The sequence below is a fragment of the Chiloscyllium plagiosum genome, unplaced genomic scaffold (assembly GCF_037043375.1).
Source record: "Chiloscyllium plagiosum isolate Xiang-an unplaced genomic scaffold, Cpla_swu_hap1 HiC_scaffold_7, whole genome shotgun sequence".
Lineage (NCBI taxonomy): Eukaryota > Metazoa > Chordata > Chondrichthyes > Orectolobiformes > Hemiscylliidae > Chiloscyllium > Chiloscyllium plagiosum.
In genome coordinates this window covers 31,348,212-31,492,390 of record NW_028270145.1, presented here as the reverse complement: position 1 = coordinate 31,492,390, position 144,179 = coordinate 31,348,212, and the positions used below count along the sequence as shown (strand labels likewise).

General features: G+C 47.6%; 1 protein-coding gene across 2 annotated transcripts; it reads right to left on the bottom strand.

Annotated features, from left to right (window-relative positions):
- Positions 1-36,745: 36,745 nt before the first annotated feature.
- Positions 36,746-111,543, bottom strand: col6a2 (collagen, type VI, alpha 2). Of its 2 annotated transcripts, none has more exons than XM_043693333.2 (29): positions 111,331-111,538; positions 103,890-104,018; positions 100,819-101,438; positions 89,042-89,062; positions 87,474-87,539; positions 85,380-85,433; positions 85,238-85,282; positions 83,119-83,145; positions 82,473-82,499; positions 81,862-81,906; positions 77,787-77,840; positions 73,948-74,010; positions 71,762-71,824; positions 68,832-68,885; positions 66,649-66,684; positions 66,258-66,320; positions 65,447-65,509; positions 64,457-64,519; positions 62,821-62,883; positions 61,457-61,507; positions 59,109-59,144; positions 58,366-58,428; positions 58,077-58,139; positions 56,448-56,483; positions 54,467-54,512; positions 53,364-53,516; positions 51,764-52,216; positions 51,395-51,433; positions 36,746-40,148 (listed from the first exon to the last, which is right to left on the bottom strand). In XM_043693333.2, exons 2-29 carry the CDS (start codon positions 103,987-103,989, stop codon positions 39,541-39,543), a joined length of 3,075 nt encoding a protein of 1,024 aa, XP_043549268.2. In that variant the 5' UTR covers positions 103,990-104,018; positions 111,331-111,538; the 3' UTR covers positions 36,746-39,540. The 2 variants fall into 2 exon arrangements, with proteins under 2 accessions (XP_043549268.2, XP_043549269.2); XM_043693334.2 differs by lacking the exon at positions 36,746-40,148 and adding an exon at positions 45,682-47,307 and having other exon boundaries at positions 111,331-111,543.
- Positions 111,544-144,179: the final 32,636 nt, after the last annotated feature.

Here is a 144,179-nt window from a genome sequence, read left to right as displayed (position 1 = left end):
GTTCAGGTGCAACCCGTCCTGCTTGTACAGGTCCCACCTTCCCCAGAATGCAGTCCAATTGTCCAAATAACTGAAGCCCTCCCTCCTACACCATCCTTGCAGCCACGTGTTCAACTGCACTCTCTCCCTATTCCTTGCCTCATTGTCACGTGGCACCGGCAACAACCCAGAGATGACGACTCTGTCCGTCCCAGCTTTTAGCTTCCAGCCTAACTCCCTGAGCTCCTGAATGACCTCCCCACCCCTCTTCCTACCTATGTCATTGGTGCCAATGTGCACCACAACTTCTAGCTGCACACCCTCCCCCTTAAGGATTCTGAAGACACAGTCCGAGACGTCTCGGACCCTGGCACCCGGGAGGCAACAAACCATCCGAGAGTCTCGCCCATGCCCACAGAACCGCCTGTCCGTCCCTCTAACTAGAGAGTCCCCTATAACTAGCGCTCTCCTCCTCTCCCCCTTTCCCTTCTGGGCCTCAGAGCCGGATCTCGTGCCAGAGACCCGGTCGCTGCAGCTTACCCCTGCTAGGCCGTCCCCCCCAACAGTATCCAAAGCGGTATACTTATTGTTGAGAGGAACGACCACAGGGGATCCCTGCACTGCCTGCTTCCTCCCCTTCCCACCTCTAACTGTTACCCAGCTACCTGTGTTCTCTGGCGTAACTATGTCCCTGTAGCTTCTATCTATCACCCTCTCAGCCTCTCGAATAATCCTCAGTTCCTGCAACTCCAGCTCCAGTTCCCTAACGCGGTCTGTGAGGAGCAGGAGCTGACTGCATTTCCTGCAGATGAAGTCGGCAGAAGCATCGGTGGTCACCCCTACCTCAAACATCCTGCAGGAGGAACATTCCACTGCCTGCGCTGCCATTACTCTACACTTAGTCTCCAAAACAAGAACACTAAGTAGCTTACCCGTTCAGCCGACTGAGTCCTTTTTTTTAGGTTAGAGGAGGAGGGAGGGTGGGAGACACTACACGTGTAGGTGTCTCGGGTCCCTTCTCCACTCAAACTTCTTACCTTCCCAGAAGCCTCTGTTGACGACTTCCGGGTTCCTGCTCCTAGTTGAAAAAAAACACAGACTGCGAAAAGAAAATTGTTAATTTAAACTGGTCTCGGCTTACCTTCCGGCTCCCCTCTCTGTGCGCCCGCTGTAGCACTGATGAAGTGTTATCCCTGAAATGTCGACTTTCCTGCTTCTCAATTGTTGCCTGACCTCTGTGCTTTTCCAGCGCCACACTTTTCAGCTCTGACTCTCCAGCATCTGCAGTCCACACTTTCTCCTGTCCGGGAATACGCAAGGGAGAGAGGACTGTGGAAATCAAATTGTATCCCCTGGTCTTTATATGCTAGTGTGCAGCGTGTGGTACATGTTTCATTGTGTTAAACTGTATTGTAAAAGTTTAGATTTTTATTGCCGTGTGTACTTGAGTACGGTGGTAAGTGTATAAGACGGCACCATCTGTGGTGACATTTGTAACAAAGGTACCTAAGTAGAGAAACCTTGGGTACAAAGTGGTAAAAGAAACAAAGTTTAAGAAGTTAAGCATTGCTTTCAAAAAATAAGTAGGAAAATATATAAATTAAAGTCTTTAATTAATTATACATGTTTCATTATATTAAAGTCCTTCTTAATATAAACTATAAAACTAAAGGAATAAAGTTTGTGTGGAAATCTTCCACTTGACTCCCCTGTGTAGGTAACAAAAATACAATCTGCCTGTCTGCCTGTCTGTCTGTCCATCTGTCTGTCTGTCTGTCTGTCTGGCGGTCTGGCAAAAACAAGTTATCAGCAAAGCAGGAAATGAGATAAACACGTTTCAGCAAACAGCGGAACCAAGAATCTTCAAACGGCTGCTCAGTTGTGAATCTTTGCAACACTAAGGGCAGTGATTCTGGCAAAGCTAAAGTTCCCAGAATCCCTCCCCTTAATGTTGCACAGTTTCACAATTGTCACACTGACCAACCAAGAACCGATTCAAATATTCTCTCTTTTTTACTTAGAAAGAGAATTGCTTTTACTTTTTGGACTCCTCTCTCTGATTTGTGTGTGCGGGTGCTATGTATTATTAGGAGAAAGTGAGGACTGCAGATGCTGGAGGTCAGAGCTGAAAATGTGTTGCTGGAAAAGCGCAGCAGGTCAGGCAGCATCCAAGGAACAGGAGAATCCCCTGAAGAAGGGCTCATGCTCGAAACGTTGATTTTCCTGCTCCTTGGATGCTGCCTGACCAGCTGCGCTTTTCCAGCAACACATTTTCAGCTGCTATGTATTATTAAGCTTTCTCAAGAAAACCTGGTTAAATTGGCTTCTTTGGAAATGTAAAGGTATTGGGAAACATATTCATGAGGGGAAGGAATCTTATTTAAGTTATATTTGCTGCAACTAATCAAGAGAGAGGTTCAATTAAAAAGGGGAATCCCTTTATCCCGTCTCACCCAGGAGCATTACTATTTTTTATTTTTTATTTTTTTTTCTGCAGGTGTGAGACACAGTGAGAGACACAAGGTGCACGAATCTTTATTCAATTTCCACCACCAGGAAGATAGGAAAATATCCGAGTGGCCAGTGACAAGCAGTGCCCTTCACAAAAGGGCAATGCTGTGTGATCAAACAGTGAAGGGGAGGGTAGGGACTAAATCAAAATAGAGTTGGAGGGGGAAATAATGCACTCCACTCCCTGCGGCGCCCACCTCTCCCTGAACAACTCCAGGGTGTTGGTGGGCACTGCGTGCTCCTTCTCCAGGGACACCCGGGCCCTAACGTAACCGCAGAAGAGGGGCAGGCAATCGCCCTAATGACCCCCTCCACGGCCTGCTGCCTGGACCTGTTAATGGCCACTTTGGCCAAGCCCAAGAGCATTACTATTTGGGGGTAACCCATCATGAAAAATTGGCAAATATCTCAAAAACACAGGCCAGGTTTCAAGAAGACTTGATAACAGCTTCATGAGAAATGCTAGATTTAGTAACTGAATTCAAATTCTACCATCACCCTTGGTGAGATTTGAACCCATAATTCCCAGCACATTAGCTTGAGCTCTGCATTACAAGTCTGGTGACATTACCACCACACCACTGCCTTGTCTCCACCTCAGGCTGTCGCCACAAGAGTTCCTCAGGGCAGTGAGGCCTCTGGACTGAGGTAAAGGCTGTGTGTGTTTTTCTCAATAAACACCTAGAAGTTCTAGGCACTTGCTGAAGATGTTTGCGGGGATGTAATATGGTCTGTCTTGGTCTGTAATAAAGCTAACACTTGGAGCTGAAAGCAACACACTCTACTATCGCTGAAATAGACTTGGGGGGGGGGGGTGAATGCTGAAAGTTTCAACTACTGAGTCGAGACAAGAAAGTTGTCCCCCTCCCTGCCTGAGTCCATGTGACATTATTGTGTAGGGTACTGCTTAGTGCACTCCTCAGCCTTGACCCTTTCAGACCCACACACTCTGATATAACAGGATACAAGTCTGGAGTTTCTCCCCTGCCGAGAAATCTGGGCACCAACCAATTGCGTGGCTTGGAGAATCACAGCGTTCTAAGCGTGAGTTCCTTACTAGGTTATTATTACACACCAGCTTCCCCGCCTCCTCCACAACCAAACATTTGCATCCATCTAACAAACCTCACCTCTGAACACCTCGGGGCTGATGCACTCTGCTAAAGATACCATGTTAGCACAAGTTGTCAGTCCCTCTGCTTGGAAGGGTAAATCCTAGACGATGAGCAGTGAGCGGGCTCGTGCCTAGGCCTGAAAAGTTGAGTGTATTGGTCTGAGCCTGTTTTCAGAGTGGGAATGTGACCTTTGGCCTTGAACACACAGGTACGTGAGGAAGACCGAGAAGGAAATAGATAGGTACAATCAGGGGAGACCACACAGAGATGAATGTGGCCTTTCTTAACTCCGAACCAATAAGAATGGTGTGCAATGGGAATCCACCCAGTCTCAAGAACACCACGGTGCTCAAGTCCAATGGGAACTTACTGCGACCTCTGAAGGCCTTCAATAAGGATTCCCCACTAAAATCAGAACATGTGGGCTCAGCAGGCACAAAACGCCACAGATAGCAAACTGGCTACTGAACTGGAAACTGGTGACTGGGTGGGGTTGTGAGGAGGGTGTGTTGAGGCTTCAGGCTGACGTAGATGAGTTGAGTTGGACAAGCGCGTGGCAGAGAACAGTACAACATGCGTAAATGTGAATGCTATACACATGAACAACAGACAGGAAGAGTATCATTTAAATTGGTGATATACAGTTTAGATGTGCAGAGGGATCTGGGTGTCCTTCTAAAGCAGTCGATGAAAGTAGAAAGACAACTCCAGCAAGCAATGAGGAAAGTAAATGATATGCTGGTCTTCATTGCAAGAAGATTTGAGTTCACAATTAGGGACATCTTACTGCAGTTATACAGGACCTTGGTGAGGCCGCATCTGGAGAATTGTGTGCAGTTTTAGTCCTTGTATCTACGAAAGACTATCCTTACCATAACGGGAATGTTGCAAAGGTTCCCTCGGCTGACATCAGGATGGCAGGATTTTCCAATAAGGAGAAACTGGATGGACTGGACCTGTATTCATTGGAGTTTTGATGGATGAGAGGGAATCTGATTGAAACATAAAATTTGAACGGGGTTGCACAGACTAGAAACCGGAAGGATGTTTTCCCTGGTCGGGGAGTCGAAGGATATGGGATAGACCAGTTGGGACAGAGATGAGGCAAGATTTCTTCACTCAAAGCTGTGGAATTCTCTAGCTCCAAAGGCTGCGGAAGCCACGTCACTGAACACATTCAAGAAAGAAACAGGTTAATTTTCAGGGTTGAAAGACATCATGGGCTATCGGGAGAAAATGCAACTATGGCAGTGAGATAGATGGTCAGCCATGATCACATTAAATGGCAGAGCAGGTTTGAAGGACTGAATGGCCTACTGCTCCTAGTTTTTTTGTTTGCTTAAAGAGGTTTTCCACAAAGGCAGGAGCACTGACACCACTGTCACCATCGAAGTAATCCGTGAACAGGAATTCCCAGAACCAAGTTCTGGGAGGGGGTAGATGTGGTACATTTAGTGAGGGGGTAGATGTGGTACATTTTAGTGAGGGGGAAGATGTGGTATGTTTTAGTGAGGGGGGAGATGTGGTACATTTTAGTGAGGGGGAAGATGTGGTATGTTTTAGTGAGGGGGGAGATGTGGTACATTTAGTGAGGGGGTAGAGATGTGGTACATTTTAGTGAGGGGGAAGATGTGGTATGTTTTAGTGAGGGGGGAGATGTGGTACATTTAGTGAGGGGATAGAGATGTGGTACATTTTAGTGAGGGGGAAGATGTGGTATGTTTTAGTGAGGGGGGTAGATGTGGTATGCTTTAGTGAGGAGGGAGATGTGGTATGTTTTATTGAGGGGGGTAGATGTGGTATGTTTTAGTGAGGGGGGAGATGTGGTATGTTTTATTGAGGGGGGAGATGTGGTATGTTTTAGTGAGGGGGTAGAGATGTGTGTTTTAGTGAGGGGGGAGATGTGGTATGTTTTAGTGAGGGGGGAGATGTGGTATGTTTTATTGAGGGGGGAGATGTGGTATGTTTTAGTGAGGGGATAGAGATGTGTGTTTTAGTGAGGGGGGAGATGTGGTACATTTTAGTGAGGGGGGAGATGTGGTATGTTTTAGTGAGGGTGGAGATGTGGTACATTTTAGTGAGGGGGGTACATGTGCTACATTTTAGTGAGGGGCAGATGTGGTATGTTTTAGTGAGGAGGGTAGATGTGGTATGTTTTAGTGAGGGGGTAGATGTGGAATATTTTAGTGAGGGGGGAGATGTGGTATGTTTTAGTGAGGGGGTAGAGATGTGGTATGTTTTAGTGAGGGGGTACAGATGTAGTACGTTTTAGTGAGGGGGGAGATGTGGTACATTTTAGTGAGGGGGTAGATGTTGTACATTTTAGTGAGGGGGAAGATGTGGTATGTTTCAGTGAGGGGGGAGATGTGGTATGTTTTATTGAGGGGGAGAGATGTGGTATGCTTTAGTGAGGGGGGAGATGTGGTACGTTTTAGTGAGGGGGAGATGTGGTACGTTTTAGTGAGGGGGGTACATTTGGTACATTTTAGTGAGGGGGAGATGTGGTATGTTTTATTGAGGGGGAGAGATGTGGTATGTTTTAGTGTGGGGGGAGATGTGGTATGTTTTAGTGAGGGGGGAGATGTGGTACATTGCAGTGAGGGGGGAGATGTGGTATGTTTTAATGAGGGGGTAGAGATGTGGTATGTTTTAGTGAGAGAGGAGTTGTGGTACATTTTAGTGAGGGGGTAGATGTGGTACATTTTAGTGAGGGGGAGATGTGGTATGTTTTAGTGAGGGGGTAGAGATGTGGTACATTTTAGTGAGGGGCAGATGTGGTATGTTTTAGTGAGGGAGTAGAGATGTTTTAGTGAGAGGGGAGTTGTGGTACATTTTAGTGAGGGGTAGATGTGATATGTTTTAGTGAGGGGGGAGATGTGGTACATTTTAGTGAGGGGCAGATGTGGTATGTTTTAGTGAGGGGGGAGATGTGGTATGTTTTAATGAGGGGATAGAGATGTGGAATGTTTTAGTGAGGGGGAGATGTGGTACATTTTAGTGAGGGGGTAGATGTGGTATGTTTTAGTGAGGGGGGAGATGTGGTATGTTTTAGTGAGGGGATAGAGATGTGGAATGTTTTAGTGTGGGGGTAGAGATGTGGTACATTTTAGTGAGGGGGAGAGATGTGGTACATTTTAGTGAGGGGGGGAGATGTGGTATATTTTAGTGAGGGGGTAGATGTGGTACGTTCTAGTGTGGGGGTAGAGATGTGGTACGTTTTAGTGATTGGGGGAGATGTGGTACGTTTTAGTGAGGGGGTAGAAGTGGGACATTTTAGTGAAGGGCAGATGTGGTACGTTTTAGTGAGGGGGTAGAAGTGGGACATTTTAGTGAAGGGCAGATGTGGTATGTTTTAGTGAGGGGGTGGAAATGTGGTATGTTTTAGTGAGGGGGAGATGTGGTATGTTTTAGTGAGTGTGGAGATGTGGTATGTTTTCGTGAGGGGGGGAGATGAGGTACATTTTAGTGAGTGGGGAGATGTGGTATGTTTTAGTGAGGGGGGGAGATGAGGTACATTTTAGTGAGTGGGGAGATGTGGTATGTTTTAGTGAGGGGGAGATGTGGTGTGTTTTAGTGAGGGGGGAGATTTGGTACGTTTTAGTGAGGGGGAGATGTGGTATGTTTTAGTGAGGGGGGGAGATGAGGTACATTTTAGTGAGTGGGGAGATGTGGTATGTTTTAGTGAGAGAGGAGTTGTGGTACATTTTAGTGAGGGGGTAGAGATGTGGTACGTTTTAGTGAGAGGGGAGTTGTGGTACATTTTAGTGAGGGGGTAGATGTGGTACATTTTAGTGAGGGGCAGATGTGGTATGTTTTAGTGAGGGAGTAGAGATGTTTTAGTGAGAGGGGAGTTGTGGTACATTTTAGTGAGGGGTAGATGTGGTATGTTTTAGTGAGGGGGGAGATGTGGTACATTTTAGTGAGGGGCAGATGTGGTATGTTTTAGTGAGGGGGGAGATGTGGTACATTTTAGTGAGGGGCAGATGTGGTATGTTTTAGTGAGGGGATAGAGATGTGGAATGGTTTAGTGAGTGGGGAGATGTGGTACATTTTAGTGAGGGGGTAGATGTGGTATGTTTTAGTGAGGGGATAGAGATGTGGAATGTTTTAGTGTGGGGGTAGAGATGTGGTACATTTTAGTGAGGGGGAGAGATGTGGTACATTTTAGTGAGGGGGTAGATGTGGTACATTTTAGTGAGGGGGAGATGTGGTATATTTTAGTGAGGGGGTAGATGTGGTACGTTCTAGTGTGGGAGTAGAGATGTGGTACGTTTTAGTGATTGGGGGAGATGTGGTACGTTTTAGTGAGGGGGTAGAAGTGGGACATTTTAGTGAAGGGCAGATGTGGTATGTTTTAGTGAGGAGAGAGGTGTAGTACGTTTTAGTGAGTGGGGAGATGTGGTACATTTTAGTGAGGGGGTAGATGTGGTATGTTTTAGTGAGGGGGGGAGATGAGGTACATTTTAGTGAGGGATAGATGTGGTATGTTTTAGTGAGGGGGGGAGATGAGGTACATTTTAGTGAGTGGGGAGATGTGGTATGTTTTAGTGAGGGGGTAGAGATGTGGTGCGTTTTAGTGAGGGGGAGATGTGGTACGTTTTAAGTGAGGGGGGAGATGTGGTGTGCTTTAGTGAGGGGGGAGATGTGATGTGCTTTAGTGAGGGGGAGATGTGGTACGTTTTAAGTGAGGGGGAGATGTGGTGTGCTTTAGTGAGGGGGGAGATGTGATGTGCTTTAGTGAGGGGGAGATGTGGTACGTTTTAAGTGAGGGGAGGGCGATGTGATACATTTTAGTAGCAGAAACAATAAAGGTCACGGTGCTTGAGAAAATGAGCGGGTAGGTGGGAGAGAAGGGAAAAGGGCTATAGATTCAGAAAACAAGTTAATAAGGTCATATAAAGGGTTCCTGTGGCACAGTGGTAGAGTCCCTACCTCTAGGCCAGAAGGTTTGGGCCCAAGCCCCACTCTGTGTCACAGCAGATCAGGCTGATTGAAAAGATATTTGCAAAGTGCTACGGCTCCCTTTTAGGGGGAGTTGAATAGGGAAGCTGGGATGTTGTGTTAAACCCAGACAGGACTTGGTCTGTCAATCGTAACATACTCTCTTCATTATAAAGGGGATACTGAAGAATGGGAGATTGCGCGATGGGGAGGCTGTTACCAGATGGAGAGAAACTGCTTCCACATTGTACAGTGCATCCGAACCAACTGGTAATGAAATAATTACTATAATACATTTAAGGGAAGCATCTTTATCCAGATGATCACTGCCATAGGAAATATCAAGTAGATTCATCTCATGGGGAGCTAGTTAAGCACAGCTTCCTGTTAGAGGTCTGTTCAGAGGGTGGTGTTGCCCTGAGGCTGGCGTTCGAGCAGTTCTTTAAAGGCAGAGCTACACATTTAATTTAATACCTTTTTCCAATGAGGAGTGGGGAGCCGCTCCACATTAATGGGCGTTCATTATTTCAGTTCCCCCATCTCTCTTTGATTGAAATTATAGTGGATGCATTGTTTCTGAGCATTGTAAATGATTTCTTCTTGTGACCTCTCCCAGCCTTGCTTTCATGTGAAAGGTTTCTGGCCAATGCAGCCCAACTCCGACAGCAGGTGGGCTGCAGCTCATCACCACCTTCTCAATGGCAACAAGAGCTGGGTAATAAATGCTGACCGACCCAGCCAGCGACGCCCATATCCCATCCACCAATAAAAAAGTCTCCTCTTCCGCCCCCCCCCCATCCTTGAATTGCTCCAATCAGGTTTCCTGCTGAAATAGACCAATTGGAAGTCACCGTGGTAACCTCCCATCCTCATTCTCAGCCTCCTTCAACATGACTCTCTTACTCACCCAGTCCCTCACGGACCAGCTCAGTGTGCGTCAGTGCTTGCCCAGGTTATTTCTGAGCAAGTGCTGTTTTATAAGGGGTGGCACAGTGATTCAGTGGCTAGCACTGCTGCCTCACAGCACCAGGGTCCCAGGTTTGATTCCAGCCTTGGGTAGCTGTCTGTGTTGAGTTTGCACATTCTCCCTGTGTCCGGGTGCTCCGGTTTTCTCCCACAGTCCAGAGATGTGCAGGTTAGGTGAATTGGCCATGCTAAATTCCCCCTAGTGTTAGGTGCATTAGTCAGAGGGAAATGGGTCTGGGTGGGTTACTCTTCAGAGGGTCGGTGTGGACTGGTTGGGCCGAAGGGCCTGTTTCTACACTGTAGGGAATCTAATCTAATCAGATCCCCTTCTAGCACTTTACCGATTGACTGTGTTTGATGCCTCCTGCTTGATTTTTTAAAAAAATTGGACTCTTTGTGATACCTTCTGGCTTTTTAACCTGGAACGGAGGAGACCCAATTGAGGTCTATAAAATCAGGCATGGATCAGGGAGATAGCCTACTCCATGGTCAGCCAGTCTAAAATGAGAGGGCATAGGTTTATGGTGAAAGGAGAGAGATACAAAAGGGTCCAGAGGGGCAAGTATTTCACACAGAGGGTGGTGAGCATCAGAAACAGGCTGCCAGAGGTAGTGGTGGAGGCGAGTACAATTTTATCATTTGAGAAATATTTGGACAGGTACATGGATGGGATAGATAGGGAGGAATGTGGACCAAAGGTGGGCAAATGGGACTAAATTAATTGGGCAGCAATAGACAAGTTGGGCCGAAGGGCCTATTTCCGTGCTGTACGCCTCAATAACTCTATGACCATTCCAACACTGAGCTGCCTGGCCTCTATCCGATCTTGCAATCCCATAAATTTCAACGGATCCCCAAATCTGATGGCCGCGTGTTCATTCCCTCATCAGCCCAAAGCTCCCTAACCTACATTGCAGCCCAGTCTTGATAACACTTCCATGTTTAAAACTCTGATCTTTGTTTTCAGATCCCTCCACAGACCGCCCCCCCCCCCCCCCCCCCGCATCTCTGTAATCTCCTCTACCACCTCCACTCTCCTCCATTTTGAGCCTCTATTCAATCCTCGATTTTCATTACTGTGTCATTGGCAGCCCTGTCTTCTCCACTCAGTTCTTTACAAATTCCGTCCCCAAACCTCGCCTCCTCCGTTCTGCATTCTCCTCCTGTGGGATGCTACTGAAAGTCATTTTCATCTTTTACCCAAATTTCTGCTCATTGTAGCCGCTGATGTCTCTTTCCTTTGTTTGGTGTTGACATTTAGCAGAAAAAGCTCACTTGAAACCTCTGGCGTGGAATAGGCTCAAGGGGCTGAATGGCCTCCTTCCTGTTGCTGTGTCCCTGAGTTGTTGTTGTATCATCATCCCACATCCCATATCAGAGGGATGGTCACCTACTGCCACCCAGTGGCTTTGTGCTGTCATTACATAAGGAACTTGCCCCAGAAAATTTTACCAAGTCAACATGGTAGATTTAGAAACAAAAGACAACTTACATTGATGTGGCGCCTCTCGTGATGCCCCAAAACACTTTGTCGCCAGTGAAGCACAGTCACTAGTCGTGTGGAGGGGGTAAATGCAGTAGGCCATATTACACAGTAAGATCCCCCTAATAATGTGACCAGTTGATATTGTTGGGATGGTGTCTGAGGAGTGAGACCTGAACTTTCACCTTTGGCTCCGAGCTGACATCACCACGCACTGAGGTACAGCTAACTCCTGAGGATCAGGCCAGGATGTCGGTCTCAAAGTTGGTGGAAAACTGAGTGGGCGTTCCCAGGCCGTCTGGTTTCCTTATCTCATTGCCCATCACCCCTCCAAACCCCAACCCTGCAGCCCCCCCACCCCCTCAGAATCAGGGGCTTGAAATAAGTGGGATAGGACGAAGTGGCCGGAACTTGCTCTCCCTGCAGAAACCTCAGCCCGTCCTAATACACGATGGGATGGAATCTAAACTGAAGGGGGAAATCCTCTCAGCTTGTTCATCACAAAGATTCAACAAGAAGGGATGCAGCTATTGTGAGATCCAGAAGTAAGGAGGGCAGGGGTCCGAGAGGCGAGGTGAGAGAGAGGAGGTGGGAGAACAAGTGAGAGAGAAGGCCAGAGAGAGAGGAGGAAAAGAAAGAGGTGACATAAGGAAAAGAGAGGCGATCAGACAAATGAGTTCAGAGTGAGTGACAGAGAGAAGACAAGAAAGACAGATGAGAGGAGAGAAAACGTGAGAAAAGAGACGAGAGAGGAGGTGAGAGAGGAGATAAAACAGAGTGAGGGTTGGAGCGATATACATGAATACAGATGATGGTAAAGACTTGAGCAAGTTGGTTCCCAGGCTCTTCAGGTACAGTAGTCTAGCAGCTTCACTCAGCTGCTTTCCACTTGTCAGACTCCATGTTCACATCATTCTGCATCTCTGCTTCAAAGTCCCAGCATCCTGAAACACTGTGCTCCTGGCAACTCACCTCTATTCTGACAGCTTCCCACTTGCCATCTTGCTGAGCTCCTGGTCTGGTAGGACAATGAGCAAAGGAACTAGAATTCGCTGCCGTACAGCCAGCTGTGCAGTCCACTCAGCATCCTTGTGATATCCCTGTCTCGCCATCCCAAAGAAATCCTCAGCAGCATTCTAGAGGGATTAGTTGGTCCTGTCAATGGAAGAGATGTTATTGAACTGCCTTATGTACTTGACCTTCACCGTCTAACTGCTTCACCAGAAAGTGTTTAGACTTGTAACCAGACTTGCAATCTGATGAACACATCGCAGTTCATACACATCATTTATATAGCTGCGTGACCTCAGTATGCCCCAATGCAGTTTATGGTCAGTGGGACAAGTCTGAGTCCTGGCAACGTGATAATGCTGAGCTTATAGCTGCCAATTTGTACACAGCAAGCTCCCAAACACAGCAACGCAGGCGATGACTTCAGGAATCCATAATTATAGCCAAAAAAATGGGACACTGCTCTTGTGTAGATTTGTCACCCAGACATAGTCTGAGAAGGATAAAAACATGGGGAGGTTTGTTTGTGGATCTCACTCAAACTTAGTTGTGTAGCAAAAATATCTCAATGCTCACAACTTGACTAAAAGCACCAAGCCCCAACAAGGACCCAGGGGAGAGATAAGGAGAGTTTATTTATATGATGGAGAACCTTCTGACCCTGAAATCGGAGTCAATAGGATCTTCTGAAAGGGATTGGGATAAAGTAAGAGTTGTTTGCAGGGAAGGAGAGAGGCAGGAGTCTCGAATTTGGATAGGTATAGGACATCGTGAGTCATTTTTCAGCTCATGGAATGTTTCTGAAGTGTGGTAGCTGCTCTAAACAGAGGAAACATGATGCAAAGCAAGATCCCACAAGCAGCAAAGCCCAGGTTATCAGTTTTTATAACTTTGATCAAGGGGGATAAACATTGCTCGCGACACAAGGTGTGATTCTAATGCTGTACTTTGACATCGTGTAGGGCAAACGTCAGTGCTGAGGATAGATTTGGAGAAGTTGGGGCTGACCTCCCCGGAGAGAAGGCGGCTAAGGGGATATTTGATGGAGGTTTTCAAAGTCATGAGCAGGGTGGACAGAGTAGACGAGGAGAAGCTGTTCCCGCTCATAAAAGAAACAAGAATTAGAGGGCATTGATTTAAGGTGATGTGCAAATGAAACAAGGGTGATACAATCAAAACTTTTTGCAGTTACTGAGTAGATCGGGTGTGGAATGTACTGCCCCCCCTTCCCACACCACTGCACCAAACCGCAAAAACATTTTGTGTTTTTCCCTTTGAAGCATGCACACGGACAGATGTGAAAGCCAGTTTCAACCCTGCTGGATTGTGCTAGTTGGACTTAACACTCTCATGTGCAATATGCTGGGTTTGAACATTCATGTGCTGTGAAGGTATCAGTTGAAGAAGTATCCCCTAGTTGCCCCAGTACTGCCAGTAAAAACTGTCCCTCACTCCGAGTGCTCGTGGTCTGTGAACGCACAGAATACCAGAAATGGCCCCCCCAACTCTCTTTGAGTGCCTACAAAATCAGGAATCTTGTTAAAAAGAAACCTCTGTTCAACTGCTACCATCAACTTTACCTGTAACCTCCACTGCAAAAGTTGTAACGTTCAACTATCCACTCTTCCTAAACAATACAGAGATTGATTTGCCATTTTAACTTGTGTGCTTTTGGGCTCACCTATTGTGAGTTTTACATCTGTACCTCACCTAGCCATTTAGTAATTAATAAACTCACTCTTCTTATATTAATTCAAGAAAGTCCAGTTAAATTGGCTTCTTTTCAAAACGGAAGTTCATTTGGATTGGGGAGATTGGTATCCACAAGGAGGAGAGGGGATCCTTTGTAAATTAACTTTGCAGTGGGGGGGAGGGTTAAAATTGATTCCTGGGATAAGGGAATCACTGGCCTGGCCAGCATTTATCACACAGACCTATTTGCCCAGAGGGCAGTTAAGAACCAACGACATTGCTATGGGTCTGGAATCGTGTGTAGGCCAATCCAGGTAAGGGTAGCAGTTTCTTCCCTAAAGGACATTAATGAACCAGAGGGTTTTTTTTTGACAATTGACAATGGGTCCATGGTCACCATTAGACTTTTAATTCCAGATTCATTTTTATTGAATACAATTTTCACCATTTACCGTGGCAGGGATTGAACCTGGCTCCCCATTAACTGAGCTAGTAATATCATTAGGCCATCACCTCCCCCCTCCTCCCACCTGACTCCCCCCAGTGTTTCAGGACACTGTTATTCTGAGCCTGTCACCTCTTTATAATTTATTCCTATGATCCACACTGCTGGACTTCTTTGTTTCTTTATTTTTTCTCTAACATCTTTCCCCCTAAGAATTTGTGCTTAAGAATCTGTACCGAGGCGCCCTTGTACCTAAGATGGTGCTGTCAGTGGAGAGTTGTGAACTTTTCGATGCACCCATGTGAGAATATGTGACAATAAATCTAATTCCGATGTAGAGGGGACCACATCGAGAGCAACGGACACAGTAGATGATGTGGATGAACGTGCAGGAAAATCTCTGCTGGATGTGAAAAGATCCTTTAGGGCCTTGGATGGAGGTGAGGGGGGGGGAGGTGTGGACACAGGTTTTACATCTCTTGCGTTGCCTGGAGTGGAGGGTGGATAACAAAGAGCAATGGGCCCAGCACCGACCCCTGGGGCACTCCAGTCCGACAAGCATCCTTCCACTATTACCCTCTGCTTCCCACCATCAAGCCAATTGTGTATCCAATTTGCCAGCTCTCTCTGGATTTTATGCGATCTAACCTTCCAGAGCAGCCTACCATGTGGAACCTTATCAAAGGCCTTACTGAAATCCATATAGACTACGTCTACCGCCCCACCCTCATCAACATTGCTGGTCACTTCATCAAACAAATTTGTGAGGCATGATCTCCCACTCACATAGCCATGCTGACTACTCCTAATCAAACCCTGTCTTTCCAAATGCCTGCATATCTTAGCCCTCAGAATCTTCTCAAGTAACTTACCCTCCACAGATGTTAAACTTACTGGTCTCGAGTTCCCAGGTTTTTCTTTGCAGCCCTTCTTGAATAAAGGCACAACATTCCCTACCTCCAGTCTTCCAGGATCACACCTGTGGCTAACGATGATGCAAAAATATCAGCCCCCCCCCCCCCCCCCCAACCCGAAACTTCTTCTGTAGCCTCTTGCAGTGTTCCTGGATATATCTGGTCAGGACCAGGAGATGTATCCACCTTTGTGCATTCTAATACGTCCAACAGCTCCTCTACTCTCATATGGACTGTCCCCAGGATATCACCATGAACTTTCCAAAGCTCCCAAGACTTCATGTCTTTGTCCATGGTAAACACGTAGGAGAAATATTCATTGAGGACCTCGCCCATCTCCATCAGTTCCAAACATACACGTCCACTTTGGTGCTTGAGAGGTCCTATTCTCTCTCTAATTATTCCTTTTTGGAATCACCTTAATCTTCTCAGCCAAGGCTATCTCATGCCCCCTTTTCCTCCTGATTTCCTTCTTCAGTATCACCCACATACAGGGGATTCCCTTGATCCCAGTTGCCTGTACCTGAGTCATGCCTCCTTTTTTCTGTTCAAAGGCTCGATATCTCTTGTCATCCAGGGTTTTCTAGTCCTGCCAACCTTGCCCTTCACCCTCACAGGAACATACAGACCTTGAACTCTAGCTATCTCACTTTTAAAGGCCTCCCATTTGCTGGAGGTCCCTTTGCCTGCAAGCAAACTACTCCAATCAACCCCTGCAAGCTCCTGTCTAATTCCATCAAAATTCATCTTGCGCTGATTTAGAACTTGACCAGTTTTGTCCCTCACCATAACTATTTTAAAATTACTCGAACAATATTCACTGGTCCCAAAGTGCTCCCACACTGTCACCTCAGTCACCTGTCCTGCCCTATTTTCCAAGAGTAGGTCAAGTTTTGCCCCTTCCCGAGGAGGGCCCTCTATATACTGCTTGAGGAAACTTTCCTAAACACATTTAACAAATTCCACCCTTAACTCTCTGGCAGTTCCACCCTATGTTCGGAAAATTAAAATGCCCTACGATGACACCTCTATTGCTTCTGCAAATCTACCCCAATCTCCCTGCATACTTGTTCCTCTCATTCCCATTGACTATTTTGGGGCCCATAACCCCACTAACACCATCATCTCTCTCTTATTTCTTAACTTCACTTACAAAGCCTCACTGGATGATTGTTCGATTATTCCGTTCTGAGTTTTGCTGTGATACTTGCTTTAATCAAAAATGCAATGCCCCCCTCTCCTCTCTCCACCTCTGACCCGCCTAAAGCTCCTGTACCCTGGCACGTGAAGCTGCCCGTCCTGTCCCTCCCGTAGCCATGTTTCTGTAATGGCCATAATATCCCAGTCTCACATACCTCTCCACGCCCTGAGTTCATCAGCCTTACCTGTCAGCCCTCTTACATTGAAATAACTGCAATTTAATCCAACAGCATTCTTGATCCCTGACCTGTCTCTTCACTTTACTATTTCTGATTACTGTATCTCCTTCCAGCCTCGCACTTTCCTCCCTGCTGTTGACGATCCCACCACGCCCCTCCACCCTGCCAATCTAGTTTAAACCCTCCCTTTTAGCCCTGGCAAATCTGGCTGGCAAGATATTGGTCCCACTCCAGTTCAGGTGTAACCTATCCCTCTTGAACAGGTTACCTCTGCCCCAGAAAAGATCCCAGTGATCAGCTATCAAATCAGGGATCAATTTAAAATGGCACCATGGTCAGTACCGACTTGGTGGGCCAGAGGGCCTGTTCATGTGCTGTGCTGCGTTATGTTCTCCAAAACATTGTATTGGAAGTGTTTGTGGCTGTAACTCTATACACTGGCCAACAAGCAGTGACCATAATAATAGATGACATTTACAAAGGAACTGCTTACACTTAGATAGAGCTCCAGTTACTTCAGGCAAACTTTGAGGGTTCAAGTAGATGTTTTTAGCTCTACATGAAGCTGAGGTTACCTACAAGTGTGTCTGTTAGTCTGTTAGTCAACTCCCGAGAGCAGTACTGCCCTTTACAACAGCTGAATTTGTGACTACAATATAATGTACTCTAAATACACTTGACATAGTAATCTAAAAGATGAAGCAGCCTATTTTTTTTGCATTTTAGATCATGCAAGCAGTTTAGCACAAAAGCAGCCCCCCCCCCGCCCCGCCCCATATAACTGTGGAGGTACTAACAAACTTACAGAATCGGCATGTAACAGGAAAATGAACTCAGTACAAACGAGAGCAAGGTGTTAGGTTTTGGTAGGATCTAACAACCAAAAAGGAGCATTGTGTGTCACAATGCTGTACATCTCTATGACTCTATACATAAATCCCGGCATAGACCAATTGGGCTGAATGGCCTGATGCTGTGCTGTATATCCTACATTGTTATCTGTTCACGTTACACTTTTTTCCTTTACAATATTGCACTTATAGGTACTGACTGATCAGCCTGGATATAAACTCTATTGAGCTCATTACGTGAGATCTTGCACAACATTTCCAATGTTAGTAATCTCCCAAACTTGCTCCAGCTGCAACTTAACTTACACAGCAGAGACACAGCCAAGTTTAGACCCCAGGGTCCCTCAATTAGTTACTAATTAACAATCCAGTAAAGTGGCTTAAGCCAAAAAGCATCTAAAATCTAAACCTTACTCCCAATGGATGGCAATAGGAGTGATTCACTTACAGAGAATCAGTCCAGCGTAATGACTTCGGTAGAAGTTTGGTGACACTCCATAAAATTCCAAGGCTAATTGGATGCATATTGCTAAGCCCAATTGAATTCTATATTAAATTTTAGAGAGACATACTTCTGTTCCCAACAGAATTTTCAACTTAAACCCAATTATATTGGCAAGAGGGGAGCATTGCCTGCCGGTGACCAAAAACTGAAATTGCTGGAAAAGCTTAGCAGGTCTGGCAGCATGGGTGCAGAGAAATCAGAGTTAATGTTTCAGGTCCATGGCCCTTCCTCAGAGCTGACGGCAGTTAGAAAAATGTTTTTTATGCAGAAGATAGGGTGGTGGGCGGAGGTAAGGAGTAAACAATAGGTAGAGATAGAGCCCACAGAGAGAGAAAGACAGTTGGACAGAAAAAGGAGTGGATAACCATGAGCCTGGGAGAATGAATGTCTATTAATGTGGACTGGTAGTGGCTAACAATGGGTTGTGTGTAATAGCAGACCATAGCAAGGCCTGATGTGTGGGGTAAGGACATGGGAGAAGGGGCCTCAAACCCTAAAATTGTTGAACTCGATATTGAGTCCAGAAGGCTGGAGAAGTCCCAAGCGGAAAATGAGGTGCTGTTCTTCTGGCTTGCACTGAGCTTCTGTGGAGCACTGCAGACAGAGATGTTGGCCAGAGAACAGGGGAGGGGGGGGGTGGTGTTGAAGTGACAGGCAGCTGGAAGCTCAGGGTCTTTTTTTGCAGACAGAATGTCGGTTTTCTGGGAAACCTACACTTCATTTCTCCCTGTGTAGAGAATGAGGTTCTACCATCAGTTCTGAGGAAGGGTCACCAGGCCCGAAACATTATCTCTGATTCCTCTTCACAGATGCTGCCAGACGCTGCTGACCTTCTGCAGCAATTTCTGTTTCCAGTTCTGATTTCCAGCATTCCTACTTCTTTTGTTTTTTATTGGATAAGTAGACTAAAGTAAATAAACAACAAGAAACCTTTAAAGAAACAATTCAAAATGTTCAATGAAACTGCATTCCATAAAGATCAAAAACTTAGCAGGATCCACTGGTGGCTTACTAGGGATGTTAAGCGTATTGACTGATATACCACTGGTGCAATGCATCACAAGCACAAAGTTGCAAGGAATCCTACTAAACCTGGGGATTAGGAGTTGGCAGAAAGTGAGGACTGCCGATGCTGGAGAGTCAGAGTGAAACAGTGTGCCGCTGGAAAAGCACAGCAGGTCAGGCAGCATCTGAGGAGCAGGAGAGTCAACGTTTCGGGCATAAACCCTTCATCTATGGCACCTATGGGAATAGGAATGTGGTTGATCAAATATTCCGGATGATCAAGATGATCAATCCAAAGATGTGCAGGTTAGGTGAATTGGCCATGCTAATTGCCAATAGGATTCAGAGATGTGTAGGCTAGGTGCATTAGTCAGGGGTAAATGTAGAGTAGTAGGGTAGGGGACTGGGTCTGAGTGGGATACACTTCGAAGGGTCAGTGTTGGGCCAAATGGCTTGTCTCCACACTGTAGGGATTCTATGATTCTACACATAACCACAGTAAACCCTGGGACCAAACGAAGCTTTGAGACATGAACATCCCTCAAAAAAGAACTATGTAAAAACATGAACATAACTCCTAAAGTCAATGTAAAAACATATAGTAAAGATGAGAAATTAATGTAGGGAGTATACCCCTCACAGCTTTACTTTATGCACAGCATAAATACTCAGACATAGCAGTAGATTGCAGTATTTGAGTTATATAACTTTTCTGCCAGTTTATCAAGAGCACCAGTTGATAAGGTGCAAGTTAAAATGAAGTTTGCTGTATATAAAAATGAAGGGAGTAGCTAAAGGAAATATTGATCTCGTTAAGGCAGAGACAGGAGAAATTATTATGAAGAATGAGGAAATCTCAGACACTGAACAATTATTTTATGCCTATCTTCACAAGAGCAGTCATTACTTACAAAAGCTGAGAGTTACCAATGGATTAATAACATTGAGGAAATCAGGGTGAATGATATCATTGGACAGAAACTATTCAAGAAACTTGACGAGTTAATATCTGACAAATGCCCACAATTTGATGGCCCGTATTCGGAGACCTCAAAGAGGTAAATGCAGAAATAACAGACATGCCGAATATATTTCTTTCCTCGATTCTGGTATAATGGGGAGAAGCATGAGGTTACATGAGATGTTTTAGAAAAGTATGTGACGCTTGTAAACACTGATGTTCGAACGTACCTGGGTGCGCTCCAACAGGAAACATGACAAGTTAGCAACGCAGTTACAGCAAACAATTAGAAAGGCGAGTGACACGTTGGCCTTTATCCAAGAGATTTAGAGAAGGATCAAAGAAACCTAGGTATACTTGTATAGGGTTCCGTTGAGACTGCACTTGGACTGCTGTGAGCAGATTTAAACGCCATCCATCGTGAAGGTTATATTTGCTTTGGAGATGGTTCATTGAGGTTATCTCAGAATTGGCTTCTGAGATAAGAGGGTCGTCCTAAGATGAGAGGCTGGGTAAATTAGTCCTGTGCCTTTTGGAGATGCCTTGTTGAAATATCAAGGTGATAAAGGGATTTGGTCAAGTGGCTACTGAGAAGTTGTTTTCTCCTGCCTGGAGGATGGAGAGCACCAGATCCACAGTCTAAGGAGAAGGGACTGAGATCAGGAGAACTTCCTTCAATCACTAGCTTGTGATTACTTCGTTGTTGAACATATGTAATGCTGAGATGGATGGATTTTCTACCTCTGGGGGAATCAAGGAATATGGTAAGAAGGCATGGAAAGTAGAGGTAGAAAATCAGCCCTGATTGCTCAGACCATTGAGTATAAGAATTGGGACATCTTGTTAAGGTTGTACAGGACGTTGGTAAGGCCTCTTCTGGAGTACTGTCTCCAGTTCTGGTCGCCCTGTTATAGGAAGGATATTATTAAACTGGAGAGGGTTCAGAAGAGATTGACCAGGACGTTGCCAGGAATGGAGAGTTTGTGTTACAAAGAGAGGTTGGAAAGGCTGAGAGCGCAGGAGGTTGAGGGGTGGCCTTATAGTGGTTTGTAAAATCATGAGGGGTACTGATAAGGTGAATGGCATGTGTCTTTTCCCTCGGACTGGGAATTCAAAACTAGGAGGCATATTTTTAAAGTGAGGGGAGAAAGATTTAAGAAAGACATCAGGGGACAACTTTTTTTTAGCACAGAGTGGTTTGTGTGTGGAATGAACTTCCCAAAGGAGTGGTGGATGTTGGAACAGTCACAACATTTAAAACACATTTGGATAAGTGCATGAATTAAAGATGTTTGGAGGAATCAAGCACTGGCAGATGGGAATAGATGAGTTTGGGATTATGGCCGGTGTGGACAGGTTAGATTGAAGGGTGTGTTTCTGTGCTGTATGATTCTGAATGGTGGAGCTAGTTCAAGGGGTTGAATGATCTATTCCTGCTCTTATTTTAACTAAGCACCTCTATGGTAGCTGCTGTGTGATAGTACTGTGCCTTCGAGGGATGCGTTCTGTGTTGGGTTTCTCTTGCAAAGAGGTGTTGTCACAGTGGGGTGCTAAAATATTTCCTTCAGACAGGCAGATGGTAAACATGGAGTTACCCCTGGGTGCTTTTTAATAAAATTAGACAAAAGAAGCAAGAGTGAGCAGGGTCAGGGATCACACCGAGCCAGGGAGGCTATTAGTTAAGCTTTCAGTTAGTTCATGAGAAGATGCCTGATGGCTGCTAAGCTAAAGCTTAAATTCTTTGCTGGAGTGAAGCCTTAGACAGTGAGGCTCTCTCTTAAAAATCAAAAGGCACAGATTGTTTCTTCCTTCTGTACTGGAGAGAGACAGTATGTGAGAATCATAGCTGTTTTGCTGAATTGCGCTTTTGCCAAAGAGTATGTTTATGGGATGCTGAGTATATTAGAATAGTTAGTGATTAGTAGTTTAATTATACATTACCTTCTTAAGTATTTCAATTAAGTTAAGGTTATGTCAATTGATTCTTCTGTATTTCAATTGTGTTGTATGAATAAAATGTATTTTGCTTACAGCTTAGTGGTGGACAAATCGAATCACATCTAGAACACAGCAACTTAGACTTCACCTTATGTAACTCTAAAAGTTAGGGTCTAGGCCATCTCCTTGCAATACTTTGGAGGGGAGAGATCTAGTCTGGTCCATAACACTGTGCTCTGTTTCACCTCGGTCCTTCTTCTCCTCATGACTTAATTACTCTTTCACAATTTTAATGGAATTATTCTTTCTAGTTACCAACCCACACAGACTGCGGCTGTTCAAGAAGATGGCTTGTCATCACCCACTCACAGGCAGTTTGGCATGGGCACCAAATGCCAACCTTGGCCAGTGATGACAAAGCAAAAAGAAATTTAATTACCATAAGTCCAAGAGGTAGAACAGCAGAATTAGGCCATTCAGCCCATTGAGCCTACAGTACTATTTGATCTTGGCTGATGATAAAGGTGTCCAGCGTGAAGCTTTATCCTGCTGTGACCCAGAACTGTTACTTCTAGTGGTCTCCCTACCCTAACTCCACTATCCTCCAGAATCCAACTCCTGATGACTGTTCCTCACACATAGCAAACCCAGTTGTTAATATTTCCAAAACTCTACACCCTTCCGTGCCTCACACATTGACCTTCGTTCACCTGACAGCTCCCGAGGGATCTGGATATTGATATTGAAGGCCTACAGTTTGCTGAGTGACCTGGACCTTTACGGTTCAAGGACTGTTGCAATCAGTCTGTGTGACCAAAGCACAGCTTGGACGGAGGAAAAGCTTTGTGAGAATTGTTGACACTTGGTGACATCTCATTGGCAGAGAAATGCACTCATGATAGCTTTAGCTCAAACCATATGATGAGCTGGGTCAGTGTCCAAGCTCTAAGCACAGTTCATAGTGGTTGGCAATAGCAGTGATTCATTTCCAAAGAATCCAATTCAGCACAATGTCTCCAAATTGAACTTTGGCTGATCCTCCTCAGAATTACAAAGTTACACGAAAGCAGAATGCTTATTCCAAACATCAAGCAGCCATATAACATATGACTCCTTGTTATAAACAGCTGGCGTGTCTTTCCTTTCATAGAAATCATAAAATCCCTACAGGCCAGTCAGCCCATTGAGTCCACACCGACCCTCCAAAGAGTATCCCGCACACACCCACCCCAATCCACTCCCCTACTTTATCCCTGTAGCCCTGCCTTTCCCATGACTCATCCACCTGGACATCCCTGGACACTACGGGCAATTTAGTGTGGCTAATCCACCTAACCTGCACATCTTTGGACTGTGGGAGGAAACCCACGCAGGCACAGGGGAGAACGTGCAAACTCCACACAGACAGTCATCTGAGGCTGGAACCGAGCCCGGGTCCCTGGTGCTGTGGGGAGAGCATCGAGCCAGGAGAAGAAAGTGAGGACTGCAAATGCTGGAGTTCAGAGTCGGACAAGTGTGGCGCTGGAAAAGCACAACAGATCGGGTAGCATCTGAGGAACAGGAGAATTGACGATTTCCAGCACCACACTTTTTGACTCTAACCGCTGAGCGACCGTGCTGCCCCTGATGACTCTGTGATTCTTGGGATTACTTCTAAACAATAACTGAATAAAGTGTTTGTCTCTGCGATAGAATGACAACTCTCAAACACAATGATCACAGTGAGATGTTGATCCATTTAAGACAAACAGTATGCACGTGGAGCATATGAGTTGCAGGGTAGTCTGATGGAAGTGTACACTCTCACCAGTCTGACTGAGCTTGCTGTATACCCCTTGTGTGAAGGCCATTGTAGAGCCTCACTCAGGACATATCCTGGACAGCGGGACTCTAGGTCAGCCCATAGCAAAACCCCAAGACAAAGCCAAGTGGTTAGAATTTCTGTCAGGATCCAGGCAGGCATGTCATTGTAGTTCTGCCAGTATGCCAACTTGACACAGCAAAAGAATCCCACTAGATCTAAACTGAGTCAGAGAACTCATAGTGCAGTATCCGGGAGAGTGCACACACTGGAAAGCTCAACAACATCTGGTTTGGAACAGTTCAGTTGCTTAGCAACATCCAAATCACAAACAACCAAAATAATCATCTGGTCACCCACTTCTAATGGAGGTTGATACCAGCATGGCTGTTTCAGTGATCGCAGAACCAGGCTTCAACAAGATTCACTCTGAACTCTAATCCTTAACGTTTGCAACACCTTAGCTAAACTGAGAACCTAGGCCAGGAAACCTTTACAGATTAAGGGGACAACTTCAGTTCTGGTGTTGTGAGAAGCAGCTGGTTCAGTTACCACTGATTGCAGTTCAAAGGTCAGGCCTAAGCTTGATTGGGGTGAAAGTGGTTGAGAAAGATTCACTTAGATTGGCTGAACATTTCTTGATTAGAAATTGGTTGCCAGAGTGAAGTCCTAATGAAGTACCTGAATGTTTTGTAGGAAGGTCCAGGGACCACCAAGGGAGCCAAGGCCACCTTCCACATTGACCAGGAAGCAGTTCCATGATTCTGCAAGGCCACCCAGTGCCAATTGCCTTATGGGCAAAAGTAGAGGCAGAAGTCAGAGGGCTAGAAAGTGAAGGAATCGTCAGACAAGTCCAGACTGTGGCATGAGCAGCACTGGTCATCCCCATTGTACCCATCGCCTTTGTGAGATTTCTAAAACTGCTTTTCACAGCTGGATAAATACTCAATACCTCAAGCAGAGCATTTGTAGGCAAAGCTATCAGGGGGCTGCCCTTCATAAAGCTGGGCATGACTCCGAATCCCTACAGTGTGGAAACCGGCCCTTCAGCCCAACAAGTCCTCACCGACCCTCTGAAGAGTATCCCACTCAGACCCATTACCCTATCCTCTTACTCTACATTTCCCCTGACTAATGAATTTAACCTATGGGCATCCCTGAACACTATGGGCAATTTAGCATGGCCAATTCACCTAACCTGTACATCTTTGGACTGTGGGACGAAACTGTAGCACCTGGAGGAAACCCACACAGACACTGGGAGAATGTGCAAACTCCACACAGAGAATTGCCCGAGGCTGGAATTCAACCCAGGTCCTGGCACTGTGTGGCAACAGTACTAACCACTGAGCCACTGTGCCACCCTGCGTATTTGCACTTGTAGTTAGATGAGGACTCCCAGCTGCAATTAATATCATTAAGGGTTTGTACCAATGTACGGATAAGGAGTGGGATAAGGTTTTGGATGGGTAATGATATAGTACTCAGGATCAGATCTGGGTTAGCTATAGTTCAGAACTGAACACAATACTCCTGGGCACGCTAAACATTGGGGCCCCTCATTTATAAACAGCTGACTTAGGAGCGCCTGCATTTATGAACACAAACCAGTCCAGAGGTGTAATTTTAAAGATCTGACATATTGATGTATGAACGACTATTTTATATTATCCCGTGTTCCAACTTGCGAATCAACTTAATAATGGAATATGCTGGCATTGTGGGGACTGCCTGCACTTGACAGGAAGTATGCACTGGGCTGGGCAGGAAAGACAATTAGTGAGACTAATTCATCAGTTCTTTCACTGCGGCTGGCACAGGCTCATAAGGACGAATGGTCATCTGCTGCATCTTAGTTCTGTCTGTGATCTAAGTCCTACTCATCAATACCATTGTCTTGACCGTTTCTTTCTGAGCAGCAGAATATGAATGCGACATTTTAAAAAGCCATTCCACCTTCAGCCAAGTACGGCATTTGTCTGAAATCTGCTTGAATCGCAATCGACCTCCACAACATAGGGATTAACACTACATCTAATGGATGGCCCCTCTGGGGCGACGTAGCCCTCCCTCTGTAAGACACGGAACTTGCCGCTTAAACATTATCTCATGTTCCCCCCAGTGCAAGAATATTCCATTCACATAACACTTCCATCAGCAGTTCAGAGGGAAGATGAGTTTAGTGTTCGTTGCTCATTCATTCTTCTGAATTGAACTGCTGTGTTTTCCTTGAACTATCAGTGTCATACACTCCAGACTTCAATGCTATTTATATGTCAATCAATCATCTCATCAAGGATTACCAATTTTTTTTTCTTGCCAATGGGCGATGAATCTGTGCGTTAAAGACAGAGCTACTGCAGGGATATATTGGCACGATGGATAGGACACTGGTTTTTAATCATGTACCCCACAGTCCAGTTTATATCGATAGGTTAAAGCCTTCTCCATCTGTTCACTTTAAGGTTTGTGGATTCAATCTTTCAGACCCAGAGATTAATTTTAAAGAATCTCCCCCATCCTTCAGCTACGTAAGTAACATTGCTTGTTCTGTTAAAAATAACAATGCTGGTTGTTCTCAAAGAGCAATCTTGGATCAATAAGGGACAACAGAAAATATGAATTCTGGTCCAATAGGATAGTTTCTCATTTTGAGACATGACTAGCATCAAAGCTATCCTTAAAATACCAAATCACAGACTTCTGAAAGATGATTGCCCTGTTATAGAATTTATCATCCAATTCTTAATAACCTGCTGAACATTTGTGCTCTAGAATTCCAGCATGGTGGCTCAGTGGTTAGCACTGCTGCCTGACAGCGCCAGGGACCTGGGTTTGATTCCAGTCTCGGGTGACTGTCAGTGTGGAGTCTGCACTTTCTCCCCATGTCTGTGTGGGTTTCCTCTCACAGTCCAAAGATGTGCAGGTTAGGTAAATTGGCTGTGCTAACTTGTCCATATTGCTCAGGGATGTGTGGATTAGGTCAGGGGTAAATGTTGGGTAGTGGCATGGGTCTGGGAGCATTACTCTTCGAAGAGTCAGTGTCGACTTGTTGGGCCAAATGGCCTGTTTACGCACTGTAGGGATTCTATGAATCAATTCAAAATAAAGCTGCTTGAGATTGGACTGCAAGTGTCCTCACTGTTAGTTTGTGTGGCACGCTGTTCAGTTGTCTGGTCAATGGTAACATCCAGGATGTTGATAGTGTAGGATTCAGTGATGGTAATGGCTTTAAATGCTAAGGGGTAGTGGTTAGATTGTCTCTAGTTGGTGACAGCCATTGCCAGGTCCTCTCGTGGGGCACTAATGTCACTTACTGCTTATCAGCCCAAATCAGATATAGTCCAGGTCTTCATGCATTTGGACATTGACTGCTTTAGTATCTGAGGTGTCGCAAATGGTGCTGAACATCGTGCAATTATCAGCAAACATCCCCATTTCTGACTTTATGATGGATGCAGCTAAAGGCGGTTGGGCCTAGGACACTACCCTGAGGAACTGGAGGATCCTGCAGAGATGCTCTGGACCTGAGATGACCTTCAAAAACTACTACCATATTCTTATGTGCTCCAAAAGATGTGCAGGGTCAGGTGAATTGGCCATGCTAAATTGCCCGTAGTGTTAGGTAAGGGGTAAATGTAGAGGTATGGGTGGGCTTCGCTTCGGCGGGTCAGTGTGGACTTGTTGGGCCGAAGGGCCTGTTTCCACACTGTAATGTAATCTAATCTAATCTAATCTAAATATGAGTCCAACCAGTGGAGAGTTTGCCCCCGATACCCATTGATTTCACTTTTGCTAGGGCTACTTGATCACACACTTGGTCAAGTATGGCCTTGATGTCAAGGGCTGTCACTCTCCCCTCACCTCTGGGATTTAGCTCTTTTTGTCCATATTTGAATCAAGGTTGGTAATGAGGTCAGGAGCTGAGTGGCCCTGGTGGAACCCAAACTGGGCATCACTGAGCAGGTTATTGCTGTGTTTAGCTCTGCCCATCAGTTGCAGCTTGTGCTGCTCCAGAAATACCCTCATGCACTCTCCATTGAGCCAGGCTCCATCCCCTGGCTGGATGGCAATGGTTGCTTGAAGAAGATACCAGGGCATGAGGTTGCAGATTGTGCTGGAGTGCAATTCTGCTGCTGTTGATGGCCCACAGCATCCCATAATGCCCAGGTTTGTGTTGTTGTATCTCTTCAAAGTCATTCAGCAAGGGTGGTAGTACCACATAACATGATAGAGGGTATTCTCAATATGAAGACTTTGCCTCCATGAGGACTGTGCAGCGATCATTCTTACTATACTGTCATAGATGCATTTGCAGCTGGCAGGTTGGTGAAGAGGTCACATATGTTTTTTTCCCTTATGTTTGTTCTCCCACCACCTACTGCAGGACCAGTCTAGCAGTGATTCCTTTAGGACTTGACCACCTCTAACAGTAGTGCTGCCGCCAATCTATTCTCGGTGATGGGCAGTGAACTCCCTCACCTAGAATACAGTCTGCATCCTTTCCATGTTTTGTGCTTCCTCCAAGTTTTGTTGAACATGGAGGAGCACTGGCTGCATCGGAATTACCATTTTAATTAAGAGGTGCTGAAACTCAGTGAGGCATCAAGAAGATTGCATCTCTTGTTATACTCACAGTGGCCTGATTACTTCATGTGTTGAGAGGTGGAAGTTTTCCTACAACTATCCAATGAAACAATGACACACAAGCCATAATCCATCAAGAAGTAGTATATTAACAGGAACCTTTGAACAAAAAGGGAGAGAAAGCTACATGGACTGATAACAGCAAGGATACTGAAAGTTCTTCTTTTCCGTCCTCTCTCTCTCACTCAGAAACTAGCCAATGAAAAGGAAATGGAATAGCAACAAAATTTAAGTGAGAGGTCCAGAACATCAGAAGGCTCACGTATACAGAAGAACAAGACAACAGTTGGATCCAGTCCTGAAGTCAAGGGCTGTAAAAACTGCATATAGTTTCCTACCTGTGCAGTCAGCCCAAAACCCTGTGACGGTACTGCTCCTTTAGCAAGGTTATGCTGTCCTTGGTTTTTTTTTCCAGAGAGGTCATAAAAGCAGTGATTCCGAAAAGTCTATTTTAGATGGGTTTTAGGGCCAATTTGATTACAGCTAACAGATACTGCTTCAGGCAAAAGGCTTTCAAGTTTAAAAAAAAATGTACAATGAAAGGGGAGTGGCCAGTCCTCCCAGCTCAGCTTTTCTCTGGTTTGGTTTGGTTTTTTTTAAGCAATCTGGCTGTTCACTGAAAGCAGGCAGTCAGTAAGGCTGCTGGTCCAAGAAACAGCTACATATTACCATCTCTCTCTCTACCCCCTAAGTTCTTGTGTTTAATTTTACCTTTAATGCCAAGGGTGTTTATGGGGATTGTCTAAGTATTGGGAATAGCATCGTTAAGTTGGGAAAATCTGTTAGGGTTTTGGATAGTTTAAGATATTCCGTATTCTGTGCTCTTTTAGTTGTGTTTCATTCGGTAATCTTGTAAATAAATACTGTTTTGTTTAAAACTAAATGATTTGACCAGCTACATCACTCCTGGACTATCCACTTTACACCCGCTTAAAACAACTAGCAAAGTTAGGGTGTGGGCTACTTTCTTGAAATGATTTGAGGGGGTCTGGCCTGGTTCATAACAATCTCTTCTTCTTGAAAAGTGTGAAGTGAAGGTTGAATTTGAATGCAGAATACAGGGTTAAAGGCAGGATTCTTGGCAGTGTGGAGGAACAGAGGGATCTTGGGGTCCATGCCCATAGATCCCTCAAAGTTGCCACCCAAGTTGATAGGTTGGTAAGAAGGTGTATGGTTCATTGGCTTTCATTAGTAGGGGATTGAGTTTAAGAGCCGCAAGGTTATGCTACAGCTGTATAAAGCCCTGATTAGATCTCACTTAGAATATTGTATTCAGTTCTGGTCGCCTCATTATAGGAAAGATGCGGAAGCCTTAGAAAGGGTGCAGAGGAGATTTACCAGAATGCTGTCTGGACTGGAGGACATGTCTTATGAAGAAAGGTTGAGGGAGCTAGAACTTTTTTCATTGGAGCGAAGAAGGATGAGAGGTGACATGATAGAGGTGTACAAGATGATGAGAGGCATAGATAGAGTGAATGGTCAGAAACTTTTTCCTAGGGCAGAAATAGCTATCACGAGGGGGCATAATTTTAAGGTAACTGAAGGAAGGTTTTGCGGAGATGTCAGAGGTAGGTTCTTTACACTAAGAGTGGTGGGTGTGTGGAATGCACAGCCAGCAGTGGTAGTAGATTCAGATACATTAGGGACATTTAAACCACTTTTGGATAGGCACATGGATGATAGTAAAATGTCAGGTATATCGGTTGGTTTGATCTTAGAGTAGGATAAAAGGTCAGCACAACATCAAGGGCTGAAGGGCCTGTACTGTGCTGTACTGTTCTATAATCTATGTTCTTTTCCAGGTTTTTCACCTGTGTATGACATTGTATTATATTATTTTTCTTTCGGGTAATAAAATCTTTCTTTTGTTAACTCCAGAAAATCATCCAATTAGTTTTCCTTCATTCTGATCAAGTTAATTATGTTTCAATACAAATGTGCTAAAGGATAATAAAAATTTATGGAGTGGAGGAGCCGGTGTTGGACTGGGGTGGACACAGTTAAAAATCACACACCACTAGATTATAGTCCAACAGGTTTATTTGGAAGTACAAGCTTTCAGAGCACTACTCCTTCATCAGGTAGCTCATAGAGTCATAGGACACAGAATTTATAATAAAAGAACATATTGTCATTCAACTGATGCGATGTATTGAACAAACTTGGATGGCTGTTAAGTCTTTAATCACTTAGAATGGGGATACAGGTTTTGATTGATTAATATATAAATCCCAGAATTTCTTTCAAGATACAGCCCTGAGATAACTTAAGGTTTTATCAGTATATTAAAAAAAAGATGACATCTCAGCTCAGACAATACATTAAAGGTGTGAGGTTAGAGTCTGTCTATATCCCAACCTTGAGTCAGACTGGTTTTATGCCCATGTCTAATGGTAGTGTCCATGTTGACACTCTGACACGTCTTGCAGTGGTTGCCATGACAGGGTTGTACGGTGTTGTGGTTGATGTTGTCCTGAAGGCTGGGCAGTTTGCTGCGGCCAATTGTCTGTTAGGTTTGGTGATTTTTTAAAGGCGAGGAGTGGAGGAGTAAGGAAGAGCTTGGCAAGGTGCTCATCCTCATCGATAATGTGTTGCAGGCTGCAAAGAACATGATGTAGTTTCTCTGCCCCTGGGAAGTACTGGACAACGAAGGGCAGCCTAGCGGTTTCCCATGTCTGTCTCCTGAGGAAGTCATTACGGTTTCTCACTGTGGCACGATGGAACTGGTGATCGATGAATTGAGCATCGTACCCTGTTCTTATGAGGGAGTCCTTCAGCACCTTGAGGTGTCTGTCGCATTCCTCCTCATCTGAATAGATCCTGTGTATGTGAGGGGCTTGTATGTAGGGGATGGCTGTTTTAATATGTTTAGGGTGGAGGCTAGAGAAGTGCAGCATCGTGAGGTTATCCACGGGCTTGTGGTAGAGTGAGGTACTGAGGGTCCATCCTTGATGGAGATGCGTGTGTCCAAGAATAACACAGACTCTAAAGAGTAGTCCATGGTAAGTCTGATGGTGGGGTGAAACTTGTTGATATCACTGTGGAGTTGTTTCATTGACTCCTCATCATGGGTCCAGAGGAAGAAAATGTCGTCAATATATATGGTGTATAGTGTTGGTCAGAGGTCCTGTGCAGCAAAGAAGTCTTGTTTGAATGTGCATGAAGATGTTGGCATATTGGGGTCCAAATTTGGTTCCCATGGCCGTTCCATGTGTCTGGATGAAGAATTGGTTGTCAAAGGTGGTTGAGGATGAAGTGGATGAGCTGTAGGATGGTGCTTGGAGATTGGCAGTTGTTGGTATTGAGTACTGAGGCTGTTGCAGGGATGATGTCATCATGGGGAGTGCTGAAATGTTCATTGTGACAAGGAATGTTCCTGGTTCGACGAAGTGATTAAAGAGTTAGCAGCAATCTAAACTTGCTCAATACATTGCATCTGCTATATGACACTTTCATCTTTTACTCCAAATTCTGTGTCCTATGATCCTGCTCCACTAGCTACCTGATGAAGGAGCAGCACTCTGAAAGCTACTACTTCCAAATAAACCTATTGGACTACAACCTGGGGTGTGTAATTTTTAACATTTATGGAGCAAACGATTGAGACATGGTTCAAAGTGAGGGGAGTTGATCACCCCGCCTCATAACGTATTACACATGGAACCACAATTATTAACCATATACATCAAGAGCTGGGCACAATCTCAGCGTTTGAAAGGGGATGTAGTTTACTCAGAGGAGGAATGTGTTGATCGTTGGAAGAAAATTTCAATTCCTATATTATCGACCAGGCCAAACCCCGCTCAAATATATCAAGGAAATAGTCTTGACCCTAACTTTTATCTTATTCAAAAGCAAGTGTAAGGTGTTGTGTTTCAAAAATAATTTGATTGGTTACACTAATCGGCTTTGAGCAAAATGCACTTTATTCTTAACCTACAGTTAAATAACAACCAAAAGGAAGAAGAATTGGAATAATGTAACTCTATTGGAAAACTTAACATAACCGTACAGGTCATTCTGCTATAACACACATTTTGTTAACACAAAGTTGCAGTAACGCAATTGACGAATTGGGGACACTGTTTCTAAAGGGCAAACTTTTAAAACCTGTTGGCTGTAACACAATTACATCACCATCACTTTAAGTGCTGTTTCTGAAGCAAGATTTTTCTATAATGCGGGGTTGCACAAGAACACAGTCATCGTGTTATCGAAGAACTACCTGTAAATGATTTAACTATTGAGCAACAACTGTTCCAGTACAGTAACTTCCCAAGAACGCACGCTTGGTCAAGGCAAGTTCAGCAAAACAGATTGTCTCACATGCAGTTCTGCAGCAGACAGAACTCCAGCCTTTAGCAATAAGAGAGAGAGTAAGACAGCTTCCACAGCCAACTTCAAAGCCCCAATAACTACTTAAAACGCTGGTTCTGGCAGAACCTGTCTCCACCCAGTCATGCTGCATCTATTGTTCCAATTGTTTAAAAAAAACAAGTTTGGAGGAGACAGCTCTTCACCTCTGTCCCAATCTCTCTCCCTTGCAAAAAAAAGTACTAAATACATCTCTCAGTCATGCCTGATCCATGGATTTCCTAAAAGCTGTCAGTGAGAGTGAGGCAAGTACCTGTGGTGACTGCTGAGTGGCCTGAGTCAATCTCGGGGCAGTACTGTAATAAATGCAATGCCCATCAACAACCCAATAGGAGAATGTGCGCTAATACTTTTGTGAGAGATTTGCTGCTGAGCTGATCAGGCAGCTCAGGGTCTCAGACTGAACCTCAGATGATGAGCAATGTGGTCACTTGCTGAGCCAGCTCTGCAGCTGACCACCAGAGAGTGGAGCAGTGAAGCCAGTCGTGCCCACAAGTGGCATTACCCATCAACAAGGCGTGGAGGCTGGCACTGGTTTACCAAGGCAGGAAATGTTTCAGAAGGCTTGGCTAATTGCTGCAGCTAATACCGAACTTCTGCAACCTCCTGGAGGTGCTGCTTTATCAGTGAAACCTCCATCCACGATATGTCTCCCTCCAGTTCTCTGGGATATCTGCTGGTGATACATCATGAGCTTCCCGGATAATGAACCAATGAGGCTTCCGAGTGGTGTTATCGCTAGTCCATTAATCCAGAGACCCAGACAGAAAACTACAGACAAAATAGCCCAATCTTGGTTGTAGGTAAGATCCTGGAATCCGTTGTGAAGGATGAGATTTCTGAAAACTTGGAAGTGCATGGTAAAATAGGGCAAAGTCAGCACGGTTTCATCAAGGGAAGGTCATGGCTGACAAATCTGCTGGAAATCTTTGAAGATGTGGGCGGCACGGTGGCTCAGTGGTCAGCACTGCTGCCTCATAGCGCCAGTGTTCGATTCCAGCCTCGGGCGACGGTGTGGAGTTTGCACATTCTCCCTGCATGGGTTTCCTACAGGTGCTCAGATTTCCTCCCACAGTCCAAAACTGTGCAGATTAGGTGAATTGGCCATGCTAAATTGCCCATAGTGTTCAGGGATGTACAGATTAAGTGCATTAGTCTGGGGTAAATGTAGAGTAATAGGGGTAGGGGAACAGGTCTGGGTGGGATACTCTTTGGAGGGTCAGTGTGGACTCGTTGGGCCGAAGGGTTTGTTTCCACACTGTAGGGATGCTATGATTCTAAGTAACGAGTAGGTTAGACCAAGGAGAGCCAATGGATGCTATCTACCTGGATTTAAAGGAGGTCTTTGTCAAGGTGCTGCACAGGAGGCTACTGAGTAAGATAAGGGCCCATGGTGTCAGAGTCAAGGTGCTAGCATGGATAGAAGCCTGGCCATCTGGCAGAAAGCAGACAGTGGGGATAAAAGGGTCTTTTTCAGGATGGCAGCCAGTGACAAGTGGTGTTCTGCAAGGCTCAGTGTTGGGACCACAGCTTTTCATTTTACACATTAATGATCCAGATGAAGGAACCGAGGGCATTTCTGGCTACCTTTGCAAACGATACAACGAGAGGTAGAGGGACAGGCAGCATTGCGGAGATAGGGGGACTGCAGAAGGATTTGGACAGGTTAGGAGAGTGGGCAAAGAAGTGGCCGGTGGAGTACAATGTGAGAAAGTGTGAGGCCATGCACTTTGGTAGGAAGAATAGAGGTATGGACAATTTTCTAAATAGGGAGAAAATTCAGAAGTCTGAAGTGCAAAGAGACTAGGGAGTTCTAGTCCAGGATTCTCTCAAAGTAAACTTGCAGGTTGAGTCGGTAGTTAGGAAGGCAAATGTAATCATGTAATTTGTTTTGAGAGGACTTGAATATAAAAGCAGGGATTGTACTTCTGAGGCTCTATAAATTTGGAGTATTGTGTGCAATGTTAGGCCCCATATCTGAGGAAGGATGTATTGGCCCTGGAGTGTGTTCAGAGGAGGTTCACGAGAATGGTCCCAGGAATGAAAAGCTTAACATATGAGGATTCTGGGTCTATACTCAATAGAGTTTAGAAGGATGAGGGGGATCTAATTGAAGCATACAGAATACTGAATGGCCTGCATAGAGTGGATGATGGGAAGATGTTTCCATTGGTAGAAGAGTCTAGGAGCAAAGGGAAGGCCTTTTAGAATGGAGATAAGGAGAAACCTCTTCAGCCAGAGAGTGGTGAGTCTGTGGAATTCACTGCCACAGACAGCTGTGGAGACCAGATCAGAGAGTATATTTAAGACTGAGATAGATCAATTCTTGAGTATCAAGGGGATCAAGGGCTACATGGAGAAAGCAGGAAAATGGGGTTGTCAGCCATGATTGAATAGTGGAGCAGACTTGATGGGCAGAATGGCCTAATTTCTGCTCCTATGTCTTATGGTCAAATGACAACTAGTGGAATTTGAATTCAATAAAAATAAAATCTGAACCTCAGAGTCTAATGATGATCATGAATCCATTGTTTAATAATGGTTTAGCAATGCCCTTTCAGGAAGGAAACTGTCATCCTTACGTGGGAGAAAGTGAGGACTGTAGATGCTGGAGATCAAAGTTGAAGAGTGTGGTGCTGGAAAAGCGCAGCAGGTCAACAGCATCCAACGAGCTGGGGAATCAACGTTTTAGGCATAAGCTCTTCATCATTCATTCCTGATGAAGGGCTTGTGCCCAAAACATCTATCCTTCTGCTCCTCAGATGCTGCCTGACTTGCTATGCTTTCCAGCACCACACTCTCAACTACTGTCCTTACCTGGTCTGGCCTACATGTGACTCCAGACCCACAGCAATACAGTTTATCTCAACTGTCCTTCTGGTCAATTAGGGATGGACCAGCCAGTGGTGCCCACATCCTGTGACTGAATAAAAAGTGGGTGGGAGGCAGGTGGGAGTCCGTGGTGAGGGAACAGAGTTGGCATTGAGGGCACTGGGGAGACAAAGAGCACAGCTTCAGCCTTCCTGGTGTTTCACTCATGACTGCTGCTCCTTACACTCGCTGTTTGGAGGAGGTGGTTGAGGGGCAGAGGCTCCTGCGTTGGAATACAGCTCCCCTTGCTCAGCCAGCTGCTACAGATCAGCTTTGCTGGCAGAGAAAGAAACTTGGCAACCATGTGCTGTTTAAAGTCTGCATCCCCTTGGGGGCCGGAAGCAGCAAAGACAGGAGGGGGAATTAGGAGAAAGGGTCTCAACATGGAAGGGATCATCAAAGGTGCGTGCAAGAGAGAATGAGCAATCAGGGAAGAGGCTGAAACTTGCTGGGCCGCCACAAGATGCAATTATTCAGTAAGTGGGGCACCTCCCCACTAGCGCGGTGGGGACACTTGACAGAAAAATGAGTAGAGGCAACTGCAATGAACAGCTCAAGGCGAAGTTGTGTGCACACTTGGACACGAGTAAGACACAGGCAGATTTCCTGGAGATAACATTGAGAGCAGGAACAATCCCCACACATTAAAAGAATGGTAATATAAAACAGAGAGTGCAATTCTAACAGGAGTGCAGGAGCAGGGTGACTTTGGTGTAAATGTGCATAGATCATTGAAGGTGGTAAGACAGGTGGGGAGAGCAATTAAGAAAGCATGCAGTGCCCTCAGCTGTATTAAAAGGGGCATAGAGTCCAAGAGCAAGGAGGTCATATTCAACACATATAAGATACTGGATCGTCCTCAGATGGAATATTGTGTGAAAATGCGAATGCATTGGATAACGCAGAAGCAGTTTACCAGAATGATTCCGGGAATGAGAAACATCGTGGATTGAAGAAGTTGGGGCTGTTGTCCTTGGACAAAGGGTGGCTGAGAGCAGATTTAATGGGCTTTCAATAGCCATGAGTGGGCTGCATAGAGGAGATAGGAAGTAGTGTTCCCGCTCAAAGAGAAAAAAATACAGGGATTGAAAGTGATGCGAAAATGTAACAATGATGAGACAAAAATAAAAATCACACAGCAAACAGTGAGGGTATGGAATACACTGCCTGGAAATGTGGTAGGTTCAACTGAGGGCATTGGAGGATTATTTGGTTGGAAACAGTGGGTAAGGTTGTGGAGATAAGAGATTGGCATCGGCTAATGATGCTTCGAAGGTGCAGATTCCCTTTTACATTACTCTACGATTCTGAACTGGCATCCAACATCACTTCAGGAGATCAAAAGTAGTACAGATGTTTTTTTTGGAAAATCCGTTTATTGATTTTTGTATTCAGTACAGACAAGTCAAATTTGGACGCGGCAAACCATATGAAAAAGACATTTTTGTAACAAACAATGTGGACTACTTTATTGCAATGTTCATTAGAAATATATATTACAAAGCTTTTTGTGGTTTGCAATACACAGTTACAACAGGAACACAGCTTTAGTGTCCTGGGCCACTAAAGCCATCCAAAAGGTAAAAACAGTAAAATGTGGTGAGTAGATCAGCCTTGAATAGTATCCTCCTAAAGGGACAAAGCAGTGTATTCGCTTCCAAGTGTTTTTTTACTGGTTTCACCCTCTGGCTGAGTCCGATTCTGAGGGAACACATTGTGCCGCACTTCAGAGCTGGCATGGGCCTGATTTATCCTAAGTACCGGGTGACAGGGAGAGGTGAACATGGAGTCACCGGGCATCCAGACTGAACTGGTGAGCACGACAAGAAATTACAAAATGACAAAGGACGCCAGCACGACCCCGCGGAAGGTCTGCTGGCGTCCAAAATGGAGATCGATTTAGGTCCAAACTTTTCAGCGAGATGACTGCCCTGGGGTCCAGGGACTCCACACATCTCTGTCAGATGGCTCACCGTGCCTTTCCTGTTCCTGCCAGCCCTGGAGATCCCAAACGGGGACAAGCCGGCTTTCCTTCACATCTTGTTTCTTTAAGGATTACTGCATGAGTTTAAGCTTTGGGTAAATGTCAACTTCTCGCTAACCACTGCAACACCACCATCTTGCCAAAGACCACCTTCCCACACCCTCCACCCCTCACCAAACAAAACACCCCCTGGAAAGCAGATTCTACCTAGGCCGCCCACACTTCCTGTGTCTCTGAGAACATAGTCTTGGGGATTCAGATCAAGTTTAGAGGGTGCCATCTCATTTCCTCCTCCTTTTACTCAGACAACTCCCACCACAATAAGTGACTACGTACACAATTCAACCTTGGAGCCTGATTTTCAGTGAAATGCGGCAACGCCTGATGCGGTTCTCCAACACAAGAACATTGCAGATCATAAATATACTATACACGATTGCAAAATAGATGACCAGCTCTATTAAAATGGCAGCCAGCACTAACTGTAACCCAACGGAGAGGGTCAAATCTCAGCTGGTAAAATTTGCCCAGTATGTTGGCTTGGTTAGGTTCAGCCAGAATCTGTCGTTCTTCCCTCACGGCTTAATGCAGTGCAATGTCTCACCAGGGCGATAAACCAAATCCTTCTTTGCACACGGTGAAACGCAACCACTGACAGCCAGCAAATGCTGAGTTATGTTGCGATAGCTTGTGGTCGTCACTGTTCAGTCAACACTGTTTGCAACACTCACAGTGCTAGGGACTCCAGTCAGGCTGGGCTGACCCAGCAGATACCGCACATCGTTGCTTGGGGCCTACTACGGTGTGCATGGCATTCAACTATTCACAATCAAATGCTTTCTCAGTCCGTGAATGGAGGTTGGTGGTGGGGTGGGAGGGGGGCAGGTGGTATAAGGCACTGGGTTTTGGTGTTGTCTGGTCCGTGTGCCCGTTTGAGGGACGGGGGGGGGGGGGGGGGGGGCAGAGGTAAGAAGTTGGTCGTGCACATACACCGAATTCACACTTCAAAGCAACAACCGAGAGGCCGACCAAGCATTTTCTGCCTCTGTTTCAGCTTTCCTGGTGTCCGCATGACTTGTGTCCTTTTGTGGTTGGATGACGGCCCTACCCCTTTCGCAGATTCCTCCAAAGGCGAAGGTGGGGGGGGGGGGGCGGGGGGAGAACGAGGAGTTACAGTCCAAAGGAGCTGGCCTGGGTGGGTGGGTGGGTGATGGAGGAAGAAGGTCGTCAAGTGACAGTGACACCTCCCGGGTCCTGTAGGAGAATCTGAGCGTTGTGGGGCGCAGAATCTGACTAGTACACACATCGAAACATGCACAAAATGGGAGAAGAAACAAAGCAGCATTGGCTGTCTGTGCAAAGGGAGATGTCTGACTGCCTGGCTAGGTGGAGGACTGACAACTCCACTGACAACAAGGGAGTTGCCAAGAACTCAGGTTGTTAAAAAATCCAGTGTCATGGGCAAAACAAACTGGAAACATATTCCTCACTCCAGGAACAGGGTGCAAAAGGGACTCCTTTTATTGTGGACTGGAATGGACTGCTGCAGAAAATTTCCCCCAACATGCTCCTCGGAATTCTTGCCTCGCACTGACCTCTACGCTGCCACTATCCCAGTCTGCACTTGCATTATTCAAGTGAGGGAATCGAAGGCTATGGAGAAAAGCCAGGAAAGTGGGGTGCAGGATCATCAGGTTGGCCACCAATCTTGCCAAATGGCAGAGGAAACTCAATGGGCTGAATGGCCTACTTCTCTCCTGTGCCTTCTGGTCTTAATCAAGTATCAGCCAGTCAGGTCACGGGCTCTCAGTTCACTCGTCCAGTCAGCGCGATGATGGACGTGTCAATCACCTCTCGGCTAATTTGGGGAGGGGATCAGTGGGTCCATCTGATGTATGGCAAGAGTTGGCAACTGGAGCAGAGCAGACCTGAGGCCTAGTAAGCTCGAAATGCACACACACACATACACACACGCGCACACACACACACACACACACACATACACAAAGGGAAAAAAAACGATGATAAAAAATAATTCGATATATATATTACAAAAAAAAGAAGCACCTTGGTTTACCTTTTCCTGAAATAATATGAAACTAAAAAAACAGGAAGGGGTGGATTTTACGTGATTTTCTTGGGGAGGAGGGATTTGCATTTGAAGTCTTTAACAGATCCACTTGTACACTCTGTCGAAGAAGCTAGGCTGCAGGATGTGAGCGTAGTCTGCAGCTTGATAGATAGCTGCCCTCTCGCCCAGCCCTATCTGCAGGAGGACGTCCATGTCTACCTCGGGCCCCACGGCGATGACCGTGGGCACAACGTTGTGCTTGCGCATGGAGTCCACCGCCTCGCCGAGGCTCTTGCTGCCGCTGGTGCCGTCGGTGATGAAGACGAAGGAGAGCTCTGCCCCACGGCGTGCCGCCTGGGGTGAGGTGCCCGGCCTCTGCACCAGGTTGCGGATGCCGTAAATGATGGCGGAGCCCACGTTGGAGGAGGAGTCCAGGTAGGTCATGCTGGCCAGCGAGTCGAGGATGTCGGTGAGGTTACGGCTTAGCCCGAAGACCAGCTGCTGCTCGTCCTCGCTGCCATACTGCAGCACGGCGATGCGGGCCCGGCTGGAGTCGCTGTTGCCGTTGGCCAGGGGCAGCGTGGTGGCCATCTTCTGGATGAACTCCCGCACATGCCGGAAGTTGGTGCCGCCCATCCTCTCAGAGCCATCGATCATGAAGACAAGGTCCACGGGCCGGTGGGTGCAGGGTGCCACCGCCAACTCTGGAAAAGACACCAAACAGTAGAATCATAGAATCCCCATAGTGTGGAAAGCGGCCATTCGGCCCTTCGAGTCTGCAATGACCCGCTGAAGAACATCTCACCCAAAATCCCGCATTAACCACGTCTAACAGCTAATCTGAAAACACATGGACATTATGGGACAATTTAGCGTGGCCAATCCACCTAACCTCCACATCCTTGGACTGTGGGATGAAACCAGAGAATTTCCACGCAGACACGGGAACGACGAGCAGATTCCACACAGTTGCCCGAGGGTGGAGTCAAACCCAGGTCTCTGGCAGCTCTGCTAACCACTGAGCCACCAAGCCACCTAACCTGCATGTCTGTGTAGTGTGGGAGGAAACCCATGCAGACACAGGGAGAATGTGCAGACTCCAGCCACCTGAGGCTGGGTTTGAACCCAGGTCTGTTTTATCCAGCTCCGTCTATCCATCTGGGCTCTCCTACCCAGACGGGAATGACAGAGAATGCAGCGTGGGCCTGAAGTTAACTTTTCAAGATTTGACAACCAAGAAAGCACTTTATGATAGAGCAAAACCCGGTGACCAATTTGTCCAGTGCCAGGCCCTCGTGATCACACTGATTGCTTCAGGGGCCTTCAACTCCAACTCAAAGCTGATGTCTCCCTCCTCTTGGCTCCCTCATGCAGGGCAATGGTTTCTCTGGACCCTCAACAGTCAAATCCAGCAAAGAGGCAAGCTGTTGCTCCCTGACCCAAAAAGGATCTACACTGACACCAAGAATCCTCAGACTGTCAGCTCACTGTGGTCCAACCTGATAAAAACCTATCGTTCCTAGATTTTCAATGGACCCTCAAATTCACAGGGTCAATGACACGTTGCACGATGTTACTCCATGAAGATCTAATGTTCAGGTGACATCCCTTGCCCTGGATTCCCCTTGCGCTCCAGCCCACCAGGCTGAATATTTCTTTCCTTATCCACCTGATTAACTATTTTCAGAATCCTGAACGTGTCAATCAAATCATCGCTTAAAATCCTCTACATTCCAGTGAATTAAAACTCAGTGAGTCTGTTCAGAAACTCGCTTGGAGACCTGGGTGTATTCTGCTGAATCTGCACTGTACTCCATCCAAGGTCACTTATGATAATGAACTGAACAGTTTAACTCTCCTGACAGAAGGAAAATTCAGAACCTCATGTTAAGTCTGGCATTTTCACAGCCTCTGTTATTCAGGACTGTATCCAATTTTGTCACTGGCTGGGCACATGGATCGAGCTAATATGCTGTGGACCCTACACCACTTCTGATTTGGTTTAAACACGGATTTGTGTAGACACAAGAAAACTTCTCTGTGATTCTAACTTACAGATGCAAATGCCAGCGGCTGCTGGCTTTTGTATTTTATTTTGCTATCTGACTTTTAAGTGATCTGTTTACATTGATTTTGAAATCCTTTTAGCCTTCCACTGCTTGTGGTTTTTTGTCAATTAAGTTACTAACATCCGTCTGTTTATTCGGATGAACTCCTACTTACCAGCATTGATATCCATCTGCTGCAGTTGTGTCCACTCGCTTAATCTATCAATTTCTCATTTTTAATGAGCTACTTCTGATGCAACTATTTATCATGCCACTTCCATCTGTTTATCAGTAAGTTTGGATATATGTATTAACTAACTCTTTAATAAATACAGGGAATTGTTAAGGCCCCAACACAGATCCTTATGGGCACCACTTCCAGTTCAAGTATATACTCCTTATCCCAAATCTCCATCGCCCAATGGCTCATTGCCAGGTCAGTATACAACCCTCAGTGTGGTTTGTGCAACCATATCTAATGCCTTGTGGATATCCAGATAAGGAGCATTCATATGCCGCACCCCCCACCTCCGCCATTCTATGACTTTCCCAGCTTTCTCAAAACATTTAGTTGGGCTTGTTTAAACAACACGTGTTTTCTTTCAAATCCACCTTGACTCGTTCTGGTCAGCTTGTGACTTTTCCGATCATTAGAGACTCGAATAACGTCCTCGCATCAGATTAGATTGGAAGGGCAATCATTTCACGATTTCTCTCCCTCACTTTTTCCTTCAATAATGAAATCACAGTTTACGACGTCCCAATTTAAAAGGGACAGTCCCTGAATTGAGACTGCTTTGGAAGACGACAGCATCCTCTCGTAAAGCATCCCTCACCCACTTCCTTCCAAACAGGGAAGGGACTGCCTCCAGATTTTGTTTTATATTTGTTCAGTTGGGCCAGCAATTATCGCCCATCCCTTCATCCACATGACCATCTCAGAGGGGAGTTAAGAGTCAACCACATCATTATGGGTCTGGTGTCACATGGAGGCAAGACCTGCAAAGGACTTTGCAGAACCAGACAGGCTTTTATGACAGTCGACGATGCCATTAGCCCGCCTTGTAATTCCAGACTTTTAAAAATTTGAATTCATTTTCATCTGCTGCCATGACAGGATTTGAACCAAGTTTGCCAGAGCATTAGCCTGGGGGCTCTGGGTTACTAGCCCAGGGACTTCCCCACTATGGTACCACTTGCCCTATTGTGCTATTAAGTGTTAATGATGAAGTAATGGCCAGGGAGACACAAATGTCTCCACAGACCAAACAGGCAAATCTAGGTAACATCTGGAAAATGGGCATTGGCTTCTGTAATGCAATCCAACAATCACTTCTACTTTGTCCCAGGACCCAGAACAAAGAAAACGTCATATCTCCAGGGTCCACACCACATCAACTCGATCCACACCCAGTCAGCGACAAAAATGGATACAGTCCTGCATAACAGAGGCTGTGAAATCGCCGGAATTAACGTGGGGTTTTGAATTTTCTTTCCGGCGGGAGAGTTAACAAACTGTTCAGTTCATTATCAATAACAGTCCGCCTCCTCCCCTCACGAATTCCTTTTTGTAGTTTACAGGATGTGGGTTAGGCCAATGTTTAGTAACTATCCCTAAATATACAGAGGGTAGTTAACAGTCAGCCATATTGCCGTGGGTCTGACTGGGTAAGGATGATAGATTTCATTCCCTAAAGGGCATCAGTGAATGAGATGGGTTTTTACAACTGATGATAGTTTAATGATCATCATCACTGAATTGTACTTAAAGAAGAGCCTTTCCCAAACCTTCAGACCACTAAACTTCAGACTAGTCAGATCAAAGGCAAAAGTGCAGAGTTGCACAGGCTTCATGGCCTGAAGGCTATGTTACTGTAAGGCCGTGTGTGACACACTGCATGAACATGAACATCCCAGCTTCACCAGCCCGTGTCAGTAAGAGGGTGGTCTCGTTGGACAACTTGCTCACATCTGCTTGGGTCTTGGTTCCTCAGTGGGCCTGTTAAAAGGCCAGTAGCACATGATGAGCAGAAAGAGGGATGATGGTGGTTGGATAAAGTGATGCTGTGACAGAACACTGCAGAAAACCCATCAGTTAGAAGGATGTGGCTTTTACTGAGTAGACCATCAGAGCTATTAATGAGTGGACATTTTCTGACATTGAGTGGAGAGCTAATCCCAGCATTGGATAATTTCATAACCAGTGGATTTCTTTGTTGATTCACCTGGAGTTTTTTTGGTTTTGTCCGTTCACATTTTCTGTTTTAAATTGAGATAGATAAGTGAGTAACAAAACAGCAAAGAAAGCTCTTGCTTATTTCTGAAGTAACTTCATGCCAATGGAGGCTAATCATGGATATCCTCTGTGAGAGAGGTAGAGCTAGTCAGACCAGAGTCCCAGGCGAATGGGGCATGTGTTCGAATCAATAATAATGACTGACAGATGGCCAGCATCGCAATCCTATTTGTTACATCACTCCCAGATGAGGAAACAAATTCAGTCAATAATAGCCATTTCAGATATCCGCCACACAGTAAACATTTGGATCATCTGTACCCAGGTCCCATGTACACTTGTAGGTCCCAAAAGCTTATTCACCCCCAAATTAAACCTCCCACTTCCCTGCAACACCTCATTCCTCAACACACAATAGATGGAGCTCAGTAAGATACGAATTAAAAAAAAGCAAATTCGTTGGAAACCGATGGGGAGGCGATGGCATCACAGTAATGTCACTAGACTAGCAATCCAGAGCGCCAGGCTAATGTTCTGGGGCATTGTTCAAATCCCGTCAGAGTGGATGGTGAAATTCCAACTCAATAAAATCTGAAATAAAGATGGTGACATGTAACCATGTAACTGATGTAAAAGCCCATCTGGTTCACTAATGCCGTCCATAGCTGGATCAATGCTAACCTGACCGGTGACACCCATATCCTGTGAATGAACTAAAAGGAAAACTGGCAGATCTAGCAACATTTTTGAGTGTAAGAGGGAAGGTAAGTTTTGATCCACTGTCAGAGGGATGCCAATGAATCCTGACCAAATTGACGCACACAAACGGTGAATTATTGGTTCCCCAATCCAGGAGATGGCAGACCTGCCAGGGATTTCCAGCACTCTCCACTTTATGTTTACTTGTGTCGTAGATTAACAAACCATTGCCATTGTCACAGTGACCCATGAGATAGCCATATCCAATGGAGAACAGGGGTTGGCATCATTAAGCACCCGGTTCTGAGGGCCGTGCTTTCCCAAACACTTCCCCACTGCTCTAAGGAGGGTCACCGGACCCGAAAGGTTACCCCCTGCTCTCTCTCCACAGATGCTGCCAGATCTGCTGAGTTTTTCCAGCAATTTCTGTTTTTATTACCCCACTGCGACTCCTTTTCGAGGCCTGAAGCTTGCTGTGACTCCTCAGTGTGGGGTGGGATGTGCTGGAGAGTCTGTGAAAATGGGAGCATCTCTCATTAGATTGGGGGTGTGGTGTAATATCTGGGATTCTAACCCCCCCCACTTTGGAAAGCTCTGACCTGGAGTCCCAGTTTGTTAGGATCTGTGAATAAATGTCCTCATTACAAATTGTACAATCCATAGTGTGCAGCTACCTTTGTAAGTGTTGGTATTGAGATTTGATTGGGAACCTGTTGCCTGTGCACTCAAGTCTACCAAATGACCTGTTGTAAAACCAAAGCCCTCCTGACTTCGAACCTATGGCACAGTGAGTGGCACATTTGCCTCTAAGTTAGAAGGCATCAAGCCCCTCTCCGGAGCTTTCAACACTTAAATTTCCAGCACCATGCCAGTACGGCGCTGAGGGACTGGGCACTGTCATTCTCAGAATGACTGATTTTAGTCTGAAACCTTGCCTTGTCTTCTGCTGTGGACATAAAAATATCTGAAGTCATTGCTTTGAAGAAGAGATCTTCCTCACATTTTGGTCTGATATTAATCCCTTGACCAACTTCACTTAGAAACAGATCACCTGGTTGTCATCACTTTGCTGTCTGTGAGATCTTACTGTGTGCCTCCTGAATGCTGCCTTCCCCATATAACAGCAGCAACTGCACTTTAAAAGTATATTATTCAGTCAGACATTGCTTTTTTAAGGCTCACGGTCATGAAAGGTGCTATACAAATGCAAGTTTGTTCTTTTCTTTTCTATTAAAACATCAGCCAGCCTCCAAGAATCATATAAGATGTTTATTAATTCATACATTTACAAGTCGAAAGCTGCATTGAAAGGGCAGAAGTGTGCGTCACCTAGACAACAGGGCGCCAGATGTAGGTCCCTCCTCTGAAGAGAAGTTGGGAGTTGGGGAGGGCCAAGGACTGAGGAGTGGGGAGAGGACTGGAAATGCAAATATCTAATCAGACAACGCTGGGAACACAGCACAAATCCTTGGCCTCTAAGCATTCCAGGGAATCCCAGTCTTCCAAACTCAACACTAACTGGGGTTGCCAAGTCCTGTATAACGACCAAGGATTAAGCTGCAAGACTCTGATGTAGGACGAAACACCTGGAAGGCCAGGTTAGAGTCTCAGTTGATAAGGGAGTCAAAGAAGAGCAGGCAGTTAGATGGAAGCTGAGGCCTCAATCAGACCTAACCTAATGGGAGAATGGTTAGAAGAGCCAAGGAGCCTTCTCACGTTCCAAACTCATCTGCGCGATTCCAAAAATCTGAGGGGCATTCAAAAGAATTGCGTGCAATTCTTTTCGCTGAAAAGACTCCTGGCAAATATTAGTCATTAAAATATCGGAGATGGGATGGAAAGAGCTCTTTGTGGTAAGGCTTCATCCAGCGGGATGCTCAGGAGTTTGTTTCTCAAGTTGGCTGGGGAAGACCAAGTGCTGTGAGCCAATCGATGGTGGGAGGCCTCTGGGGTGGGTGGGGTGGAATTTGGGTGTGAAAGCTCAGGTGGGTGATTACACCCAGAGCTGACTCCCTCCCGCCCCACCACGTCCATTTGGAGGGTCTCCACTTCAGCTGCTGACTCTACACTTCCAGCAATGTCTGCTCTCAGGATCCACCGTTGCTGCACAGCTAGGCCGGGCCAATCCCCCTGGCACCACCCAAACAAGGGACCTAAGCTTGGTCCAGATTCAAGGAGAACCACAAGGTAGTTCCTGTGGCCTTGCTGCACTGCGAAACTGAATTCTCCTGTCACAGCAGCAGATTGATTGACCCAGTACTTTTTTTTTATGGCGATAGTGTGGACCATGAATCCGTTGCAGCGATAAGTGAACTGCTTTAAGCAGTGCAAACTGGGGACCTGTCCTGGGACTCAAACTCAATAAGCGACAGTCTAGAAGGAGCTACACAAACCTCTGCATTAGAATAGTCTTGTGACCCCCTTCCAGCTTGCCCGCTGACCAGCTACAAATAGCCACTGGTGATCGGGTACAAGGCTGGGAAGGAGAAGTTGCGAGACAAGCCAGTTTTTCATTGCCCTCCCACACCATGGTATGGGCTGGCATGAACTGTGGGACATTAACCACAGAAGCATCCCTCAGCCCATTCACCTAACATAGCCCCATAGCCTTTTCAGCATTCCCCGTTATATCCTTGTAGATCATTTTAAAAGAATCTATAAATAGGTTTGTCCAATGTTTTCGTTCCTCTCCGGTGGAGAATTTGGCCATCCCTGCGGTGTAAGTCATAGTTGCTACCAGTTTGTTGTAGCTGTCTGGGAGCTTGGTAGTTTGCATGCCTGATCTAAGCTCCTGGATTGTCTGTAACCAGTTATGAGGGTAGGTCCCAAGCATAGGTGAGGGTGGGATATCTGTGTATGCAGCGTTACTGTTTAAGATATCTGAAAACGATTAAAAAAGAAACAGTTTTAGGCTCGCTGACACTGCCTGACAGAGTATACTATTCACTCAGTCACGAGTTACCTCACTTGGTCCCTCTCAAAAAGCTTTGTAGGTCGGACTGGCAATTGTACATCTAGTTGAGGCTTTGAAATGGAAGCGGAGTTGTTATAAACAGGAGCACAGAATAACAGGGGGGGCAGAAGGGACAAGAAGGCAGGCAATTAATAAAAAAGCCTTGCATTTATACGGCATCTTTCACCACCTCAGGAAGATAGTGTTAATGCCACTGGGGACTAACAGTGCAGAGGTGAAATACAGTGCATGCTGAATATCTGAAGCAAACATGGAAAATGCTGAAGAAACTCAGTAGGTCTGGCAGCATCTGTGGAGAGAAACGGACTTCTTGTTTCAAGTCGAGTGCGAATCTTCTGCAGATCTGCAGTTCCCAGGACCTTTGCACCTGAGATGTTAACTCGTTTTCCTTTTCTCCACTGATGCTGCCAGACCTGCTGAGTTTCTCCAGCATTTTCTGTGTGTGTTAGTAATCCAGCGTCCCAGGTCGATGCTCAGCCCCGACAGAAATTCAAATCCCAACGCAGGTGGCATTGACACCTGATTAAATCCATAAATCTGAAACCAAACACTAGTCTTTGGGGATGGTAGATGATGATGGAACTATCTTGGTTGTTGTGAAACTCTATCAGGTTCCTCAAGGAAGTCACCATCAGAACCCGCTATGGCCTACATGCGACTCCAGAACCATAACAATGTGCTTCATTCATAAGCGTAATCAGAAATGGCCTGAGCAAACTAGTCAGTTCACCAGGGACAGACAACAAATTTTCTTGCATGACCACCTCACATGAAAGAATTTTTAACAATGTCCCTAATGCTTTAATGGCCTTTCAGTGGAAGCAGCTTAGTAGGGTTTTACAGCAGGAATTAAGTAAATGTCAAGGCCATCTTGGTGTTGGTACAGGGACAGTTACTGGCTCCCTTCTCCTCCCTGAAATAACATCAAGGAAACCTTTCAGTTCTGTAAGTTCTGACCAAAATTTGAGAATATTAACTCTTGTTTCTCTCACTCCACAGATGCTGCCAAACTTGTTGAGTTTCTCCAGCATTCTCAGTATTTGTTTCATTACAATGGATGTGCCCACCTGAGAAGCTATGTATAAACCCCCAACTTCCAATCTGTCCTTCCACCCCCCCACTGGCTTCTGTTTGCTCAGGGGGGTTTGGTAATGGAATGATTCACCTGTGCTCCCCTGCGCAACATTGTGCTGGTCAGTCAGACTTGCACGTTGACAATGGCAACCATTCCATCTATGTCCGTGTGTCTAAAACCAAGGACTCATCCGTCTTAGTAGGAGAAAGTGAGGACTGCAGATGCTGGACATCAGAGTCAAGAGTGTGGTGCTGGAAAAGCACAGAAGGTCAGGCAGCATCTGAAGAGCAGAGGTATTGATGTTTTGGGCAAGAGCCCTTTGTCAGGAATGAAGGGCTTATGCCTGAAATGTTGATTCTCCTGCTCCTCGGATGCTGCCTGACCTGTTGTGCTTTCCAAGCACCGCACTCACGGCACTCATTCATCTCATGGTGAATGATGAATCTCATCATTTGAAAATGTCATAGATAATTCAGAGATTACAGAAAAGGAGGAAATTAAAACACTAGGAAAAAGTTACTGAGAAACTATTGGGATTGAAGACAGACAAGTTCTGAGAGTCCGATGACCTACACCCTAGGGTCTTTGCAGAAGTGGCAGCAGAAATACTGGATACATTGGTTATAATATTCCAAAATACCCTGGATGTGGGATAGGTTCCAGTGGATTGGATAAAAGCTAATTCAACACCCTTATTCAAAAATGGAGGGAGGCAGAAGACCAGTTAGTTTAACAGCTGCTGATGGAAAATTGGTAGAATGTATTATTAAGAAAGTAGTAATGGAACATTTGGAAAATCAAAATGCATTCCATCAGAGTCAGCACAGTTTTATGTGGGTTTTATGTTGGAGTAATTTGTTGAAGTTCTTTGCAGATTAAACAAGCAAAGTGGATAAGGGGCATCCTGTGGCTGTAGTGCATCTGATCTTCCAGGAGGCATTTAATGAGCTAAGACACAAGATAAGATCTCATGGGGTTAGGGGTCATTTATTACCTTGGATAGAGGATTGGCTAGCCAATAGAAAACAGAGAGGCTTGACCTACTGATATTATCAGTAGACTATTAATCCAGTTCATGTTCTGGGGGCCTGAGTTCAAATCTCACCAGGGCAGACAGTAAGGTTTGAATTCAATAAAAATCCAGAGTTAGGAATCTAATTATGACTATGAATCCATTGTTGATTGTTTGGGGGGAAACCTATCATTTAGAGAAGGAAACTGCTGTCCTTACCAGGCTAGCAAACTATCGATTGTCTCTTAACAATAAATGCCAGCCTAGCTGGTGATGGAGTGAACATTTAAAGAATTTGGGATAAATTGGTCTTTTTCTGGTTGGCAAGATGTAACCAGTGGGGTGCCACAGGATTTGTTCCTCAGGCCCCAACTATTTACAATCTGTACCAATGACTTTGATGCAGGGCCAGAAAGCACTATAGCCAAATTTGCAGATGAGACGAAAATAGGTGGGTGAGTAAGTAAACTGCGATAAAGGAATAAGAAATTCAGAGACGGATAGATTAGCTGAACGGACCAAAGTTTGGCAGATGGAGTTGGAGTTGTCGCTTTTGATTGGAAGAATTAAAAGGCAGCTTATTATCTAAATGGAGAGGAACTTCAAAATGCAGAGGGATTGGAGTGTCCTTGTGTATAAATCGCAGAAAGCTAGGACACAGGTACAGTAGAAAATAAGGAAAGCAAATGGTATTTATTGCCAAAGGAATAGAGTATAAAAGTAGTGGTTTTGTTGAAATTGTACAAGGCATTAGTGAGACCACATCTGGATTAGCAGGTACAATTTTGGTCCCCTTATTTGAGAAGGGATGTAATTGCATTAGAGGCAATTCAGGAAAGGTTAACTACATTAATTCCAGATGATGAGATGAAAGGCGCGTCTTAGGAAAAGAGACTAAGCATTTTAGACCTCTACAGTTTAGAAGAATGAAAGGAAATCGAATTGTGGTACATAAGATGCTAAAGGGGATTGACAAAATAGACATAGAAAGAATGATTCCCCAATCCAGGCAATCTAGAACAAGAGGTCATAGTTTTAGGATAAGGGGTGACAGATTTGAAATAGAAATGAGGAGAAATGACTTTCTCAAAGGGTCATGAATCTGTGGAATTCAGTACCCCAGAGTGCAAGGGATGCTGGGACATTGATTAAACTTAAGGAGAAGACAGACAGATTTTTAATCTGTAATGAGTTGAAGGGCGCCAGGAAATGGAGGGGAAAATGGAGTTGAGGCCGAGGTGAGATCAGCCACGATCATATAAATGACAGAGCAGGCTCGAGGCAATGAACCGTCTACTCCTGCTCCTGGATCTTACACCCAATCCAGCAAAGCTTCCAAATGTCATATTCAGTGTCCAAGTCACTGCAATAAGAGTCCAGATCTTTCCCTGATGCCCATTCCATTGAGGATTTAAGGGGGCCATTCCCGCCTGCTCTGAGATCGCTTGCTACCACTTCCTTAACTCTACCTGCTGCCCTGCTTGCTTCAGCTGATCGGCTGTGGAAACCCTCATGCAGGTCTCTGTGATCTCCAGAGATGAATTTATTCTACCACATTCTTGGCCAGCTTGTCACATTTAACCCTGAAGGCCATTCGACCCTCCGCTGACTGAGTCCTAACTTGCATCAAGTCTCACTTACAGATCCCTCTTGCATCCGTTAACCATCCCAGAACGGAAAAACCAGGAAAACTGGCAAATGGAGTTCCTGTCATGTGGCAGCAGCATCGGTGCAATTCAGGGGCAGGCTGCAGAAGTGGAAGCAAAGAAGACCTCATTCCTATCCCCTTTACAATCTCTTGGTCTCTGGTCCAATTTACGTCTGGTGTGAATCCAGTCTGTCTGCAGTCCACATGTAAGTGGCCTCAGAGTGAGACCCTTTGTGCAATGATATATTTGCAACTTACCTGTTTTACAGGGGAGATCAGGGCAGATAATCTCAGGGTCTGAAAGACAAACAGAACACGATGTAAAGGGTCAAGGGTCTTAAACTAAACTGGAAGAAATAATATCTTATATCTCTGGGGTGGTCATTTGACGGCCCACTTCAGCAAGCCCTGGGAAAATCTGGCTGCATACAAAGTGATGGCACGCTCTCGGACCCCAAATCCTCATGAAGGTCATGCCAGGGACTTGAGGACTGGTGCCATGATGAGTGGGCATCTGGTAACCTGCACCCCCACCCCACCGTCCATCTCCCCCAATTCCGCCTTGCAGATTCCTGCTGGACTGCAGCTTTAGAAAGGGAGGCCATTGCCTGTGTGAGTGGGACATACCGGGGCACAGCAGCTCCTCCATCTGATCAATGAACTCCTCAGCCACCAGGTCCGCAAAGAGATTCATCCTCTGCACCCGGCCGTCCTGTCGGCAGGCAATCGATTTCAGCGTTTCGTCATCCTGCGGCTTGGCAAACATGTCCCCGATGCCAATGGCATTGACAATGACGTCGCCCTTGCACAGGGAAGTGAGCAGCGAGTCATCATCCCTGGGGTCGTGGCGGCCGTCAGTGATAACCACGGCAAAGACCTTGGCCTTGTCGCGCTTGTTGGCCTTAATCAACGTGTCGTACGCAAACTTGAGGGCGGAGGGGGTCCACGTGCCGCCCGCGATCCACTCCAGCTTCTTCACGGCCTCCTTGAAGGATGACAGCGAGTTGATTTTGGGATCATTCAGCTGCACAGCTTCGAAGGTTCCGTCGTGACTGTACTGAACGACACCAACACGGGCTCCTGCAATCCCAGAGTTAAAACATAAAACACAATCAGCAATAAACAGAGAACGCGCGCACACACAACTAGCGAGGTAGAGCACCAGGCAAGAGGGAGGTCAGTGCGCTTTCTGCAAGGGCTCGTCAAGTTCCTTTTATATATTAGTGTCCATGCTCAAGTCCTTGCTGAACACACCAGCGGGAGGTTATCAATAACAAGAGGTCACGCTTTCAAGGTGAGAGGTGTAAAGTTTAAGGGGGATACACGCGGCACACAGAGGGTTGTGGGCATCTGGAACACGTTGCCAGCAGAGGAGGTAGAGGCAGGCATGGTAGATTCATTTAAGATGCGTCTGGACAGATGCACGAGTAGGTGGGGAGCAGAGGGATACAGATGCTTAGGAAGTGGGCGACAGGTTTAGACAGTGGATTTGGATTGGCTCATGCTTGGAGGGCTGAAGGGCCTGTTCCTGGGCTGTAAATTTTCTTTGTTCTTTAACGACATTGAGAGAGAGAGAGAGAGAGAGAGAGAGAGAGAGACATACACACACACACACACACACACACAGGGAGGGAGTGCCGTTTGGACCTTCAACCTTAAGAGGTGGGGGCTAGCTTACAAAAGGTTTCAGGAGTGATCTCATCGGAGTTTATTACATTGTTGTGTACTAACCAAATGCACAGACATTCTACAGAGTGAACTGTCACGTGTGACTGTTTTGCGCAGGTGGGCTCTCGGGAGGAGGGGAGGAGAGGTGTGGTGGGGGGGGCGGGGAGGGGGTGGTGATGTCCATTTTTGCTCCATGATGCTAACACCGCTGGTCAGTGTGAGGTGCACAGAAGAGGTTTTCCAGGAATCACAGATTTTAAACATGAATCTCGTCAAAACAAACTAACTGTGAGCATCTCCCATCCTCAGGCCGAGGGTTAACAACTGCTCATCTCAGACCCACATTTCCCAGGCAACTGTTACCCTCATTACACAGCCTTTAGTGATAGGCCTCATCAGTTCAGATTTCAGAAGAAAATGATCGCTGCGTGAAAAGTTTTAAGAAACACAGCCCAGTCCACTTATATAAATATTTCCTTTATGGCATTTACTGAAGAATGTTTCCCATAACGCAGACGTAGGGTCATATAAGAGGGTGACTTTTCCTGGAATCGCTCACCCGTATGAGATTTGGGATCCTTGGCTATTGTGCCCAAGCGGCTGACAGTATTGATGACAAAATTCTTTTCCAGGGTGAAGTTGGTCAGGCCGATACTCTCTGAGCTGTCAATCACAAATACGATATCGAGTGGTCCACACTGCTTCTCACAGTCTGAAAGAAAGGGTCAAGAAAGGGTCAAGAAGGGAATGGTAAAGAAATAAGGATTAAATTGTGCTCACCAACACTGAACTTGGTACATCGCATGGGAAAGCCGCCTGTATAACACTTTTATATGCTTGAAGGATGCAGTTAATGCAAATTCCAGACTGGTCCAATTAATTAATCCACTCCACTGACAACTTAATAAGTGGACTGACTGGTGTCCAAAGGAATGTGGGTGCGTAGCAGTTTATGGATGTGAAATGTTAAGGTCCACCCTGTAGGCCTCCTACTATCATTGGTCAGAAGATACAATAGTATTGGAATTGATTATTCCTCGCCATCAATGGATGATTTTCTGAGGGAGGAAAACCATCAGCGATGGAAAACTCTGAGAGGGAAATGCGAAGGTACTGGCCCCTCCCAAGCTGCACTTACCTGGACACGATGACTAACCTCTAGGAGACAAGGAAGGTGATGTGATTATTTAGTTCTCAACTGACACACTTGTTAGAAGTGTTTGAAAAGGGGTGGACAACCTGTGACTGGTTCAGTACTCCAGTACCCGTCTCTGCAGTTCACAAAAGGTGATACTTTGACAAGTTGCGTAAGACACAGACAACTCAGAGTATTCTCAACTGGCTCCTGGTAAACATCCAGACTGATCATCTGCGTTGGAGATAGGAAGCTACCTAGTACCCCATGTTAATAAGGTCCACTCAGTCCTACTTCCAACTACAAGATTCCAAACGTACAGATGTTTGAGTTTAGATCATGGTGGTACCTTCCTGGGAAAAGAATGCACAGAGATTGCTGCGCATTGTTCATGCTTTATTGCTACATTCCTACAAGGCATGGTTCCCTGCTAAGATTTGCAGTTTACCGTCAGCAAGGCTTTCTGAAGGAAGGTCTCTGAATTTCATTGCGTGTTATGCGATTTGACATCATCAGGATGAACTTACCACAGCATCCACATGTCTCCCTGACATAAGTCATCACATCACAATCCTGGGGAAACAGAGATCAGAAGGTGTTACTGAGGAGGGAGGAATCGACTCGACCCAACCCCGAGTCCTCACTAGCGGAACAATCAGGCAGTGTAGATAACTCTGAGAATGTAGTGAAGAGGGAGAATGTGTTTCTTCAGTATATGGGATCTGGAGACAGTGAGGAGGGATCATTGGTACTGTCTGATGCGGCTAAAGGTGTTGATTCATGAATCGTTGATGGCAGTTGCCTGCATCTCCGGATCTTCCATCAAACTAGCACGGCCCAAAACACACCTGCCATTGGTCCACTCCCTAGGAAGACTGCCTTCCCACAGCCAATCAGAAGGGAAGGTCCTTTGATTCATAGAATCCTTACAGTGTGGAAGCAGACCATTCGGCCCATCGAGTCCACACCAACCCTCTGAAGAGGTTCCACCCAGACCCACCCCCTATCCCTGTAACCCTGTATTCCACGTGGTTAACCCACCCTGACACTATGGTCAATTTCCCATTGCCAATCCACCTGGCCTGAACATCTTTGGACTGTGGGAAGAAACTGGAGCACCCGGAGAAAACCCACACAGACACGGGGAGAATGTGCAAACTCCACATACACAGTCGCTGAGGCGGGAATCGAATCCGGGTCCCTGGAGCTGTAAGGCACCAGTGCTACCCACTTGACATCCACTCCCTCGAATACTGACACACCATGGCAGTAGTATGTACCATCTGCAACATGTACCCACAGCAACTCACCAAGGCCCCACAGCATCTAGAACTGTAAGATGCACGTAGGCATCTTAAATAACTATGGGATTCTATCTCCAAGTTACTCAAGAGGAGTGTCAAATTCCTGGAGATTTCTGATCCTGCAGGGTTGCGAAGCCTCTCAATCCTGGCCCTGGAGTTAGACACAGCTCAGAATGAACACAATATAGCTGTGTTGACCAGTTAGAGGTCAGTATACACTTAAACAAAACAGCACTGCACCTGACCCCTTCCCTAAAGTTGGTCACGTTCCCGAACAGGCTAATTAATCCTGGGCCCACTCATTCACTCTTCATCCTCAGAGATTAGCACTACTGCCTCACAGCATCAGGGTCCCAGGTTCAATTCCAGCCTTGGGTAACTGTGTGGAGTTTACACATTCTCCCCTGTCTGTGTAGGTTTCCTTCGGGTGCTCCGGTTTCCTCCAAAAGCCCAAAGATATGCAGGTCAGGTGAATTGGCCATGCTAAATTGCCCGTAGTGTTAGGTGCATTAGTCAGAGGGAAATGGGTCTGAGTGGGTTACTCTACTGAGGGTCGGTGTGGACTGGTTGGGCCGAAAGGCCTGTTTCCACACTGTAGGGAATCTAATCTAATCTAATCTAATCTAATCCTCACTCTCTGGGTAAACTGCCTGCTATTCTGAAGTTCCCCTATGTGATCCTATGGGGGCGCTGTGTCCCCTTCCAGCACCAGGTATACCAGGGTCTTATTACTCAGATACAGCGCAGGATGGTCAGCCCTCCAGAACAGTTCTGAAGTCTGCACCAATAATGTTCAATCTCGTTCCTACTGCTCTGGACAAACAAAATCCCAGGAGAAATGTCATCGGGCCAAATAAAAAAAAGGTGCTTTTTATTCACTTGTGTGGACTTTTGTATTCATTGCCAGAAACATTTGATGTTGGGAGGGATAATGTTGGAGGGATAATGTCTCGACTGTCAGGAATTATCCAGTCAGACAAAGAGGCAGATGGTTATGATCTGTGTGGGAGGGTGGGACTCTCCAAAGACAGACGTGTTGGCTGACCAATGGTGAGAGGGTGAGGGTGGGTCACGGGAGGCAGGGGACGTGGCATCAAATGCTCTCGGAATACGGATGCGCAGAGCGAGTGATCCTAATGTGGGGAGAGCTCCCTGAACCCTGCCCACCCTAGGCCAGGAAACATGTTCAACAGGGGATACTTACAGTGAGGCCAGAGTCGCCTGGAGGGCCAGGATCACCCTGAAACCAAACAAGAGAAAAAACACATTTAGTTCAAAATAAAGAGAGACATTCCATTTGGATAGAGTGCCTCCTCATTTACTAGCTTGACTAGTTTAACTGGCTTTGAAAAATGCTCTCCTCTCCCGACCCAAACATCCCGTTACTCACAATGATGTGGAGCTTTGAGGCTCTTTGGGGTAAGCAAACATGTCCAATGAGGTTAAAAATCACAACACCAGGTTATAGGCCAACAGGTTTAATTGGAAGCACTAGATTTCGGAGCGCTGCTCCTTCATCAGGCGGCTGTTGAGCATAACCACCTGATGAAGGAGCGTCGCTCCGAAAGCTAGTGCTTCCAATTAAACCTGTTGGCCTATAACCTGGTGTGGTGTGATTTTTAACTTTTCAACCCCAGTCCAACACCGGCACCTCCAAATCTTGTCCAATGAGGTCACTCGATTAAATCCACACTGGATTTGATGGGCGAGATATTGTCTATTTTCCTACATGCCTCAGGGGAGGGGAGAAATCCAAAAGTCCTGACTTGGCCCAAGTGGAGAGAAGACCCAAAGTGTAGGCTCCGAGCCAATGGGCTGTTTTATTGGATAAAAGCTCCAATGAGCTTTGCTGACTGTGTTCGCGGTTGAATGTTAAGAGTTTAAATACATTATCTCTATCCAGTAAGAATAGCATCTTTCAGGATCCAGGCCTGAAGATTCCTACTGGATCTACCTCGATGTGAGATCAGAAATTCTGGTCTCTCTCTTTCTCGCTAGGTTCCAGGGACTCCTGAAATGACCACAATGAGGCTTTATCCAGCTGTTACAAAAGCCCTTGACATATTAGGTGTCAAATGAAATTTGCTCACAAACTTGTCACAATTGTCATTCTCCAAATGCCACCTCCCAATTTCTGGGAATGTTTTAAGTTCCCATTATCCATTAGTGGTGAGGAACGTAGCCCTGATTTTCTCAACTTCCCAGAATGCAAATGAAATTCCTCTGCTGGAAGTGAGGACCATAGACAGACCCTTAGGTATCTCTAAGTTCAGGTTTTGTTTCCATACATGGTGGTGGGAGCACGACTGTAATCCCTACCATTTCAGTGATGATTTGCACTCGCTGACTGCTTCACATTAGTATGGCATTCTCAGCAACTGTTTCCTGCAAGTATTCTGAGTAGAGTGGTGACATTTTTCTAGGCCATGACTAAACAATATTGTCACTTAAAAGCACCCTAAGAGCGCGGATCCAGGATCTTCAACACAAGCTACCTCTCCCGATGGGATACTGAAGACTTTTAAGAAGCTGCTTGGAAGTTACAGGATCAGAAAAGACCCAGCACGTGGAAAGCAAGGGGAATCAAATGAGGCCTTGGTTCATTTGGATTACTGTGAGCCTTTTGTTTGATAGTAGGAAGGCCACTTCTGAGTCAAGACATGTAGGATTCATTCTGGCAGCTTAGAATACAGTCTCCATGAGCGTTGAACTGCAATGGGACTGATCCAGAGTTCTTCACCTTAACCTGTGCTGCAGACAGTTTGTGGCATCGAACATCAGTGCTGCATTACAAGATCCAAACTGGAGAACCTTTCAAACAAGTGGCACTTACCTCCCTACCGGGCCCTCCTGGGTTCCCTCTGTTTCCTGGCTCACCCATTGGTCCCGGGTCACCCTAGAGGGAAAGGAGTAGCACAGTGTGATGCATTCTTCATGTAACTCGATGTTTACAGTTGCTTCAACGTTTAAAGACTTAATGTCAAAAGGCTGGTGGCTTGGTCAAGAACTGGTAAGGTATGGTCAAAGAGGAATGCGATACTCATTAAACTGGAGTGGAGAAGGGGTTTTCTTGTAACATCGGTTGATTCAGTAAGAGACGAGGAAACCTGGAGAATACTTACTGGTTCACCAGGGTTCCCCTTAGGACCCGCGTCTCCTTTACGTCCCATTTCTCCTTTGATACCCTGTAGAGAGAAGGTCAGTCTCAGCATTGGGCTAATTGCACTTTGCTCTGCATTGAACAAGTATTCTTCAAACCTGCCTGCCATGCACGAGACTCCAGTCACCCTCACCCCAGCAAAACTATCCCGTCAATCTGCTGCTTAACACCTCAATGCTGTTTGCACGCTCTGTGTTGCGTTTGGCGTACTACACCAGCAATTACACTTTGGTTGCGCAGACTCGTCCTCGTTCATACCAGGACTAAGGGATAATCTATTTGAGGCAATTTAAGATGATTTTAAAAAAGTCAATCCCTCTGCCCCCAGCGCCTCTGGGGAGGGGATGATCCAAGAGGATGCTCCTTAAAGTGAGAGTGAGGCCATTCTGAGGTGAAGCTGGGAAATCTGTTTTCCGTGTTATAATGGGTGTTAAAATGCTGCGATGCTAATCTGGGTGCGGCAAGTCAGGAGCACTTGTCTCAGCAAGAGATGAACTCTGCCTTTTCAATTAAAATGAATTTACACTGAACCTTCCGTTTCACGGGCTATAATAACTCCTCCAAAGCAAAAGCAACTGGAATGGTTGTCATAACTACAGCCACCTCCTTTGGCTTGCCACCTTTGACAATGATCTGCACAACCCACTACACCTCTACATTAACTCACCACACGCTGTGTTCCAAACCAACAGAGGCCTCACTCACCAGATATCCAGGTGGTCCCCTTACTCCCTCATCACCCTGAAAAGCAAAGAGACACACAGCAATGAGCTGCTGCAGATCACTGAGTGAAGGAAAATATCAGAATGAAGTCAGTCAATTAAGAACAGAAGTAAGTTTGGTTATGAATCAGTCAAGATGCTCGATCTGTGCAAACACTGATGCAGCCGATTATTCATAAGGAAGTTACACACACACACTCACACTCTCTCTCCCTCCCTCTCTCTCACACACACAGACACACACAAGTCTACGGGGTGAATTTGCATTTGCAGAATTGTAATTGCAGATACACTCTATTTGTTCAAAAAGTGCTCAATCTGCAGGCAGTAAATCCATGTAATATTTTATAAATTCCTACTTTGGAAATAGAACCAGTCTGACTCAAGACTGGAATACAGACAGACTCTAACCTCACACCTTTAATACATTGTCTGAGCTGAGATGTCACCTTTTCTTCATAAAACCATAAGTTATCTTGAAAATGGGACTTAAAACAAGTTCTGGGATTTATATATTAATGAACCGAAACCTGCAACCCACTCTTAAAGATGAAAGACTTAAAAGCAATCTAGGTTTGTTCAATATATCATTTTAATTGCCTGACACTGTGATCTTTTGCTGTAAATTCTGTGTCTTATAGTCCTGCTCCACAGCTACCTGATGAAGGAACAGCGCTGTGAAAGCTGGTGCTTCCAAATAAACCTGTTGGACTATAACCTGGTGTGATTTTTAACTTTGTCGACCCCAGTCCAACACTGGCTCCTCCACATCATGAATGCAGATGCAATGGATTTGATTGGTAAAGAGGGGGTTGAGTTATGGATTGGTGACCACCTTATAAAAATGCCGTACTCAGAACGCTAAAGCGATGGAACACAGAGGAAGAATGGTTTGGATCCAAATCAAACGCTCACCATACCTGATGTCAAGTAGGTGGACTTTTTTGTTGTGTGAGACGAATATCAAAGGGGCTCCGACAGCTGGTTTATAATGCTGTGTGATGCACTGGCTGAGGTCATGAAGGAATCGCCTTCTCAACCTTTTCCTCTGACCTGAGGCACGGTGATCCTGAGGTGAAACCGTAACCAGTTGTCTCTCTCTCTCTCTCTCTCTCTCCTTAATAAGACAGCAGCCCTATGGGTCTCTGGGACAATGGTGACTTTACTTTCACTTTACAAATATCAAATGGTCAACATAGACATTTTAACTCTGGGAAAACCTAATACGAAGAGACATGTTTTTAAAGGTGAGAGTGGGCAGGTTCGAAGGAGATGGGAGGGGGCAAGTTGTTTTTTACAAACAGGAAGTGGTGTGAGTCTGGAATGTGCTGCCAGGGCTGGTGGTGGAGGCAGACACGACAGGGGCATTTAAGGGACTTTTACATCAGCACTTGAATATACAAGGACTGGACGGAAATGGACGAAGGGGAGGCAGAAGGGATTAGTTTAATTTAGTGTCATGTTCGTCACAATACCGTAGACCGAAGAGCCCGTTCCTGTGAGGCACCATTCTATGTCCTACGGCTGCACAAGTTCCAATTTCAGGGGAAGTGATAAACCTGGTGATACAGACTACTTCCATCCTGATCAGTGAAAATGACCATTACGAATATCACAGAGCAGCTCTTTCGCACTCAGCGGAATGCAGGTCATTCTTGCAGCCTGCTATTTAGCACTAAATGGCTGTTGAAGCATGTTTGTGTGCTCCAGGAACAATTGATGGGATAATCAGAAAAAACAAGACTTCCAAATATTGTGCCAATGTTAAACGGTGCAGGTCAAAACAGGCTCTGCTTCAAGACCCAGCCCATACTGAGCTCACTGATATTACTCAGGGTTTCCTGCCTTGGAAAATATATGTGGTATAGGAGTAAGTCAGATAGCTCTTCCTACGAGACAACAGGGGAACGATGGGCTGAATGGCTTCCTGTGATAAAAAGGGACAGGCCATGAGGAAGCCTGTTGTCCTTTTGCAGACTTTGTCACAACAGGGGCATTGATCTATTTGCAATGAAATGAGGAAAAGTGTTCACCCTTGGGAATGAATGCAACTGGTGTTCCTACAGCTCACTTCCCAATCTTTCAACGTTTACCAAAGGTGATGTTAAAATGCCCTTTGGTTTGCACCACCACCCAGTCCGTTTGCGGACACATTTTGTTTGAAGAGCTTGTACATTTTGTCAGCGGGCTTTGGGTTGGGAATGATTATGCTCCATACCTGGAGCGTTCCAGCCTCAGGCTAAATAAGTAGTCTGCAAACATGCTGAAAATCTCGCCCATAAAGTCATAAGACAGGTTCAAGATGCAAGTAAAACAAGACAGATCGTGTACCTGTTCTCCTCTGGGTCCAGGGAAGCTGAATCCTTGCCTTCCTTTGTCACCCTGAAAGTCAATTCAAGAAAGGAGTCACATCGACAGCAAAGCTCTAACATTCAAAAGAGTTGTGTTTATAAAACAACCTCATACCAATGAGATATTTTTTAAGTATTGACCCACCAAGAGAACATGGAGAAGAGGAGATCTAATTGTAAAGGGTGCACTGGAAACCAGCAGCACAAATCTCAGGTTTAAAATGTTAACTAATGTGAATGTTGAGGTTGAAGGATCTAGGAGCTATCTTCCAGCTCAGTTGTAATACTGACCATCAAAGATCAGGCCCACTCACCGGCCCCTCCCCCCACTAAGTCTTTCCTCCCTTTTCTGCTTGATCATCTTTCTCCTATATCAGTTCCACTGCCTAATATCAACCCTCCCCTTCAGCAATTTCTTCTCCTCTTCGGATCACTCTGGTTACCTTGTCACTCCATGTTACCTTTTTCCTCTGCCTTCCCATCTCTCCTGAAGTATCCCGGCAGCATCTCGTCTTGATCGTTCTTTCCAGTCCCATCCTCAGCCCCCTGCCCCGGGATCCACCTGTTCCTCAAATTGAAGTGCTCTTCATGTGTGAGATTGCCAGTCTCCTGTAAATGAGACCTGAGCCCAGATCGGTGGGCATTGGCACCAACTGCCACACAGATGCCAGGCAATGATCATCTCCAACCACAAAGAATGGAACAATCGGCCCTGGACATTCAGTGGCATCACCACCACTGAACCCCTCACTGTCACCAACCTGGATGTCATAACTGACCAGAAACCCAACCGGACTCACTCTATTGACCTGCTCGTGTAGCCACTGATTCTGAGGCTAGGAATACTGTGGTGAGTAACACACCTCCTGACTCCCCAAAGCCTGTTCATCATCTACAAGGCACACAGCAGGAGTGTGATGGAATATTTCATCACTTTTAACTGCCCTCTGGGCAATTAGGAATGGACAATAAATGCTGGGCCTGGCCAGTGATGCTCATGTACCACAAGCGAATAATAAAAAGTGAGTTATTGTTCTTCTCTCAATTACACACCCAGGTAGTACATAAAACTAAGTGGCTGATAGGCCGGAATAAATCCAAACTATAGGAGAGTCCGAAAGAATTACTTATGCATTAAAGACCTTGAGGAGATCTATACTTTCCCCATTGTGCTTTGGCCAAACAAATTGTTACAAAAAAATAAAGTATTACAACATAATTTTTACAATACCATAAATCATCTATTACTACCTCATCTTACTTTCAGGGCACCCTGTACAATATTACAATCTCGCTTTCTTTCTTTCAGTTGAGTACGTCCACTTAACAATCCCGCCCGCCTACCTTCGGACCCGATGGTCCTGTCTCTCCCCTTGGTCCAATCTCACCAGGATCTCCTCGCGTTCCCTGAGCAAAACAAAAAGCAGGTTTAAATGGGTTGCAGATTCCCTGAACCGTGTCAGACACGGCTCACGTAACCGAGGCACGCCCATCTGTCATTGGCTGGATGAGTTACCTCATTAACAGGGGCAAAACGGCAGCCTAGATGAGCTGGACCTCATATGCACGTGGAAGACAGGCTGGCAAGATTCATCTTTGTTGGCACTGGCAAGCAGACACAGTGAAGGCAAGGACACTAAACAATGGGCTGAATGGCCTTCTTCTCCACTGTAACAATTCGGTGGTGCAGATACCTTCTCTGTCTCACCTTCAGAAAACATTACTTGCCACTTTGCTGGTGGCACCCTTTTTCAATTCAGCCTGTGTTGAGATAATCCTGATAAGCAACAGTTCCAAACAGCCTGCCTTACTATAGCAGTGAACAGTGAGTCTGCATATGGTGTATAGTGGGTGCGTGGGCTTTGGAAGGGCTTTGAGTTGATAGCGAGCTCAGAGGGTATGGGTAAATCATACAGCAGCATGGACGTGACCTGGAGAGGGCGCACAATACAAATGGGTGAGAGGGTTCAAAATGTCTCAATACAACTGGGATGTAGTCCTCGAACACTTAGTAGCCAAGCAGCTGTCCAGGTTCGGCGTCTTTTGAGTCATGAAGTAAATGCACTCGATTCTCACTAAATGGGCGACACGGTGGCACAGTGGTTAACACTGCTGCCTCACAGTGCCAGGGTCCCAGGTTTAATTCCAGCCTTGGGCGATTGTCTGTATGGAGTTTGCACATTCTCCCCGTGTCTGCATGGGTTTCCTCCGGGTGCTCCGGTTTCCTCCCACGTTCTAAAGATGTGCAGGTCAGGTGAATTGGCCATGTTAAATTGCCCATAGTGTTAGGTGCATTAGTCAGAGGGAAATGGGTCTGGGTGGGTTACTCTTCGGAGGGTCGGTGTGGACTTGTTGGGCTGAAGGGCCTGTTTCCACACTGTAGGGAATCTCAACATCTCAACTGCTTCCACTGCCCAGCTCTGTAGCAGAAATCCAGTCTGCACAGTTACAGAACGGTGTAGTACTGACAAAGATATACTCCATGTTCATTCCTCTTCAGAACTAATATATATCCCGAGCAACCTCACTGATGGTCTCGGTGAACCTCAGTTCCCTGAAGATGTGTATTATACATGCACAGCGATGCGACACACTGTGACATCAGAGCTCCCAAAGCTGACTTGCACTGATTTAAGAAAGCCTGCTGACTGCAGAGAGAAAGACACCCAATGTCAGGCTGACTGCTCGCTTTGTGCACCAATAATGAGATACGCTACAGTGGCCAGCATTGCTGGATCATCCTGGAACAGTGTTGCAAATAATGCAGGAGGAAAAGGTCGGCACCATCGTAAAAATGCCCGATGCTCTCCTCAAAAGTCTTCTTGTTTTTGAGCTGTAGGAATATTGGGAACTGGGTAAAGAGCAGAATGAGGGAGTGTGGGGGAGGAGAAGTGAGAGGTTCAGCTGGAGGTCAACCAGAGTTGGTAACCTTAGGTTGGGCCACACTGCACTCATTGGTGATAAAGAAACGGCAACTTACATTCGAGCCTGCCACTCCAGGTGACCCTGGGGATCCTCTCGGTCCAGGAAGCCCAATGTCTCCCTGTAAACAAAGTGAAGATCTCTGTGAGTGAAGAGGAAACAGGAGTTTTCCCTGATATCTCCAGCACAGAAGCCAGTGGAATGGCCAGTGTTGGCCAAACAGAGGGGAAAGCTTCTGTCCACTTCAGGCCAAGATGACCACGACAGATCTTCCCCTTGGCGTGGCAACAAAAAATATTTTGCACCAAGTTCCAACACAAGCCCTTCATGCGGCATTAAGATCAGGAGTGGCTCCCATTCAATGCAACAGGACGCTGCCATTCAGCCCCTCAAACTTGATATGCCATTAAATTAGATCCTGGCTGATTATAGTAATCTACCTCGGGCTTATTTCCCTTGACTATGAAGAAAACTCGATCCTTCTGAGTTTTTGGAGTTTTTGATTGACACCACCTCCCTTCCTACTGCACCCAAACCCCTTTTTCAGCCTCTGTCACTTCTGAGAAAGGAGGGTTCCAGATTCCCAGGAACCTTTGTGGGAACAATTGCCTCCTAAATCTACTCAGACTCCTTCCGACATTCCTTCGAGGGAACCCAAGCCTAGTCCACAGAGCCTTTCACGTAACCCTTTCAATCCCGGTCTTTTTCTGGTGAATCTGCTTTCTGTCCTCCGAAAGTCCAGTAGCCCTTCCCCTTCAAGGCCATTCGACCCTCCTTGAGGGATATTACGCAGAACTGAACAGCACATTCAGATGGGCTCCAAGCAGAGCTCTGTACAACTAGACTTCTATTTCAGTCACCCACCCGAGGTAATAGTGAACGCTCCAGTAACTTTTTCAAATCATTTTTTGGGTGCGCCCCATTTAGTGATTCTGCACTTTGACCACGTAAGTCTCCCTGCTCATTCACATTCACAGAAAATATTTATTGGATCAGTCATTAGTTTTCCATGGCGGCCATCTTCTGATATTACAAGATGAGCCATTACCTTTTCACCTTTGAGTCCAGCTTCACCTGGCAATCCTCGTACCCCTTCATTTCCAGCGTCACCCTGTATGTGGATGAAGAATGTGGTTAGTAAGTTGAAAGGCACAGTTATTTCAGCTTTCAGCACGGCTTGCCACAACTGCAGCTTTACAGTCGCGCATTGGCGACACCCAAATTAAATGTCTGCAAGAGCAAAGTGACCCTGTTCAATGTCTTTTCCTGTGGCAAGACTGGCAAAACAGGTTGGCATCAACTCCAAGTCTTGCCTGACAACTTTAGAGTTGCCAACTCAGAGTGGGTATATTCTTGGAGGTATGAACTCCTGCTTTTAGCTGCCACTCCAGATCCTCTGTCTAAGAGCTTTTTGCCTTATGATTGCATAACAAGTAGGAACGATTGAAGAAGTTGCAGAGATAGACAACATGTGGCCTGATGAACTTGTCCTAGCCATGCCCAGTACATTTTTTATAGGAAAAAACATATCTTAGACATGGCTAGGACAAGGTCATCAGGTTGTACGGTGAACCTGGAGAGGTGGGAACCCCCCAATAACTTCACCCAATGGGCCACAAATGCCACTTTGAAAGGGGCAATGCCACCAGCTGGCAAGTACAACATTTAGCACCAGATACCAACAATCCTGGCACAGTGCAGCTGAGTAAATGGCTGACTCTGCCAGTGGAGGTTTCCAGATTGCTGGGAGAACTCCTGCCAAACCTCTACCCTTCTCCTTCAGCTTTCTCTCCCTCCCACATTTCACTGGCGTGATCAATGAGAAAGCGCTGGGGAAATGAAACAAAATTTGTCCTCACCTTCTCTCCCACATCTCCTTTCGGCCCAGGACTGCCTTTAGATCCCAGATCACCTCTGCGACCCTAATGTTCAGAATGAAGGGAAAATGAAGGGAAAAACAAGTTGAGAACTTCCCATTGCATGGGCATTGAGACTTTACCATCTCAGCCTAACAAGAAGCTTGCAAATACTGTTTAATCCTTTTAATTCTAATGTGCAATGGTTTATAGAGGCCACAATTTTAACTCAAAGTGTTTTGAGTGAATTAAATTTGGGTATAGATATACTTATATGTATATGTTTATTGCTATATACAGTGATGCACACACAACCGCATGCCTCTAAAGTGCACATTCTTTATCAATGCCTGGAAATTAACTACATAAACATGACGAATAAATTAAAGATTACCACATCGCCTTTGGGTCCAGGAATGCCTTTGTTCCCCTGTGAAGTCAAACAAACAACGCAACGTCAGTCAGTAAGAAGTCAACCTTCGCCGGCTGCTTCCTATGCGCTTTATCCCCGTTGCATTCCTGGCTTGATCACGGCACATTTCCTTCCACATTGGGACAAACAGACTGGCACCTCCATGGGTCTCACCCTCGCCCGTCCACAGTCATCTCATCCCTTCTTCAACCGGGTTCAGCCAAAGTGCCAGGAGCAGGATCTCACCTTCTGCCTGATCACTGCGTGGGCCTCTGGTCTGAATGTGTGGGATCACTGCCAGAGCAAGGGGTAGAGCAGCACTCCATGCTCCCTGCAGCCACAATTGCCAGTTCCATCCCAAATCCCACAGTCGAGGCCAGTAATCTGTAGGGAACTGAGTCTGCTGCACCTACAGTAGGTACATGACCAGCCTGCAGGTTAAAAGGAGGGACTCTTTCACCCCACCGTCAGCTCCCAGACTAAGGGGAAAAAGCCACTGGCTCCAATGGCATGCATAGCTCTAGTCCACACGAGGTTAGACGCTGGCTGAAGCTAATTGTCTTAAATCTCATAAAAGGTTTCTTTCTCTCTTTGTGAGAGAGCCACATCAATTCTTAGTTGGTCCCAGATCCACAGAGGGCCCGCTGAACAATGTAACAGGAGGAGTTGCTGGAACAGTTCAGGAGATCTCCTACATGCCCACCCAGTCGATGCAATGGGCACAGGCAAAACGTGCACCCAAGGCAAAAATGGCTGGAAGGAGAGAGGGATGGATTTCCTGATTTCTCCAGGCCGGCCCACCGGCTGGAGGTACGTTTCGTCAGCATCCTCACCTGAACTGGAATTCTGGGATCAATAGGGTAACTCCCCCTCCCCCCAGTCACTTAGTCTCCATACACGAACGATTTGTTACTGAGAAGGGCAATCAGGTTAGAATTACAATTAACAGAGAGCAGATTCAAAAGAGCTCAATCAAAGTCAGGATTGGTGACTGTAATGGTTAAAAAGAAACACATTGTGAATGAATCACCTAATATTTCCTTCAAATTAACGTTACTATTGTTACATTTGCTCATTCTAAAGTTTTAAAAGCTGGCGTGGAAACAAGGGGCTGGAAGCATGCCACAAAAAGTAAGTGTTTACAGTCAGGGCCTCTTTATCAACAGATTCAGAATGTTAACTTGATGCAATATTAGAAGAATAAATATTTAACGCCAGAGGAAAAAGAAGCCAAGGAATATCTTTCTTTAAAAAATGGACAGAAAAACAAATGGGGAGAAAGCAAGAATAAAGTGCAAAAAGAGTGGAGATGGAACAAGATACATAGGAACAGAAAACAGGGCCTGGAGTAGGCCATTCGGCCTGTCGAGTTGGCTCCCCCAGCCAATATGATCACAGCTGATCATCCTGCCCGTTCCTCCTTTCTCCTCACACAACTTTGACTCCTTTATCCCTCAATTCTTTCTTGAAGACATTCAATTTTTGGCCTTGGTAGCACTAAAGGGGTGAAGAGCATGGAGTTCAAGAGATATAAACAAGGCAGAAAGAGAGAGAGAGAGAAAGGAGGGGGAGAGTTTGAAGATAAAGAAAAGCAGAGAGTGGACAAGTGATTCGCTCTAACCACAAAAGGAAAATATCAAAAGGAGAATGTATAGTACAGGAAAGGGGAGGCAGGAAGACAGAAACAGCAGACAGAGGAAGGGAGGATGAAAGAAAAGAGGAAGGAATGGAAGAAAAAATGAAAGCAGAAAGACTAGACAGTGAAAGGTTCAGAGACGACAAAGGTAAATGACCAGAGCTACACTCAGTTTCTAAGAAAACTTGGGAGAAATGGACACCAGACAGTAAAAGACAGTGAGAGAGCAGGGATCAGTCTGAGAGATTATATACAGAATTCCTAGAGTGTGGAAGCAGGCCATTCAGCCCATCAAGTCTATACCGAGCCTCCAAAGAGCTTCGCGCCCACACTCACCCCTGTAACCCCACATATGAGAATGGAGTAATCACCAATGCTCTAACGGTCTTCATCATGACAAAGGTTAACTTCCTCTTACCCACTTAGACTACAACGAACCCAGGCACCAAGATTCAACCACTTGCATTAAAAAGCAGTGGATAACCCAGACCCTACCACCTTGCTTTTGGTTCAAAATGTTCAAAGTTACCTTTGCACCTTTCTGACCCATTAGGCCTGGACGCCCAGGAGGTCCCAGTTGCCCCTAAGAGAAAACAAAAAGCATTAAATCAAGGCATCTGAAGATATAATCTATTATTGCACATGTCTTCTGTATCAATCCGGATTCTGGCAGAAAGATGATGGGACCTGGTGCTTGGCCTGTTTTTAATCACCTCCTATCTCATTCCCCACTATGTTTTAACCCTACCCCTCATTTCCTTAGCGTGGTCAGGATTGGGAGCCGTATTCAGGCTGGGGTTGAACTATTTAAGACAGGTTCAAACAAACCTATTGCTCTCTATTCCTTTATTTATGAAGAGCAGCAAAAGTTCAAGTTGCTGTGATACGAGTGTGTGTGTGTGTGTGTGCGCGCGTGTAAAATGTGAGGTAAGCATCAGCAATGATGAGATACAATCTACAGGGACAGCACATTACCTCAATATAGCTCAGGGATGGGTCTTACACAATATCGAGAGTAAAAAGGACGTTCTAGGGTGGAGGGGAGGCACGTTTACAGCTTTTGTTTACCTCAACATACCAGTCCTCACCATCCAGCAGTTCAGAATCCCCGGCACCGGGCACGAAAGAAAGGTGGGCCTGCAGAATCTGACACTCCCATTGGCCAACGATGGCAGCTCTTCAGAACAACAGACTCACATCGTCTGTCAACTGGGATTGTGCACGTGCCCAACTGAATGACAGAGCACTCAGCCAATAGCTCAGGCTCCTTGACAGGAGCAGGCCCTGGTTTATTAGCACTGTACTCCCCCATCCTTTATTTATTCACAATGCCACAACATCCCACTGGGGTTATACAAGAATGCACAATCCCACCCTGTTAGGTTCACTCTCTCACATAGGCAGCAAAGCTTAAAAGTGGCCCCTGCTATTGAGCAACTTTATCGTTCGCCGAGTGGTTGCCAACTTAGTCATAAATATCTGTAGCACAGAAGAAGGCCCTTCTGCACTAGTCAAAACCAACCACTTAACTATTCTCATCCTGTTTCTCAGCACTTGGCCCACAGTTTTGCATGCATTGGCATCTCAAGTGCCTAACTAGATACTTGCTAATATTTTCTGCCTCTACCACCCTCAGGAGCAGTGAGTTCCAGATTCTCACCAGCCTCTGGCTGAAAATGTTTTTCCTCACATCGCTAAACCTCTGCCCCTTATCTTAAATCTATACCCCCGGTTACTGATGCCTCCATCAGGGGGAAACTTCATTTCTCTCTATCCTGTCCTACCCTAACAGATACTTGGCTACACATATTATGCAAAGAAAAAACAATTGTGTAACGCCCAGATACTTCATACAGAGGAGCCATTTGGCCTTTTGATTAAGCCATGGTCTGGTATCCCACTCTGAGCACTGCGAGAGCAAGGTAGCTCACAGGTTATAGTGTTCAGCAGCTCCCAGTGACTCCATGGGGCAACATGAAAACCAGTGAGAGCGGCATGTAAAACATGAAGAACACTAAGAAACATTCTCAGCTTCTGATATAGCAGGACATCTTCACTCAGCATTAGATTAATAGGAGCTGTATATGACACCCTGAATTGTTGAATTTATTTGCTGTGTGTACACACAAAGAAACACACACACACACACACACACACACACACACACACACACACACACACACACACACACACACACACACACACACACACACACACACACACACACACACACACACACAAAATGTCTTCCGATGCCTGCCTCCGGAAAGTACTTGCTGGACACTTCCGTTTCATATGATCATTAAATGAATACTAAAGAAGGGACAGTTTTACAACTTGAGCCCAGTCTGGTGGGTACTTATTTGTAGTTCCTCTCTCCCCTGACCAGCCATATTGACAGAAGACCCGATTACCAACACAGGCTTCTGCCAAACCTTCACCAATTGGTGCCAGTCAAGCCCAGAATATCTGAATGAGCTGCTGAATTCCTCAACCCTTGCTTCGCACCATCCCCCACATCCCCCGCCCCCCCAACCCCAAGTGCCTCTGTCCCAAGTCAAATCTCTGGACTGCACGGGTACCAGTTCTCTAAGTTCCATACCACTGATTGAGGAACATTCCCAGATTGACTACTAACTTGACGTTAATTCAGAGGCATTAAGAGCAAGAATGAGATTCCTCAAAGCCAACTCAACACAAGACTAAAACAAAGAGAACTATTCATATGGGTGGGACCTGAATCCAGTCCTAAAGTTTTACAGGAGGTCAGATCATTCCAGGGACTACTCTTCATGGAGATTCCTATGATGGAAGATCTACAACTACCTACATGACATCCAACAGGTCTAGATGCCACTCCTTGCCCCAGGCTTTTATTGTTGTCACCTAGCTAACACCTGCAGTTTCCCCGAGAGAAATCTGCCCACAATAGGTTAAAACAGCAACATGAAACTGCTCCTGCTAAAAGGAGCACTTAAATTTATCAGCCTTTGTCTGGCTAGGCACCAGAATGTTTTCCCATCACCTCCTGTATCTGCAGCCAAAAGCATGGAGAAATTCATAGAAAACCCCTGCAGATAGTGGCCATTCAGCCATTGAGTCTGCACCAACCCTTCAACGAGCCTCCCACTAAACCCACTCTCCCCATTCCCACATCTCTCTCCACCCCCCCCCTCCTCCCCCACCTCATTTCCCATGGCTAATCCACCTGTCCTGCAGATCCCTAGACACTATGGGCAACTGAGCATGGACAAATCACCTAAACTGCGCACCTTTGACTGTGGGAAGAAACTGGAGCACCTGATGGAAACCCACGCAGACGCAGGGAGAACACGCAAACTCCCTCAAAGATGGTCACCTGAGGCTGGCAACAGTGCTAACCACTGTGCTGCCTAATACTTGTACAACATGGCTCTCCACAATAATTGTCCAACAGGTTATGAATTCTACCATACTCACTTTAGGACCTCGGTCTCCTTCATCTCCAGGAGATCCACTTCTTCCTGGGCGCCCAAAGTCTCCCTGAAAGAAAACACACGGCATTATTCAACAGTTGGAGCACCCCTGGGAAGACCAACTGGATCTGCTACTGTGACAGGGCTAGAACATTGGATTGGCTCAGTAGATTCTATCAAAGGAGATCCTCAATGAATAAAAGATGCACCAAATTACAATGGGGGTTACTGACAACTGAACTAAGACAGAAACTAGACATTTTGCAACAACTAACTCCCCTACCATCTCCCCAAAGCCTGTTCACCACCTACAAGGCACAAGTCAGGAATGTGATGGACTGCTTTAGTTTGCCTGGATGGGTGCAGCTCCAAGATCAGTACCTTGTAAACCCATGGTGTCTACCAGCTCAAAGGGCAAGGGCAGTGTGTGCGTGGGAACACCCCTACCTGCAACTCCCACTCCAAACCATGACATGGAAATATATTGCTGTTCCTTCACTGTCACTGGGTCAAAATCTCAGATTGCCTAATATTACTGTGGGTAATGAAGTGCTTCTAAAAGGCAGCTCGCCACCAATTAGATACTAGCAAATATTGGTATAATCAGCAGAGCTCACACTGAATGTGAAAAATACATAGAATTATATAGGATTGATGGTGCAGAAACAGAACGTTGACCCGATTGCTCAAGTTTGTGTTTTTTCTCCCTGCAAGCCTTCTCCCATCCTACTTCATCTCACTATACATCTCCTGTCAGGGGACCCAGTGCTGTATGGAGTCTGGTTTTGGAAATAAACTCAGATCAATTTCCAAGCTAAAGGCAGATGAAAGTTCATACCAGCAAATTCAGTTCCATTTTTGATTGCTCATCAGGATCAAGGAAGTCCTGGTATTTGGAGTCTCTCTAGTGGATGAAAAATTAGGTACTTGTTGCATTTTCTGGGGACTTACTGACCCAAGAACTCTTGAAAATAGGTCTTACCTGAAATTGGGTCGAGTTATTTTTCAGGCATATACAGAGACTGCCTCAAACTTAAATGAGAATCCTAAGGTACATTTTAGGCCCCCTTACAGAAACCGGACACCAATGAGATGGCCAGACATAAGGCCTTAGATTTCTGAGACTTATCAGTCACCATCGCAGCTTAAGAGATAGAATTATTCCCCGGACTCCAAAGTTGTTGGCTTGATCCCCCACCTCCCCTCATTGCCTACTTTGGCCCTTAACTTCAAGCACTTAACTTCAGTCTGATGTTAACGAGATGTACAGCCTGACCTTTGACATCTACAAAGAGCAGGCTGTCCCTGTGGAAGCACCAGCTGCTAACGTGAAAGGGTTCAGAGGTCCCAAGTTTAATTTCCAATCAACCTCAAAAGCTGAGATGAAAAGTACCTGTGAGGTGCAGGATCTTAGGCCCTCCCCCATAAAAAAAGGTCCAAACACACAATATCCCAAAGTGTTTCTGCTTTCTAACATCAGCATCAATTTTTCCCTGGTCTCGGGGCACAGCAAGCTGGCATAAAATCCCTACAGTGTAAAAACAGGCCATTTGGCTCAACAAGTCCACACCGACCCTCTGAAGAGTAACCCACCCAGACCCATTCCCCAACCCTATTATTCTACATTTACCCCTGACTAATGCACCTAAACTACACATCCCTGAACACTGTGGGCAATTTAGCATAGGCAATTCACCTAAACTGCACATCTTTGGATTATGGGAGGAAATCGGAGCACCCGGAGGAAACGCATGCAGACACGGGGATAATGTGCAAACTATACACAGACAGTCACCCGAGATGGGAATCAAACCCGGGTCCTTGGCGCTGTGAGGCAGCAGTGCTAACTGCTACCATGCCATTCAGTTGTGGAGTGGGGGAACACTAGGTTCTGATTTATGGATGAAACATGCTACCTTTGCGAGGTACCTGGATTAAGGTTGGGCGTTAGGTGGAGCTCCAACTTCCTAGTATTGTGACCTTAATCACAGGAAAGGAACATCCCTCCATAACCCACGCCACCTGACCTCTGACCTTGACATTAGAGGGCCAACCAAAACATTCGCTCTAGCTTCAGCATCCATCGTTGGTCAACCAGGCTCTTCTTTCAGCTTGAACACTCACTGGGTGACGTAATAATTAAAAGAAAATGTTTCTCTTTTTTTTTTAAAAGCAGGCACACACACAAACCTTAGGTCCAGGGTCACCAGGAAATCCTCGCTCACCAGCTTCTCCAGGATAGCCAGGGGCTCCCTATGAACAACAGAATCACAGCTTTGTTATACACAGCACAAGGGAAGATGAACGAGAAGCAGCAATTAACCCTTGAAACTCTGGGGGGCTGCAAATACCGTGTATACTCGTGTATAGGTCAATCTCATGCATAAGTAAACCCCTTATTTTTGGGCAAAAAACCTTGTATATTCCATATATCTCCTGTATACGTCAACCCTAGTTCTTCACACAGTTACAGGTCAACATTTATGAGTCAGTGTGCCTGCCCATTGTGGTCCGCTCCAGCTTTCCAGTCTGCTGGCTGTACCGCTCCTTTCTGGGTCTTCTGGTCCACCAGCCGTCACGCTCCGTTCCAGGTTTTCAGAATTACTGTAATGGTACGACAGTACAGGGCGACTGCCATATCCGTGAGTCCGGATTCCGTGATTTCAGTTTCCTGTGGTTTACCGCAGCCCGAACATATTATAGGGGGGACGTTCCAGAACCAGGGAGTAGGGGGCTGCCGGGTCGGTAAATTTCTCATTTAGATGAATGGGTTTGCACCGATCTTCTGCGGTAGATCTTGGAAAGTATTCCCTACATGTACGGGGGCGGGGGACTACTGAACCATTCTACAGTAGCAGGCAGAATAGGGACAGTTGTTTTGTAGACAAATATTCAATAACGGCCATAATTATTTTTCTTTTTGTTGTTTATTATTTTATAGAGAGATCTGGCTCTTGTTTGTCCATTTTTTGACCAAGTATGAATTTCCTCCTCTCGAAAACAAGAACTTGTGTATTAGTTGACCCCCTAATTTCAGCTTGAAAAAACAAAACATCTTCAAAATTCCATCTATACATGAGTATATACGGTATACAGTTCTTTGGTAACACCTTAGTCTCCAGTCAGCCAGACAACATTTTGAAATGAAATCAGGCACGTCCTTCATTAAACAAAACTGCTGACCAATTGAGGATATGGGAGTCTGAGCTGTTTATGAGTTGTGCTGCTGAAACACCCCCACTTCAATTCCATTCTCCATCCCCTCGGGTAGACTCAACTGATTCGGTGCTTTTGTAGTGTGGTCACCATTCCAATGTAGGAAACGCAGAAGCCAATTTATTAACAACAATTCCCACAACCGGCACGGAGTGATGATCAGACAATCTATTTCTTAACTGATGTTGCCAAAAGTGTAAAGACTGGCCAGAAAGCCAAGAACTCCACTTCTTCCCTTCAAAACAGTGCTGTGGAATGTTATATTCCCACTTTAGACAGGTGCGTCCTCCAGTCAATATCTCATTCGAAAGATAGTATCTTTGCCAGGGCAGCACTGGAGGAGAGTCAGTCTCGATATTTTCACTCGAATGCCACTTGAGTACTTGACCGTCTGACTCAGAGCTAGCCACTGAGTGATGGGCGAAAGGCAATAGGGAGCTCGAGATTTGAGTGATTATCACGGACCTATTAAAAACTCTGATCACCAAAGGGCGAGGCCAGTTTCTGGGAGTCTGAGGTGGAAGAAACTGGGTGAACGCAATTTTGTTGCTGAGTTTAACGGGTGGGACCTTGAGCAGCATTTAGAAACAAGGACACTTGCTGAACGATTAATGGGCATACAATGAATGGAGCTTTGGCTCCAGTCACTCACAAATCCCCACCAGATCTCCAAAATGCACTGCACACAACGGGCTCCCACTAACTGGGATTGAGATAATGCCAGTCATCCTTAAAATTGGGTTGCCCAAATTTAGTAACCTTTCAGATACACCGACACTACAGATGTATTCGTGAGAGGAACAAAAGCAACAACTTGCGTTAATGTAGCACCTTTAACATAGTAAAGCATCCCAAAATGCTTCATGACAGCCATTAGATGAAAAATTGATACAAGCCAAAGGAGTCAATAGGAGGATTGGCTGAAACTTAATCAAATAGGTCAGTTTTATTGGAGGCTGGGAAATAGTAGGTAAGCAGAGGTTTCAGGAGGACAGTAGAGAGAATGGGCCATGAATAGCTGAAGGGATGGTCACCAATGACCGTACAAAGAGACTGGGACTGCACAAGAAACTAGAGTACAGAATGGTCGTAGGGCTGTAAAGTAGGAGGAGGCTAAGAAGTAAGGAAGCAGGAGATATGGAGACATTGGATTATCCTTAAAATGAAGTGTTAATAGTTGTAGAGTCAATGTAAATCAGCAAGCAGGGTTGATGGATGAACAGGGCAGTGTGTGTGTTTGGCTACAGATGCATTGAAGTTGAGGGTCAGGAGACAATGGACTATTATATCATGGAGGAATGGAATGGAGCAGTCTGGAGATGATAAAAACATCGATGAGATGCAGAGGCATAGGAGACAGTTACTGCAAAAACAGAAGCAGGTGATCTTGATGATGTCGAGCATGTGGGAGACAAAGGTTCAATTCAGGGTCAAATAAGGCAACAAAACTGCGTACAGTATGGAACAATGACTAATGGAGAGGGGATAGAATCAGCAGGGAGGGAACGGAGGCTGCAGTACAGAGTGGACACAAGGGGCTTAGTTTTCTCCAAGGTTTGGCTGGAGGAGGTTGTGTCAGTCACGTAAATATGGAGCACACCACTAATGCCTTCAGATCATGCAAGGGGCAGAAGTTGGATGAGTTCACCTCGTATCTTTCATGTCCTTCTGCTTTAGGACCCCACAACTTTATCTCACATTGAAGACGCTTCATAGAAAAGGCAATGCCAATCAACAGTGGTTGAAAGAGGTAGGAGGTCAGAAAGTCATGATCAGATGGAGTTTAAAAGTTCAGCTAACTGCACAAAGGAAAGAGAGATGGCCTTGGAAAAGTGAGCTGGACAGGGAGCTAACTGTGACAAAACCCAATTCCAGCACAGCACTGGAGGATTGTGGGGGAGTGAGTCAGTTGCCATTTTGGAAACAGGAAAGAGGAATTTACACAGCAGTAAAGGCCAAAGAGGATTTTACCAGCTTCATTTTCACCTTGCACCTAAAAAATGTCAGCTCTTTGAGAACTATTCTGAAATTGAGAAGAAGTTGAACCTTCAAAAGCCTGTCGAGTTGATGAGAAACATTCAGCACGGAGGGGGAAAGCAAGCATCTGCCTGGCAGATTTTAGTCATGAAAAACACATGGGAACTCCATTTGAAGTTGGAAAAACTATTTAAGCCAAAAATATTTATAGATGAAGAAAGATTATTGGGTGAACTCAGAATGAAGTTCTGGTGATGATGATTGCACTGGTTTGGTACGAAGGCAATATAATTTGAAGCGTTGAAAGATTCAAGACTTTCGTTATTCCATCAAATATCATGAGTGAATCAAGACACATAATTGGAATCAGATGGATGGAGCTTTGGAAGCAGTGAAGGTGTGTTCCATGAGGTGTATGATATTACGGCAATAAAGGCATCAACACTCTGAGGATTGGCCCTTTACAGGAAGATGGCTTGAGAGAGGTTGATAAATGCAAACAGCAAACATGGGCAGGAAGGAATAATGGTCGAGAGACAGGGAAAGTATGAGATGCAAGGAAGGATGATTGAGAGAGGCTGTAGTTGCTAACCTGCCTGATTATATTGGGTTTGGGCAGAATGGAATTTTAGAATCCATATTTTAAAATGGAGGACTAAAGCTTTTCAAATTCTCAAAACTGATTACAAACAAGAGCCTAAAGGAGGATTCCTTGAACGACAAGCATAAAGTAAACCCTCTGGCCCATTTTAACACGCTGCATTACTGAAAAAAAGAGAGTTGAGTTCGATGGTGAGCTGAACTAATTCTCCGAAAGGCAACAATGATTCAGTTACCGGGTCACCAGGGTCTCCTTTGCATCCTGGGGCTCCAATGCGTCCAAGCTTTCCCTGAAAATCAGAAATGAGAAAAAGATCACGTTCACTCCAATTTCTCTGAATGATCTAATCTTGCCAGCAGCATTCACATTTACTATGTTACAGGATCCAAATCGATACATAACAGACATTTGGTACTGCATGCTAAAGCTGTAATAACCAAGTCTATTAAATACATTACACTGTGTGGGTAATGCCGCTGAATTAATGATCTAGAAGGCCAGGCTGAAGTTCTGGGATTAACCCTCACTATGACAGCTTGTAGTATTTATAGTCAATGGATACATCTGGAATTGAAAACTAATCTCAGCAATGGTAATGCTGAAATGATTACTTGTTCTAAAAACCCTTCAGGGGAGATAATCTGCTACCTACACACTGTCTGGGCTACGTATGACTCCAGACCCACCATAATGTGGTTGTCTCTTAATTGCCCTCTGAGATGGCCTAATTAGTGATGGGCTCCCTCTTTTGGATTCCCCATTCAGGGGAAAAAGTTTCTCAGCTTCTCCCTGTCAAGTCCCTTCAGAATTTGGTGTGTCTCTATTAGATCACCTTTCATTTTTCAAAACGCCAGGTAAAATAGTTCAAGCTTTTTCAATTGCTGCTTATAGGACAACCCCCTCAGCCAGGGAACCAGAGCAGTCTGCTTTTAACTGCATCCCCTCTAAGGCAATCTGTCTCTCATTAGGTAAGGATAAAATTGCACACACTTGTGTCGTCATTAATATTCCACACAATTGCAATAGGATTCCTTTACTTCAGATCGAGTAAATAAAACTCAATTAATCAATAAATATGGAATAAAGATTTAGTCACAGTGACCCATGATTGTTGGGAAGACCCATCTGGTTTACTTATGTTCTTTAGGGAAGGAAATCAGCTATCCTTACCCAGTCTGCCTACAAGTTGACTACTAACTTGGAAATGATCGAGCAAGCCACTCAATTGCATCAAGCCAACTATAGAAGGAACATTGCTGTAAGAATACTTGCATTACACGGACTAGCCGTGGTTCAACCAGGCAGCTTACCAGGCCTTTCACAAGTGCAATTAGAGCTGGGCAATAAAATCTGGCCCTCGTTAGCGCCACTCACACTAAGATCAGATTCCAGCATTTTGTCTGCTACTGGTGTCAGGCTTGTTGGCCTGTAGCTCTGTGATTTATCTCCTCCTCTTAATTTGCAGCACACTGTTTGTTATCTTTCGCTACCTTCGGAACTGCTCTTACAGAATTTCCTAAATCCGAGATCACGATCAATGGATTGACTATCACTGCACCTCTCGCTCTCATGTGAAACTCTTGGATTCAGTTAATCAGCTTCAGGGAATTGTTACACTCAATACCACAAATCTTGCTGGTACATTTAAAAAAAACGCATACAAGATTTATTTAAATCCTTATTCTCACCAGAGCCCTGGTTCCTCGTTATTTCTGGAATGTGTTCTGTAGCTTCTGCTGTGAAGACTGTTACAAGACAGTTGTTCCAGTCTCTGCCCTTGCCCTATTATGTTTCTGCCTCCAATTAACTCACATTTACTTCCTCTAATCTTTTCATACTGACATTTATAGAAAGGTTTGCAATCTGTTTTTCATCTCTCTTGTAGTCCACGCTGATATTCTTTTTCTGTAGTAAATTCTGGTGTTTGTTTGCTGATTTCTGACATTCTCCCAACTCGAAGGCTTGCTAATCCTTTCGGCAGCATTATAAACCTTTTCCTTTGGTCTGATTTAACTCCCCTAGTCAATTCATGGGTAGAGCACTTTCTCTGTGGGATTTTTTTGCCTTGAAAATAGTATTTTTTGGTTAAAATATGTTTTAGTTCTCTAAAAGCCACCCACTGTTTGTTTGTTTACCTTCATGTTGTTTAATGTAATTTCCCAATCTATGAATAAAAATGAATTCTAACCACAGTCTTTTTCCCCTTACTGTTGCTTAGCTCTAGCTCTTCTTTTTGATTCTCTGAGATAATATACTTTCTCTTTACTGTCTTTATCTCACACCTTACCATTAGGGCTGCTGTTTCTCCTTTTCCAATGTGCCCATCTCTTCAAAACATTAATGTACAGTTAGTTCCTAACATTGGTCACATTCATTGGTCACCACATCTCTGTAATGGTCATTAAATAAAACCCACATTTCTATCTTTACTATTAATTCATTCAATTTGTCACAAAATATTCCATACAGTTACTATGCCTCTAGCTTTACACTTTGCCTTGTGGTACCTCAGTGACTAATATTCTATTCTCTTTGTTACCTTGTTGTCCCATCAGGACTCAGTTGGTTTATTCTTACCCAAACACTGCCCTGTCCCAGAGCCTTAACATTTCTCTCACTTCTTCTGAATTCACCTTTTCCTGAAGCTTTTCCAAAAGAGCTTCTGATGTGCTCAATCAGCACTCAATAGTACAGTTGCAGTCCAGACTGGAAGCTACATATTTCTGACCATAGACTCATACAATATAGAAGAGGATCTTTGGCTTATCAAGTCTGAACCACCAAAAATACACTCAGCCTACACTTGTCCCATTTCCCCACACTAGGCCCAAAGCCTTGTATCTGGATCAGTGGTGCTGGAAGAGCACAGCAATTCAGGCAGCATCCGAGGACAGGCAAAATCAACGTTTCGGGCAAAAGCCCTTCATCAGGGCTTTTGCCCGAAACGTCGATTTTGCCTGTCCTCGGATGCTGCCTGAATTGCTGTGCTCTTCCAGCACCACTGATCCAGAATCTGGTTTCCAGCATCTGCAGTCATTGTTTTTACCCAAAGCCTTGTATGTTGTGACACTTCAAGTGCTCATCCAAATACATTTTAAAGGCTGTGAAGTTTCCCCGCCTCAACTACCTTCCCAGGCAGTGCATTTCAAACTCGCACCTGCCTCTGGGTGAAAAAGGTTTTCCTCAAATCCCTTCTAAACTACTTGCCTCTCACTTTAAAAGTGTACCCCCTTGTTCTTGACTCTTTGACTAAGGAGACCATCTGCTTTCCATTCACCCTGTCCATTAATCTTATACACTTCAAACAGGTCCACCCTCTCAGCCTTCTCTGCTCCAAAGAAACCACCCAGCCTCTCTTCATTACTGAATTGCTCCATCCCAGTGGATCTCCTCCATACAGTGTGGACGCAGGCCATTTGGCCCAACAAGTCCACACCAACCAAACAGCATCCCACCCAGACCCACCCACATACCCTAGCCCTGTAATCCTGCATTTCCCATGGCTAATCCGCCTAACCTGGAGATCCCTGGACATTATGGGCATTTTAGTATTGCCAATGCACCTGGCCTGCAGATCTTTGGACTGTGAGAGGGAACTGGGGCACCCGGAGGAAGTCCACGCAGACACGGGAGAACATACAAATTTCTTACTGACAGTCGCCTGAGGGTGGAATTGAACCAAGGTCCCTGGTACTGTGAGGCAGCAATGCTAACCACTGAGCCACCGTGCCACTCAGCTGTACAATCACATCCTTCCTATAGTGTGCTGACCAGACTGCACACAGTACTCCAGGTGTGGCCTAATCAAAGTTCTTTATAGCTGCAACATAACCTCCCAACCTTTATAATCTATGCCTCAACTGATAAAGGCAAGAGTTTTGTATGCCTTCTAAACTAGTCTCTTCATCTGTCCTGTCTCCTTCACGGGCAAGAACCACGACATCCCTCTGTTCTTCTCAGCTTCCTAGTGTCCAGTGAGTGCTCCCTTGTCTTGTTTCTCCTTCCAAAGTGCATCACCCCGCATTTATCAGGAGTAAACAGATCTGCCCAATCTGTTTGTATTCTCCTCTAAGCTAATACTTCCACCTTCCCTCCTCACTGTCAACCACCTGGATAATCCTCGAGTCATCTGTAAACTGATTTATAATCCTTCCCTTCCACCCTTAACATTCTTATCTACATTACTTATGAATATCACAAACAATAAAGGACCCAGCACTGATCCCTGTCGGACACTACTGGGCCGACAGTGTTGGGCCAACACCGTTAGTGTTGAATTCACTTCATCCGCTTGGGATCAAAGAGCCTACCTTCTGTCCATTAATCCCATCTCGACCTGGTAATCCAGCGATACCCTAAAGGATACAGGAGAAATAATGATAGTGTTAGGGATCCATAGTCGGCACTGCAATCTAAAAGAGGTAAAGTATTAAATTAGCTCATAGGAGACAGTGAGAGAAAGAGACAGCATGAGAGTGAGCAGAGAATAGAGGGTGAGAGATTGAGAGGGAGACAGAAACAGCATCATACAGACAGCAACAAAGAGAGAACGTGAGAGAGCGCAAGAAAGAGTGACAGTGAGAGCTGCGTAAGAGAGCGTGTGAGAATGACCATGAGACATCAGGAGTGTGCGCGAGAGAGAAGGTAAAAAGAAGCACAAGAGAAATGTAAGGAGAGTGTGTGCATGAGAGGGAGTGAAAGAGGTGGCATCCTAGAGAAAGAATGATAAAGAGTGTGAGAGCATGAGATTGTGAACGAAAGCACGAGACTGAGCTGGAGACCGACGAGAACAACAGACCCCGAGAGGGATAACATGAGAAAGTGCAAATGATATCACAGCAGAGAGCAAGAGGGAAAATGAATGAGAGACAGTATGAGTGTGAACATGAGTGAGAGTCTAACCCATAAAGAGAGTTCTCACCTTCTTTCCTTCTGTTCCAATTTCACCCTGTAATCATAAAGAGGAACATGGTAATACATTATAAATGTTGTCATTAAATTTAAACCCAGAGGATTGGGGAGAGTGAATTGGAAGATTCCCCCACTCTGCAGTGTTATTAAGGCAGCTGGACTATGGATTAAATAACTCTCATGGCACTGAGTACCACTGCCCAACACCTTTGACACATCCAATTTGCAACCACCACATTGGATGCCCACTTAGCACCTGCAGTGTTCCAGTGGAATCCAGGTCCGGGAGCAGTGTCACACGTGGCACAGGCCACACTCTGGCGAGGCCCAGTCAGCACCCTGGGCACAATGCCTAATTGATGGAATGGGTTGGGGGACTGGGGGCCCAAACCTTCGATGACACATACAGTCATAGAGATGTACAGCACAGAAACAGACCCTTCGATCCAACCCGTCCATGCCGACCAGATATCCCAACCCAATCTAGTCCCATTTGCCAGCACCTGGCCCATATCCCTCCAAACCCTTCCTATTCATATACCCACCCAGAAGCCTTTTAAATGTTACAATTGTACATCAATGATGCTAGTTGGATTCTAACATTTGCCGCTCTGCTTGGAAGTCAGAGTTGGGAATTTGAAAAGAAGAGGTCTTACCTTTTCACCCATTAGTCCTGGAAAACCCTGTGAAAGGGAGAAAAGAGAAACATTAGTGTAGCCAGTCGGAACATGACATACTGGCATGCTTCAATCCGGTGCACGCCAATTGTCCGAGCTATGTGTTGGCAAAGGGATATGAGTAACGTGCTCGTGGGATTGCAAGAGATCATGCTGAGGAAAAGAAAAGTTTGTAGTTACAAAGCCAAGACAGGTTCCTACACAGAGTAACTCACCATTCCTTCCCCCCCGTGCAAAATCTGCAGAATTCCCACCCCATTCAAGTTCAATGGAAATGAAAACTAGGCTGTCTACACTGCCTGATTGCCACCCTGGCAACTACAGGGGCTACCTTACCATGCCCCTTCCAAATACCCTGTGCCAACCTTCAGGCCCAATGAGTCAGATACTGAGTATTAGGATAGTCTTCCCTCTTTGGATCTCTGATGGGCACAGCTCCCACACTGTGTGCCCTCGATATTCATTGAGCCCCGACTGACCTGCCCTCTGCTCTCACACTATGAGGAGGCCATTGTTGGGACGGAGGACCAAGCTTAAAGGATGACAAAGATGGTGGCCAACAGCTCCCAGGTCACAAATCTGATGGACAGCAGCAGCAGATGCAGGCCCCAACAACTGTGACTTGGATGGAAGTGGGTTGTTGACTTCACCAGAACCTCACCCCCTCAGGTTCCAGCTCCATGTATTGGGACATCATCTGACGGCATATGCTAACAACTAACCTAATAGCTATTTCCCCCTTACACTCTGAGCTCCCCTTTACTCCGACAGGCAAGCACCCTCACCTCGAAGCAGTGCTCCACGTGTGAATTTATTCCTTTAAACTCCTGAGTCAGAAGCTCAGGTTAGAGTGGAACAAGGTGTAGTTTTTGGGTTCATGTCCAGAGGACTTAGAGTAACTTGCATTTACACATTCCACAGTTGTGTTCTTCGACGCAAACATGGGGTCCAATCATTTAGCATTCAAAATCATACCACTGCAATTTGTGAACTTGAATATAATTTTTGAAAGTTGAAGCATTTGCATTATAAGAAAAAAGGAAAAGTGATGGCAAAGCAGTTGGATTATTATAAAAACCCAATTTAAATGCGTTCTTTGGTTGACTTTTGGCACTTCTCGAACCAAGTGAGACCCACAACTGGGTAAATAGTTGTGTCCCTTAAATATCAATCTTCACAGGGAGAACCGATTGTAAAAAACAAATACAAGGGAGTTGAAATTACGGGATTTGTTCTTTTTTTTTTAAGTGCAACACAGAGATATAGATGGAGCTATTCTGCATTCTATACCCATTTAATTGAACAGGCTGACCAACTCCACACCTCACAGTGTGATCATGACCTCAAAGTTAGTCATACTTTTAATCAAAGCATTGCTTCACCCAGGCAGGATCGGCCTACTGTCACTTTTCACTTCCCCTGCTGACACTGCCTTCCATCTCCCTCCGCCTGGATCAATGAAAGGACTACAATCTTGTAGGTGAATAGCAGTGGATGAGCTTTACTCGACATAACTGCAGAAGGACATCTTATTTAGAGCCAGGTTCTAGTTGCATATGACCTGACCTCACCTTTGGCATATGTGTCTCTATCTAAGCTATAAGCCTCATTAGAATCATAGAATCCCTACAGCGCAGACAGAGGCCATTTGGCCCATTGAGTCTGCACTGACCCTCCAACGAGCATCCCACTCTAGTCAGCTTGGCCAATCCACCTAACCTGCACGTCTTTGGACTGTGGGAGGAAACCAGAGCACCTGGAGGAAACCCACGCAGACTCGGGGAGAATGTGCAAACTCCACACAGTCGTCCAAGAATTCCTGCCGCTGTGAGGCAGCAGTGCTAACCACTGAGCCACCGTGCCACCCCTATTCCACACTAAAATATCCTTCCCACGTGCCACATGTTGTAAGTTGTACAGAAAGCAGTTTCTGGACTGAGGTAGAAGGCGCTTACTTTTACAACCAAGAGAAATGAATAAGTTGCAGATTTTAATCAGGGAAGATTCCTTGGTGTGGAGGGATTAGTGGGTTAGTGGGCTGGGAGATGGGAGACCCAAAGGCACAGCGAAGTAGTTAACAAGTGGCGTTGTTTCTTACCTTCGGACCAGGGAATCCAATGGGGCCTTCGATACCAGGATCACCCTACACAAGAAGAAACAATACGTTTGTTTATTCAAACACGTGGTAAAAACGAAGTTGGTGTTGGAAACATAAATCTCTTGATAAAAATGAGACTCACCTGCCGTCCCATCGGGCCTGTATCACCAGGTTCACCAGTGCTTCCCTTTTCTCCCTAAAGACACAAAGGTTGCATATTTACACCATTTCAAATCTCCACTTTCAAAGGAAAGACTTGCATTTATAATTGCAATTTATCTTATTTCTTAGAGATGCCCCAGAGTGTTTTATTTCACCTACCTTTCTTCCTTTGAATCCCTTTAATCCAGGCCCACCTGGATATTCCAGACACTTCATCTCATAAGGCAATGATTATTATCAGACAGGTGAAGCATGTGTCCACTATACATTTAATAGCATTCCACGATCTTTAACGATGAGTAGCTAGTTAATCTGTGCTTGCTTAAGGGATGAATGTTGGCTAGGAGGCCATCAAGAAGCAGTCTCTCCTTCTTTGAGGAGTGCCTCGAGTTCTATTACCTCCAGCCAAGGGGACAGAGTGGGCCTCAGTTTAATGCCCCACCCAAGAAAGGGCTCCTCTGATAGTGCCACACTCCCAGTGTGAACCGGCCACAACCCGTGTTACAGTCAGGTCTGAGCCATAGATATAACATTTCAAGGAGCTGGCTGTGCCACATGTTTCAATGACAAGGCTCCCACGAGTTCCCTGTGCTATTCTCTCCTCTGGCTGTGTCATGGTCCTCCAGGACCATGACAGATTGACTCTTTAATTAGCCAGTTTTGAGAAGATGTGTAGCTCAGGTTGAGGTTCTGGATGGAAGGTTCATGTTCAGATGTTTTGTCACCATACTAGGTAACATCTTCAATGAGCCTCCGGACAAAGCATGGTTGATGATTCCTGCTTTCTATTTATACATTTGGGTTTCCTTGAGTTGGTGATGTCATTTCCTATGGTGGTGTCATTTCCTGTTCTTTTTCTCGGGGGTAGTAAAACAGATCCACGTCAATGTGTTTGTTAATGGAGTTCCAGTTAGGATGCCATGCTTCTAGGAATTCTCGTGCGTGTCACTGTTTGGCTTGTCCTCGGATGGATGTGTTGTCCCAGTCGAAGTGGTGTCCTTCCTCATCTGTATGCAAGGATACTAGTGAGAAAGGGTCATGTCGATTTGTGGCCAGTTGGTGTTCATGTATCCTGGTGGCTAGTTTTCTGCCTGTTTGTCCGATGTCGTGTTTGCTACAGTCCTTGCACGATATTTTGTAAATTACATTAGTTTGTATAGGCCTGTAGGGTCTTTCAAGTTGATTAGCTGCTGTTTTAGTGTGTTGGTGGGTTTGTGGGCTACTATGATGCCAAGGCTACCATGGTGACGAAACGTCTGAAAATGAACCTTCCAGCTCAGCGAGCAAACCTACGTCCTGACTCTTTAATAGACGAGTGGGCCTGTTAAGCAACAGAGGGCATTGTGAGCTCACCCAGCAGCCGCATACAGCAGACTCCTCCTGCCAACTTGGAAGAGTTCAGTTATCCCAGCAGGGAGCACAGCTCTGTCACCGATACTGGACGGACTCAGCAGTGAGGCTTGTGGGTCATCGGCAGTTGGGAGCTCGTTTCTATTCCTAAATGCTTAAGCAGTAAACTCTCAGATCTGATGGAGACAACCTACCCAAAGGCACAATTGATTATTTCACTTGCACAGACTGGAGGGTCTCTCTAGCTATTCCTGAGCCTTGTCATTTTTCACAAGTCTCACGTCCTTCAGTTGATTTCTTCAGAAAAACAAAAGGGGTCATGCTTCCTCGCTCCTCCAGCCTCGTTGCTGCTAATTGCTAATATCCCACCACTCCCCATTCACCTCAGAAACTGGGAGACAGTTAATGGAGAGAGGAGTACATCCAGCAGTGGCAGTGTACCACCTCAAGGTAGCTCTTCTGGTGCAGGAACCTCTCTGAAATCTCAGACTAGGTTCAGAGAGTGGGATCCACATTTCTTGAGAATGGTCTCAACCGTCTCGCCAAACCAGCAACTTGCAGGCGCAGTCAGTTCAGAAAGCATGGGGCTCCACCATCCCTCGTCAACCAAGGGAGTTAATGTACAAAAGTCCAGTGAATCGAAGACCACCAGCTTAATTCTCCCAGACTGCAGTCTGAAGTTCCTTCCCCATTCCCAAATGAAAGAGTGTTTTATTTCACCTACCTTTCTTCCTTTGAATCCCTTTAATCCAGGCCCACCTGGATATTCCAGACACTTCATCTTGTAGCACTGAAAATCAAGGCAGTGTAATAGTTAATGAAGGAAATGGATAATCACTTGCCCATGTCCAAACCAGGTCTAGATTCCCATTGAATAATCCCCACTCGATTATAATAGGTGACAGAAAGCTGAGGCAAAGTAAGTGTCGAATAACTCGCCCTTCCTTCACTGTACTCACTAAATGCCTCTTTGTTACATTCATTACATAACAACTAAAAGCAGGAGTAAGCAGAAACTCCCAAAGCAAATACAACTGGTAGTCACCGAATACAGCATGAGCAAACAGCCTCCAATATGCTCTCGGATAAAATTTAACAGCAAAGCAAAAAGCATCTTGTTTTACCATCCCGACCTGCGAACATTGAAGAGGTCCTGCTCACTTTTCCCTCTCTTCCTCTCCACTTCCTCCCCTTCACCTCAGCGTTCCATTGACAACGCCTACCCCCAAACTGGTTTACTCCTTGGCTCAACTTGATACACCCCAAAGGCCCATTGCATTGCTCGTTTCACACACACCCATCTGGGGTAATCCCGTTTCCCCTTCTCCGCACTGTTTTTGTGAATCACCATCTAATCCCCACTGCAATCATCCCGTGTTTCGAAAGGCAATTCCTGATGAGGAATTAAATCAAAAATAAAAAAAGAGACAAAAACTACAGCAGAGTCTTTTGAACTCTCAAAAGGAAAGCTTACCTGGGTCCAACGGAGATGGAGACGTCATTGTCTTTGCTGGGGGTGCGGAGGGTTATGGGGAGGGGGGCGGATTCGGGGACGAATCTAGTGTGGTGCCAGCATCTACACCGTGTGGTAGTGCAAATCAAAGAGAATGGAGACGGAATGACTGGAACAACACAACTGCCCAAAATCCCCGGGGCCTGAAGAGGTGGACAACCTGCCTCCAGCCAGTCTTGCCTCCTTAGTACTGGGTCGAACCAGAACCTGAAGGTTGTCAAAGGCGAAGAGGACGATTTGATACCCTTCGAAACTGGCAGGGGTTTGGACAGAGCGGACAGGGAGAAACTGTTTCTACTTGCAAGCTGACTGAGAAGTTGGGAGCATCATTTTTCAAGAGCTTTGTCAAAGAAGCGAATGAGAAGTGAGGGAAAGCTTCTTCATACAGCGAGTAGAGAGAGTATGGAATGCACTGCCTGCAAGTGTTGTGGAGGGAGGTTCAATTGAGGTGTTCAAGAGGGCATTGGATAGCTATTAAAAAAAAAGGAACACTGCGCAGGATTATGGGGAAAAAAGACAGGCATTGAATTAAAACGCTCAGAGAGCTGGTGCAGAGATGATGGGCTGAATGGCCTCTTTCTGCATTGTAACAATTCTGTGAAAACCTATCATACTCAAGTTGGAAGTTGCAGGCAAAATAAACTGTGGGGCAAACGCAGCTTTCTGAGCCACCATGGTTCAATGAATGTGCAGTAATCTATCATTGCTTAGGAACTGGACAGAAATAGGGTTTAATTCAAGTAAAAAGCATTATCGAGTAGAAACGTCGTTGCACTCACATCATTGAAGGCTTCTGTTTTCTGTAAAACATAAATCAGATGAAAACCAAATTAACATACTTCACAGTAAAACAGCATCATAGACTAACAAGTCAGATTTAAACAACGACTTCACCTGAAGCAAGTGAGTCACACATTGGGCAGTATACTGGAATGGAGACCAGGTAATGTGCCGCCATCTTTAATCCATCAGAATGGGAGACAAGAATGAGTGTTGCACACAATTGTTTAAAACTTGGGTATTACCTTTAGGTCCTGTTGTTTTTTGCAGAAACAAACCCTCCTTTGTTAAACAAACTTTAATTTGGTTTGGATTCAGGCCCTCAAAATGCAGGCCCATATTTTACTGACAAATACTGATGCTGGCCAAGCAGGATAGGCCATAACATTCCTTACCACATCCAAGAGCCATATGGAGACCTGCGCTCTTTGTTCGTAGCAAAATGCATCCAGCGATGCAGCAGCATCAACCTATCGAGGATTTACCTCGATAGTGGGTGGCACGGTGGCACAGTGGTTAGCACTGCTGCCTCACAGCGCCAGAGACCCGGGTTCAATTCCCGCCTCAGGCGACTGACTGTGTGGAGTTTGCACATTCTCCCCGTATCTGCGTGGGTTTCCTCCCACAGTCCAAAAATGTGCAGGTTAGGTGAATTGGCCATGCTAAATTGCCAGTAGTGTTAGATGCAGGGGTAAATGTAGGGGAATAGGTCTGGGTGGGTTGCGCTTCGGCGGGTCGGTGTGGACTTGTTGGGCCGAAGGGCCTGTTTCCACACTGTAAGTAATCTAATCTACCAGCCCTCCTTTCATTGAACTGTGATCCTCGGGACATGTCGTTCCCTCTCGAACTTTAAAATGGGTTCATTTTGAACCTATCAGTCATGTCTTGGAATCAGATAGGTTCCTCGTTCAACTGCAGTGTTGAGGGATGGGTATTTCTGAAGTTATGTCAAGTGGCATCAGTTAGGCCAGTCCTGGGCTGCCACATCCCATAAAGAGTACACACACTAGGGCAGAAGTGTAAGATAGGGGTCATCAAACCACCAGGACCATCCAGGAGTCTCCAAGAATGGACAGGCCTAAAGGAAAAGGGATGGTTCCACTTTAAAACAAAAGACATATCCTTTCCTTTCTGTGCTGCTTGATTCCCAGTGAGTGACCTGTGGGATTTGGGGAGGAGGAGACTGTTTGGCTAACTGTTATTAAAATATCCGACTGAGTAATAAAGTTTCTGTTTGGGTTCCAGTGAATCAGGACTGGCTGCTCCCATGGAGCTCGTTCTGTTGAACACTTAGGAAGGTATGACTTCAAGTTATCTAAAGAGGCGTTTGTTAGATTGTGAAGGATACCAGAGAACAAGAGGAGGGAAGAGAGCGTATGAGAATAGATTAGTGGGTAGTATAGGAGGTAATCCAAACATCTTCCATAAGGGTAGCAGAAAGGGGTGAGGATACTTTACTGAAAAGGGTGCGTATGGTGGAGCTATCTGTATCTGTTTCTTTGTGTTTCTAGTGTCACAGTAAAAGGGATGGGGGATAGTATTAGAGAAATTGGCTAGTGTCTAAATAGATAAAGAGGTTTCTGACACCATTCAAAATCACCAAGGTGGGGTGTGATGCCTTGTTGGTTGCTGACAGACATAACAGGATAGAAAAATATTGGAGCGCCCACCATCACTATCCAATGCTCCAACTTGTAACTTCCACATAAGAGTGTAGGTTGCCAAAGAAATGCAGACTACTTTAGATTAGATTCCCTACAGTGTGGAAACAGACCATTTGACCTAACAAATCCACACTGACCCTCCGAAGAATAACGGACCCAGACTCATCTTTCTCTCTGACTAATTCACCTAATACTACTGGCAATTTAGCATGGCCAATTCACCTAACCTGCACATCTTTGGACTGTGGGAGGAAACCAGAGCACCCGGAGGAAACTCACACAGACACTGGGAGAATGTGCAAACTCCACACAGACAGTCGCCCGAGGCTGGAATTGAGCCTGGGACCCTGGTGCTGTGAGGCAGCAGTGCTAACCACTGAGCCACCGTGCCACCCCTTTGGGGGTACTGGTTGGCTCCGTTGACTGGATGGCTGGTGTGGGTTAGATTGGTACCAACAGTACAGGATTTGAGCCCCCTGCCTTTCTGACAGGGGTGGACTCAGGACTTGCTTCCTTGCCCTAAGGACCATCTTCAAACTCCCCATCCATGAGCCCAACCAGCACCTCATCCAGAACTCCAGTGTGTCCTTAACCGGAAAGGTTCTCAATCTAACAACTTGTTTTTTTCATAAAGCCTCTTTAAATCAGTAACTCTCCCGTAAAGTCCCACCCAGGCAGATGTAAGCAAAACATGGTCCAAGCATGGTTTAAGGAGCATTCTCTAAGGGGAGATTGATGAATCCCAGTGAAATGCAGGAGGTTAAAATTGGAGGGGCAGGGAAATTTCTTTGAGTTGTACAGTATACATGCTAAACAGTGTAGGGATAGCAAGGGATGAAACTGTGGAACAATCTGAAGATAGTCAAAACATTTCTCAAACAGCAGCCAGTCCAGGTTAGTAGACCGAAAAGGACCGAGAGGGGAGATACTGGTGAGGTGCCTGACCCAGTAATCCATGCTAGTGACCATAAAACTGTCGCTGAAAATCATAAAACACATCAGGTCAACTGATATGCTTTAGGGAAAGATATGTGCCACCCTTACACGATGTGAGCTCACACCCAGTGCAATGTGCTCGTCTCTCAACAACCCATTGCAATGGCCAAACTAGTCAGTCAGTCTGAGGACAATTACAGATGGACAGCAAATGCTGGCTTTGCCCGCAACAACATTCACCATAGCGACCGTGCCCATATCCCATGAAAAGAATTAAAGACTGAGGGAGCAGAAGTGGGTTTCACGGACAAGGTGAGCTCAAAGAATGCATGAGAGTAGACAGGAGAGATGCTGAAAAAATACGTGACTCAGAGGAACAGGGGAAGGGATGAAAGCAGCTGATTGGATGGTCATAGTCTTCAAGGCAAAGTACAATTAACTCCTCTTCAGAGGTGGTGGGAGGTCTAAATGGTAAAGGCAGAAAAAAATAAAGAGTGCAAGTTAAACAACTTGTGATTGAGAATAGAACAGAAAGTGAATTGTTCCATTCCAGAATGATCCCAGAAACCAACAGTGCTTAAAGTATTGGATAGGAAAGTGAGAGTGTGTGGAGATGTTGGGAATGGAGGAGGAGTACCTGAGTGTCTCTGAGCAAGTGGTCCCTGTGGAAGGTTGACAAGGAAAGGGAGGGAATATGTGTCTGGTGGTAGCAGCCCACTGCCGGTGGTTGAAATGGTGGCTGGTGATCCTATGGATATGGTGCTAGTGGGATGATAGGTGAGGACAAGGGGTCTTTATTGCTGCTGTGGGAAGGTAGAGAGAGATAGTGACAGAAGAGTGGGAAATGTGTAAGACACTGCTGGGCGCCCTGTGGTGGGGAATCCTCGGTTGAGGAAGAAGGTGGACAAATCGGAGGTACCCCTTGTCAGATGTGGCAGTGGATAGCCAAGGCAGGCTGTCATTCAAACCTGCCTCACTAGGACACAAGGGAATGGAGACAAGGATCAGAGCAGATGGAGCGACAAGAGAATAAAGAAGAAGTGAGTGGCTGTAACAGGATGACGCACCAAATCTGATTGAGGGGATTGGCACTCAGATATTCATGGTGAGTGGTACACTGAAGGTAGACAGTTGAGATTTTGTGAATGCATTGGGATTAAGGATTTTCTTCTGCCAATGGCTGACAATAGAATAAAGTAGAATTGGAGAAAAGAAGGCATGGATGGACAGCAAGATACTGAAGTGCCCAGAAATAGCCTGAGCATATCGGTGAGTGACATGGTGGAACTGGTCAATAGTGTATGCACTTCTAAGGTTGTTTGACCTTAACTCTACAGAACTTTGTATGTGGTAAACTTGTTCATTGTTTATACTGGTCACTGTTTACATCAAAGAACTAAATGTTATATATCTGGTAAATCTGTTCACATTTTACACTGTGGAACTCTACACTGTTAATCTGGACAGAGTGAATGTGGGAGAATGTGTTTTCACTCATAGGGGAGTTTAGGATCCAACAGCACAGCCTCTCAGATTGAATGACGGCCGTTTAGAACGGAGATTAGTGGGATTGTCTTCAGCCTGGGGCTACCGAATCTGTGAAATTCGTTACCACAACAAGCTGTGGGGTCGAAGTCATTGAGCGTAGTTATAGCAAGTAAGTTTTTGATTAGAAAGGAGATCAAAGATTATGGGGATAAGGCAGGAGAACGTGGTTGAGAAATATATCAGCCATGATCGAACGGTAGGACAGACTTGAAGGGCCGAATGGACTAATTCTGCTCCTACGTTTTATGGTGTTATGGGTAATTTGTAAGCCTGTTCATTGTTTACACTGTAGAACTGTACATTATTACTCTAGCAAGTGTATTCAGTGTTTGTACTGCAGAACTGTACATTATTAATCTGATTAAACTGGTCATGGACCTAGACATTAATAAATCTGGGAAGCCTTTTCATTCTTTATATTGTAGAACCGTACATTATTAATCTGGATACAGTGGACATAGAGAATATGCTTCTACTCAGAGGACTGTTTACACCACAGAACTGTGCAATATTGACCTGGAAAACCCAGTTCTTACTCTGTAGCACTGTACATTAATAATCTGGTAAACCTGTATTCTATTATTACAGTAGAGCTGCATATTATTAATCTGGTAAACATAGTCTTTGCTTACAATGTAGAACCATTAATCTAGAAAATCTGGTCGTGTTTACACTGTAGGAACATATATGATTAATCTGATAAACCCATTAATTGCTTACACTGTAGAATTATACATGACTAATCTGGTAAATCTGTTCATAGTTTACATTGTAGACCTGCACCTTAATAGTCTAGTAAAGCTACTCATTCTTTACACTGTAGAACCATACATTATAAACAATTTCACTTCCAGCTTCCATCCTCCTCTCACCTTCACCTGATCGATCTCCCTCCTCCCTGCACTTCCTCGACATCGGTTTCCATTTCTCGGGAGACACTGATCACCGACATCCACTCCAAACCCACCGACTCCCAGTTCCCTTGACTATACATCCTCACACCCTGCTTCTACTCCATTTTCCTGGTTTGTCTGTCTCCATCGCAACTGTTTTACCGATGTCAATTTCGACAAGGGGGTACCTCCGAAATGTCCACCTTCTTCCTCAACCGAGGATTCCCCACCACAGGGTGCCCAGCAGTGTCCTACACATTTCCCGCTCTTCTGTCGCTATCCCCTCTCTCCTCTCCCACAACAGCAATAAAGACCCCTTGTCCTCACCTATCATCCCACTAGCACCATATCCATAAGATCATCAGCCATCATTTCAACCACCGGCAGTGGGATCTACCACCAGACACATATCCCCTCCCCCCCTTGTCAACCTTCCACAGGGACCACTTGCTCAGAGACACTCAGGTACTCCTCCTCCATCCCCAACATCTCCACACACTCTCACTTTCCTATCCAATTGCAGAGGTGTAATACCAGCCCATTTACTTCCTCCCTCCTCACTAACCAAGGCCCCTATCCAAGAGAAGCAATGATTTGCCTGCACTTTGCTCAATCTAGTCTAATGTATTTGCTGCTCACAATGTGGTCTCCTCTAGGAGTCAAAATGCAGACTGGGTGACTTCTTTGCAGAGCACTTATGCTCTGTCCGCAAAAAAGAGCCCCAGCTTCTAGCTTCCTGCCCATTCAGCACACCATGGTGTTCCCCGACCAATGTCTCTGTCACAGGCCTGCTGCAGAGTTCCAGTGAGCCTAAGCACAAGCTCGAAGAACATTTCATTTTCCACTTGGGATCCTGCAGCCTCTAGGACTCAACATTGAGCTCAATAACTTTAGAGCCCGATTCCATCCTTCCACGTTTTTTACCCTTCCCCACACCCAGCCCTGTTATAACATGGGTTACTTTAACACAGTCATTTACTGTCACATACTTCTAGGCTCATTATCACATTATACAGGTTGCATTCAGTACAGCCAAGCCATTTTATTCTTCTCTTCGATGTTAATGCCACTTATTCAGCTTTTCCTCTGTGCTGGCCAGCTATCCATAGTCAGCAGAACTGGGTACTGCAGATGCTAGAGATTAGAGTCTAGATTAAAGTGGTGATGAAAAAGCACAGCAGGTCAGGCAGCATCTGAGGAACAGGAAAATCGACGTTTCGGGCAAAAGCCCTTCATCAGGACTAATCTTGACAGCTATCCATAGTCTCCTTGTTTATCTACCCCTTTCATATCTCTCTCTCTCTCTGGGTCCATCTCCACCTTTCAACTCACCTGTCCCCTCTACACCACCTTCACTACCTTCCCCCCCCACCCCACATCATTTTCACCATAAATACCACCTATCCCAAGCTACTAAAAGTTCTGATGAAGATTCAACAGACTGGAAACATTAACTCTGCTTTCTTCCCATTGATGCTGCCAGACCTGCTGTGTTTCTGCAGGGATTTCTGTTTTTGTTTCAGATGTGCAGCATCCACAGTTCCTAGTATAAATACCTCCCAATTTCTCCCTTTCTTAAGCTTTGACAAAGGGTCAGTTAGACTCGAAACGTCAGCTCTTTTCTCTCCTTGGAGATGCTGCCAGACCTGCTGAGATTTTCCAGCATTTTCTCTTTTGGTTTCAGATTCCAGCATCCGCAGTAATTTGCTCTTATCCACAGTTCTTGGTTTTATTGATATTACTGTACATTATTAATCTGGTAAACCTGGTCACCGTTTACAGCGCAGTGTACATTACTAATCTGCTAAATCTACTCATGATTTGCACTATCAAACTGTACATGATTAATTTGTTGAACCTGGTCATTGTAAATAATGTACCTTTCTAAAGTGTAAACAATGTGAAGTTCAAAGTGGAATCCAGTAAATCTATATAAAGTAGTGAGGAGATCTAGTAAAGAGACCTCTCTGATCAAGGTTCCAGATCTTAGGAGAAAGAATCAGTGAAGTCACAAACAGATTGAAAAGGTATCATTAAAGGGAAGAAGATATAAAGAGGAACAAGTGTGTCATAAGACAAGAGTAGTGGAAAATGACAAGAGATAATGAGAGTGTAATTGAAGGAGAGTTAGGCAGTTCTCAGAGTGAACCTCCTATAATTTGATTTGTTAACACCTGAATACTGGGACAGTTAGACACTGTCTTCTCATGCTTACAGAAGGGACAACATGAGGAACTTGTAAGGCCACTGTGAAAGTATAGAGATACACCCATATGTACCACACTAACTAGATGTCATGTGGATTTAGGAGAGATAGCACCAATAAAGCAACATCCTTTTGGTTAAACCTGTTCATGGTTTACACTTTTGAACTGTGCATTATTGACCTTATTGAATTATTAATTATTATATTTGTAAAATCTATTCAGGCATAAAATTGTAGATCGGGCAAACTTCAATCTTGAAGATTTTTTCATTCATAACCTTGTAGTATTTTTAATCCTAAATACTTTAACATTGCTAGAGAATTATAAATCATTGAAGTTGCAGTGCTAACAATATGTGACCTGTCAATGTTGAAGCTGTAAAGTTGTCAATCCTTAATCCTACAGAATGGCCAGTACTTAATCCCATAGAACCATAAACCTTTCATCTGTAGAACAACCGAACCTTAATCTGGAGAACTAGAATTGTTTCATCCTGTAAATCTGTAAATGATTAATCCTCAATTCTTTAGGTCTGTTAATATATAACCTTCCAGAACAACCCTTCTGAAAGGTTTAGAACCATTATGAACTGTCAACTATCTACCTCTGTAGAAGTGTCAGTCTATGATCATATAAAACTGCAAGTGGCCTCCATGTAGATCTGACATCTTTGAACTTGCAGTTTTGTCAATATTTAACTAAATAGCATATTGTTAATGTTATAAAATTGGTAGTCCGTCACCCTGCAGCATCATTAGTCTGTGATCCTATCGAACTATCAATCTTTCACACAGAGACTGTTGATTTTTAAGCTTGTATAGTTGTCAATGGAGATGGTCTTGTGGTCTTGGCAACCTTCCTAAATCTGAGCCTGAGATTCTCGGTTCAAGTCTCACCTCGGGAGCTGATGGCCAAGGATACCACATTCACAATGTGTGCAAACAGGTTGATGGCCAACTACAAATCCCTCCAACACACACACCAATCGGCAGGCGGTAAGCCATAGAGTCATACAGGATGGAAACAGTCCCTTCAGTCTAACCAGTCCATGCTGAGCATAATCAGAGACTAAACTAGCCACACCAGCCTGCTCCTGGCCCATATTCCTCCAAACTTTCCTGTTCATGTACTTATCCAGTGTGCAGTAATACCTGGTCAACTTTATGACTGAAAGACACTGGAGCCTCGACCGTCATTATCCATAATGATACCATGTGTGTAAAGGATGTGTGTCACCATAGCAACTCAAGATTCCAAGTGATCTGTAACGCACTGATTTGTCAATCCCTAACTCTAAACCTTTGCATCATTAACCCGATGGAATAATGAATTCTTAACCATGTAGAAATTTCTATCTCTGACTTTGCAAACTGTCCATGTTTAACACAATTGAACTGTGAAATAATCATCATGTAGGCCTTTCCATCCTTACGGGAGAAAGTGAGGACTGCAGATGCTGGAGATCAGAGTCAAGAGAGTGATGCTGGAAAAGCACAGCAGGTCAGGCAGCATCTGAGAAGCAGGAGAATCGACGTTTTGAGCATAAGCTCTTCATCAGGAATCAGGCTTGTGGGCCAAGTGGGCTGTGAGAAGGGGGCGGGGGAGTCTCCATCCTTAAGCTTGTTGAATGACCACTGATTAGCTGTGTTAATTTTCAATCCTGATCTTTGATGCCACAGGACTGTCAATGCTTAACCCTTTAGGACCATGAATCTTTAATCCCACAAAACATTCAATTCAGACCTTTTAAAACTGTTAAGATTTGAAAACGGGCTAATCCTCAACTCCAGAGAACCATGAATCCTCACCTTGAGCAATTACCCCTTTGGGTAGTCTTTTCTCAACTCTGTAGCAACAGCTAAATTTAATTGTGATTACACCATCTCTTTTCATTCATAATAAACCTGTAGAACTGTCAATTGTCACGCTGCAAAGCGAAGATTCTTTAACTCACTGGAATGGTACAACTGATTTACGTCGAATTTCCTGTCTTTTACTGGATTCAAACGACAATCCAATCTCTGAAGAACTGTCAACTGTTAATGTTTTACAACTACCCGCTCTTAATGCGCACCACTGGCTGTCCCCTCAGTCTGGCAGCACTAGAGTTATGCTGTTCACCGAGAATCTGCACTACCCCCCACTACCAGGACAGAGCTCACACCTGTGCACACAGCAAGCTAGCCCACCAACCAAAACCAGACACAGTTCAGCTGGCTGTACACCAGCAGTGGACAAGTGACCGTTGTGTGGGAATGGGTCCGGGAAATCCAATCATATTGCAACAGTTTAGCCCAATTTTGACGAAAATAATATTTAATGACATCAGCATCACGGACATCCCCCCACTTTCAGCAACCTGCGACCTGCCATTGACCAGAAACTGAACGGAACTACCCACATCAATACAGCCACTATAACATTGGGTTAGAGGAATCCTGCAGCAGCTAACTCACATCCTGCCTATCATCTACAAGGCACAAGTCAGGAGTGAATCCTCCCCATTTGCCTGGAGATGTGCAGCTCCAACAACACTCAAGAAGTTTTACACCATCTGCGACAAAGCAGCCCATTTGATTCGCACCACATCCACAAGCATCCACTTCCCCCACCACCAGCGTTCAATAGTGTGTATTATCTACAAGATGCAGGGCAGAAATTCAGCAAAGATCCTCATACACCACTTCCAGTTAGAAGGTCAAGGGCAGCAGATACATGGGAACACCATTTGCATGTTCCCCTCCAAGTCAGTCACCATCCTGACATATAACACCAATCCTAATAGTCATTGGGTCAAACTCCTGGCATTCCCTCCCTCAGGGCATTGTGGGCCTACCTACATCACATGAACTGCAGCAGTTTAAGAAGGCAGCTCACCATCACCTTTGTAAAAGCAACGAGGGACAGGCAATAAATGCTGGTCCAGTCCTTTTTAACATGTAGACTCCATTGCAATTTTGCTCTCAGCAAGCTCCCACATACTGCATTGTCATAATATCTGGATCATCTGTTTCAGTGGTATTAGTTGAGGGATCAACATTGACCAGGACACTTGGAGAACTAGACTGACTCCTTCCAAATGCACTATGATACTTTTCAATTCTACTTACTGGGTCAGATGGGATCCTTGGTTTGACAACCCATCAGAAAGTTGACACATCCAACAGTATAGCACTCCCTCAGTACTGCACTGGGCTTTTGGCCAAGACTTTGCGCTCAGGTCTCTGGAGCTGAACTTGGAACTAATGTCTTCTGACTGAGGAGTGACTACACTATCTACTGACTCACCGCTGGCACCCTACCCAGAGCACACTGGTAGGCCAATCCGACACAGCACAAACTTGTCCGATGGGTACTTAATAAAGAGTGACCAGCGGAACCTTTTTTACATCAAGGTTTAGTCAGTGAAGACTATCTGCAGTCCCCAAACCCGTGGGCATTTTTGGCTGGAAACCAAACTCTGACCATAGGCTGATGCACAGAACACACCATAACTCTGGCAAAACCAGCCCCCACTACCTACTAACTCAAACGGATTGAACAAGAAATACCAACAGCTTGCATTTAATGTCACAAAAGACCCAAAAAATACTATGATTGATTGATTGATTCACTCATTCATTTTGTTAGCTAGTGAATCAGTCAGGTTAAAATAGATTCCTGAAGAAGGGCTCATGCCCGAAACGTCGATTCTCCTGCTCCTTGGATGCTGCCTGACCTGCTGCGCTTTTCCAGCAACACTTTTTCAGCCAGTCAGTCAGTCAATCAATAGTCAGTCAGTCAGTCTGGTGGTCATCCATTCAGTCGGTCAATCTATTTTTTTTTTCGTGACATTGATCCAGCTCCCTCAGAGTGAACTGAACTTCTGGCACTCCTGTTGGCTTTATTTTTTTCATTATTTATTTATTTTTTTCTCCTTTATTTTCTTTTTGTTAATCTTTGTTTCTTTTTTCTTTAACCCTCACACTACTGCCTAACCGCGGTAGTGCTTATTTTTCAGCCAGTCAATCTATTCAGTCAACCGGTGATCCAAAATCAATCAGTCAGTCAGTCTGTTCAGCCAACTGGTCATCCATGCATTCAGTTGGCCAATTCATAGTTATTCAGTCATTTGGGAAGCCAGTCATTTATTCAGTCAATTCACACAGTCAGTAATTAACAGGTCTTCTGCCTGAAGACGGGTCAATACCCCACTGTGTGCAAATGCTTCACCCTGACCTGTTTCCTTCACTGTTTTTGGCCAGGAGGGCTTTACCAATGCTTTCCAGCCACAGAGGTGGGGCTCAGTCTAAACCTACATCAGCCAGAACGGGAACTGGATGTCGATGTACCTTGTACCAGTATGCGGACAACTGGGCTCACCAACCGTCACTTCCAGCCTAGAGACCGCCATAACGCAGTCATCAGCGGGCGACACAGAAACGTGACAGCTGGAAGGGCCATGGAAGACCAAAATTAAACTTAAAAAAAACTGCAAGCTTCCAATACAAAACAGAACAGAACAAAATCTCAGGGAACGGATCCTTACCATGACTTTAATGATGCGATCGATTGCCCTGGCCGGCTCTGCCCTGTTGGTTGAAGTCGCCGTGTAGCTGTTTCGGTAGAGCTCATGTGGGAAGTTGGCGATGGTCCTGAGACCCTGCTCGTATTGCTCGGACTGGGAGTGCTTGAGGTCGTCGGTTGACACCGCGAACACCTTGATGCCGGCGTCGCGCGCCTTCTCCGCGTTGCGCTGGATGCCGCCGCATCGACTGCCTGTCACGTGGCCGTCTGTGATGACGATGGCGAAACGGTTGCGCGACTCGGAGCGGCTCTGCTGCTGGATGTTTTTGGTCATCTCCTCCAGGGCGCAGTCGGTGAAGGTGCCGCGGCCGATGTAATTCACCCCACGCAGTGCGGTGATGAAATCGGCCTTGCTCGCGGTGATCGGGCTGAACTGCTCCACCCGATCGGAGAAGTGCAAGCCCCCGAACTCCCAGGCGATTTTCACCCGGTTCTTGAACGCGCCATTCGTCATCTTGTTCACCAGGTCCTCGGTGAAGTCTTTGATCTTATCCACCAGGTTGCCCTGGATACGGGTCTGCAGCGCGACGCTTTCCGAAGTGTCAAGGACAAAGTACACCGTCACCATGCATTCCTGCTTCCCTGAAAGACCACCAGATGACTTTTAATTAAAACAAAAAAAATTAAAGCACACACGCACACGAAAGGAAAAGCAAACGTTCAGGCACAAATGTTTCTCGGACGAAACAAAGACGGTTGGGATTTGGGATGCACCACCTCCAAGCATGTTGAGGAGTCCAATTGAGCAGTGATTTTCAGGAGGCAGTTGGGAAGAGGGTTTTTGTGTGGAAAAATACAAGCTGAGCTGCAAGGTGGGGTTTCATATTTAAAAAGAAACAAGGCTGTTGCCAGGGTATAGGGGAGATGCCATGTCATAATGCCTCCAGGGGTCATACAGCACGGAAACAGACCCTTCGGTCCAACCAGTCCATGCCGATCATAATCCCAAATTAAACGAGTCCTGCCTGCCCACGCTTGGTCCATATCCCTCCAAACATTTCTTATTCATGGACTTAGCTAAACGTCTTTGTAAATGTTATAACCATGCCCGCATCCAGGACTTCCTCTGGAAGTTGAGTCGGTCCGACCAGAATGGTGAATGACAATCCTGGCCTAACCTGAGGGGGGAAAGGCAGCGCATTTGTTATCTCCGCTCATTCACAGGAGATGTCACTCAATTCCTAAAGGTGACAGGAGTCTGGATTAGTGGTGCTGGAAGAGCACAGCAGTTCAGGCAGCATCCAAGGAGCTTCGAAATCGATGATTCAGGCAAAAGCCCTTCATCAGGAATAAAGGCAGTGAGCCTGGAGCGTGGAGAGATAAGCTGGAGGAGGGTGGGGGTGGGGAGAAAGTAGCATAGAGTACAATGGGTGAGTGGGGGAGGGGATGAAGGTGATAGGTCAGGGAGCAGAGGGTGGAGTGGATAGGTGGAAAAGGAGATAGGCAGGTAGGACAAGTCCGGACAAGTCATGGGGACAGTGCTGAGCTGAAGAGCTTCAGGGCAGAGAAAATGACCTGGGAGTTGCAGTGGGAGAGAGACTCCCTGAGATTCTTGTAGAGAGAGGAGGAAAACTTCTTCAAGGCAGGCATTCTTGCAAGAGGATTCGCAGTAGGGTTAAAATCAATGAGGTAAAAACAATGACTGCAGATGCTGGAAATCAGATTCTGGATTAGTGGTGCTGGAAGAGCACAGCAATTCAGGCAGCATCCGAGGAGCTTCGAAATCAACGTTTCGGGCAAAAGCCCTTCATCAGGAATAAAGGCAGTGAGCCTGGAGCGTGGAGAGATAAACTAGAGGAGGTGACAGCCCCTTGAGAAATAAGCACCCCCCTCACTCCAGAGGAATGCTGCCATGAAGGAGATTGGGCATCAAGGGCAGCTACTTAGGGTTGCACACAATTGGCTAATCAGCGCTACACTTTGTGTTCTGGAGGAGAGCACAGAAGGTCAAAGTTCACTCGGGTCTTGTAGCATGCTAAGATGACAAATGTGTACAGGAGGAGGCCATTCTGCCAATCATGTCTGTGCTTGCTCCCTGAACCTCTTCTTGTCCCACTCTCCTGCCTTTTAATAATTAAACCCCAATGCCCCCTTGACCAGGAGCTGAATGACACAAGAGTGGCTAGCCATGCTTGATGTTATGAAGCAACTTGAAGTGCCTCTCTAGCCTCGGGAATTTCAAATCCACCTTTTTCTAATAAAAAGGCATGAGACTAGATTTTCAACCTGCTATGCTGGTTGCAGACCCTAGGCGTTTGTCCCACCATTATAATAACTGCTTAATTTCCATTCCTCAGTTGATTCATAGTAGTGAAATCTGGCTGTTTCTCAAAGGGGCAGACCTTCCATTACTATGGATCTGGAGTCACATGTAGGCCAGATCAGGTAAAGATGGATGGTTTCCTTCTCTGAAGGACATTATTCAATGAGATGGGTTTGTTATGAAAACCAAATGATACTTGTCAGGATCACCATCACTGAGACTAGCTTCAGATTCTAGGTTTTTTTTGTGTCTTCACTGAGCTTGGTGTAGTGGTAATGTCACTGAACTAGTAATCCAGAACCTCAAAGACATGACACCAATTCCCTTCGAAGGCAGATGGTCATAATTGAATTCAATAAACAAAATCTGGAATAAAATTAGCTAGTCTAATTGCAACCATTGTCAACAGTCATAAAAATCCATTTGCCTTACCACTGCCTGTTAGGAAAGGAAATCCACTGTCTTTCCATAGTCCGGCTTACAGGTGACTCCAGATCCACAGGAGTGTGGTAGATTCATAATTGGCCTCTGGGTAACACTAAGAATGAACAATAAATGCTGACCCAGCAAGCACAATTTTTGTTTAAATCATGTAGTTGGATTTGAACTCATGCCTCCAGAACATTAGCCTGGATTCTTGGATTAATGATTTAGTGGTTTATTCACAACACTGCGATCTACCCTAATCAGAGCCCCCACAACTGCCTGTGATCAATATTCAAAACGCTCAAATGATAAGCATCAAACATCAGGGACTTCTCTGGTCCTACCTGTACAGTCCTCCGGACTAGGAGTAGGGATGAACTGACCTCCCACTGGGTCAACGAATCCCCAGGCAGTCAGGAGCAATGTGAGAAATGCCGGGAGCATTTTCCCTTTTGCAGCTCAGCAGCAACACCCTGTGAAGACAGGAGAAGAAATCGCAGAGAATCAGAGACTGGAACTGTGGTATATGCTGACTGGTTAAAAAGGTAAAAGCAAAAGAGATAGGAGAAGATTTCTTGCAGTGAGTGTTTAGGATTTGGAGTGTGCTGCCTGAGAGTTTGATGGAGGCAGCTACAATCAAAACCTTCAAAAGGGAACTAGATTTTACCCGAAAAGGGAGGAAGTGCAGGGATACAGGGAGAGTGGCACTAAGTGAATTGCTAATTCAGATAGTCAGTGCAGTGGCAATGGGCAGAATGGGGCTCCTTCTGTGTTGTGCTGGTTCTGAGATTCTCGGTTAAGACTAAGTGATATGCTAATGAGACAGTATACATCATCACAGGAAGTGATACAATGTCACATGGTTTTGCTCTGTCTCGCAGCCTCATGGCAAGATGAAGCCACAGAAAGATGTTTCTGAAGTACATTAAAAAGGCAGGTCAAAGTGAACATAGTCCTCTTAGAAAATGTACCTGGGAGACTGTTTTGGGGAACGAGGAAATGTGTAGGGGAGTCAAACATATTTTGCACCAGTCTTTATGGTGGAAGATACCCCAAACATCTCATTAATAGTAAAGGATATAGAGAATGAATTAAGGATCATCACCTTCACTATTAGACAAACTAATGGGGCTAAAGGCAGCTGTGTCCCCTGGCCCTGATGGCTTGCAGCCGAGGATCCTAAAAAAAGTAACTACAAAGAAAGTGGATGCTTTAATGGTAGTTTTCCAAAGATCTTTGGATTTTGGTGAAGTATCAGAGGATTGGAAAACTGCCAATGTCACACTCCTATTCAAAATGGGAAGGAGGCACAAAGTAGGTTTTAGTCAATGCTGATTAGCCTAACATCCATTGTTTGAAAAGTATTGGAATTGATTAGTTAGGAAGTAATAGCAGAACATTTGGAAAGTCATAATCTAAACAATAGAGTCAGAATGGCTTTGTGAAAGGCAAATCATGTCTGACTAATTCAATAGAAATTCTTTTTAGGAGGTCTCAACTCGAGGACAACCAGTCATATTCCCAAAACGTCAACTCTCCTGCCCCTCGGATGCTGCCCGACCTGCTGTGCTTTCCCAGCACCACACCTTTCAACTCTGATCCCCAGATGTGTAGTCCTCACTTTTGCCTAGTTGGGCAACTAGCACATATATTGCATTTGGACTTCCAGAAGGCATTTGATAAAGTAACAAAAGGTTAAGTCATTAGACAAGAGCCCTTGGTGTTGGAGGCAGCATATTGGCACGGATAGATAAAAGGCCAAGGCCAGAAGGGAGGAAACAGCAAGTGGGCAAAAGGGGTTTGTTTTTAGGTCGGTGACCTGTAACCAGCGGGGTTCCACAATAACCAGTGCTGGGTCCGCAACTGGTTACAATCTATATTAGTGACTTGGAGGAATGTACTATAGCCAAATTTTTAGATGACACACGAATAGGTAGAAAGGAAGGTTATGGGAGGCAGACGAACAACAGATAGTTTATCAAGTGGACAAAAAAGTTGTCAAATGAAATATAATACAGGAAATGCAAATTCATTTTGGAAGGGAGAACAAAATAACAGAATATTATTTCAGTGGAGAGAAACTTCAGAAAGTTGCAGCACAAAGGGATTTGAGTGCACTCACACATGAAACGCAGCAAGCTAGCACACAAGTACAGCAGGTAATGAAGGCTAATGGAATGTTGGCTCTCATTTCAAGAGGTTTGGAGTCTAAGAGTAGGGAACTCTTCCTGCAACTGAACAAGGTGATGGTGAATCCACATCTGGAGTACTGTGAATAGTTTTGGTTCCCTTATTTGATAAAAGATATTATTTCATTGGAGGCAGTTCAGAGAAGGTTCACTAGATGATCCCCCCTTTGGGAAAGACTATGTTATGAGCAAAGGTTAAAAAGGTTGGGACTCTGCTCACTGGAATTTAGGAGAATGAGAGGTAATCTCATTGTAACAGAGAAGCAATTAGGATTCTTAAGGGGCTTGACAGTGTGAAAAAAAGGGGATGGGGGGATAGTTGGGCACAGACAGGGTTTGGTAAGTGATAGCACAGAAGCAGTTTGGAGAGAGAGAGATAAGTGAATTCGAAATCTGCAAGTATGCGACTGCACTAATGGAGAAGAGAATTGAAAAACTGGAATCAATTAAGAATTCCTTAACAAATTACAATTCAAAGTATATACACCTTTTTAGTGACACTAGCTATCTTTAATGGGAACTCACATGACATGATGTCCTGCATATTCAGTTATACTGTTGAATCATATGAGGCAATTCCTTTACTTTCCACAGGCATCAATGAATGAAGAATTGTTTTACACAGTGCAGTGTTGTTAACTATTAACATGTTGCCTACTTTGCAAAGAATGTAGTCAGGGCAAAGTTGCAGCACCTTTCCTCCCTCACTGCAGCTAAGTGTAAGCAATGATAATAACTGCTCTCCAGAATTTAAAGGGAGGTCCGATTGCCATGTTTTGTGACAGGAACCACCAACTTTCCCAGTGCATTACCACTCTGCTAGCTAACTGCTGTTCCCATATCCATTTAGCTGAGGAATTGTTGTATGTAAGAAACTGTATTTGCTAACCTGCAGCGACACTCCACCACAGGCATCAGCCACTTCCACAGCAGGTACAGCAAGACAAATATCAGGAGTGGATTCTGGAGTGTTCTTTCAAGAAGCATCATGAGCAAAGTCAATGGAGGCAAGCCTTACCCAGCATGCAGCACTGTATCAAAAGCCCTCTATTTTAATCACTGTCAGGCTCATCTCCTTAACCTACCTTGATTTCTGTCATTCTTGAAATGACAACAACTATCATGAGAATTAGCAGAGGTTCTTGTATCTCTCACTATCAGAAGATGGGGTCTGACAAACTGCAGCTCAGAGGAGGAAAAGCTGCCACAGCCTTTCTGAACTTTAACAGATGTGAAAGCACTAAAAGCACCATTTCAACACTGGTCTTAATGGTAATTTAACAATAAATGCAGGATATCTGCTCACTGAAACCAGAACAGTGTTGATAAAGGGCACTACTTGTCACTGGCCACTTGGGTGTTTCTTTTCTTCCTGGTGGCAAAAACTGAATAAAGATTTGTGCACCTTGTGTCTCTCACTGTGTCTCACACCTGCACACACACAACATGGGTGCTGGGGAAAAAAAAAACACTACCACAGGTAGGCAGTAGTGTGGGGGTAAAAAGAGAAATAAACAAACAAAAGGAAAAAAAAGAGATAAATAACAATGTTGATATGCACAAGTCATTGCTGAGATATGCCCATTTGCTTCAGCTGGGATTCCATAGGAGTTTCAAACCAGCTGTTCCGTCTTGTACACAAGTCTACGTGCTGAATATGTATTTATATAGGGCTTCTAACATGGCACTTCACAAGGGTGTTATCAAGCAGCAACTGACAGCAAGCAGACATTAATCAGATGGTCAAACATTTGGACAAAGGTATTGGCTTCAAGGAGGAAAGAAAGGTTGAGGGATTATTGGGAGGGAATTGCAGAGCTTCGAGCTGAGGCAGCTGAACGCATAGCTGCCAGTGATACAGTATAGAAACTGGAGTACTACAAGAGGCCAATACTGGAGGAGCGTTTATAAAATCATGAGGGGCATGGATAGGATAAATAGATAAAGTCTTTTCCCTGGGATCGGGGAGTCCAGAACTAGAGGGCATAGGTTTAGGGTGAGAGGGGAAAGATATAAAAGAGACCTAAGGGGCAACTTTTTCACGCAGAGGGTGGTACGTGTATGGAATGAGCTGCCAGAGGAAGTGGTGGAGGCTGGTACAATTGCAACATTTAAAAGGCATTTGGATGGGTATATGAATAGGAAGGTTTGGAGGGATATGGGCCGTGTGCTGGCAGGTGGGACTAGATTAGATTGGGATATCTGGTCAGCATGGACGGGTTGGACTGAAGGGTCTGTTTCTGTGCTGTACATCTCTATGACCCTAGAAGATGGCGACCCATGTCAACACCCCACCCCCCCCACACCCCTGGTTAACGAGCTGTCAGGAAATTGGCTGGAGTGCAGGAGAGCAATAGATTTGTGAGAGTTTGTTCAAGTTATGAGCTGTACCCTTGAGCGTGGCTTTTAAACTCATTCCCTACTGGGAATCCACATCCATCAATCTGACAGGGAGGCCCTACATGTGAGAAATGGGTGCCAATTGGTTCAAGGTCAATGCTGGGTGCAATCGAGGAATGAAGAGTTGATCTCTCGAGGCATGGCGAGTCTCCAAGGAAGTTCAGTGCAGGAGGGCTGCAGGAGGCTCTCAGAGCTTTGATTTGACCAACTCTTTGCAAACATTTAGTTTGCACACAGTAGATTTATTTTACACCAGAACTGAGACCTCAAAGGAAACGGAGGTCAGAGGAAGCCATTCAACTGTTCGAGCCCCAGTCAACTAGATCATGGCAGGTTCAAATCTTAAACACCATCTCCTCCATGATCCATAACCATGGATCCCAGCAAAAAACCTACCCGTCTCACTGTTTTAACATTTTCAATTGACTCCAGCAGCATTTTGAGGTTGGGGAGGGGACAATTTTCAGATAACCGCAACCCCTCCCTATGAAGTCAATACTTCTCAATATTGTTCCTCACTGATTTCATGTAAAGCCTCCTTGTTCTGGACTCTACCACCACAGGAAATACCTTCTCTGTCTCGTCTAGCAAATCCTTTAATCAGTTTAATTCCTTAATTGGCAATACTTAAGGGAGCGCAAGTCTAATTTATACAAACTATCCTCATAACTTTATCCTTTTAGTCCCAGAATCTGACTGTCTGGGCTTTATTAAATCAATGACAATACAGGGCCCTCCAGTCAGCCTTGTGAATGTACACAACAATATTGTACCTGACCAACAGAGACTGCAGCAACATCCAGAAAGAATCTCAGCTGTTTGAACTGTGCCTGGTTGGAAAGGGAATCTGAAGTCAATGGGAATAGATGTTGCTTTTACACCCAGTAATGGGAGCGGGCAGCAGATTAAGTTCTATGGTGGGAGCAAACCACACAAGCCGCAAAGTGGAAAGGTGCTCGATGCCCAGGTACCCAGCACGGGCGAGTCAGGCATTCACGCCTGAATCAGAATATTCACGGCCCAAATCTCAGCTGACGCTCCCAATGCAGCACTGAGGGAGTACTGCACTGGTCAGAGGCACGGTCCTTCATACGAGATTTAAACTAATGTTCTATCTCACATCTTTGGTTCAATGTAAACGTTTATCCTGTCACTAATTTGTGGGGGTCTTCTGTCACTATGAAATGTATCCACCAAAAGTGGCTAGAAACAGATTATCTCATTGCCTGTTTATGGGACCATGTTATGTGCAAACTAGCAGCAGTACTTTCGAATTATAACAGTGTCTGCACTTAAAAAAAAGCTCCATTGTTTACAAAGCACTTTGGATATCAAAAAGCCCTTTGGATATACTGTATAAGCCTCAGACAAATGGGTACAATATAAATACAAGGTCTTGCTTTCAAGTCAGTGGGCCTAACCAGGTGAGGGAAGGGAGTATAAGCTGATCCCTGTGCCACGATCAGGCAGTTGCAATAGAGTAGAGTCCCTCTAATGATTGTCACCTACTCCCAACTATCTTCCCTACCAGCCGCCTGTTTGAAATAGCTGTCACTCTGTGGCACGTTGTCCACTGAAACCCACTATTAAGACTGGTCTACTGGATGCCAGGACACTCCAAGAACGCAACTGGGGATTGGCGTGAGATATACTGACCTGGCTCGTCCACCCAATGTTTGCCCCTAGTGCTGAAGACCTGAACAGCAGCAACTAATTACAGATGACAAAGGCCACGCGAGGCTGGGGCAGGTGGGCAAAAGGCTTCAGTTACACAGGTACAGCACACCACCAACCCCCTCCAAAACACACACACACACAGACACACGACCAGACCAGACCTAAAGTAACATGGGGAAGGAAGTTTGCTATCCCCAACTCACCCATCCACCTCAGTTTATCTGTAACGTTATACAACAAAGAACCACGGATGCTGGAAATTGGAAATGAAAACAGAAAGCGACCTTCTTCAGAACTGGAGCTGAAACGTTAACTCTGCTTTCTCTCCACAGATACTGCGAGACCTGCTGAGTTTCTCCAGCAATTTTTTTGTTGCAGATCTCCAGCACCCCGCAGTCCTTTCGGTTCCTTTTTGTTTTGTGTCATGGTCAGCTAAGTGACATAGTTTACAATGGCATTCTCAAGAACACAGTGCCTCATAAGGAGAGGCAGCTCTTGTACCCATAGTAATCAATACTGTATTAAAGTGACTGCCCTTATTCTACACTCCCACAAGCCATAATCAGTTAATCATGTGCAATACTGTGGTTAAGCCACTTCTTAGAGCTGCTATGCACAAGTGAGGACACTAGAGGACGCCGAGCTCCAGGAAATGTCCCTTCTTCCCCCAGCCCGGTGTAATGATTTAAAACTGTATAAGCCTCAGACAAATTTCCAAAAAATAAAATTCCAAAATGCTACGGCTCAGATCCGCAAAACGGAGCGGTCTGTTCGAGTCACGAACCTGTCCCCGTCAATGGGATATAAATGAAACACAATCAGATGGTTTGGAAGTGGGGGGGGGGAAACTTTTAACAAATAAGATGTACAGTACAAACTCCTAAACACCCAATGCAAAGACCGCTTGCCAGAGGTCTGGGAGGCTTCACATTCTGAGAAGTTGTTTGACGGTCCTCTTTCTGAATCCTGCTTTTTAAAAGTACAATCTCAACGGAGGTCGCAATTAATACTTTTAAGTCCCGCCGAGTGGAAGGGGCACACTTCCCTGAGCTTCAGCGGGACCCGTGCAATTTGCATTTAATTTCAAGCATTTTGCAGTCACAGTTACAGCGCCACTTTAACAGAGGGGGCTCTATTCCTTCAGTCCCCCACCACCCCCAGACCCAATGGCTCTTAACGGGTTAACGGTACTGATAAGGGGTAATCGGTTAAGAAAGAAAACTTTAAACCTTAAAACAAAATTGCAGGATTCGACAAAAGAATTCCACAAGCAGTCAAGAGTCTCCCCCCCCCCCCCCAACAAAAAGGTTAAAAAGACTTTGTCTCAATTTATTAAGGTCAATTTCAGAGAGCCTTTTTCCTCCCAAATCTTAGCTTCGATCTTAATCCAAACAATGTATAAAATCTGCCTCCCACGAACTGTGGCTAAAATCCTTTTTTATTCTTAAAATAAAGTTAACTTTATAAAAGAGACTCGGCAAAGTTTCGGAAAACGCTCAGAAGGAACAAGTTTTACTACCTGCCAATCTGGTCTGTATCTTCCTCGCTGAAAAGAAGATGGGATCTTCAAGAAAAAAGATTGTCCCAGGTCCTTTTTACATGATCCACCGAGCAGTTAGGATGAGAAATGGGGAACAGTAGGATTTTTTTGGAAGTTTATTTTTTTTTTCGCGAGGGAGCTGGAGTGCATGCAGACTTGCAGCTGCGCGTCTCTGGACTGGGAGGACCTGAGGAAAAAGTCAATCCCTGCTCAGCTCGCTTTACATAGAGGAACTCAACGCTCCTGAACTGCCTTCCAAGATCCAGCCCTGACCCTCCTCTCGAACCCCCTTCCAGGGTCCCTCTCTCCCCTCCCAGGCAGATCCCGGCTCTACACACCAGGTGGCACTGTCTCTCCAACCATTCACATTCCAAGTTCAGCCCTTCACAGAACTGGTTTCCACAACCACCACTTCTCAGAACTTTCTGGATTTGTAATTTTATTTTCTCTGTCAAAAGGTTTCTGGAAAACGTTTTTCTTTCTGCTTCCTGCAAGTTTCACACAAGTCAAGCGAAAGACCCAGAACTCTTTGTTTTGAGAGCACAAAGACACAGGCTTGACATGTCAGTGCTTTGGAGTATTCTGTCTCCCCTGTCTTATAGAAAAAAGGCCATTTAGCCCTTTTTTTACAGAGTCAATGCCCTAAACAAAGGAGACTCTAAATCTCCTGGTTATATATTTTATTAAATCCCACACTACTGCCTAACTGATTATATTTTGCCATTTCAGCCCGTTATGTGCTGGGTCTATCAAAACCCAATTAATTCCCACACACCCCCTTATTTTGTACTGTCATTTTGGGTAAAGGTGAAAGTGCTAAATTGGCAGAAGGCTAATTAAAACAGTGTTAACTGGGTACTGGGGAAATTAGACTGGGTGTGGTTGTTTGCGGGTAAATCCACATCTGACGTGGGAGTTTCTTAAAGGCCACAGAGTTGGGGACCAGCATGTTTCTATAAAACTGAATGATATGAATTGTAAGATTTGGGAATCCTGGATGACGAGATATTGAAAGTTTAGTCAAAACGGAAAAAGAAGCTGAAATCAGACAAGTCCCTTGAGGAATGCAGAGGTATTAGGTGAGTTAAAAAGGGACCATGAAATGTCCTTTGCAAGAAGGAGTAAGGAGATATGTAGTACATATGTTATAGGACAAAGTTGGGAATTTCTGCATGGAAGTCCTGAATGAGTACTTCACGTTGATATTCACCAAGGAATAGAGCATGGATGATGGTGTGATAAGATTAGATTCCCTACAGTATGGAAACAGGCCGTTTGGCCCAACAAGTCCACACCAACCCTCCAAAGGATAACCTACCCAGACCCATTCCCCTATTGAAATTGGTGAGTAAGGATGTAATAGCAGAACATTTGGAAAGTCATAATCTAATCAAGTTGAGTTAGAATGGTTTTGTGAAAAGTAAGTCATGTTTGGTTAATTTATCATTAGATTCCTTACAGTATGGAAACAGGCCCCTTGGCTCAACAAGTCCACACCAACTCTCCAAAGAATAACCTACCCAGACCCATTCCCCCCCAACTAATGCATCTAACACTCTAGGCAATTTATCATGGCCAATTCACCTGACTTGCACATCTTTGGATTGTGGGAGGAAACCGGAGCACCCAGAGGAAACCCACACAGACACAGAGAGAATGTGCAAACTCCAGACAGGCAGTCACCCAAGGCTAGAATCGAACCTGGGTCGCTGGCACTGTGAGGTAGCAGTGCTAACCACTGAGCCACCATGCCACCCTAAGGGAGGGTGTATTGATATTATAGATAATGTTGGTATTAAGAGGGAGACGACTTGAAAGTTGGGCAGAGAAAGGGCAGATGGAGTTTAATTTGGGCAAATGTGAGGTGATGCATTTTGGGAGGTCAAATACAAGAGGAAAGTATGTAGTAAATGACAAGGCCCTTAGGAGCATTGATATACAGGGGGATCTTGGAGTGAAAGTGGCATTAAAAGTGGATAAAGGGGAACAGCATGCTTGTCTTCATCCGTCAGGGGCATTGAGTGTAAAAGTTGGCAAGTCATGTTGCAATGTACAAAACTTTAATTAGCCCACGTTTGGAGTGTTGAGTAGTTCTGGTCTTTATGAAGATCTGTAGGTCGGGTTGTGGATGAGGTAGTTGGTTAGCTCGCTGAGCTGTTGGGTTACCAAGCAGATGTTTCGTTACCATGCTGGGTAACATTATCAGTGCGACTTCCATGAGGCGCTGTTGTTCTGTCCTGCTTATCAAGGAAACAATCGCCACACGACTAGAAGATCCAGTAACAATGACTCCTAGCAACCCCGTCAGAGAAGCCACCCACTTGGACCAGATCCTCAACTCGAACAGTGACCATCCCAATGTCCCCAAATGAAGCTATGTCAGGAACACCATTCGAAAGAACCGTGACACATTGCAACACACCAGAACTGCGCAAGGAAGAGGAAGAACACTTACACAATGTCTTTGCTAACAAGAGATACCCCATTAGCTCCGTCCACCGATGCCTGCCCAACAGACAATGTCAAGAAGTCACTGTACCTACCAACAATCTGGCCACCTTACCCTACGTGAAGAACATAGCAGAATTAACTACCAGGCTGTTAAGACCATGAGGTATTATGGTGGCACACCAACCAACAGCCACACTATGCCAACTACTTACCAGGACAAAGGACCCCAAACCCACAACATGGCATACAAAATCCCTGGCAACAACTGCAACAAGCACTACATCGGGCAAACAGGTAGAAAACTGGCCGTCCAACATCGTGAACACCAACTGGCAACTCAACGACATGATCCGCTCTCTCTCATCTCTGTACACACAGACCAAGAGGGCCATCAATTCGACCATGATAAAGTTAGTATCCTAGGACAGGCCAACCAGAGATAATAGAGAGTTCTTGGAAGCCTGGATTTCTATCAAAAAGGCCATCAACAGACTCACAGAGACAGACCCAGTGTGCAAGGGGAAGTGACACTCACCCCAACAGACCGGACCACATTAAAACCAAGCGGTACAGAACAGCAGCGCTTCACAGAAGTCACACTGATGATGTTACCCAGCGTGGTAACAAACATCTGCACAGTAACCCAGCAGCTCGGTGAGCTAACCAACTACCTCATTGTTCTGGCTGCCATGCGATAGGAAGGGTGTGGGGGTTTTGGAGAGGGTGCGAAAGAGGTTTACCAAGATGTTGCTTGGATTGGAGTGTATTAGCTATAAGGAGCTGATAAACTTGAATTGTTTTCACTAAACCATGAGCAGCTGAGGAGCGACTTGATGGAATTATATAAAATTATGAGAGGCCTAGATAGGGTTGGAGTCTTTTTCCCAGGGTGGAAATGTCAAATGCGAACAGGCATAAGTTTATGATGAACCGGGGTGAGGGGGACACCGCCAGGAGAGGTGGCGGAGGCAGAGGTGACAGCTATGTTTAAGACTCATTGAGACAGATACATGAACAGGCCGGGAATACAGGGATATGGGCCATGTGCAGGCAGATGGGATTAGTTTAGAATGGCATCATGGTTGGCAAAGGTATGGTGGCTGCAGGGCCTGTTCCTGTTCTATATTGCTCTAGTTACCAATTCCATTTTAAACTTTGTAATTGAATCTGCTTCCACCAGCCTTTCAAGCAGCCCATTCCACGTTATAACTCACTGAGTTAAAAAAAAATCAATCCCCACCCCTCTCGCTGATGATTCTTTTCCCAATTGCACTTAAACCTGCCTCCCCTGGTTACTGACCCTTGAGCCTGTGGAAACAGTTTCTCCCTGGCCACATTATAAGAACGCACTTCATCATTTAAAACCCCTCAGTTAGTGGGTTCGCGTGCTTATCTTTTGAAGTACAGCCTGACAGCCCCAAGGTAAATTCCATCTCACTAGATTGGATTTTGAAATATTTTCTGACATCTTGACAATTTTATACTTCCTCCCTGTTGTGTAATTGCACATATCCCAGAACAGCAGAGTACACTCAGTCAGTTTGTCAATTCGACTGATTGTCAGGATATCAGTAGTCTGTTAGTCAGTCTGTCAGTCATGTTTGCAGTTACAATCATAACAGTAATGTCAGCATAGCACCCAATCAATGTATAAATCTGTGCACTTAGAAAAGAGTGGATGGTTGGATAGTAAACTGCAGGGTATCTGTGTCAATAAAAGCCTAATGTTCATAAACAGGCTGTGGAGGGGGTTGTTAGAGACAACTGCCGCGTTTACGTTAGAGCCCGGGTGTCCCTGGAGAAGGAGCACGCGGTGTCCACCAACACCCTGGAGTTGTTCAGGGAGAGGTGGGCGCCGCAGGGAGTGGAGTGTATCATTTCCCCCTCCAACTCTATTTTGATTTAATCCCTGCCCTCCCCTTCACTGTTTTATCACACAGCATTGCCCTTTTGTGAAGGGCACTGCTTGTCACTGGCCACTCGGGTGTTTCCTTTCTTCCGGGTGGTGGAAACTGAATAAAAGATTTGTGCACCTTGTGTCTCTCACTGTGTCTCACACCTGCACACACACACACCATGGGTGCTGTTAGGCGGTAGTGTGGGGGTAAAGAGAAAAAAAAGTAAAAAGAAAAAAATGTAAAAATATAAAAATAAACTTAATGTTCTCAGGTGTTTCCTTTCTTCCTGGTGGTGGAATATAATTAAAGATTTACACACTTGTTGTTTTTCACTGTGTCCAACATCTGCACACACACACGACATGGATGCTGAGGAACAATAAGCATTATTGCTGTCAGGTGGTAGTGTGGGGTGGCGGCGGGAAGATAAAACAGGAGTGTCAGGGCTTCTGTTCACTGTGAGAGCTGGCTCTGAGGGAGCTGGATCACTGTCGAGGACTCTCCCCTCCCCGTGTAAATAAAGGGGCACTTGGTGATGGGATACCAGCCTCTGTGGAGGCTTTCAGGGAAAAAAAGAAATCGAAAAAAAAGCCTAATGTTCATGGTATATATTAACATATTGGGAACACTCAGACCATATCATACTGGCAGTTGTTTTTGACCCAAGAATCTATCACATTCCCACCCCGAGGTTGGAAACAATGCATTGCTATAGTTTGGATTATTTGCTGAAAGCAACTAAATGTGATTTCGGGTAGACACTGTGAAGATGGAAGTGTTGTGTGATGAGGGGGCAGTGGGAAAGAGAGCTGAAGATGTGTAGAATGACAACCCCCCTTCAACCCGCACTCCCCCCGGCCAGCCTCCTGCCACGGTTTAGCTCCAATGGGCAGCCTGACCTTGTTCTTAATCCCCAAAGGTTGAGCCAGGCCATTCAGCTCATCTATCCCCCCGGTTAGGGACCCTCTGACCCCATTTCTAGATTCCCCTCTGGTTTTCTGGTACCTGGACATTTGAACTGTAGAATAACCCTAATTATTTGATACCATTGATAGCCTTATCCACAGCTTGGCAGCGGTTTCTGTGGAGGCTTTTCTTTTCCGTCAGATCAGCAGAATGAGGTTGTCATGACAACTGGAATTGAGCCAGACACCTGATGTACCAGTTCACCAGAATCTATGCTCCCAGCTGGAATTCCAGTTGGACCACCAAGACTCCGAGTCAGAGGTGGGTACTGGAGATTAGAGTCGAGCGTGTGGTGCTGGAAAAGCACAGCAGGTCAGGCAGCATCCGAAGAGCAGGAGAATCAAAGTTTTGGGCAAAAGCCCTTCTTCAGGAATGAGGATCCTTATAGAGAGAGGAGGAGAACTTCTTCAAGGTAGGTATCCTTGGAAGAGGGTTAGCAATAAGGTTAAAATGAACTTGGTGGAGGTGGGTACTGCAGATGCTGGAGATTAGTCTCAAGATTAGTATGGTGCTGGAAAAGCACAGCAGGTCAGGCAGCATCTCGTGAGAAGCTCATTCCTGATGAAGGGCTCCTGCCCGAAACATCGATTTTTCCTGCTCCTCGGTTGCTGCCTGACCTGCTGTGCTTTTCCAGCACCACTCTAATCTTGATTGTCACCAATCCTGGAAGGCAATACGGCAGCCAGATTCAGTTGGCAGGGCCCTCATCTGAGTCATACTGGCAATGGATATATGAGCACAACTGGAACATCTACACTGACTCTTCAGCATGTGGTGGGAGTGCTGCATTGATGCAGTGCTGTCTTTCTGGCAGTATGTTAAACTGAGACACCCCTGCGCCCCCACCTTATCATGTAAATGTAAAAGATCCATGGCACTATCTCCAAAGAAAAAGGGAATTCTCCTTACTTCTTGACCAATGTTAATCCTTTGACAAAGGGTCAGTTGGACTCGAAACGTCAGCTCTTTTCTCTCCTTACAGATGCTGCCAGACCTGCTGAGATTTTCCAGCATTTTCTCTTTTGGGTTGGGGACTAAAAGCAAGTGAGCTGCTCAAGTATCTTTCTTCTGATGGGATTTGGATATGACTGGCTAGGTTAGCATTTATTATATGTTTAAGAACAAAATAGGTTGATTTCTACAGAATAAAAACATCAAGGGGGTTGGGGAGAGATCAGGAGTATGGCATTAACATGGAGGATCAATCACAATCATGTTAAATAGCAGAGCAGGGCTCAATGGGCCAAATGGCTCACTCCTGATCCTGTGTTCTTTATTGTTTACCCTCAACTTGTTTTGAACAAGAGTACCTTGCTCAGCCATTTTAGAGGGCAGATAGGAATAAGCTCCTAAACTGTGGGTGTGGAGTCACGTGTGCAGATTGCCTTTCCTAATGGGCATTAGTGAGAAAAGGTGGACTTTTGACAGCAAATGTCAATGGTTTACCAAGGCTGACTTTACATTGAAGATTTATAAACTGAATTGTAGATTTTATGATTTCCTGTGGTGGGATTTGAGTGCGTCTCCAGTGTATTATTCTACAGCGCTTATATTACAAGTTCAATAATATTACCACCATCCCACCAATTTCCCAGTCAGTTTGCTGTATTAAGATTGAATGTTGCATTTCCTACACTACAGCTGTTGACTGTATTACAGAAGTTCCTTGGCTGGGAAGCACTTTAGGATATTTTGGGGGCATTAAAATTGTCGTAGATGTACAAGTTCTCTTTTCTCAGCTCTGCATCTTGGTGAGAATTCTCACAGAGCAAACCTAACCAATGGTAATGATTAGGAAAACAGTGTCGAAGTGTAGTGGCTGAAACAGAGAAAATTCACCTCAGTCAACCAGTTACAATTATCATCTTGTGGAAAAAAAATGCCATTTTACTTGATGTGGGAGGAATATTCACAAAAGGACACAATTATTGTTTGTTTTCTTCAGTATGTTTATTTTTCCCTCATTTCCTCAATAGTCTCGATAAGCAGTTGGTCATGAGCTGCCAGTGGACTAGACAATGATCTAAACTTGGTGAAAGTGAGGACTGCAGATGCTGGAGAACAGAGTCAAGATTAGAGTGGTGCTGGAAAAGCACAGCAGGTCAGGCAGTATCCGAGGAGCAGGAATGATGAAGGGCTTTTGCCCGAAACGTTGATTTTCCTGCTCCTTGGATGCTGCCTGACCTGCTGTGCTTTTCCAGCACCACTCTAATCCTGACAATGATCTAAACTTGGAGAATGGCAGCAGTTGTCTCTGGGCAGAGGAGGCTCTGCACTTTTTTCTCAGCTCCCTCTCAGGTGGGCATAAGACATGCCCACTTTGGGAAAGAAAGGGTGTACTCCTGAGCACACTGTTGAATATTTAATCTTTAACCAGCATCACACAAAACAGAAGGTCTGGTATTATCACATTCCTGTGGGGCTTGCTGCATGCAAACTGTCTGCAAAAATAGTTCATTGAAAGCAGGGTCACGGGTCACAGGTAAACAGGGTGGTGAAGAAGGTGTTTGGCATGCTTACCTTCATTGGTCAGTGCACTGAGTGCAGGAGTTGGGAAGTCATGTTGCCACTGTACGGGACATTGGTCAGGCCACTTTTGGAATACTGCATTCAATTCTGGTCTCCCAGCTACAAGAAATATGTTGTTATACTTGAAAAGGTTCAGAAAAGATCAACCAGGATGTTCCTGGGATTGGAGGCTTGAGCGAAAGGGAGAGGCTGAACAGGCTGGGGCTGTTTTCCCTGGAGCGTCGGAGGCTGAGGGGTGACCTTATAGAGGTTTACAAAATTATGAGGGGCATGGATAGGGTGAATAGCCAAGTCCAAAACTAGAGGGTATAGATTTAAGGTGAGAGGGGAAAGATTTAAAGGGGGCCTAACAGGTAAGTTTTTCACACAGAGGGTGGTGTACGTATGGAATGAGCTGCCAGAGGAAGTAGTGGAGGCTGGTACAATTACAGCATTTAAAAGGCATCTGAGTGGTTATGCGAACGTGGGTGCTTTCTGGGGGGGCTGGTACAGACTCAATGAGCTGAATGGCCTCACCAGGCTTCTGTGATTCCAATGGAGGCGGGTTCCTTCTACGAGGGACTGAGCCCACTGAAACGTTTGTCGGGAAGGTGTGGAGGTGAAGTCGAACTATGGGACCGAGTGCGTAAACACCCAAACAATTCATCCACCCAACCCCTTCAACGGACCTGCGCCCATCACCTCCACTGCCACCCCTTCCCACACACACCCTGCATATGGCAGAGACTGCATGTCGAGCCATGGATGCGTGTGCTGACTCTGAACTCATCAAAAACCGGAGTGGAGGCAAGTCACCATCCATCCCGCGGGACGGCTAAGAAGCAAACAAAGTACACTGGGCAGCTTCTCCATACATCTGTTGAGGAGGCAGGCAATGATTTATTAGAATATAAAATATGAGCAAGGAGTGAACACTCCCCATGGATTTGAATCTGAGACAATGCACAGCAACTGAGTAACCTGTAAACAGAAATGTTCCCAAAGCACAGCCAGATCGGTTTCCAAAATGAAACTTTAACTGTTGTGCAAGGAACTAAATAGATGGGGTTAGCGAAGGGCACTGTTACAGAAAACTACTCCATACTCTGCAACGTCTATAGACAGCACTGTGTAAAGGGCGTTTTGAAAATAAGTGTCTTGATTAGGTGTAAGGTGTTAAGATTGTTAGATCAAGGGAGTCCAACTGACAGGTAAAGAGGTGAATTCCAGAGCTCAGAATCTGGGCGTCTGAAGGCATGGCCAGGCAGTGAAAATCGCAGAGGTCAGAATTGGAGGAGAGCAGAGAACTCAGAGGAGTCTAAGGCTGGAGGAGGCTACAGAGATTGGCAGGCGTGAGACCGTGGAAAGACTTGGACGCAAGGAAGAGGTTTCTGAAAAGTGAGGCGTTGCCGAACTGGGAGCCAATGTTACACAAGGCAACCAAACAGCAATTCATGAGAAGGAGTAGAGGGAGGGAGAGAAATAAGCCTTCCAATCCAGTGAAGCCTCTTTCCTATTTGAGGATGACTTTGATGAACCTCATTTCATGAGAGAATTTGTTTCTTATTAAAAAGCTAAATCTCTTCTGTGCAGAGACTGCTTTCAAGAGATGATAAACGCAAATAGAAACCATCTGGCCAGAGCAAAATATTTCATTCAGTGAGTAACTACCACCAACAGTTTCTGTCTCCAGTTAAGAGCTGGCTTATGAGGGATATTTTTCCATTTAAATGAGGTTCGGTTGAAAAAAAAGGGTCCGAAACTAATGCCAACAGGGAGTCTAGGTCCGAAACAAAATCCAGTGGTTGGTGATTGAATTTGAAAATGACAGATTGCTGTGATCTGGGGTCTTTCATCAATTCTTTCTTGGGTTCAGGGATAACAATTGCTCTGTTAACCCAAGAAGATTTGACTCATACAGCCCAGTATCTCTCTCTCTCTCTCTCTCTTTGTGCGGCAGTGGGAAACCAGGCTATAGCAGTGGAGCCCTTTATAATGTGACCTGGAATCATCTGAAGTTTCAGACCTAGACTTTTTCAACCTGCTTTATGAGAACATACAAATTCGTAACAGAAGACCATTCGTCCCCTCTAACCTCCTCTGGCTTTCGATAAGGCTGATCTGATTGTGACTTCAACTCTGAGTGAATTGAATTGAATTAGCTTTATTGTCACATGTCAAATGAGTAAAATGACACTTACAGGGTCATTTTAGATACAAAGGTATAATCTTTAGGTACAGAATAGAGCTCCTACAATGTGGAAACAGGCCATTCAGCCCAACAGGTCCACACCGACCCTCCGAAGAATATCCCATCCAGACCCATTCCCCTACTACTCTACAGTTACCCCTGAACTGCCCCTAGCCTACATGTCCCGGAGTACTATGGGCAAATTTAGCATGACTAATTCACCGAACCTGCACATCTTCGGACTGTGGGGAAAAACCCATGCAGACATGGGGAGAATGTGCAAACTCCACACGGACGTTGTCTTGAGTCGAACATGTGCCCCTGGCGCTGTGAGGCAGCAGTGCAAACCACTGAGTCATGGCAGAGAAATGAAAAGAGAGGTAACATTACAACTTTATGCAGTATGACTATAGGTCAGAGAAAAACAACAAGCAAAGTTCAAAAGTGAACATTACATTCTCTCTCCTAGGGCTGTCAGTAGCCAACCAGTTCGGGGAAACTCCACATTGGCCAAATCCGCCATACAACACTGGGCTGCTGACCCCCTCCCACACTGGGCCACTGTCGCTATGTTCCACACTGTGCTGCTGACCCCACTCCCACACTGGGCCACAGTCACAATGTTCCACACTGTGCTGCTGACCCCACTCCCACACTGGGCCACTGTCGCTATGTTCCACACTGTGCTGCTGTCCCCACTCCCACACTGGGCCACAGTCACAATGTTCCACACTGTGCTGCTGACCCCACTCCCACACTGGGCCACTGTCGCTATGTTCCACACTGTGCTGCTGTCCCCACTCCCACACTGGGCCACAGTCACAATGTTCCACACTGTGCTGCTGACCCCACTCCCACACTGGGCCACAGTCACAATGTTCCACACTGTGCTGCTGTCCCCACTCCCACACTGGGCCACTGTCGCTATGTTCCACACTGTGCTGCTGTCCCCACTCCCACACTGGGCCACTGTCGCTATGTTCCACACTGTGCTGCTGTCCCCACTCCCACACTGGGCCACTGTCGCTATGTTCCACACTGTGCTGCTGTCCCCACTCCCACACTGGGCCACAGTCACAATGTTCCACACTGTGCTGCTGTCCCCACTCCCACACTGGGCCACTGTCGCTATGTTCCACACTGTGCTGCTGTCCCCACTCCCACACTGGGCCACAGTCACAATGTACCACACTGTGCTGCTGTCCCCACTCCCACACTGGGCCACGTTGCTATTTCCACATTGTGTTGCTGACCCCCTCGCACACTGGGCCACTGTCACCATGTTCCACACTGTGCTGCTGTCGTCACTCACACACTGGGCTACTGTCAACATGTTCCACACTGTGCTGCTGTCCCCACTCCCACACTGGGCAACTGTTGTCATGTTCCACACTGTGCTGCTGTCCCCACTCCCACACTGGGCCACCGTCGCTATGTTCCGCACAGTGCTGCTGTCCCCACTCCCACACTGGGCCACTGTCGCTGTGTTCCACACTGTGCTGCTGTCCCCCCTCCCACACTGGGCCACTGTCACCATGTTCCACACTGTGCTGCTGTCCCCACTCCCACACTGGGCCACGTTGCTATTTCCACACTGTGTTGCTGACCCCCTCGCACACTGGGCCACTGTCGCTGTGTTCCACACTTTGCTGCTGTCCCCACTCCCACACTGGACCACTGCTGCCATGTTCCACACTGTGCTGCTGCCCCCACTCCCACACTGGGCCACTGTCATTATGTACCACACTGTGCTGCTGTCCCCACTCCCACACTGGGCCACTGCCGCCATGTTCCACACTGTGCTGCTGTCCTCCCTCCCACACTGGGCCACTGTTGCTGTGTTCCATACTGTGCTGCGATCCCCACGCCCACACTGGGCCACTGCCGCCATGTTCCACACTGCGCTGCTGTCCTCCCTCCCACACTGAGCCACTGTCGGCATGTTCCACACTGTGCTGCTGTCCCCACTCTTACACTGGGCCACTGTCGCTGTGTTCCACACTGTGCTGCTGTCCACCCTCCCACACCGGGCCACTGTCACCATGTTCCACACTGTGCTGCTGTCCCCACTCCCACACTGGGCCACAGTCACAATGTTCCACACTGTGCTGCTGTCCCCACTCCCACACTGGGCCACTGTCGCTATGTTCCACACTGTGCTGCTGTCCCCACTCCCACACTGGGCCACTGTCGCTGTGTTCCACACTGTGCTTCTGTCCCCACTCCCACACTGGGCCACTGTCGCCATGTTCCACACTGTGCTGCTGTCCCCACTCCCACACTTGGCCACTGTCGCTGTGTTCCACACTGTGCTTCTGTCCCCACTCCCACACTGGGCCACTGTCGCCATGTTCCACACTGTGCTGCTGTCCCCACTCCCACACTGGGCCACTGTCACCGTGTTCCACACTGTGCTGCTGTCCCCACTCCCACACTGGGCCACTGTCACCATGTTCCACACTGTGCTGCTGTCCCCACTCCCACACTGGGCCACTGTCACCGTGTTCCACACTGTGCTGCTGTCCCCACTCCCACACTGGGCCACTGTCGCTGTGTTCCACACTGTGCTTCTGTCCCCACTCCCACACTGGGCCACCGTCGCTATGTTCCACACTGTGCTGCTGTCCCCACTCCCACACTGGGCCACTGTCACCGTGTTCCACACTGTGCTGCTGTCCCCACTCCCACACTGGGCCACTGTCACCATGTTCCACACTGTGCTGCTGTCCCCACTCCCACACTGGGCCACCGTCGCCATGTTCCACACTGTGCAGCTGTCCCCACTCCCACACTGGGCCACTGTCACCATGTTCCACACTGTGCTGCTGTCCCCACTCCCACACCGGGCCACTGTCGCCATGTTCCACACTGTGCTGCTGTCCCCACTCCCACACCGGGCCACTGTCGCCATGTTCCACACTGTGCTGCTGTCCCCACTCCCACACTGGGCCACTGTCGCCATGTTCCACACTGTGCTGCTGCCCTTACTCCCACACTGGACCACTGTCGCCATGTTCCACACTGTGCTGCTGCCCTTACTCCCACACTGGACCACTGTCGCCATGTTCCACACTGTGCTGCTGCCCTTACTCCCACACTGGGCCACTGTCGCCGTGTTCCACACTGTGCTGCTGTCCCCACTCCCACACTGGGCCACTGTCGCTATGTTCCACACTGTGCTTCTGTCCCCACTCCCACACTGGGCCACCGTCGCTATGTTCCACACTGTGCTGCTGTCCCCACTAGCACACTGGGCCACTGTCGCCGTGTTCCACACTGTGCTGCTTTCCCCACTAGCACACTGGGCCACTGTCACCGTGTTCCACACTGTGCTGCTGTCCCCACTCCCACACTGGGCCACTGTCACCATGTTCCACACTGTGCTGCTGTCCCCACTCCCACACTGGGCCACTGTCACCGTGTTCCACACTGTGCTGCTGTCCCCACTCCCACACTGGGCCACTGTCACCATGTTCCACACTGTGCTGCTGTCCCCACTCACACACTGGGCCACTGTCACCGTGTTCCACACTGTGCTGCTGTCCCCACTCCCACACTGGGCCACTGTCACCGTGTTCCACACTGTGCTGCTGTCCCCACTCCCACACTGGGCCACTGTCACCATGTTCCACACTGTGCTGCTGTCCCCACTCCCACACTGGGCCACTGTCACCGTGTTCCAAACTGTGCTGCTGTCCCCACTCCCACACTGGGCCACTGTCGCCATGTTCCAAACTGTGCTGCTGTCCCTACTCCCACACTGGGCCACTGTCGCCATGTTCCAAACTGTGCTGCTGTCCCCACTCCCACACTGGGCCACTGTCGCCATGTTCCAAACTGTGCTGCTGTCCCCACTCCCACACTGGGCCACTGCCGCCATGTTCCACACTGTGCTGCTGTCCCTACTCCCACACTTGGCCACTGTCGCTGTGTTCCACACTGTGCTGCTGTCCCCACTCACACACTGGACCACTGCTGCCATGTTCCACACTGTGCTGCTGACCTCCCTCCCACATGGGCCACTGTTGCTGTGTTCCATACTGTTCTGAGGTCCCCACGCCCACACTGGGCCACTGTCGCTGTGTTCTTCATTGTGCTGCTGTCCCCACACCCACACTGGGCCACTGTCGCCATGTTCCAAACTGTGCTGCTGTCCCCATTCCCACACTGGGCCACTGTCGCCATGTTCCAAACTGTGCTGCTGCCCTTACTCCCACACTGGGCAACAGTTGCCATGTTCCACACTGTGCTGCTGGCCCCACTCCCACACTGGGCCACTATAACCAGGTTCCACACTGTGCTGCTGTCCCCACCCCCACACTTGGCCACTTCCGCCATGTTCCACACTGTGCTTCTGTCCCCACTCCCACACTGGGCCACTGTCGCTATGTTTCACACTGTGCTGCTGTCCCCACCCCCACACTGGGCCACTGCCACCATGTTCCACACTGTGCTGCTGTCCCCACTCCCACACTTGGCCACTTCCGCCATGTTCCACACTGTGCTTCTGTCCCCACTCCCACACTGGGCCACTGTCGCTATGTTTCACACTGTGCTGCTGTCCCCACTCCCACACTGGGCCACTGTCGCTGTGTTCCACACTGTGCTGCTGTCCCCACTCCCACACTGGGCCACTGTCGCTATGTTTCACACTGTGCTGCTGTCTCCCCTCCCACACTGGGCCAATGTTGCCATGTTTCACACTGTGCTGCTGTCCACACTCTCACACCGGGCCACTGCCGCCGTGTTCCACACTGTGCTGCTGTACCCACTCCCACACAGGACCACTGTCGCCATATTCCACACTGTCCTGCTGTCCCCATTCCCACACTGGGCCACAGTCGCCATGTTCCACACTGTGCTGCTGCCCTTACTCCCACACTGGGCCACTGTCGCCATATTCCACACTGTGCTGCTGTCCCCATTCCCACACTGGGCCACAGTCGCCATATTCCACACTGTGCTGCTGTCCCCATTCCCACAATGGGCCACAGTTGCCATGTTCCACACTGTGCTGCTGCCCTTACTCCCACACTGGGCCACAGTCGCCATGTTCCAAACTGTGCTGCTGTCCCCACACCCACACTGGGCCACTCTCGCTGTGTTCCACACTGTGCTGCTGTCCCCACACCCACACTGGGCCACTGTCACCATGTACCACACTGTGCTGCTGTCCCCATTCCCACACTGGGCCACTGTCGCCGTGTTCCACACTGTGCTGCTGTCCCCACTCCCACACTAGGCCACTGCTGCCATGTTCCACACTGTGCTACTGTTCCCACTCCCACAATGCGCCACTGTCACCATGTTCCACACTGTGCTGCTGTCACCACTCCCACACTGGGACACTATAACCAGGTTCCACACTGTGCTGCTGGCCCCCCTCCCACACTGGGCCACTATAACCAGGTTTCACGCAGTGTTGCTATCCCCACTCCCACACTGGGCCACTGTCGCCGTGTTCCACACTGTGTTGCTATCCCCACTCCCACACTGGGCCACTGTCTCTATGTTCCACACTGTTCTGCTCTTCCCAATCCCACACTGGGCCACTGTCGCCATATTCCACACTGTGCTGCTGTCCCCACTCCCACTCTAGGCCACTGCCGCCATGTTCCACACTGTGCTACTGGCCCCCCTCCCACACTGGGCCACTGTCACCATATTCCACACTGTGCTGCTGTCCCCACTCCCACACTGGGCCACTGTCACCATATTCCACACTGTGCTGCTGTCCCCACTCCCACACTGGGCAACTGTCGCTATGTTCCCCACTGTGCTGCTGTCCCCACTCCCACACTGGGCAACTGTCGCTATGTTCCCCACTGTGCTGCTGTCCACACTCCCATACAGGGCCACTGTTGCTGTTTTCCACACAGTGCTGCTGTCCCCACTCCCACACTGGGCCACTGTCACCATATTCCACACTGTGCTGCTGTCCCCACTCCCACACTAGGCCACTGTCACCATATTCCACACTGTGCTGCTGTCCCCACTCCCACACTGGGCAACTGTCGCTATGTTCCCCACTGTGCTGCTGTCCACACTCCCATACTGGGCCACTGTTGCTGTTTTCCACACAGTGCTGCTGTCCCCACTCCCACACTGGGCCACTGTTGCTGTGTTCCACACTGTGCTGCTGTCCCCATTCCCGCACTGTGACACTGTCGCCATGTTCCACACTGTACTGCTGTCCCCACTCCCACATTGGGCCACTGTCGCTATGTTCCACACTGTGCTGCTGTCCCCACTCCCACATTGGGCCACTGTTGCTGTTTTCCACACTGTGCTGCTATCCCCATTCCCACACTGGTCCACTGCCGTCATGTTCCACACTGTGCTGCTATCTCCACTCCCACACTTGGCCACGGTCACCATGTTCCACACTGTGCTGCTGTCCCCACTCCCACACTGGGCCACTGTCGCCATGTTCCACACTGTGCAGCTGTCCACACTCCCACACTGGGCCACTGTTGCTGTGTACAACACTGTGCTGCTGTCCCCACTCCCACATTGGGCCACTGTTGCTGTGTACAACACTGTGCTGCTGTCCCCACTCCCACATTGGGCCACTGTTGCTGTGTACAACACTGTGCTGCTGTCCCCACTCCCACATTGGGCCACTGTTGCTGTGTACAACACTGTGCTGCTGTCCCCACTCCCACATTGGGCCACTGTTGCTGTGTACAACACTGTGCTGCTGTCCCCACTCCCACATTGGGCCACTGTTGCTGTGTACAACACTGTGCTGCTGTCCCCACTCCCACATTGGGCCACTGTTGCTGTGTACAACACTGTGCTGCTGTCCCCACTCCCACATTGGGCCACTGTTGCTGTGTACAACACTGTGCTGCTGTCCCCACTCCCACACTGGGCCACCGTCGCCATGTTCCACACTGTGCTGCTGTTGCCACTCCTACACTGGGCCACTGTCGCCGTGTTCCACACTGTGCTGCTGTCCCCACTCCCACACTGGGCCACTGTTGCCATGTTCCACACTGTGCTTCTGTCCCCACTCCCACACTGGGCCACTGTTGCTGTGTACAACACTGTGCTGCTGTCCCCACTCCCACACTGTGCCACTGCCACCATGTTCCAGACTGTGCAGCTGTCCCCACTCCCACACTGGGCCACTGTTGCTGTGTACAACACTGTGCTGCTGTCCCCACTCCCACACTGGGCCACAGTCACAATGTTCCACACTGTGCTGCTGTCCCCACTCCCACACTTGGCCACTGTCGCCATGTTCCACACTGTGCTTCTGTCCCCACTCCAACACTGGGCCACTATCTCCGTGTTCCACACTGTGCTGCTGTCCCCACTCCCACACTGGGCCACCATCGCTATGTTCCACATTGTGCTGCTGTCCACACTCCCACACTGGGCCACTGTTGCTGTGTTCCACACTGTGCAGCTGTCCCCATTCCCACACTGTGACACTGTCATCATATTCCACACTGTGCTACTGTTGCCACTCCCACACTGGGCCACTGTCGCTATGTTCCACACTGTGCTGCTATCCCCATTCCCACACTGGTCCACTGCCGTCATTTTCCACACTGTGCTGCTGTCCCCAATCCCACACTGGGCCACTACCGCCATGTTCCAGACTGTGCAGCTGTCCCCACTCCCACACTGGGCCACTGTCACCATATTCCACACTGTGCTGCTGTCCCCACTCCCACACTAGGCCACTGTCACCATATTCCACACTGTGCTGCTGTCCCCACTCTCACACTGGGCAACTGTCGCTATGTTCCCCACTGTGCTGCTGTCCACACTCCCATACTGGGCCACTGTCGCCATGTTCCACACTGTGCTGCTGTCCCCACTCCCACACTGGGCAACTGCTGCTATGTTCCACATTGTGCTGCTGTCCACACTCCCACACTGGGCCACTGTCACCATATTCCACACTGTGCTACTGTTGCCACTCCCACACTGGGCCACTGTCGCCATGTTCCACACTGTGCTGCTGTCCCCACTCCCACACTGGGCCACTGTCACCATATTCCACACTGTGCTACTGTTGCCACTCCCACACTGGGCCACTGTCGCCATGTTCCACACTGTGCTGCTGTCCCCACTCCCACACTGGGCCACTGTTGCTGTTTTCCACACTGTGCTGCTATCCCCATTCCCACACTGGTCCACTGCCGTCATTTTCCACACTGTGCTGCTGTCTCCACTCCCACACTGGGCCACTGCCACCATGTTCCAGACTGTGCAGCTGTCCCCAATCCCACACTGGGCCACTACCGCCATGTTCCACACTGTGCTGCTGTCCACACTCCCACACTGGGCGACTGTTGCTGTGTTCCACACTGTGCTGCTGTCCCCATTCCCGCACTGTGACACTGTCGCCATGTTCCACACTGTACTGCTGTCCCCACTCCCACACTGGGCCACTGTCGCTATGTTCCACACTGTGCTGCTGTCCCCACTCCCACATTGGTCCACTGTTGCTGTTTTCCACACTGTGCTGCTATCCCCACTCCCACACTGGGCCACTGTCGCTATGTTCCACACTGTGCTGCTGTCCCCACTCCCACATTGGGCCACTGTTGCTGTTTTCCACACTGTGCTGCTATCCCCATTCCCACACTGGTCCACTGCCGTCATTTTCCACACTGTGCTGCTGTCCCCACTCCCACATTGGGCCACTGTTGCTGTTTTCCACACTGTGCTGCTAACCCCATTCCCACACTGGTCCACTGCCGTCATTTTCCACACTGTGCTGCTGTCCCCACTCCCACATTGGGCCACTGTTGCTGTTTTCCACACTGTGCTGCTATCCCCATTCCCACACTGGTCCACTGCCGTCATTTTCCACACTGTGCTGCTATCCCCATTCCCACACTGGGCCACTGCTGTCATTTTCCACACTGTGCTGCTGTCTCCACTCCCACACTTGGCCACTGTCACCATGTTCCACACTGTGCTGCTGTCCCCACTCCCACACTGGGCCACTGTCGCCATGTTCCACACTGTGCAGCTGTCCCCACACCCACACTGGGCCACCGTCGCCATGTTCCACACTGTGCTGCTGTTGCCACTCCCACACTGGGCCACTGTCGCCGTGTTCCACACTGTGCTGCTGTCCCCACTCCCACACTGGGCCACTGTTGCCATGTTCCACACTGTGCTTCTGTCCCCACTCCCACACTGGGCCACTGTTGCTGTGTACAACACTGTGCTGCTGTCCCCACCCCCACACTGTGCCACTGCCACCATGTTCCACACTGTGCTGCTGTCCCCACTCCCACACTTGGCCACTGTCGCCATGTTCCACACTGTGCTTCTGTCCCCACTCCAACACTGGGCCACTATCTCCGTGTTCCACACTGTGCTGCTGTCCCCACTCCCACACTGGGCCACCGTCGCTATGTTCCACATTGTGCTGCTGTCCACACTCCCACACTGGGCCACTGTTGCTGTGTTCCACACTGTGCAGCTGTCCCCATTCCCGCACTGTGACACTGTCACCATATTCCACACTGTGCTACTGTTGCCACTCCCACACTGGGCCACTGTCGCTATGTTCCACACTGTGCTGCTATCCCCATTCCCACACTGGTCCACTGCCGTCATTTTCCACACTGTGCTGCTGTCCTCAATCACACACTGGGCCACTACCGCCATGTTCCAGACTGTGCAGCTGTCCCCAATCCCACACTGGGCCACTACCGCCATGTTCCACACTGTGCTGCTGTCCCCACTCCCACACTGGGCGACTGTTGCTGTGTTCCACACTGTGCTGCTGTCCCCATTCCCGCACTGTGACACTGTCGCCATGTTCCACACTGTGCTGCTGTCCCCAATCCCACACTGGGCCACTACCGCCATGTTCCACACTGTGCTGCTGTCCCCACTCCCACACTGGGCCACTGTCGCTATGTTCCACACTGTGCTGCGGTCCCCACTCCCACATTGGGCCACTGTTGCTGTTTTCCACACTGTGCTGCTATCCCCATTCCCACACTGGGCCACTGCTGTCATTTTCCACACTGTGCTACTGTCTCCACTACCACACTGGGCCACTGCCATCATGTTCCAGACTGTGCTGCTGTACCCACTCCCACACTGGGCCACTCTCGCCATGTTCCACACTGTGAAGCTGTCCCCACTCCCACACTGGGCCACTGTCACCATGTTCCACACTGTCCTTCTTTCCCCACTCCCACACTGGGCCACTGTTGCTGTGTACAACACTGTGCTTCTGTCCCCACCCTCACACTGGGCCACCGTCGCTATGTTCCTCACTGTGCTACTGTCCCCGCTCCCACACTGGGTCATTGTCCCCATGTTCCACACTGTGCTGCTGTCCCCACTCCCACACTGGGCCACTGTCGCCATGTTCCACACTGTGCTGCTGTCCCCACTCCCACACTGGGCCACTGTTGCCATGTTCCACACTGTGCTTCTGTCCCCACTCCCACACTGGGCCACTGTCGCCATGTTCCACACTGTGCTGCTGTCCCCACTCCCACATTGGGCCACTGTTGCTGATTTCCACACTGTGCTGCTATCCCCATTCCCACACTGGTCCACTGCCGTCATTTTCCACACTGTGCTGCTGTCCCCACTCCCACACTGGGCCACTGCTGCCATGTTCCAGACTGTGCTTCTGTCCCCACTCCCACACTGGGCCACTGTTGCTGTGTACAACACTGTGCTGCTGTCCCCACCCCCACACTGGGCCACTGCCACCATGTTCATCACTGTGCTTCTGTCCCCACTCCCACACTGGGCCACTGTCGCCGTGTTCCACACTGTGCTGCTGTCCCCACTCCCACACTGGGCCACTGTCACCAGGCTCCACACTGTGCAGCTGTCCCCACTCCCACACTGGGCCACTGCTGCCATGTTCCAGACTGTGCTTCTGTCCCCACTCCCACACTGGGCCACTGTTGCTGTGTACAACACTGTGCTGCTGTCCCCACCCCCACACTGGGCCACTGCTGCCATGTTCCAGACTGTGCTTCTGTCCCCACTCCCACACTGGGCCACTGTTGCTGTGTACAACACTGTGCTGCTGTCCCCACCCCCACACTGGGCCACTGCTGCCATGTTCCACACTGTGCTTCTGTCCCCACTCCCACACTGGGCCACTGTCGCCGTGTTCCACACTGTGCTGCTGTCCCCACTCCCACACTGGGCCACTGCTGCCATGTTCCAGACTGTGCTTCTGTCCCCACTCCCACACTGGGCCACTGTTGCTGTGTACAACACTGTGCTGCTGTCCCCACCCCCACACTGGGCCACTGCCACCATGTTCATCACTGTGCTTCTGTCCCCACTCCCACACTGGGCCACTGTCACCGTGTTCCACACTGTGCTTCTGTCCCCACCCCCACACTGGGCCACTGCTGCCATGTTCCACACTGTGCTTCTGTCCCCACTCCCACACTGGGCCACTGTCGCCGTGTTCCACACTGTGCTGCTGTCCCCACTCCCACACTGGGCCACTGTCACCAGGCTCCACACTGTGCAGCTGTCCCCACTCCCACACTGGGCCACTGCTGCCATGTTCCAGACTGTGCTTCTGTCCCCACTCCCACACTGGGCCACTGTTGCTGTGTACAACACTGTGCTGCTGTCCCCACCCCCACACTGGGCCACTGCCACCATGTTCATCACTGTGCTTCTGTCCCCACTCCCACACTGGGCCACTGTCACCGTGTTCCACACTGTGCTGCTGTCCCCACTCCCACACTGGGCCACTGTTGCCATGTTCCACAGTGTGCTGCTGTCCCCACTCCCACACTGGGCCACTGTTGCCATGTTCCACACTGTGCTGCTGTCCCCACTCCCACACTGGGCCACTGTTGCTGTGTACAACACTGTGCTGCTGTCCCCACCCCCACACTGGGCCACTGCCACGATGTTCATCACTGTGCTTCTGTCCCCACTCCCACACTGGGCCACTGTTGCCATGTTCCACAGTGTGCTGCTGTCCCCACTCCCACACTGGGCCACTGTTGCCATGTTCCACACTGTGCTGCTGTCCCCACTCCCACACTGGGCCACTGTTGCTGTGTACAACACTGTGCTTCTGTCCCCACTCCCACACTGGGCCACTGTCGCCGTGTTCCACACTGTGCTTCTGTCCCCACTCCCACACTGGGCCACTGTCGCCGTGTTCCACACTGTGCTGCTGTCCCCACTCCCACACTGGGCCACTGTTGCCATGTTCCACAGTGTGCTGCTGTCCCCACTCCCACACTGGGCCACTGTTGCCATGTTCCAGACTGTGCTTCTGTCCCCACTCCCACACTGGGCCACTGTTGCTGTGTACAACACTGTGCTGCTGTCCCCACCCCCACACTGGGCCACTGCCACCATGTTCATCACTGTGCTTCTGTCCCCACCCCCACACTGGGCCACTGTCGCTATGTTTCACACTGTGCTGCTGTCCCCACTCCCACACTGGGCCACTGTTGCCATGTTCCACACTGTGCTGCTGTCCCCACTCCCACACTGGGCCACTGTCGCCATGTTCCACACTGTGCAGCTGTCCCCTCTCCCACACTGGGCCACTATCGCCATGTTCCACACTGTGCTGCTGTCCCCACTCCCACACAGGGCCACTGTCACTGTATTTCACACTGTGCTGCTGTCCCCACTCCCACACTGGGCCACTGTCGCCGTGTTCCACACTGTGCTGCTGTCCCCACTCCCACACTGGGCCACTGTCGCCATGTTCCACACTATGCTGCTGTCCCCACTCCCACACTGGGCCACTGTCGCTGTGTTCCACACTGTGCTGCTGTCCCCACGCCCACACTGGGCCACTGTCGCTGTGTTCCACAATGTGCTGCTGTCCCCACTCCCACACTGGGCCACTGTCGCCATGTTCCACACTGTGCTTCTGTCCCCACTCAAACACTGGGCCACTGTCGCCGTGTTCCACATTGTGCTTCTGTCCCCACTCCCACACTGGGCCACTGTCGCCATGTTCCACACTGTGCTTCTGTCCCCACTCAAACACTGGGCCACTGTCGCCATGTTCCACACTGTGCTGCTGTCCCCACTCCCACACTGGGCCACTGTCGCCATGCTCCACACTGTGCAGCTGTCCCCACTCCCACACTGGGCCACTGTCGCCGTGTTCCACACTGTGCTGCTGTCCCCACTCCCACACTGGGCCACTGTTGCCATGTTCCACACTGTGCAGCTGTCCCCACTCCCACACTGGGCCACTGTCGCTGTGTTTCACACTGTGCTTCTGTCCCCACTCCCACACTGGGCCACTGCCACCATGTTCCAGACTGTGCAGCTGTCCCCACTCCCACACTGGGCCACTGTCGCTGTGTTCCACACTGTGCTGCTGTCCCCACTCCCACACTGGGCCACTGTCGCTGTGTTTCACACTGTGCTGCTGTTCCCACTCCCACACTGGGCCACTGTCGCTGTGTTCCACACTGTGCTGCTGTCCCCACTCCCACACTGGGCCACTGTCGCTGTGTTCCACACTGTGCTGCTGTCCCCACTCCCACACTGGGCCACTGTCGCTGTGTTCCACACTGTGCTGCTGTCCCCCCTCCCACACTGGGCCACTGTCGCTGTGTTCCACACTGTGCTGCTGTCCCCACTCCCACACTGGGCCACTGTCGCTATGTTCCACACTGTGCTGCTGTCCCCACTCCCACACTGGGCCACTGTCGCCATGCTCCACACTGTGCTGCTGTCCCCACTCCCACACAGGGCCACTGTCGCCATGTTCCACACTGTGCTGCTGTCCCCACTCCCACATTTGGCCACTGTTGCTGTTTTCCACACTGTGCTGCTATCCCCATTCCCACACTGGGCCACTGCTGTCATTTTCCACACTGTGCTGCTGTCCCCACTCCCATACTTGGCCACTGTCACCATGTTCCACACTGTGCTGCTGTCCCCACTCCCACACTGGGCCACTGTCGCCATGTTCCACACTGTGCAGCTGTCCCCACTCCCACACTGGGCCACCGTCGCCATGTTCCACACTGTGCTGCTGTTGCCACTCCCACACTGTGCCACTGTCGCCGTGTTCCACACTGTGCTGCTGTCCCCACTCCCACACTGGGCCACTGTTGCCATGTTCCACACTGTGCTTCTGTCCACACTCCCACACTGGGCCACTGTTGCTGTGTTCCACACTGTGCAGCTGTCCACACTCCCACACTGGGCCACTGTCGCCGTGTTCCACACTGTGCTGCTGTCCCCACTCCCACACTGGGCCACTGTCGCTATGTTTCACACTGTGCTGCTGTCCCCACTCCCACACTGGGCCACTGTTGCTGTGTTCCACACTGTGCAGCTGTCCACACTCCCACACTGGGCCACTGTTGCTGTGTTCCACACTGTGCTGCTGTCCCCACTCCCACACTGGGCCACTGTCGCCGTGTTCCACACTGTGCTGCTGTCCCCACTCCCACACTGGGCCACTGTCGCTACGTTTCACACTGTGCTGCTGTCCCCACTCCCACACTGGGCCACTGTTGCTGTGTTCCACACTGTGCAGCTGTCCACACTCCCACACTGGGCCACTGTCGCCGTGTTCCACACTGTGCTGCTGTCCCCACTCCCACACTGGGCCACTGTCGCTATGTTCCACACTGTGCTGCTGTCCCCACTCCCACACTGGGCCACTGTTGCTGTGTTCCACACTGTGCAGCTGTCCACACTCCCACACTGGGCCACTGTTGCTGTGTTCCACACTGTGCTGCTGTCCCCACTCCCACACTGGGCCACTGTTGCTGTGTTCCACACTGTGCAGCTGTCCACACTCCCGCACTGGGCCACTGTTGCTGTGTTCCACACTGTGCAGCTGTCCCCATTCCCGCACTGTGACACTGTCGCCATGTTCCACACTGTGCTACTGTTGCCACTCCCACACTGGGCCACTGTCGCTATGTTCCACACTGTGCTGCTGTCCCCACTTCCACATTGGGCCACTGTTGCTGTTTTCCACACTGTGCTGCTGTCCCCATTCCCACACTGGGCCACTGCTGTCATTTTCCACACTGTGCTGCTGTCTCCACTCCCACACTGGGCCACTGCCACCATGTTCCAGACTGTGCAGCTGTCCCCAATCCCACACTGGGCCACTGTCGCCGTGTTCCACACTGTGCTTCTGTCCCCACTCCCACACTGGGCCACTGTCGCCATGTTCCACACTGTGCTTCTGTCCCCACTCAAACACTGGGCCACTGTCGCCATGTTCCACACTGTGCTGCTGTCCCCACTCCCAGACTGGGCCACTGTCGCTGTGTTCCACACAGTGCAGCTGTCCCCACTCCCACACTGGGCCACTGTCGCCGTGTTCCACACTGTGCTGCTGTCCCCACTCCCACACTAGGCCACTGTTGCCATGTTCCACACTGTGCTGCTGTCCCCACTCCCACACTGGGCCACTGCCACCATGTTCCAGACTGTGCAGCTGTCCCCACTCCCACACTGGGCCACTGTCGCTGTGTTCCACACTGTGCTTCTGTCCCCACTCCCACATTAGGCCACTCTCGCCATGTTCCACACTGTGCTTCTGTCCCCACTCCCACACTGGTCCACTGTCGCTGTGTTTCACACTGTGCTGCTGTCCCCACTCCCACACTGGTCCACTGTCGCTGTGTTTCACACTGTGCTGCTGTCCCCACTCCCACACTGGGCCACTGTCGCTGTGTTCCACACTGTGCAGCTGTCCCCACTCCCACACTGGGCCACTGTCGCTGTGTTCCACACTGTGCTGCTGTCCCCACTCCCACTCTGGGCCACTGTCGCTGTGTTCCACACTGTGCTGCTGTCCCCACTCCCACACTGGGCCACTGTTGCCGTGTTCCACACTGTGCTGCTGTCCCCACTCCCACACTGGGCCACTGTCGCCATGCTCCACACTGTGCTGCTGTCCCCACTCCCACACTGGGCCACTGCCGCTATGTTCCACATTGTGCTGCTGTCCACACTCCCACAATGGGCCACTGTTGCTGTGTTCCACACTGTGCTGCTGTCCACACTCCCACACTGGGCCACTGTTGCTGTGTTCCACATTGTGCTGCTGTCCACACTCCCACACTGGGCCACTGTTGCCGTGTTCCACACTGTGCTGCTGTCCCCACTCCCACACTGGGCCACTGTCGCCATGCTCCACACTGTGCTGCTGTCCCCACTCCCACACTGGGCCACTGCCGCTATGTTCCACATTGTGCTGCTGTCCACACTCCCACAATGGGCCACTGTTGCTGTGTTCCACACTGTGCAGCTGTCCACACTCCCACACTGGGCCACTGTTGCTGTGTTCCACACTGTGCAGCTGTCCCCATTCCCACACTGGCCCACTGTTGCTGTGTTCCACACTGTGCAGCTGTCCCCACTCCCACACTGGGCCACTGTCGCCATGTTCCACACTGTGCAGCTGTCCCCACTCCCACACTGGGCCACTATCGCCGTGTTCCACACTGTGCAGCTGTCCCCATTCCCGCACTGTGACACTGTCGCCATGTTCCACACTGTGCTACTGTTGCCACTCCCACACTGGGCCACTGTCGCTATGTTCCACACTGTGCTGCTGTCCCCACTTCCACATTGGGCCACTGTTGCTGTTTTCCACACTGTGCTGCTGTCCCCATTCCCACACTGGGCCACTGCTGTCATTTTCCACACTGTGCTGCTGTCTCCACTCCCACACTGGGCCACTGCCACAATGTACCAGACTGTGCAGCTGTCCTCACTCCCACACTGGGCCACTGTCGCCGTGTTCCACACTGTGCTGCTGTCCCCACTCCCACACTGGGCCACTGTCGCCATGTTCCACACTATGCTGCTGTCCCCACTCCCACACTGGGCCACTGTCGCTGTGTTCCACACTGTGCTGCTGTCCCCACTCCCACACTGGGCCACTGTCGCTGTGTTCCACAATGTGCTGCTGTCCCCACTCCCACACTGGGCCACTGTCGCCGTGTTCCACACTGTGCTTCTGTCCCCACTCCCACACTGGGCCACTGTCGCCATGTTCCACACTGTGCTTCTGTCCCCACTCAAACACTGGGCCACTGTCGCCATGTTCCACACTGTGCCGCTGTCCCCACTCCCACACTGGGCCACTGTCGCCATGCTCCACACTGTGCAGCTGTCCCCACTCCCACACTGGGCCACTGTCGCCGTGTTCCACACTGTGCTGCTGTACCCACTCCCACACTGGGCCACTGTTGCCATGTTCCACACTGTGCTTCTGTCCCCACTCCCACACTGGGCCACTGCGCCATGTTCCACACTGTGCAGCTGTCCCCACTCCCACACTGGGCCACTGTCGCTGTGTTTCACACTGTGATTCTGTCCCCACTCCCACACTGGGCCACTGCCACCATGTTCCAGACTGTGCAGCTGTCCCCACTCCCACACTGGGCCACTGTTGTTGTGTTCCACACTGTGCTGCTGTCCCCACTCCCACACTGGGCCACTGTTGCTGTGTTCCACACTGTGCTGCTGTCCCCACTCCCACACTGGGCCACTGTCGCTGTGATCCACACTGTGCTGCTGTCCCCACTCCCACACTGGGCCACTGTTGCTGTGTTCCACACTGTGCTGCTGTCCCCACTCCCACACTGGGCCACTGTTGCCGTGTTCCACACTGTGCTGCTGTCCCCACTCCCACACTGGACCACTGTCGCCATGCTCCACACTGTGCTGCTGTCCCCACTCCCACACTGGGCCACTGTTGCTGTGTACAACACTGTGCTGCTGTCCCCACTCCCACACTGGGCCACAGTCACAATGTTCCACACTGTGCTGCTGTCCCCACTCCCACACTGGGCCACTGTTGCTGTGTTCCACACTGTGCTTCTGTCCCCACTCCCACACTGGGCCACTGTCGCCATGTTCCACACTGTGCTGCTGTCCCCACTCCCACACTGGGCCACTGCCGCTAAGTTCCACATTGTGCTGCTGTCCACACTCCCACACTGGGCCACTGTCGCCATGTTCCACACTGTGCTGCTGTCCACACTCCCACACTGGGCCACTGTCGCCGTGTTCCACACTGTGCTGCTGTCCACACTCCCACACTGGGCCACTGTTGCTGTGTTCCACACTGTGCAGCTGTCCACACTCCCACACTGGGCCACTGTCGCCGTGTTCCACACTGTGCTGCTGTCCCCACTCCCACACTGGGCCACTGTCGCTATGTTTCACACTGTGCTGCTGTCCCCACTCCCACACTGGGCCACTGTTGCCATGTTCCACACTGTGCAGCTGTCCACACTCCCACACTGGGCCACTGTTGCTGTGTTCCACACTGTGCAGCTGTCCACACTCGCACACTGGGCCACTGTTGCCATGTTCCAGACTGTGCTGCTGTCCCCACTCCCACACTGAGCCACTGTCGCTATGTTTCACACTGTGCAGCTGTCCCCACTCCCACACTGGGCCACTGTTGCCATGTTCCACACTGTGCAGCTGTCCACACTCCCACACTGGGCCACTGTTGCTGTGTTCCACACTGTGCAGCTGTCCCCACTCCCACACTGGGCCACTGTTGCTATGTTTCACACTGTGCTGCTGTCCCCACTCCCACACTGGGCCACTACCGCCATGTTCCACACTGTGCAGCTGTCCACACTCCCACACTGGGCCACTGTTGCTGTGTTCCACACTGTGCAGCTGTCCCCATTCCCGCACTGTGACACTGTCGCCATGTTCCACACTGTGCTACTGTTGCCACTCCCACACTGGGCCACTGTCGCTATGTTCCACACTGTGCTGCTGTCCCCACTTCCACATTGGGCCACTGTTGCTGTTTTCCACACTGTGCTGCTGTCCCCATTCCCACACTGGGCCACTGCTGTCATTTTCCACACTGTGCTGCTGTCTCCACTCCCACACTGGGCCACTGTTGCCATGTTCCACACTGTGCTTCTGTCCCCACTCCCACACTGGGCCACTGCGCCATGTTCCACACTGTGCAGCTGTCCCCACTCCCACACTGGGCCACTGTCGCTGTGTTTCACACTGTGCTTCTGTCCCCACTCCCACACTGGGCCACTGTCGCCATGTTCCACATTGTGCAGCTGTCCCCACTCCCACACTGGGCCACTGTCGCTGTGTTCCACACTGTGCTTCTGTCCCCACTCCCACATTGGGCCACTGTCGCCATGTTCCACATTGTGCAGCTGTCCCCACTCCCACACTGGGCCACTGTCGCTGTGTTTCACACTGTGCTGCTGTCCCCACTCCCACACTGGGCCACTGTCGCTGTGTTCCACACTGTGCTGCTGTCCCCACTCCCACACTGGGCCACTGTCGCTGTGTTCCACACTGTGCAGCTGTCCCCACTCCCACACTGGGCCACTGTCGCTGTGTTCCACACTGTGCTGCTGTCCCCACTCCCACACTGGGCCACTGTCGCTGTGTTCCACACTGTGCTGCTGTCCCCACTCCCACACTGGGCCACTGTTGCCGTGTTCCACACTGTGCTGCTGTCCCCACTCCCACACTGGGCCACTGTCGCCATGCTCCACACTGTGCTGCTGTCCCCACTCCCACACTGGGCCACTGCCGCTATGTTCCACATTGTGCTGCTGTCCACACTCCCACAATGGGCCACTGTTGCTGTGTTCCACACTGTGCAGCTGTCCACACTCCCACACTGGGCCACTGTCGCCGTGTTCCACACTGTGCAGCTGTCCACACTCCCACACTGGGCCACTGTTGCTGTGTTCCACACTGTGCAGCTGTCCACACTCCCACACTGGGCCACTGTCGCTATGTTCCACACTGTGCTTCTGTCCCCACTCCCACATTGGGCCACTGTCGCCATGTTCCACACTGTGCTGCTGTCCCCACTCCCACACTGGGCCACTGTTGCTGTGTTCCACACTGCGCAGCTGTCCCCATTCCCACACTGGGCCACTGTTGCTGTGTTCCACACTGTGCAGCTGTCCCCATTCCCGCACTGGGCCACTGTTGCTGTGTTCCACACTGTGCAGCTGTTCCCATTCCCGCACTGGGCCACTGTTGCTGTGTTCCACACTGTGCAGCTGTCCCCATTCCCGCACTGTGACACTGTCGCCATGTTCCACACTGTGCTACTGTTGCCACTCCAACACTGGGCCACTGTCGCTATGTTCCACACTGTGCTGCTGTCCCCACTTCCACATTGGGCCACTGTTGCTGTTTTCCACACTGTGCTGCTGTCCCCATTCCCACACTGGGCCACTGCTGTCATTTTCCACACTGTGCTGCTGTCTCCACTCCCACACTGGGCCACTGTCGCCATGTTCCACACTGTGCTGCTGTCCCCACTCCCACACTGGGCCACTGTTGCTGTGTACAACACTGTGCTGCTGTCCCCACCCACACACTGGGCCACTGCCGCCATGTTCCACACTGTGCTGCTGTCCCCACTCCCACACTGGGCCACTGTCACCATGTTCCACACTGTGCTTCTGTCCCCACTCCCACACTGGGCCACTGTTGCTGTGTACAACACTGTGCTGCTGTCCCCACCCCCACACTGGGCCACTGCCGCCATGTTCCACACTGTGCTTCTGTCCCCACCCCCACACTGGGCCACTGCCGCCATGTTCCACACTGTGCTTCTGTCCCCACTCCCACACTGGGCCACTGTTGCTGTGTACAACACTGTGCTGCTGTCCCCACCCCCACACTGGGCCACTGTCGCTATGTTCCACACTGTGCTTCTGTCCCCACTCCCACACTGGGCCACTGTTGCTGTGTACAACACTGTGCTGCTGTCCCCACCCACACACTGGGCCACTGCCGCCATGTTCCACACTGTGCTGCTGTCCCCACCCCCACACTGGGCCACTGCCGCCATGTTCCACACTGTGCTTCTGTCCCCACCCCCACACTCGGCCACTGTCGCCGTGTTCCACACTGTGCAGCTGTCCCCACTCCCACACTGGGCTACTGTCACCATGGTCCACACTGTGCTTCTGGCCCCACTCCCACACTGGGCCACTGTCACCATGTTCCACACTGTGCTTCTGGCCCCACTCCCACACTGGGCCACTACCGCCATGTTCCACACTGTGCTGCTGTCCCCACTCAAACAATGGGCCACTGTTGCTGTGTACAACACTGTGCTGCTGTCCCCACCCCCACACTGGGCCACTGTCGCCGTGTTCCACACTGTGCTGCTGTCCCCACTCCCACACTGGGCCACTGTCGCTATGTTTCACACTGTGCTGCTGTCCCCACTCCCACACTGGGCCACTGTTGCCATGTTCCACACTGTGCAGCTGTCCCCACCCCCACACTGGGCCACTGTCGCCGTGTTCCACACTGTGCTGCTGTCCCATCTCCCACACTGGGCCACTACCGCCATGTTCCACACTGTGCTTCTGTCCCCACTCCCACACTGGGCCACTGTCACCATGTTCCACACTGTGCTGCTGTCCCCACTCCAACACTGGGCCACTATCTCCGTGTTCCACACTGTGCTGCTGTCCCCACTCCCACACTGGGCCACCGTCGCTATGTTCCTCACTGTGCTACTGTCCCCACTCCCACACTGGGCCACTGTCCCCATGTTCCACACTGTGCTGCTGTCCCCACTCCCACACTGGGCCACTGTCGCCATGTTCCACACTGTGCTGCTGTCCCCACTCCCACTCTGGGCCACTGTTGCCATGTTCCACACTGTGCTTCTGTCCCCACTCCCACACTGGGCCACTGTTGCCATGTTCCACACTGTGCTTCTGTCCCCACTCCCACACTGGGCCACTGTTGCTGTTTTCCACACTGTGCTGCTATCCCCATTCCCACACTGGTCCACTGTCGCCATGTTCCACACTGTGCTGCTGTCCCCACTCCCACACTGGGCCACTGTTGCCATGTTCCACACTATGCTGCTGTCCCCACTCCCACACTGGGCCACTGCTGTCATTTTCCACACTGTGCTGCTGTCCCCACTCCCACACTTGGCCACTTCCGCCATGTTCCACACTGTGCTTCTGTCCCCACTCCCACACTGGGCCACTGTTGCCATGTTCCACACTGTGCTGCTGTCCACACTCCCACACTGGGCCACTGTTGCCATGTTCCACACTGTGCTGCTGTCCCCACTCCCACACTGGGCCACTGTCGCTATGTTTCACACTGTGCTGCTGTCCCCACTCCCACACTGGGCCACTGTTGCCATGTTCCACACTGTGCAGCTGTCCCATCTCCCACACTGGGCCACTATCGCCATGTTCCACACTGTGCAGCTGTCCCATCTCCCACACTGGGCCACTATCGCCATGTTCCACACTGTGCTGCTGTCCCCACTCCCACACTGGGCCACTGTCGCTGTATTTCACACTGTGCTGCTGTCCCCCCTCCCACACTGGGCCACTGTCGCCGTGTTCCACACTGTGCTTCTGTCCCCACTCCAACACTGGGCCACTGTCGCCATGTTCCACACGGTGCTTCTGTCCCCACTCCAACACTGGGCCACTGTCGCCATGTTCCACACTGTGCTTCTGTCCCCACTCCCACACTGGGCCACTGTTGCCATGTTCCACACTGTGCTGCTGTCCCCACTCCCACACTGGGCCACTGTCGCTATGTTTCACACTGTGCTGCTGTCCCCACTCCCACACTGGGCCACTGTTGCCATGTTCCACACTGTGCAGCTGTCCCATCTCCCACACTGGGCCACTATCGCCATGTTCCACACTGTGCAGCTGTCCCATCTCCCACACTGGGCCACTATCGCCATGTTCCACACTGTGCTTCTGTCCCCACTCCCACACTGGGCCACTGTTGCCATGTTCCACACTGTGCAGCTGTCCCATCTCCCACACTGGGCCACTATCGCCATGTTCCACACTGTGCTG

Bases quoted from the DNA above. Each gene is read 5' to 3' on its own strand.
- col6a2 (XM_043693333.2), bottom strand. From the start codon at position 103,989: ATGCTCCCGGCATTTCTCACATTGCTCCTGACTGCCTGGGGATTCGTT. The intron at 85,283-85,379 runs GTGAGTCTCATT...CTTCTTGTGTAG, and splicing joins CAGGCCCGATGGGACGGCAG to GGTGATCCTGGTATCGAAGG. The intron at 68,886-71,761 runs GTGAGTATGGTA...GTTTTCTCTTAG, and splicing joins AAGGAGACCGAGGTCCTAAA to GGGCAACTGGGACCTCCTGG.